Consider the following 121,896-nt stretch of genomic DNA (forward strand, 5'->3'; position numbering starts at 1 on the left):
TCACCAACGTCTGGTATAGTTGCAGCATAACCCCCTGGCTCTTAAACTCAAACCCCTGTTAATAAACGTTAAATGTTACAACCAGATACAACCAGAAAGAATGCTTTCTGTGGTGCATCTGTAAAAGGTGCTGAGAGTCATACAGACGTGCTAAATTTCCTTAGTCTTCTGAGAAAGTAGAGGCATTGGTGGGCTTTCTTTACTACAGCATCGGCATGAGTGGGCCAAAGCAGATTGTTGGTGATCTGGACACCTAAAAACTTGAAGCTCTCGACCATTTCTACTTTGGTCCTCATTGATGTAGACAGGGGCATGTTCTCCTTTACACTTCCTGAGATCGATGACAATCTCCTTCGTTTTGTTGACATTAAGGGAGAGATTATTGTTGCCGCACCAGTTCACCAGATTCTCTATCTCATTCCTGTACTCTGTCTCGTCATTGTTTGAGAAATGACCCACTACGGTGGTGTCATCAGCAAACCTGAAAATCGAATTGGAGGGGAATTTGGCCACACAGTCGTAGGTGTATAAGGAGTATAGTAGGGGGTTGACAACACCGCCTTGTGGGGCACCGGTGTTGGGGATGATCGTGGACGAGGTGTTGTTGCCTATCCTTACTGATTGTAGTGAGTTAGGAAGTTTAGGATCCAGTTGCAGAGAGAGAGGTGCTGAGGCCCAGGCCACAGAGTTTGGAGATGAGTTTCCTGGGAATAATGGTGTTGAAGATTGGGCTATAGTCAACAAGTAGGAGTATGACATAGGTGTCCTTGTTATCTAGGTGTTCCAGTGTTGAGTGCAGGGCCAGGGAGATGGTGTCTGCTGTCGACCAGTTGCAGTGATAGGCAAACTGTGGTGGATCCAGGTAGTCTGGGAGGCTGGAATTGATTCATGCCATGACAAGCCTTTCGAAGCACTTCATAATGATGGACGTCAGAGCGTCCAGTCAATAGTCATTAAAGCACGCTGCTTGGTTTTTCTTAGTTATCAGGATAATAGTCGTCTTCTTGAAGCAAATAGGGACCTCAGATTGTTGTAAAGAGAGGTTGAAGGTGTCTGTGAATCCCCCCGCCAGCTGATCCGCAAAGGATCTGAGTTCACGTTCGGGTACCCTATCTGGACTTTCCGTGGGCTGGCCTTCGAGAAAGCTGCTTTGACATCCACAATGGTGACCCTAGACACAGGTTCAACCAGGGCTTCCAGGGTGGAGGGCACGCTCTCACTGACCTCTTGCTCAAAACAGGCGTGGAATGAGTTGAGCTCATCAGGAAGGGGTGCGTTGGAGCCGGCGATTTTACATGCCTTCACTTTGTAGCCTGTTTATATCTTACGGATCTTGCCATAGTCGGTGGGAGTCGGTGTGGCTAGCCTGGGTCACTAGCTTGGTCCGGTACTGTCTTTTGACTGTGTTCTTTGGCACACAGACTTACTAATGAAGTCAGTTACTGTAGTGGCGAACTCGTTCAGGCTGGTCGCAGAGTTCCGAGCAGCCCTGTAGGAGATCATCCATTTCCCCAGACCAACGTTACTTGTCTTTCTTTGATGGACTCTCCCGCTTCAGTTTTTGCTTGGAAGCCGGGAACAGCGGCACAACCTTGTGGCCCGATGTGCCAAAGGGTTTGTGAATCCACCACCCTCCCGGGCAGTGCGTTCCAGACCATCACCACCCTCTGGGGAATTTCCTCAAATCCCCCCCACCTTAAACCTTCCACTTCTCACTTTTAACTTGACTCTCGTGACTGAACCTTCAACTAAGGGGAACAACAGCTCGATTTGCACCCTGCCCCTCATAATCTTGAACACCTCGATCAGGTCGCCCCTCAGTCTTCTCAGCTCCAGAGAAAACAACCCAACGCCCAGCCGATCTTTCTTCGTAACTTAAATGTTCCATCCCGGGCAACATCCTGGTGAATCTTCTCTGTACCCCCTCCACAGTGTGTTCACGTCCTTCTGGTGACTAGAAATGCACAGAAAATAACTCCAGATGTGGCCTCTCCAAGGTTCGATAGATCACGACCCTGATATTAAAAGCCCTGATTGATAAAGGCGAGTGTGCCATACGCCTTTCTCACCCCTCTGTTTACCTGCCCTTCCGCCTTCATAGAACATAGGACATAACACGCCAAGTTCCCTTTGTTCTGAAACTTCCCAGCGTCAGACCTTTCAGAGTGTACTTCCTTGTCAAATTACTCCTTCCAAAGTGCATCACCTCACACTTTTCAGGGTTAAATTAGTTAGTGTACGCTTAAACTGGACCGGATGCTGGGCAACACGACAGCTCAGTGACTATCACTGATTGCTGTGCAGACACATGGATTTGGGCCGGTGTCTGTGGGAGTTTGCGCATTCTCCCCGTGCTTGTGTGGGTTTTCTCCGGGTGCTCCGGTTTCCTCCCACACCCCAAAGATGTGCTCTTAGGCTGATTGGCAGTAATAAATTGTCCCTAAATTAGTTTCCCTCAATGTGGATGGCCATAAAACAATAGATAGGGGTCGTGGGTGGAGGGGGGACTGGTAATGTTAAAATGGCAGCGCGGGCTCGTTGGGCCGAAGGGCCTGTTTCCCGGGCTGTTTTTTGTTCTTTCTTCTAAATTCCATGTGCCAGTTATTCGCCCATTTCAGCATCTCGTCTACATCTTCCTGTCGCCCAAGAAAAATAGCGATACCTTTTAGCAATTGCAAACAAGAGAAAAAACACTCAAGATATTGTAAAATCTTCAATGAATAGAGAAAATGTTCCAATCGAACAATGTTCCAATCCGCACAAATGTGAGATAATGCATTTTGGAAGGGCTGCAATGTATGTAGGAATTATACAGTGAATGGTAGAACTCTTAGGAGTATTTGCAGGCAGAGAGATCTGAGCGTACATGTCCACCGATCACTGAAATTGGCAACGTAGGTGGATAAAGTAGACAAGAAGGCATACGGCACGCTCCCCTTCATTGGTCAGGTCATTGAGTAAAAAAATTCACCGGTCATGCTACAGCTACACAGAACCTCAGTTAGGTCTCATTTAGAATATAATGTTCAATTCTGGTCGCCACACTACCAGAAGGATGTGGAGGCTTTGGAGAGGGTGCAGAAGAGGTTTACCAGGATGTTGCTATGGAGGACATTAGCTACGAGGAGAGGTTGGATAAACTCAGTTTGTTCTGACTGGAGCGACGGAGGTTGAGGAGTGACCTGATAGAGGTTTACAAGATGATGAGTGGCATGGACAGAGTGGATAGTCTGTTTCCTAGGGCAGAAAGATCAAGTACTAGGGGACGTAGGTTTGCAGGTGCGTGGGGAAAAGTCTAAAGAAGATATGCGAGGCAATTTTTTTTACACCGAGGATGGTGAATGTTTGGAACGGTCTGCCTGGGGAGACAGTGGGAGCAGGTATGATAGCGGTATTTAAGGATCAAATAGATGAATACATGAATAGGATGGGAATAGAAGAAAACGGACTCCAAAGGTGCATTTGAACAAAGAACAAAGAGCAATACAGCCCAGGAAACAGGCCCTTCAGCCCTCCAAGCCTGCGCCACTCATTGGTCCAACTAGACCATTCGTTTGTGTCCCTCCATTCCCAGTCTGTTCATGTGGCTATCCAGATAAGTCTTAAATGATCCCAGTGTGTCCACCTCCACCACCCTGCTTGGCAGTGCATTCCAGGCCCCCACCGCCCTCTGTGTAAAATACGTCCCTCTGATATCTGAGTTAAACCTCGTCCCCCCTCACCTTGAACCTGTGACCCCTCATGTTTCCGACCTGGGAAAAAGCTTCCCGCTGTTCACCCTATCTATCCCCTTCACAATTTTATACACCTCTATTAGGTCTCCCCTCATTCTCCGTCTTTCCAGGGAGAACAACCCCAGTTTAACCAATCTCTCCTCATAACTAAGACCCTCCATACTGGGCAACATCCTGGTAAACCTTTTCTGTACTCTCTCCAAAGCCTCCACATCCTTCTGGTAGTGTGGTGACCAGAACTGGACGCAGTACTCCAAATGTGGCCTAACCAACGTTCTATACCACTGTAACATCAGACACCAATTTCTGTGCTCTATACCCCATCCTATAAAGGCAAGCATGCCATATACCTTCTTCACCACCTTCTCCACCTGTGCTGCCGCCTTCAAGGATCTGTGGACTTGCACACCCAGGTCCCTCTGTGCGTCTATACTTTTGATGGTTCTGCCATTTATTGTCTAGCTCCCCACTACATTAGTCCAACCAAAATGCATCACTTCGCACTTATCTGGATTAAATTCCATCTGCCATTTCTCCACTCAAGTTTCCAGCCTATCTATTTGGTTTTAGTTCAGGGAGGCATCATGATCGGCGCAGGCTTGGAGGGCCGAAGGGCCTGTTCATGTGCTGTACTTTTCTTTGTTCAAATAAACTCCAGAAAGAAAACCCTTGCCTAAGGTTTAGCACAGCAGAACATGCTCATGTGACACTGCAGGCCGGTTCCCTGGGTGGAGTATTGAAACGTTGACTTCCCAGTCTTCTAACTTCTAGCAGCCCTCTTGATGCATCCAGGACAGCTTGAAGTCACGGTGGCACGGTGGTTAGCACTGCTGCCTCACAGCGCCAGGGACCTGGGTTCAATTCCTGGCTCAGGTCACTGTGAGTGTGGACTTTGTATGTTCTCCCCGTGTCTGTGTGCGTTTCCTCCAGGTGCTCCGGTTTCCTCCATAGTCTGAAAGACGTGCTGGTTAGGTGCACTAGCTAAATTCTCCCTCAGCGTACCTGAACAGGCGTCGGAATTTTCACAGTAACTCCATTGCAGTGTTAATGTACACCTAATTGTGACTAATAAATAAACTTTATAACTTTAAGTCAGAACAGCTTCCCAAAATACCGGGGGGACAGAGAGAGAGAAAAATGTTGTTTTCAGGTTAGTGTCCACCCCCTTCTGAACAAAAACTGCTGGCAACCAAATTAAAAGTGAAACTGTGAATTGGCAAGGAAGAGAAAAAAAGCTGTCTAAAATACATGAGCTGCCAGCCAGCTCGTCCCCTAACAATGTAGGGTCATAAAACTAATCCCAGAATGTACCTTTTTGACTTGATTTGATTTATTATTGTCACATGTATTAGCAGACAGTGAAAAGTATTGTTTCTTGCACACTACACAAAGCATACCATTCATAGAGAAGGAGAGAGTGTAGAATGTAGTGTTACAGTCACAGCTAAGGTGTAGAGAAAGATCAACTTAATGTGAGATAGGTCCATTCAAAAGTCTGACAGCAACAGGGAAGAAGCTGTTCTTGAGTCGGTTGGTACGTGACCCCAGACTTCTGTATCTTTTTCCCAAAAGAAGAAGGTGGAAGAGAGAATGTCCGAGCTGTGTGGGGTCCTTAATTATGTTGGCTGCTTTTCCCAGGCAGCGGGAAGTGTAGACAGAGTCAACGGATGGGAGGCTGGTTTGAGTGATGGATTGGGCTACATTCACGATCTTTTGTAGTTCCTTTGGCAGGGCAGGAGCCCATACCAAGCTGTGATACAACCAGAGAGAATGCTTTCTATGCTGCATCTGTAAAAGTTGGTGAGAATCGTTGCTGCCAAATTTATAAGAACATAAGAACATAAGAAATAGGAGCAGGAGTAGGCCATCTAGCCCTTCGAGCCTGCCCCGCCATTCAATAAGATCATGGCTGATCTGTCGTGGCTCAGTTCCACATTCCCGCCCTCTCCCCATAACCCTTAATCCCCTCTCTTACCAAAAACCCATCAACCCGCTTCTTAAAAATATTTAGCGAGGCAGCCTCCACCACTTCAACGGGCAGAGAATTCCAGAGATTCACCACCCTTTGAGTGAAGAAGTTCCTCCTCAACTCCATTCTAAACCGCCTCCCCTTTATCTTGAGGCTGTGCCCCCTAGTCCTACTGTCTTTTTTGAGCGGGAAGAGTCTCTCCACCTCTATCCTATCCATCCCATTCATCATCTTATACGTCTCAATGAGATCTCCCCTCATTCTTCTAAACTCTAATGAGTACAAGCATAGTTTATTCAGCCTCTCCTCATAGCTCAATCCCCTCAACTCCGGTATCAGCCTAGTAAACCTCCTCTGCACTCCCTCCAGGGCCAAAATATCCTTGCGCAGGTGCGGCGCCCAAAACTGCACACAGTACTCCAGCTGCGGCCTCACCAATGCCCTATACAGCCGCAGCAAGACCTCCCTACTTTTATATTCAATCCCCCTCGCTATGAAGGCCAGCATCCCATTCACCTTCCTGACCACCTGCTGCACCTGCAAGCTGGGTTTTTGCGACTCATGCACAAGGACCCCGAGGTCCCTCTGCACCGTCGCCTGCTGCAGTTTTTCGCCACGTAAGTAATAGTAAGTAAATTTCCTTAGTCTTCTGAGAAATTAGAGTTATTGGTGGGCTTTCTTAACTATAACATCTTAACTATAAAAAGCTTCTTACTATCCACTCTGTCCATGCCCCTCATAATCTTGTAAACCTCTATCAGGTCTCCCCTCAACCTCTATTGTTCCAGTGAGAACAAACCAAGTTTCTCCGACCTCTCCTCATGGCTAATGCCCTCCATACCAGGGCAACATCCTGGTAAATCTTTTTTGTACCCTCTCCAAAGCCTCCACATCCTTCTGGTAGTGCGGCGACCAGAATTGGACACAGTATTCCAAGTGCGGCCTAATTAAGGTTCTGTAGATATAGAATATGATATATAAAACCGCTGTCTTGCGGCACCAGGGATCTGGGTTCGATTCCTGGCTTGGGTCACCGTCTGTGTGGAGTCTGCATGTTCTCCCCGTGTCTGTGTGGGTTTCCTCCGGGTGCTCCGGTTTCCTCCCACACTCCAAAGATGTGCGGGTTAGGTGGATTGGCTGTGCTAAAATGATCCTTAGCGTCCAAAGATGTGCAGATTAGGTGGATTGGCCCTGTTAAATTTCCCCTTAGTGTCAGGGAGATTAGCAGGGTAAATATGTGGGGTTATGGAGATAGGGCCTGGGTGGGATTGTGGTCAGTGCGACCTCCTGTTTGCACGGGGAGACATTTTCTCTGCACATAACACCCTGAAATACATGTGCCATCTGCTGGTCACTCTGCACCTGTACGAGTTGCACACACATTTCCATCTCAAATATCCAAATCAGGATGGCTTCTCTGGTGTTTAATTTCATTTTTCCCTCTTTATACCTCCAACCAGCCAACCGTTTAATTCCCCCGCATTTACCAGACAGCAGGACTAGGGGGCACAGCCTCAAGATAAAGGGGGGGCGGTTTAGAACGGAGTTGAGGAGGAACTTCTTCACTCAAAGGGTGGTGAATCTCTGGAATTCTCTGCCCGTTGAAGTGGTGGAGGCTGCCTCGCTAAATATATTTAAGACGCGGGTTGATGGGTTTTTGATAAGAGAGGGGATTAAGGGTTATGGGGAGAGGGCGGGAATGTGGAACTGAGCCACGACAGATCAGCCATGATCTTATTGAATGGCGGGGCAGGCTCGAAGGGCTGGATGGCCTACTCCTGCTCCTATTTCTTATGTTCTTGTTTTGATTTTGTGTGTGCTGGTTTATTGATTTGATTTATTATTGTCACGTGGGTGGCACGGTGGCACAGTGGTTAGCACTGCTGCCTCACAGCGCTATATAACAGGCCTTTCAATCCAACTTGTCCACGCTGCCCCCCTTTTTATTTAAAGCGCTAAGCTAGTCCCGATTGCCTGCATTTAGCAGGGTAAACACTTGGAGTTACGGGGCTGGAGTCTGGGTGGGACTGTGGTCGAATGACTTCCTTCTGCACTGTCGGATTTTTATTTCTCTTTCTACAATATATAATTGCTGCCTCACGGCTCCAGGGACCCGGGTTCGATTCCCGGTTTGGGTCAGTGTCTGCGTGGAGTTTGCACGTTCTCCCCGTGTCAGCGTGGGTTTCCTCCGGGTGCTCCGGTTTCCTCCCACAGTCCAAAGATGTGCGGGTTAGTTGGCCATGCTAAAATTGCCCCTTAGCATCAGGGGGACTTGCTAAGGTAAGTACACGGGGTTACAGGGATAGGACCTGGGTGGGATTGTTGGTGCACACTTGATGGGACGAATTGCTTCTTTCTGCACTGTACGGATTCTGTGTATTAGTATACAGTGAAAAATACTGTTTTTGGTGCACTGTGTAGACAGAGTAGATAGACCATAGAATAGTACAGCACAGGAATTGGCCCACAATGTTGTATTGGACGTGGCGCCAAATTAAACTTATCTCTTCCGTCTGCCTTTGGTCTCTCTATTTCTTGCACATTCATGTGTCTAAAAGCCTCGTAAAAGCCTCTATCACATCCTCCTCCACCACCACCCCTGGCAGCGCGTTCCAGACACCTACCACTCTCAATGTAATAAACTCGGGTGGATGTAGCTAGGGGACATAACTATAAGGTTAATGGTGGGAGTTATAGGAGGGATGCCCGAGGTAGGTTCTTTACTCAGAGAGTGGTTAGAACATAGAACATTACAGTGCAGTACAGGCCCTTCGGCCCTCGATGTTGCGCTGACCAGTGGAACCAATCTAATGACCCTCTAACCTAAACTATTCCCATGTTATCCATATGCTCATCCACTGACCATTTGAACGCCCTTAAAGTTGGCGAGTCCACAACTGCTGCAGGCAGGGCATTCCACGCCCTTACTACCCTCTGAGTAAAGAACCTACCTCTGACATCCGTCCTATAATTACCACCCCACAATTTAAAGTTATGTCCCCTCGTGTTAGCCATCACCATCTGAGGTAAAAGGCTCTCACTGTCCACCCTATCTAATCCTCTGATCATCTTGTACGCCTCAATCAGGTCACCTCGTAACCTTCTTCTCTCTAACGAAAATAACCTCAAGTCCCTCAGCCTCTCCGCATGGTTGGAGTGTGGAATAGACTGCCTGCTGTGATAGTGGAGTCGGACACTTTAGGAACTTTCAAGCGGTTATTGGATAGACACATGGAGCACACCAGAAGGATAGGGAGTGGGATAGCTTGATCTTGGGATTGGACACAGCTCGGCACAACATTGAGGGCCGAAGGGCCTGTACTGTGCTGTAATGTTCTATGTAAACTTGCCCCTCACATCTCCTTTGAACTTTCTCCCCTCTCAGTTGAAGTGCATGCCCCTTAGTATTCAACATTTCAACTCGGGGAAAAAAGATTCTGACTGTCAACCCTATCTATCACAGAATCATAGAAACCATACAGTGAAGAAAGAGGCCCTTCGGCCCATCGAGTCTGCACCGACCACAATCCCACCCAGGCCCTACCCCATATCCTGACACATTTACCCACTAATCCCCTCTAACTTACACATCCCTGGACACTAAGGGACAATTTCTTAGCCTGGCCAATCAACCTAACCCCGCACATCTTTGGACTGCGGGAGGAAACCCACGCAGACACGAGGAGAATGTGCAAACCCCACACAGACAGTGACCCAAGCCGGGAATCGAACCCAGGACCCTGGAACTACGGAGCAGCAGTGCTAACCCACTGTGCTACCGTGCCGTCCCATCTACGCCTCTCATAATTTTGTAGACTTCTATCAGGTCTCCCTTCAGCCTCCATCACCGCAGAGAAAACAATCCTAGTTTATCCAGCCTCTCCTTATAGTTCACACCCTCTAATCCCGGCAACATCCTGGTAAACCTCTTCTGCAGCCTCTCCAAAGTCTCCACATCCTTCCTGTAATGTGGCGACCAGAATTGAAAGCATTATTCTAAGTGTGGCATAACCAAAGTTTTATAAAGCTTCAACATGACATTCTGACTCTACCATTTAATGTCCCGACCAAGAAAGGAAAGCACACCTTCTTTACCACCCTATCTATTCCATAGAATCATAGAAACCCTACAGTGCAGAAAGAGGCCCTTCGGCCCATCGAGTCTGCACCGAGCACAATCCCACCCAAGCCCTACCCCCATATCCCTACACATTTACCCACTAATCCCTCTAACTTTCACATCCTAGTACACCAAGGGGCAATTTCTTAGCACAGCCAATCAACCTAACCCGCACATCTTTGGACTGTGGGAGGAAACCGGAGCACCCGGAGGAAACTCACGCAGGCACGAGGAGAATGATCTCGTGGAGAGATGATTATATAGATGATCTGGAGGAGGGGGCTGAGCGTAGGGTGTTGAAATTTGCTGATGACACAAAGATAAGTGGAAAAGCAAATAGTGCGGAGGGTGTGGAAAGTCTACAGAGGGATCTGGATAGGCTGAGCGAGTGGGCGAGGACCTGGCAGATGGGGTACAATGTTAGCAAGTGTGAGGTTATCCACTTTGGCAGGAATAGTAGTAGGAGGGATTACTATTTAAAGGGCAAAAAGCTGCAGCATGCTACGGTGCAGAGGGACCTGGGGTCCTTGTGCATGAGTCGCAAAAACCCAGCCTACAGGTGCAGCAGGTGGTCAGGAAGGCAAATGGGATGCTGGCCTTCATAGCGAGGGGGATAGAATATAAAAGTAGGGAGGTCTTGCTGCAACTGTACAGGGCACTGGTGAGGCCGCAGCTGGAGTACTGTGTGCAGTTTTGGTCGCCGCACTTGCGCAAGGATATTTTGGCCTTGGAGGGAGTGCAGAGGAGGTTCACTAGGCTGATACTGGAGATGAGGGGGTTGGACTATGAAGAGAGGCTGAATAGACTGGGTTTGTACTTGTTGGAGTTTAGAAGGATGAGGGGGGATCTTATAGAGATGGATAAGATAATGAAGGGGATGGATAGGGTAGAGGTGGAGAGATTCTTCCCGCTCAGAAAGGACAGTAGGACTAGAGGGCACAGCCTCAAGATAAAGGGGGGGCGGTTTAGATCAGAGTTGAGGAGGAATTTCTTCACTCAAAGGGTGGTGAATCTCTGGAATTCTCTGCCCGTTGAAGTGGTGGAGGCTGCCTCGCTAAATATATTTAAGTCACGGGTAGATAGGTTTTTGATAGACAAGGGGATTAAGGGTTATGGGGAGAGGGCGGGAATGTGGAACTGAGCCACGACAGATCAGCCATGATCTTATTGAATGGCGGGGCAGGCTCGAAGGGCTAGATGGCCTACTCCTGCTCCTATTTCTTACGAATATGCAAACTCCACACAGACAGTGACCCGAGCCGGGAATCGAACCCAGGTCCCTGGAGCTGTGAAGCAGCGGTGCTAACCACTGTGCTACCGTGCTGCCCTTAACATATAAGAAATAATATTTTTCACTGTGATGCTGGCGTTGGACTGGGACGGGCACGTTAAGAAGTCTTACAGCATCAGGTTAAAGTACAAGAGGAATCACAAGCTTTTGTAGCACTGCTCCTTCATCAGGTGGGTGCAGGCAGATTCACAAACACGGCATATACAGGCCAAGACAATACAATACAAGGATGTGGAGGCTTTGGAGAGGGTGCAGAGGAGGTTTACCAGGATGTTACCTGGTATGGAGGGGAGGTCCTATGAGGAGAGACTGAGGGATTTGGGGTTGTTTTCGTTAGAAAGAAGGTGGCTAAGAGGGGATCTTATTGAAACATATAAGATGATTAGAGGTTTAGATAGGGTGGATAGTGATAGCCTTTTTCCTCGGATGGAGAAAGCTAGCACGAGGGGGCATTGCTTTAAATTAAGGGGGGGTAGTTATAGGACGGGTGTCAGGGGTAGGTTCTTTACCCAGAGGGTGGTGAGGGATTGGAATGCGCTGCCTGCTGCGGTTGTAAATGCGCCTAGTTTGGGGGCGTTTAAGAGATCCGTGGATAGGTTTATGGACGAAAAGGGTTTGGTTTAGGTTAGAGGATCATTGTTTTTTAACTGGTCGGCGCAACATCGTGGGCCGAAGGGCCTGTTCTGCGCTGTAATGTTCTATGTTCTAAGACACAATTGCAAGATAATTCCAGATTGGAATATGAAAAATAGTTGAAATGCGAGTCTTTACAGGTGCAGATTGTATGAGTGGAGAGGGATAATTGCAGGTTAAAGAGGTGTGAGTTGTCTCACACCAGGACAGGATTTAATAGGATTAGTAGGCGGCACAGTGGTGAGCACTGCTCCCTCACAACGCCAGGGAACCCGAGTTCAATTCCGGCCTCAGGTCACTGTCTGTACGAGGTTTACACATTCTGCCTGTGTCGGGTACACTGAGGGTCAATTTAGCGCAGTCAATGCACCCAACCAGCTCGTCTTTCGGACTGTGGGAGGAAACCGGACTGTGGGTTTCCTCCGGGTGCTCCGGTTTCCTCCCACAGTCCAAAGATGTGCGGGGTTAGGTTGATTGGCTGTGCTAAGAAATTGCCCCTTGGTGTCCAGGGATGTGTAGGTTAGAGGGATTAGTGGGTATAATATGTAGGGATAGGGGGGTAGGGCCTGGGTGGGATTGTGTTGGGTGCAGACTCGATGGGCCGAAGGGCCTCTTTCTGCACTGTAGGCTTCTATGATTCTATGAACATGAAGGGGTTCAATAATCCAACAGGGATTTCAGTGAGAAACCTCTTTACCCAGCGAGTGGTGAGAATGTGGAACTCACTATCACAGCAAGTGGTTTGAAATGAACAGCAGGAATACATTGAAGGAGCAGCGAGATACGTAAAGTTTTAACGTTTATTTATTAGTGTCACAAGTCAGCTTACATTAACACAGCAATGAAGTGGGGAATAGGTACAGAGGAGATGTCAGGGGTAAGTTTTTCACTCAGAGGGTGATGGGTGAGTGGAATCGGCTGCCGTCAGTGGTGGTGGAGGCAAATTCGATAGGGTCTTTTAAGAGACTTCTGGATGAGTACATGGGACTTAATAGGATTGAGGGTTATAGGTAAACCTAGCAGGTAGGGATATCATCGACACAACTTATGGGCCGAAGGGCCTGTTTGTGCTGTAGTTTTTCTATGTTCCCCCACTGCAACTATGATGGCCTGGCTGGGCTCATTCCCTAGTATAAAGTCTAGTATAGCCTCCTCTCTAGTTGGAACTCACTGGGTTCTTTTAAGAGACTTCTGGATGAGTGCATGGGATTTAATGGGATTGGGAGTTACAGATAGCCTGGTAGGTACGGATATGATCGGTGCAACTTGTGGGCCGAAGGGCCTGTTTGTGCTGTAGTTTTTCTATGTTCGAAGTTATTGTGAAAATCCCCTAGTCGCCACATTCCGGCACCCGTTTAGGTTACACTGAGGGTCGATTTAGTACAGTCGACGCAACTAACCAGCACGTCTTTCGGACTGTGGGAGGAAACCAGAGCACCCGAGCCTGCAGGTGCAGCAGGTGGTCAGGAAGGCTAATGGGATGCTGGCCTTCATAGCGAGGGGGATTGAATAAAAAAGTAGGGAGGTCTTGCTGCAGCTGTATAGGGCATTGGTGAGGCCACAGCTGGAGTACTGTGTGCAGTTTTGGGCGCCGCACTTACACAAGGATATTTTGGCCTTGGAGGGAGTGCAGAGGAGGTTTACTAGGCTGATACCGGAGTTGAGGGGGTTGAGCTATGAGGAGAGGCTGAATAAACTAGGCTTGTACTCGTTAGAGTTTAGAAGAATGAGGGGAGATCTCATTGAGACGTATAAGATGATGAATGGGATGGATAGGATAGAGGTGGAGAGACTCTTCCCGCTCAGAAAGGACAGTAGGACTAGGGGGCACAGCCTCAAGATAAAGGGGGGGCGGTTTAGAACGGAGTTGAGGAGGAACTTCTTCACTCAAAGGGTGGTGAATCTGTGGAATTCTCTGCCCGTTGAAGTGGTGGAGGCTGCCTCGCTAAATATTTTTAAGACGCGGGTTGATGGGTTTTTGATAAGAGAGGGGATTAAGGGTTATGGGGAGAGGGCGGGAATGTGGAACTGAGCCACGACAGATCAGCCATGATCTTATTGAATGGTGGGGCAGGCTCGAAGGGCTAGATGGCCGACTCCTGCTCCTATTTCTTATGTTCTTATGAAGGAAACCCGTGCGCTCACGGAGAGAATGTGCAAACTCCGCACAGACAGTGAGGCAAGCTGGGTCCTTGGCGCTGAGAGGCAGCAGTGCTAACCACGGTGCCACTGTACACACACGAGGGAGAAAGGAATAGAGGGAGATGCTGATGGGAGGGGGAGATGAAGAGGGGTGGGTGGAGGCTCACGTGGAGCAGAAATACTGACACAGACCAATGGCCTGGCCCTGTGCTGGAGACTCAATGGAACGGAGACAAATGTATTTATTTTAGATCTACCTGTAATAGTAGGAAAAACACTATTTATTATCCAGGATAAAACAAATGTCCTTCATCAGCTTTTGTGGGTTGTTTCAGTGGGAAATGTGCTCTCCCAGGGCTCAAAGAACATCAGCCCACTGGAGGCAAAGTCGTGATTCTGGCCAGTCCAGCAGAACGAAACCCTCCCACTTCACCCACTGTCAGACTGAACCTGGTTCAGCCCTGGGTGTGATCAGCAGCAGCAATAACAGCAGAATCCAACCCCTGGAATCACTCGTGAACTCGCTGGTGTGGCTGCCGCTGGGATGACGGAGTGAGTCCCTTCCCACACGCACAGAGCTGTTGGACGGTCTGCCCCCTCCCCGGGTGTGAAGCCGCTGGTGTCTTAGCAGGTCGGACAACCGAGCAAATTCCTTCCCACAGTCAGAGCAGCTGAATGGCCTCTCCCCCCCCCGGGTGTGAACTCGCTAGTGGTTCAGAGTGGATAAATCTCTGAATCCCATCCTGCAATCAGAGCCGGTGAACGCCCTCTCCCCGGTGTGAAGTCGCTGGTGTCTCAGTAGGTTGGGTAACCCTTCCCACGCTCGTTGCATCTGAATAGAACATAACATAAGAACATAAGAAATAGGAGCAGGAGTAGGCCATCTAGCCCCTCGAGCCTGCCCCGCCATTCAATAAAATCATGGCTGATCTGAAGTGGTTCAGTTCCACTTTCCCGCCCTCTCCCCATAACCCTTAATTCCCCTGTCTATCAGAAACCTATCTACCCGCTTCTTAAAAATATTTAGCGAGGCAGCCTCCACCACTTCAACGGGCAGAGAATTCCAGAGATTCACCACCCTTTGAGTGAAGAAGTTCCTCCTCAACTCCGTTCTAAACCGCCTCCCCTTTATCTTGAGGCTGTGCCCCCTAGTCCTACTGTCCTTTCTGAGCAGGAAGAGCCTCTCCACCTCTATCCTATCCATCCCCTTCATTATCTTATACGTCTCTATAAGATCCCCCCTCATCCTTCTAAACTCCAACGAGTACAGACCCAGTCTATTTAGTTTCTCTTCATAGTCCAACCCCCCTCAACTCCGGTATCAGCCTAGTAAACCTCCTCTGCACTCCCTTCAAGGCCAAAATATCCTTGCGCAAGTGCGGTGACCAAAACTGCACACAGTACTCCAGCTGCGGCCTCACCAGTGCCCTATACAGTTGCAGCAAGACCTCCCTACTTTTATATTCAATCCCCCTCGCTATGAAGGCCAGCATCCCATTTGCCTTCCTGACCACCTGCTGCACCTGCAGGCTGGGTTTTTGCGACTCATGCACAAGGACCCCCAGGTCCCTCTGCACCGTAGCATGCTGCAGCTTTTCGCCCTTTTAATAGTAATCCCTCCTACTATTATTCCTGCCAAAGTGGATAACCTCACACTTGCTAACATTGTACTCCATCTGCCAGGTCCTCGCCCACTCGCTCAGCCTATCCAGATCCCTCTGCAGATTTCCCACACCCCAATGGCTTCTCCCCAGTGTGAATGTGCAGGTGATCCTGCAGGGTGGACCCACGTTTGAATCTCTTCACATACTCAGTGCAAGTGAATGGCCTCTCCTCAGCGTGAAATTGTTGGTGACTCTGCAGCATGGATAACTGAGTGAAACCTTTCCCACACATAGAGCAGGTAAATGGTTTCTCCCCGGTGTGAACTCGCTGGCGTGTCTGCTGTAGGGATAATGTACTTTGTGCAGCGAGAGCTGTTGAACGGTCTATCCTCAGCGTGAACGAACTGGTGAATCATCAGTTCCTGAAAGCTTTTGAAGCCTCTCCCACAGTCAGAGCACTTAAAGGGTCTCTCATTGGCATGAGTGAGATTGCACCTCAGCAAGTGCAATAACTGAGTGTGAATCCCTTCCCACAGTCAGAACAGGTGAATGGTTTTGCCCCAGTGTGAACTCGTTGATGTGTCTGCAGGCTCGATAACCGAGTGAATCCCTTCCCACACGCAGAGCAGGTGAACGGCCTCTCCCTAGTGTGACTGTGCTGATGAATTTCCAGCTGAGGTGGGAACCTGTATCCCTTCCCACAGTCCCAACATTTCCATGGTTTCTCCATGGTGCAGGTGTCATTGTGACTCTCCAGGTTAAACCATCAGTTAAATTCCACACAGAATATGGGTCAAGTATCTCCCCACTGTGAATGCTGCCGTGTAATTTTGGTTGTGTAACAGGTTAAAGCTCTTTCCACACTCGGTGCAGTGGAACGCTCTCACTCAGGTGTGCGTGTGTCTTGGTGCTCTCCCAGTCACAAATCTCCTGAAGCCGACGGAACAGAGAAACATTTCCTTTGAAGGCTGATTATATTTGGATCCCAAACTATTGAGTGACTGTGACATCTTAGTAACATGTTTGGTCTTAGTTTCCTGCCTGCAAAACTCCATAGTGATTTCCTGAAAAAGGAAATTTACATAAGTGATCACTGTCAATAGAGACAGAAACTTAGAACAGACAATTCTAGTTTCCATGGAATATTTTTTCCTCTCTCATTCCCCAAAAGCTGTGAATCTCCATCCCACACACTCTCCCTCCATTCTCACTCTGCTGTGTCCAATATTCACCCTCCTAATTCTCCTGAAGGTGCTGATTGACAGATTCATGTCCTGGACACAGAGAGCTGAAAATCTCCATGCAGGCTGCCAGACAGATCTATGTCTGTCTAACTGGACTAATAATGTGTGGAATAAACAGACTAGATTCACTTCCTTTCCTTTCAGTTGCTGCAAGTTCCCAATTTCCCCCAGAATGAGAAAAGAAATGGAAAGGGGGAGAAAATAAATAATAATTCACAGATGTTGGCCTCTTTTAGGTCAAACAACATCACAGACAGGAGGAAGTTTGATTCTGTCTGAAACTCACTCTTCATTCATACAAAGCCCACGCTCTGATTGGTTGGAGGACCAGACCCCTTCCGGTCCTCCAACCCTTTCCATTGGTCAAAGCCGTTGACTGGTGTGTCCAAAGTGCGCTTGTGCAATGTTTGGGGTGAATGCGCATGTGCGGGTGCGGGGCGGGGCCGGCGCACTGACCATTGTCCGTCCGGCTCTCCCAGGCCTTTCCCATTGGACAGCAGCTCAGCGCGGCTGGAGGGCCAAGTCCCGCCCACCCCCCGCGTTACGTGGGGCTCCGCCCCTCATTGTCAGTCTGCAGGGGGGATTGACCAATGGGAACTCTGGAGGACCGGAAGGACTCTGCGCCTCCAGCCAGTCAGAGCTCCCCCATTGTCTGTCTGCGGGGAGATTGACCAATGGGAACTCTGGAAGACCGGAAGGACTCTGCACCTCCAGCCAATCAAAGCCTCCCATTGCTGAATGCGGTAGCTGGACAATGAGCTTGTTCATTTCTACCCAGCGAAGGTGCTGCTGCTCTCTCTGAATGAAGATTGGGCTTCAGACTGACTCAAACTTCCTACTACCTCCAACATCTGTGAGTAAAACACTTTCTGTTATCCCCTTTTCCATTTCTTTTCTCATCCTGGGCTTCGATTTTTAACTTCCAGGTCACCACTCGCTGCCTATACCAAGATCCCCCTCACATTCTTCATGTGTCTACGACCAGGTAATGCAGTGTATTACACGCATCATCAGCCTGCTCAAACATGTCCACATGTAAAACTTTAACGTGGCTGTCAGCTTGAAGATTTTCAGCTCTCAGTGTCCAGGACAGGAAGCAGTGAGCATGGATCTGTCAATCAGCACCTTCAGGAAAATTGGGAGGGTGAATATTAGATACAGCAGAGTGAGAATGGAGGGAGATTGTGTGGGATGGAGATTTGGGGAATAAGAGAGGACAGAATATTCCATAGAAACTAGAATTGTCTGTTCTGAATTTCTATCCTGTACTGACGGTGGTGACTTTTGTAAATTCCTTTCACAGGATATTAGAAGAGGAGGATTTATAGATGGAAATCTCAAATGTCACAACCAGATCTGACGGAGTCACTCAATTAATCAGGAACTGAATATCATCGGCCTGTGAATCCAGAAGGAGAAATGTTTGCCTGATCTGTCACCTTCAGAAGATTTTAAACATCAGTGTGACTGGAAAAGCACTGAGACACAAACACACACACCTCCCAAGTGAGAGTGTTCCAGTGCACCAGCTGTGGAAAGAGCTTTAACCAATTACACAGCCTGAAAATATATCGCAGCATTCACAGTGGTTAGAGACCGTACACATGCTCTGAGTGTGTGTGGATGAGGTTTCACCTGATTGTCCGATCTTGAGAGATAAGGAAACGAAACATGGAAAAACCGTGGAAATGTGATGACTGTGGGAAGGGATACAGATCCCCATCGGAGCTGGAAATCCATCGGCGCAATCACACTGGGGAGAGGCCGTTCACCTGCTCTGTGTGTGGGAAGGGATTCGGTCGTTCATTCACCCTGAAGACACACCAGCGAGTTCACACTGGCGAGAGACCGTTCAGCTGCTCTCAGTGTGGGAAGGGATTCACTATGTCATCTCACCTGCGTACCCACGAGCGAGTTCATACCGGAGAGACACCGTTCATCTGCTCGCAGTGTGGGAAACAATTTAGTCATTCATCAACCCTGCAGACGCACCAGCGAGTTCACACCGGGGAGAGGCCGTTCACCTGTTCTCAGTGCGGGAAGGGATTCACTCGGTTAGACAACCTCCGGACGCACCAGCGAGTCCACACCCACGAGAGGCCATTCATCTGCTCTGAGTGTGGGAAGGGATTCACTCAGGTACCCCACCTCTTAAAACACAAGAGGATTCACACTGGGGAGAAGCCATTCACTTGCTCTCAGTGTGAAAAGGGATTCAGTGATTTATCCACCCTGCAGATACACCAGCGTGTACACACTGGGGAGAAGCCATTCACCTGCTCTGCTTGTGGAAAGGGATTCAGACATTCCAGCACCCTCCAGAGACACCAGCGAGTTCACACCGGGGAGAGACCATTTACTTGCTCTCAGTGTGGTCGAGGATTCAGTGATTCATCTGGCCTGCGGACGCACCAGCGGGTTCACACCGGGGAGAGACCGTTTACCTGCTCTGCGTGTGGGAAGGGATTCACTCAGCTATCCCACCTGCGGACGCACCAGCGAGTTCACACTGGGAGGAGGCCGTTCACCTGCTCTCAGTGCGGGAGGGGATTCAATCAGACTTCTCACCTGCGGACGCACCAGCGAGTTCACACCGGGGAGAGGCCGTTCACCTGCTCTCAGTGCGGGAAGGGGTTCACTCTGTCATCCAGCCTGCTCGTACACCAGCAGGTTCACACCGGGGAGAAATCGTTCACCTGCTCTGAATGTGGGAAGGGATTCACTGATCCGTCCACCCTGCGGAGACACCAGAAAGTCCACACTGTGGAGAGGCCATTTATCTGCTCTCAGTGCGGGAAGGGATTTAGGGAGTCATCGAACCTGAAGAGGCACCAGCGAGTTCACACCGGGGAGAGACCGTTCATCTGCTCTCAGTGTGGGAAGAGATTCAGTGTCTCATCCCATCTGCTGAGACACCAACAAATTCATAAGTGATTACGGGCTTGGATTTGCTGTTCTTGGGGTTTCCTGGGTGATCGATAACATTTAACGGTGGCACCATGGTTAGCATTGCTACCTCAGCACCAGGGACGAGGGTTTATAGAATCATAGAAACCCTACAGTGCAGAAAGAGGCCCTTCAGCCCATCGAGTCTGTACCGACCACAATCCCACCCAGGCCCTACCCCCATATCCCTACATATTATATCCACTAATTCCTCTAACCTACGCATCCCCGGACACTAAGGGGCAATTTCTTAGCATGGCCAATCAACCTAACCTGCATGTCTTTAGACATTAATCCTTACCTGCTGCTGATTGATGCGAATGACTATGAGGTTGGACTGTTGGGAGGAGCGATCCAACTTAGCTTCAGACCAGTTCTTCGAAGATTGAGAAAATTCGTAACATTTTCCCTCAAAGTATTTCCTGATTCTGGCTTGTGTGTGTGTGTGTCTGTGTCTGTGTCTGTGTGTCTGTGTCTGTGTGTCTGTGTCTGTGTGTCTGTGTCTGTGTGTCTGTGTCTGTGTGTCTGTGTCTGTGTGTCTGTGTCTGTGTCTGTGTGTGTGTCTGTGGAGCTTATATGTTCACTCTGTGTCTGTGCAGGTTTCCCCTGGGTGCTCTGGTTTGCTCCCACACTCGAAAGATGTGCAGCTTAGATGGATTGGCCCTGCCAAATTGTCGCTTTGCATCCAAAGATGTGTAGATTGGAGGGATTAGTTTCAAAATTCACAAGGATCCAAGATTGAAAGGGTCTTTGGGAGTTAGAAGATATTTTGTTTGCAGTTCTGTTTGGAAGCCTCAGAAAGCATGCCACGTTGCCATGAAGATAGCCTGTGCTGCTTACGTCACTCTTTAGTTTAGTTTATTTGGGTGTTTCTTACAGAAGAAACTTGGGCTTCCTGGGATAGGGCAGAGGGTTGGGCCTGAGTCAGATGCGCTGTGGGAGAGTCAGTGCAGTCTCGATGAGCCAAATAACCTCCTTCTGCACTGGAGGGATTCAATGGATTATGTGATTGTTTCCTTTCTCAGTTAAATCCTCCTTCTCACAGTTGGCCAACGGGGAGGGTCGGAGAGTTTTTTTTTTTGCTGGACTGGTCAGTTTCACAACTTTGCCTCCAACTTTGAGTCTTGTTGTGAAAACCTGGTTTCATAAGAACATAAGAAATAGGAGCAGGAGTAGGCCATCTAGCCCTTCGAGCCTGCCCCGCCATTCAATAAGATCATGGCTGATCTGTCGCTGCTCAGTTCCACTTTCCCGCCCTCTCCCCATAACCCTTAATCCCCTCTCTTATCAAGAACCCATCAACCCGCTTCTTAAAAATATTTAGCGAGGCAGCCTCCACCACTTCAACAGGCAGAGAATTCCAGAGATTCACCACCCTTTGAGTGAAGAAGTTCCTCCTCAACTCCGTTCTAAACCGCCCCCCCTTTATCTTGAGGCTGTGCCCCCTAGTCCTACTGTCCTTTCTGAGCGGGAAGAGTCTCTCCACCTCTATCCTATCCATCCCATTCATCATCTTATACGTCTCAATGAGATCTCCCCTCATTCTTCTAAACTCTAACGAGTACAAGCCTAGTTTATTCAGCCTCTCCTCATAGCTCAACCCCCTCAACTCCGGTATCAGCCTAGTAAACCTCCTCTGCACTCCCTCCAGGGCCAAAATATCCTTGCGCAGGTGCGGCGCCCAAAACTTCACACAGTACTCCAGCTGCGGCCTCACCAATGCCCTATACAGCTGCAGCAAGACCTCCCTACTTTTATATTCAATCCCCCTCGCTATGAAGGCCAGCATCCCATTCGCCTTCCTGACCACCTGCTGCACCTGCTAAGGATCACAGAGAGCCAGGGTATTAGGGAGTTGAGATCTTTTGATCGTAATTTTGTTTGGAAGCCTCTCAAAGCATGCCATGTTGCCATGAAGATGGCCTGCGGTGGTTAATTTGTTTAATTTATTATTTTTTCGGGGGGATCTTATAGAGGTCTATAAAATAATGAATGGCATAGTTCAGCTGGATAGTCAATATCTTTTCCCAAAGGTGGGGGAGTCTAAAACTAGAGGGCATAGGTTTAAGGGGAGCGATACATAAGAACATAAGAAATAGGAGCAGGAGTAGGCCATCTAGCCCTTCGAGCCTGCCCCGCCATTCAATAAGATCATGGCTGATCTGAAGTGGATCAGTTCCACTTTCCCGCTTTCTTCCCATAACCCTTAATTCCCCTGTCTATCAGAAACCTATCTACCCGTGACTTAAATATATTCAGCGAGGTAGCCTCCACCACTTCAACGGGCAGAGAATTCCAGAGATTCACCACCCTTTGAGTGAAGAAGTTCCTCCTCAGTTCTAAACTGCGCCCCCCCCCCCCGCCCGTCTTATCTTGAGGCTGTGCCCTCTAGTCCTGCTGTCCTTTCTGAGCGGGAAGAATCTCTCTACCTCTATCCTATCCATCCCCTTCATTATCCTATACGTCTCTATAAGATCCCCCCTCAACCTTCTAAACTCCAACGAGTACAGACCCAGTCAATTTAGTCTCTCTTCATAGGCTAACCCCTCATCTCCGGTATCTGCACTCCCTCCAAGGCCAATATATCCTTCCGCAAGTGCGGCGACCAAAACTGCACACAGTACTCCAGCTGCGGCCTCACCAGTGCCCTGTACAGTTGCAGCAAGACCTCCCTGCTTTTATATTCAATCCCCCTCGCTATGAAGGCCAGCATCCCATTCGCCTTCCTGACCACCCGCTGCACCTGCAAGCTGGGTTTTTGCGACTCATGCACAAGGACCCCGAGGTCCCTCTGCACCGTAGCATGCTGCAGCTTTTCACCCTTTAAATAGTAATCCCTCCTCCTATTATTCCTGCCAAAGTGGATAACCTCACACTTGCTAACATTGTACTCCAAATGCAAAAGGGTCCAGAGAGGGGCAATTTTTTCACACAGAGTGGTGAATATCTGCAGTGAGCTGCCGGAGGTACTAGTAGAGGCAGGTACAATTTTGTCTTTTAAAAAGCATTTAGACCGTTACACGGGGCGGCACGGTAGCACAGTGGGTTAGCACTGCTGCTTCACAGCTCCAGGGTCCTGGGTTCGATTCCCGGCTCGGGTCACTGTCTGTGTGGAGTTTGCACATTCTCCTCGTGTCTGCGTGGGTTTCCTCCGGGTACTCCGGTTTCCTCCCACAGTCCAAAGATGTGCGGGGTTAGGTTGATTGGCCGTGCTAAGAAATTGCCCCTTAGTGTCCTGAGATGTGTAGGTTAGAGGGATTAGTGGGTAAATATGTAGGGATATGGGGGTAGGGCATCGGTGGGATTGTGGTCAGTGCAGACTCGATGGGCTGAATGGCCTCTTTCTGCACTGTGGGGTTTCTGTGATGGGTCGGATGGGTAAAGAGGGATATGGCCAAACAGGGGCAATTGAGACCAGCTTAGGGGTTAAAAAAGGACAAGTTGGGCCGAAGGGCCTGTTTCCATGCTATAAACCTCTATGACTCTGACTCTATAACAGAAACAATCGCAGAATCTGTGGAATCCTTACAGTGCAGGAGGAGGCTGTTGATCCATTGAGTGAATCGAGAAGCCATAGCTGCGAGAGAGAACGTGAAGGATTAATTCTTTGAAGTTTCCGAGCTGTGAGAACCTGTGTGTTTCGTTTGTTTTATGTGGATGTGTTTTATCATTTGTTTTGGGTTACATTTGTTAAGGATCATCTTTCCGGGGATTTAACCTTGCATCATAATTCCGTGAAGTTGGAAGTTTAAAAAAATACAAGAGCGCTTACAGAACTCATTCTGGTTATTGTTGTTTGTTTTAAAAGTTTTTCGGCTTGTATGGATGATATTTGTGGGTTCAATTCTTCAAAGCTTTCAATGTTTTGTGCCTGATATTGTGATGGTGTGGTCATAGTTTGAGTGGTTTAAGTCACACAGATGACAAAAAGGGGGAAGTGTAATTAATAGAGCTTTCTTTTCATGGGTTAAGGACCTGTTTCAATGGCCCCAAGTGTGATTCCAGGATGTTTCGATAAACCTGTAGGAATTTTAATACGGAGGCAAACCAGTGAGTCTAACGTCAGTGGTAGGGAAACTATTAGGGAAGCTTCTGAAGGAGAGCATCCCTCTCCACTTGGAGAGGCAAAGCTTGGTCAGGGATCATCAGAGAGAGGTCAATTTGATTGAATTTTTTGAGGAGGTGACCAGGTTTGTAGACAAGGGTGGTGCAGTCCACGTAGTTGATATGGATTTCAGCAAAGCCTTTGACACGGTCCCACGTGAGACTTGTAAAGGAGGTAAATTCACATGGGATGCAGGGTAACTTGATAAAGTGCGTTCAAAATTGGTTCAGTTGTAGGAGACAGAGGGCGATGACTGAAGGCTGTTTAGTAACCGGAAGCCAGTGTCCAGTGGTGTACGACAAGGATCTGTGTTGGGCCCCCTGTTATTCATCATTTATATAAATGACATTGATGACTACATTGGTGGGGGTAGGAGTAAGTTTAATTTTATTTAATAATGTCACAAATAGGCTTACATTAACACTGCAATGAAGTTACTGTAAAAAAAAAATCCCCTAATGTCCACACTCCTGTGCCTGTTTGGGTAGGGAGAATTTAGCATAACCAATGCACCTAACAGCTCATATTTCGGATTGTGGGAGGAAACCGGAGCACCCGGAGGAAACCCGCACAGACACGGGGAGAATGTGCAGGCGGTGACCCAAGCTGGGAATCGAACCCAGGTCCCTTGCGCTGTGAGGCAGCAGTGCTAACCACTGTGCCAAACTGCCCACCTTTTCCATGGAGTACTAAGTTTGCAGACGACACAAAGATTGGATGGGTGGTTAGCAGTGAGGCTGAGTGCCTTCAGCCACCAGAAGATGTAGACGCAATGGTCAAATAGGCAGGTAAGTGGCGGATGGAATTTAATCCTGACAAGTGTGAGGTGATACAATTTGGAAGGAGTAACTTGACAAGGAAGTATATTCAATGAGCAGTAGGACACTAGGAGGTTCTGTGGAACAAAGGGACCTTGGCATGTTTGATTTATTATTGTCACATGCATTAGTATACAGTGAAAAGTATTGTTTCTTGCACGCTATAAAGACAAAGCATACCATGCATAGAGAAGGAAATAAGAGAGTGCAGAATGTAGTGTTACTGTCACAGCTAGGGTGTAAAGAAAGATCAATTTAATGCGAGCTAGGTCCAGCAGGGAAGAAGTGTTTTTGAGTCGGTTGGTACGTATCCTGAGACTTTTATACCTTTTTCTCCATGGAAGCTAGTGGACGAGAGAATGTCCGGGGTGTGTAGGGTCCTTGATTACGCTGGCTGTTTTTCTGAGGCAGTGTAGACAGAGGGTGGGAGGCTGGTTTGAGCGATGGACTGGGCTTCGTTCATGACCCTTTGTGTTTTATTGTGGTCTTGGGCAGAGCAGGTTTGTCCACAGATCTCTGAAAGTGGCAGGGCATGTCAGTAGGCTGATGGAAAAGGCCTTTGTCAGGCGAGACATGGATTTCAGAAGCAGGCAAGTCAGGTTGTAGTTGTATAAAACTTTGGAGCACTGTGTGCGGTTCCGATAATGTAGTGAGCAGAAGGACGTACGGGAGGGGATGCAGAGGAGATTCAGCAGGACACTGCCTGGGATGGAACATTTAAGTTACGAAGAGAGATTTTCTCTGGAGCAGGGAACATGGAGGGGGCGATCTGATTGAGGTGTACAAGATTACGGGGAGGGGGCATGGATAGGGAGCAGCTGTTCCCCTTAGTTGAAGGGTCAGCCACGAGGAGACACAGGTTCAAGGTGAGGGGCAGGAGGTTTGGGGGGGATGTGAGGAAAATCTTTTTTCACCCAGAGGGTGGTGAGGGTCTGGAATGCGCTGCCTGGGAGGGGAGTGGAGGTGGGTTGTCTGACTCGAGAGGTGTCAAAACCTGACCTCCTCTTGGGACGTGAGGAAGGACAGGTGACAGAAGGGTTGGTCAAGGATGAAATTGGGACCATAATTCCATTAGTTTTAAGATAGCGATGGAGAACAATAGTTCTGGCTTAAAAGTTAAAATTCTAAATTGGGGCAAGGCCACATTTGATGGAATTAAATAGGAACTTCCAAAAGTTGATTGGGGGGAGTCTGTTGGCAGGCAAAGGGACGTCTTGTAAGAAACATAAGAAATAGGAGCAGGAGTAGGCCGTCTAGCCCTTCGAGCCTGCCCCGCCATTCAATAAGATCATGGCTGATCTGTCGTGGCTCAGTTCCACTTTCCCGCCCTCTCCCCATAACCCTTAGTTCCCTTGTCTGTCAAAAACCTATCTACCCGTGACTTAAATATATTTAGCGAGGCAGCCTCCACCACTTCAACGGGCAGAGAATTCCCGAGATTCACCACCCTTTGAGTGAAGAAGTTCCTCCTCAACTCCGTTCTAAACCGCCCCCCCTTTATCTTGAGGCTGTGCCCCCTAGTCCTACTGTCCTTTCTGAGCGGGAGGAGCCTCTCCACCTCTATCCTATCCATCCCATTCATCATCTTATACGTCTCAATGAGATCTCCCCTCATTCTTCTAAACTCTAAAGAGTACAAGCCTAGTTTATTCAGCCTCTCCTCATAGTTCAACCCCCTCAACTCCGGTATCAGGTATGCCGGTAACTCCGGTATAAAAGTTAGAGGCATTAGTGGGTAAAATATATGGGGGTCGGGCCTGGGTGGGATTGTGGTCAGTGCAGACTCGATGGGCCTCTATCTTCATTGTAAGGTTCTATGATTCGAAGGAGGCACATGACATGCATAGGCAGCTGGGATCAGGTGGATCCCTTGAAAAATATAGGTGTAGGAATAGAGTTAAGGGAGAAATCAAGAGAGCAAAATGGGGAAATGAGATTTCTTTGGCAGATGAGGCAAAGGAGAATCCAAAGAGCTTCTACAGATACATAAAAGGCAAAAGGGTAACTAGGAAGTGAGTAGGACCTCTTAAAGATCAACAAGGTCATCTATGTGCAGATCCACGAGAGATGGGTGAGATCCTAAATGAATATTTCTCATCTGTATGTTGAGAAAGGCATGAATGTTAGGGAACTCGGGGAAATAAATAATGATGCCTTGAGGAATATAATTATTACAGAGAAGGAGGTGCTGGAAGTTTTATAGTGCATCAAGGTAGATAAATCCCTGATGGAGTGTATCCCAGGACATTGTGGGAGGCTAGGGAGGAGATTGTGAGTCCCCGAGCTGAGATACTTGAATCAATGATAGTCACGGGTGAGGTGCCTGAAGATTGGAGGGTGGCAAATGTTGTGCCTTTGTTTAAAAAGGTCTGCAGGAACAACCTGGGAACTCCTGGCCGGTGAGCCTCACATCTGTGGTGGCTAAGCTGTGAGAAGGTATTCTGAGAGATGGGATCTATAGGCATTTAGAGATGCAAGGACTGATTAAAGACGGTCAGCATGGCTTTGTGAGTGGAAAATCACGTCTCACAAATTTGATTTATTTTTTTGATGGGGGTAACCAAGAAGGTAGATGAGGGCAGCGCAGTTGATGTTGTCTACATGGACTTTAGCAAGGCCTTTGACAAGGTACTGCATGATTAGTTGTTGCATCAGGTTAAATCTCACAGGATCCAAAGTGAGATAGCCAAATAGACACAAAATTGGCTTGATGACTGAAGGCAGAGGGTGGTTGTAGAGGGTTGTTTTTCAAACTGGAGGGCTATGACTAGCGGTGTGCCTCAGGGATCAGTGCTGGGTCCACTGTTATTTGTCATTTATATTAACGATTTGGATGAGAATTTAGGAGGCGTGGTTAGTAAGTTTGTGGATGGCTCCAAGATTGGTGGCATAGTGGACAGTAAAGAATGTTATCTCGGATTGCAATGGGAGCTTGATCAATTGGGCCAGTGGGGCTGACGAATGGCAGATGGAGTTTAATTTAGATAAATACGAGGTGATGCATTTTGGTAGATTGAACCAGGGCAGGACTTACTCAGTTAATGGTAGGGTGTGGGAGAGAGTTACTGAACAAAGAGATCTAGGGGTACAGGTTCATAGCTCCTTGACTTCTTCACTCAAAGGGTGGTGAATCTCTGGAATTCTCTGCCCGTTGAAGTGGTGGAGGCTGCCTCGCTAAATATTTTTAAGAAGCGGGTTGATGGGTTTTTGATAAGAGAGGGGATTAAGGGTTATGGGGAGAGGGCGGGAAAGTGGAACTGAGCCACGACAGATCAGCCATGATCTTATTGAATGGCGGGGCAGGCTCGAAGGGCCAGATGGCCTACTCCTGCTCCTATTTCTTATGTTCTTATGTTCTTATGAAGGTGGACAGGGTGGTGAAGAAGGCATTCGCCATGCTTGGTTTCATTGGTCAGTACATTGAATACAGGAGTTGCGACGTCTTGTTGAAGTTGTACAAGACATTGGTAAGGCCACACTTGGAATACTGTGTACAGTTCTGGTCACCCTATTATAGAAAGGATATTATTAAACTAGAAAGAGTGCAGAAAAGATTTACTAGGATGGTACAGGTTTGAGTTATAAGGAAAGGCTGGGACTTTTTTTCCTGGGGATATGAGACTTAGGGTGATCTTATAGAGGTCTATAAAATAATGGGGGGGGGGGGGCATAGATCAGCTAGATAGTCAACATCTTTTCCCAAAGGGGTCTAAAACTAGAGGGTTTAAGGTGAGAGGGGAGAGATACAAAAGGGTCCAGAGGAGCAATTTTTTCATTCAGAAGGTATTGATTGTCAAGGTAGTAGTAGAGACGGGTACAATTTTGTCTTAAAAAATGTTTAGACAGTGACATGGGTAAGATGAGGGATATGGGCCAAACACGGGCAACTGAGACTCGCTTAACGGTATAAAAAAAGGACAGCATGGATAAGTTGGGCTGAAGGGCCTGCTTCCAGGCTGTAAACCTCTCTGACTTCCTTCACAAAATACCTGGATCCAGCACTTGGCACATCATAACATTCAGGGCTATCGGCAAAGTGCTGGCAGATGGGATTCGGTGGGGGTTCAGGTGATTTTAATGTGTCGGTGTGGACTTGATGGGCCAAACGGCCTTTTCTGTACGGTATGATTCTATGAGATTCACACATATGAGAATGAGGTGGATTTAATTTGTAATGGACGGCAAATAGGCAGGACCAATGGGACGAAGGAGGACAATATCAAAGGTAGGAGTCTTAGCTGTGTTGAAGAGCAGAGGAATCTCGGGGTCTGGGTCCATAGGACGCTTAAATCGGCCTCGCAGGTGGAGGATGTGGTCAAGAAGGCGTATGGTGTGCTGGCCTTCATTAATCGAGGGATTGAGTCTAGAAGTCGGGAGGTAATGCTGCAACTTTATAAGACCCTTGTCAGACCCCACTTGGAGTACTGTGTGCAGTTCTGGTTGTCTCAGTACAGGAGGGATGTGGAAGCCATTGAGAGGGTGCAGAGGAGATTTACAAGGATGTTGCCTGGATTGGGTGACATGCCTTATGAAGATAGGTTGAGGGAGCTCGGTCTCTTCTCCCTGGAGAGACGAAGGTTGAGAGGGGACCTGATAGAGGTTTATAAAATGTTGAGAGGAATAGATAGGGTGGATTCTCAGAGGCTATTTCCCAGGGCTCGCTACGAGAGGACACAGGTTTAAGGTGCTGGGAAGCAGGTACAGAGGAGATGTTAGGGGTAAGTTTTTCACTCAGGGGGTGGTGAGTGAGTGGAATCGGCTGCCGTCGGTGGTGGTAGAGGCGAACTCGCTGGGGTCTTTTAAAAGACTTCTGGATGAGTATATGGGATCTAATGGGATTGGGGGTTATAGAACATATAGAACATAGAACATTACAGCGCAGAACAGGCCCTTCGGCCCACGATGTTGCGCCGACCAGTTACAAAAACAATGATATATATATATATATATAGATATGTCTATGGCTTAGTAGGTATAGAAGTGATCGGCGCAACTAGTGGGCCGAAGGGCCTGTTTGTGCTGTAGTGTTCTATGTTCTATGTTAATATTTGGGATATTGGAAATGATTCTGCCCAACCCTGTGTCAGATTGATAATGGGGTAAACTCCTTGTCAGGTCCAAAGATTTATTCCCTGACACAACTGGCACCAGGAAAACGAAAATTCTTTAATTGGATTCCAGGGAAGAAAAGTTGAAGATGAGAGATTTTGCGGGCAGCACGGTGGCACGGTGGGTTAGCACTGCTGCCTCACAGCGCCAGGGACCCGGGTTCAATTCCCAGCTTGGGTCACTGCCTGTGAAGTGTCTGCATGTTCTCTCCATGTCTGCGTGGGTTTTCTCTGGGTGCTCCGGTTTCATAGACTCATAGAATCCCTACAGCACAGAGAGAGATGCCATTCGGCCCATCGAGTCTGCACCGACCACAATCCCACCCAGGCCCTACCCCCCATACCCCTACATATTTTACCCACTAATCCCTCGAACCTACGCATCTCAGGACACTAAGGGGCAATTTTTTAGCATGGCCAATCAACCTAACCCCCACACCTTTCCTCCCACAGTCTGAAAGATGTGCTGGTTAGGGTGCATTGGCCACGCTAAATTCTCCCTCAGTGTACCCGAACTGGCCCCGGAATGTGGGATTTTCACAGTCATTTCATTGCAGTGTTAATGTAAGCCGACTTGTGACAAATAAATACACTTTTTAACTTTGATTCCTGGACCTAGGGTGATAATGTAATGGCATCCGTTTGAGAACTTTATTCCATCCTTTTCCAGGGTAGCAGAGGATTAATTCTTGTGTGTTACCAACTTAAGTTTGTCACGGCTAAAGGTTTTTTTTTTACAGGGACTGAGAATTACAACATTTTAATCGTTTAGATTGTCAGATAAATTCAGATTAATTCACTCATTCTGCGCCACCCCCCCCAAGAAGGATTGATCTTTTGTGTTTTGTTCTACAGGGAACTGCAAATGGAGCAGTTTCAAGATTTTGAGAGTGTGTTTGTAGACTCTCAATATTGTTGCAATAGTCAGCTCCATTCAAAACCTGGTAAAGGGCATCTAGTGAGTAGCTACAAAACATTTTTTAGCTACAGCACCAGCTTCAGGTCTGTCAGATTATAATGGGAATTATTACTGTGATGTGAGTGTACCTTTAAGAAAGTTTTTTTAAAAATCATGCAGCTTACAGCTTCAGCAGTGTCACCATTGGGGTACTGGAACTAAGTCGCAGTAGTCAGGGCTTTCAATTTCGGTTGTGGTAGTTTTTTTTAGAAGCAGTTTAGCCGCAAGCTAAGGAGCAGCCTCTCTCTCTCTCTCTCTCCCTGTCTTTCTATTTGTTTGGTTCTGCCTCAAAGAAGCTGTGTTTTGGGAAATAGATTCGACTACAATCTCTTCTGAGTTTCTCCACAAGGGATTTTTCAGCACTCAACCTTTTGAGGCTGGTTCCCCGTAGCAAGTGAGCATTAACCTATGCTGTATTGTGTTTATTTGGAGGGTTTTGTGTGTTGGATGTTGGCTTTGGTTGGAACATATTAGAGATATTTCCTTAAGAGTTATACATTATCGTGGTTGTTGTGTTTCTTGTTTGTAATTGTCAAAAGTTCTTGCTAAATGTCATGCTATCCATGTTAACGATATTCTTAATTAAACTTTGTTTTTGATAACATCTCCTCGAGGGTCAGTTGAATCACAACTGGAGTGAAACCTCGCATGCTCATCCTAGCCCAATTCAATGTAAAAGATTGGGGCAAGCTTCATAGAACACCTTGAAGTATCCGACCCGACATGTAACATTACACTGCTGTACTGATCTTAACAGCACTCTGGTTGGATTGTGCGGTGTGGGTGGTCTAAGTTAGTGAACCGATCGCAATGCTGGGAGAATTGATTACACACAGCACAGCTAGAACAAGTTTGAACACGAGAAGGCTGTAGACATTATCTGATGCCAGAAGGGCTCAGTGGGAGAGCTTTCTGCTCCCCACAAATAGAACATAGAACATTACAGCGCAGAACAGGCCCTTCGGCCCACGATGTTGTGCCGACCAGTTACAAAAACAATGACCCACTAGCCTATACCAATCCCTTTTCGTCCATAAACCTATCCACGGATCTCTTAAACGCCCCCAAACTAGGCGCATTTACAACTGCAGCAGGCAGGGCATTCCAATCCCTCACCACCCGCTGGGTAAAGAACCTACCCCTGACATCTGTCCTGTAGCTACCCCCCCTTAATTTAAAGCCATGCCCCCTCGTGCTAGCTTTCTCCATCCGAGGGAAAAGGCTATCACTATCCACCCTATCTAAACCTCTAATCATCTTATATGTTTCAATAAGATCCCCTCTTAGCCTCCTTCTTTCCAACGAAAACAACCCTAAATCCCTCAGTCTCTCCTCATAGGACCTCCCCACCATACCAGGCAACATCCTGGTAAACCTCCTCTGCACCCTCTCCAAAGCCTCCACATCCTTCTTGTAATGTGGGGACCAGAACTGCACACAGTACTCCAAGTGTGGCCGCACCAGAGTTGTGTACAGTTGCAATATGACGCTGCGACTCCTAAATTCAATCCCCCTACCAATAAACACCAAGACACCGTACGCCTTCTTAACAACCTTATCTACTTGATTCCCAACTTTCAGGGATCTATGTACACACACACCTAGATCCCTCTGCTCCTCCACTCTATTCAAAGTCCTCCCGTTAGCCCTATACTCAACACATCTGTTATTCCTACCGAAATGGATTACCTCACACTTCTCCGCATTAAACTCCATCCGCCACCTCTCGGCCCAGCTCTGCAACCTGTCTAAGTCACCCTGCAAACTATGACACCCTTCCTCACAATCTACCACACCTCCGACTTTGGTGTCATCAGCAAACTTACTAATCCACCCAACTATACCCTCATCCAGATCATTAATAAAGATTACGAACAGCAGTGGCCCCAAAACAGATCCCTGAGGCACACCACTCGTAACCGAACTCCATGATGAATAGGCAGCGTGAAATTAATCTACTTGATGGATAAAACCCCCTTACTCTTCTGGGGACCATATCCCTCTATCCCCATGCCAGCTACAACTCTCACCAACTTTTACAGATGCATCATAGGCAACATTCTTTCTGGTTGTATCACAGTTTGGTTTGGGCTCCTGCTCTGCCCAAGACCACAAGGAACTACAAAAGGGTCATGAATGTAGCCCAATCCATCACGCAAACCAGCCTCCCATCCATTGACTCTGTCTACACTTCCCGCTGCCTCGGCAAAGCAGCCAGCGTAATTAAGGACCCCGCACACCCCAGACATTCTCCCTTCCACCTTCTGTCAGGAAAAAGATACAAAGGTCTGAGGTCACATACCAACCGACCGACGCAAGAACAGCTTCTTCCCTGCTGCTGTCAGACTTTTGAATGCATTAAGTTGATCTTTCTCTATACCCTAGCAATGACTGTAACACTACATTCTGTGCTCTCTCCCTTCCTTCTCTATGAATGGTATAGAACATAGAACATAGAACATTACAGCGCAGAACAGGCCCTTCGGCCCACGATGTTGCGCCGACCAGTTACAAAAACAATGACCCACTAGCCTATACCAATCCCTTTTCGTCCATAAACCTATCCAGAGATCTCTTAAACGCCCCCAAACTAGACGCATTTACAACCGCAGCAGGCAGGGCATAGTGCGCAAGAAACAATACTTTTCACTGTGTCCCAATAGATGTAGAATAATAAATCAAATCGAATCAAAGATAGGGAGAATCGATTGGAAAAGACAACTCGGGGAGATAAGAGAATCCCCCAGTGGTAGGAAGTCGGAACTGCCTGTACTAAAATAAAGACATCTGGTAAAGTAAGGGAAGTGACTGCTATATTTGCGGTGATTGAGAAACAGATGTTCATGGATAAATTAGGCCCACTGAAATGCAACCACAAAGTTCAAAGTTTATTTATTAGTCACAAATGGTGGCACAGTTAGATCCCAACACAAATTGAGACCCCCTCCTCCCCGCACCCCTCCCCTCCCTCCCCCACTCTCCCTATCCCCCCACCCCCTCAGTCCATCAAACTGTCTCAACCATTCATTGAGAATTAGTTGGTCTACCTCAGCACCATTTCCCACACTATCCCCCACATCCCGTGATATCTTCAATATCTAGAAAGCTTGAAAATTCTTGGTGACTGAGGCTCCATAACGTCTGGGGTAATGAATTTCAAAACTTAGCTACATCCTTGAGTGAAGAAGTTCCTCTTCATCTTAGCCTTCTCTACATTTTCCAGTCAGTTCCCAATAATTATTGACCCACCCCTCCCCTCCCCCTCCCCCATTCTCCTCCCTTTCCCCACTCACCCTCCCCCTCCCTCCTGCCACTCCCTATCCACCCCCCTTGGTCATTCAAAATCTCTCTAACTCATCCTTGAATATACTCAATCCCTCCACTGGTCCCTATGGAAGAAAAGTCTAGACACTAACAATTCTCTGAGGGAAGGATTGCTGGAAATATAGAACGTAGTTACAGTCCAATATTACACAGCCAGGTGTAATCAGTGCATTTTATTACAGAGCTGTAAATAATATATCTAATCTGCACCATATAAGAACATCAGACATGATTCTGTCCTAGAGTGGCAATGGGACCAACTGGATTGCCTTACATTGAGTCAGCATGGACTTGAGTTACTGACTGCTCTCATTCTGTGCTGTAATGACTCTGAGTGGAAATATATAACATAGCTTCACTGCTACATTACAAGACTAGAAATAATATTAAATGTACTTTATTACAGAACCATCAATAATATATCTAATCTGTACCATATAACAACACCAGACATAGCTCCCAGTCAGCAAGTAATTGAAGAGCAAATATGTGCACAATTTGCAGAAGGGTGTAAAAATAATAAAAGGGTAACTATATTAGGTGATTTCAACTTTCCCAACATTAATTGGGGTAGCCATCATGGTAAGGGTTTAGATGGAATAGAGGTCTTAAAATGTATACAGGAAAACTTGTTGAATCAATATGTGGAGGATCCAACAAGAGAAGGAGCTGTGCTGGACCTAATTCTGGGGAATGAAGCCATACAGGTGGTTGATGGGTTGGTGGGGGAGCGTTTTGGTGATAGTGACCACAATATAGTTCAATTCAAATTTGTTATGGACAAAGAAATTGACAAGCTGCAGAAAAAGTTTTGGGATTGGGGGAGAGTAGATTTTAACAAAATTAGGCGACTAGGGTTTTTCACAGTAACTTCATTGCGGTGTTAATGTAAGCCTACTTGTGACAGTAATAAATAAACTTTTTTAAAAAATCTGTTCGTTGAATGTATGTGTTACGCTAAACAGACCAAGCACTGAGGTGTGTTTTAAGGTTATAAAGAAAGTAAAGTAACTCATTCCAAATAATAAGAGAGGAATAACTGTAACCTTCAAATAACCTGTCCAAAACACAGACACCAGATTCCCCCATCCTTAACAAATAGCAAGGGAGATAGCAAAGTGTTGTTTAATCTTAGCAAAAAGTAACAGATAAAATCTTTAATAAAAGGGGGGGTCCCACAAGTTATTGACACCTCCAAAGGCCAGTCAAAGAGAAACTATAGGACTCTGAGTTTTTTGATTTAATTTACATGGTTTTGCCCAAAATCAGGTACAATAGGAGATGATATAGTGTTGATATGATATGAATAGTGTTGATGAACAGAGGGATCTAGGTGTATGTGTACATAGATCCCTGAAAGTTGGGAATCAAGTAGATAAGGTAGTTAGGAAGGCGTACGGTGTCTTGGCGTTTATTGGTAGGGGGATTGAATTTAGGAGCCGCAGCATCATGTTGCAACTGTACAAAACTCTGGTGCATCCATACTTGGAGTATTGTGTGCAGTTCTGGTCCCCACATTACAGGAAGGATGTGGAGGCATTGGAGAGGGTGCAGAGGAGGTTTACCAGGATGTTGCCTGGTATGGAGGGAAGGTCCTATGAGGAGAGACTGAGGGATTTGGGGTTGTTTTTGTTAGAAAGAAGGCGGCTAAGAGGGGACCTTATTGAAACATATAAGATGATTAGAGGTTTAGATAGGGTGGACAGTGATAGCCTTTTTCCTCGGATGGAGAAAACTAGCACGAGGGGGCATAGCTTTAAATTAAGGGGGGGTAGTTATAGGACGGGTGTCAGGGGTAGGTTCTTTACCCAGAGGGTGGTGAGGGATTGGAATGCCCTGCCTGCTGCAGTTGTAGATGCGCCTAGTTTGGGGGCATTTAAGAGATCCGTGGATAGGTTTATGGATGGAAAGGGATTGGTTTAGGTTAGAGGGTCATTGCTTTTTTAATTGGTCGGCGCAACATCGTGGGCCGAAGGGCCTGTTGTGCGCTGTAATGTTCTATGTTCTATGTACTATGATATCAATTGAAGATTAGCACCCTCGAGGAACAAATTAGAAATCGATCATGTCCATAGGCTGGGTAGCTGAACTAAAGGTGGGGGGGTGGGGGGTGTTGGGGTGGTGGGGGGGGGGGCTACTGGTAAACTAATGGTAAACTAACACACTCTTAGCAGTGTAGAAGATCAGAAGGACCTTGGGGTCCACAGGACTCTTAAATCAGCCTCGCAGGTAGAGGATGTGGTCAAGAAGGCGTATGGTGTACTGGCCTTCATCAATCGAGGAATTGAGTTTAGGAGTCAGGAGATGAATATTGCAGCTGTATAAGACCCTAGTCAGACCCCACTCGGAGTACTGTGCGCAGTTCTGGTCCCCTCATTACAGGAAGGATGTGGAAGCTATTGAAAGGGTGCAGAGGAGATTTACAAGGATGTTGCCTGGATTGGGTGACATGCCTTTTGAGGATAGGTTGAGAGAGCTCGGTCTTTTCTCCTTGGAGAGACGAAGGATGAGAGGGGACCTGATAGAGGTGTCTAAGATGTTGAGAGGAATAGATAGGGTGGATTCTCAGAGGCTATTTCCCAGGGCTGAAATGGTCGCTACGAGAGGACACAGGTTTAAGGTGCTGGGGAGCAGGTTCAGAGGAGATGTCAGGGGTAAGTTTTTCACTCAGAGGGTGGTGAGTGAGTGGAATCGGCTGCCATCGGTGGTGGTGGAGGCGAACTCGATAGGGTCTTTTAAGAGACTTCTGAATGAGTACATGGGACTTAATAGGATTGAGGGTTATAGGTAAGCCTGGTAGGTATGGATATCATTGGTGCAACTTGTGGGCCGAAGGGCCTGTTTGTGCTGTAGTTTTTCTATGTTCTGTGTTCTAATGGTGTCGTTAATGGGACTAGGACTAGTCTATTACCCAAACGGTGGGGGGGAGATTGTTGAGGAGGGACCAAGGCACCAGCAATGCATATGATTAGATATATAAAAATTTCATTTCATACTAGCAACATACAATACTAATCACAATGGAGTATCACAGTCCGAGAAGCATCATGACACTCGCTGACTTGACCACAGAGCAGGGGCTACTCAGTAATACAGACACAGGAAACAGCTCGCTCAGCAGGGCCTCCCACTTTAGCCCCCCCCCACCCAGGCAGCTGCCTCTGGTTACCAGGCAGAGACAAAGTTGAGATGTTTATTGCGGAGAAGGCCCAGTTAATGACCGGGGCTCTGGGAAACACGAGAGAGGAAACCTATCTGTTCCTGATGTGGAGATACCGGCGTTGGACTGGGGTAAACACAGTCTCACTCACAACACCAGGTTAAAGTCCAACAGGTTTATTTGGTAGTTTTTTTTTCCATCCACAGGAGATTCGGTCCGCCTTGTTGACCAACAAGGGACATACACGCGGTGGGTCGTGCGAGGGCTGCTCTTGGATGTTGTTTCGAGAGTTGCCTAGTGCTTCACGTCGTTGGTGTGCGCTTAAACTGACGGGCAACATGACAGCTCAATGACTATCGCTGTTTGCTGTGCAGATACATGGATTTGGGCCGGTGTCTGTGGGAGTTTGCACATTCTCCCCGTGCTTGCGTGGGTTTTCTCCGGGTGCTCCGGTTTCCTCCCACACCCCAAAAACGTGCTCGTAGGCTGATTGGTGGTAACAAATTGTCCCTAAATTAGGCGTCCCCCAATCTGGTTATAATTCCTTTATTGTGGAGTCCAATAGAACATAGAACATTACAGCGCAGAACAGGCCCTTCGGCCCACAATGTTGCGCCAACCAATTAAGAAAAAAACAATGACCCTCTAACCTAAACCAATCCCTTTTCGTCCATAAACCTATCCACGGATCTCTTAAACGCCCCCAAACTAGGCGCATCTACAACTGCAGCAGGCAGGGCATTCCAATCCCTCACCACCCTCTGGGTAAAGAACCTACCCCTGACATCCGTCCTATAACTACCCCCCCTTAATTTAAAGCTATGTCCCCTTGTGCTAGCTTTCTCCATCTGAGGAAAAAGGCTATCACTGTCCACCCTATAGGTATAGACAAAAGTCATAGGTAGAAGAGGGCACTCACAACATTAAAATGGCGGCACGGGCTTGTTGGGCCGAAGGGCCTGTTTCCTGTGCTGTGTTGTTCTTTGTAAACACCACTCGCTTTCGGAGCGCTGCTCCTTTTGGGATCAGAACTCTCCACCCACCGGACGAAGGAGCGGCGCTCCGAAAGCTAGTGGTGTTTTGCTACCAAATTAACCTGTTGGACTTTAAGCTGGGGTTGTGAGACTTCTTACATGAGCTGATCGCACATGATGCCCAGTTATTAATTTCATTGTGTAATGTGTGTAATCTGATTGGGGGATCGTGTCCAGCCGGAATGGGCTGAGTAACTGTACAAGAACCGATGATTTTCTTTGTTGGGTGGTTTTGCAGGTGGTTCTCCCAGCTGGCGTAGCTCAGTAAACTGTTTGTCGATTGAATCCGGCTCGAGTGTGGAATGATTCTTCTGAGTTCACTCTCCCTAACAACCATGTGATCAGCTCTTAAAGCAACCTGCACTCCTTTTAAATATATAACAGATCCCCCAATTACTGACACTACCTTTTCTCATTATCATACAATCCCCACAGTGCAGAATGAGGCTATTGGGCCCATCGGGTCTGCACAGACAACAGTCCTACCCAGTCCCTATCCTTGTAGCCCTGCATAATCCCCCCCGACAATCCCACACAGACCTGTTCCCCCATATGTACTTACCCTGCTAATTCTCCCTAACCCGCACATCTTGGGACATTAAGGGGCAATTTAGCGTGGCCAATCTACCTAACCTGAACATCTTCGGACTGTGGGAGGAAACTAGAGCACCCAGAGGAAACCTGCGCAGACACGGGGAGAATGTGCAAACTCCACACAGACAGTGTGGAGGTCCCTGGCGCTGTGAGTGCTAACCAATGTGCCACTGTGTTGCCCATTTTTTTTAGACAGGAGTACAATAGAACTGGTTCATACAATCCCTTTATCTGATTCAATACAATCCCTTATTCACACAGTTTCAAATGTTGAGGCTAATCAGAGCTTGAAGGTCTCTCTTGCCAGTACAACTGTCTTCATTGTACATTCTTTACATACACAGCAATTGAAAATTTTTACATTTTCACAGCACATAGAACTGATCTTTTACAGTAGCTCATTAACTAACATAATTAAGGCTCTCTACCTGTGACTGACGATCTAATTTACACAATATTTAGTTTATACATTTGGGTAATGCATGATACACTGATTCAAAAAGACAGATTGAATAACATTTTAATAAGGCTCTCCTTCTTACTCATCTTGATTGGACAGAAGAAGCAACCTTATTCTTGAGGCAGATCTGACAGAATGTCCTCCAACTGATCAAAATGATTGAAGAAATTATTCATTTATACAATTTCTGCTAGTTCTGCAGCTTCCACAAGCATTTAGGTGAATATTTTTAAAATAAAGCTCTAGTCACGTGTTAAAATTTAACACAGAACCTTACAGTACAGAAAGAGGCCCTTTGGCCCATTTAGTCTGTACCAAATACAATCCTACCCAGGCCCTACCCCCATACCCCTACATATTATACCCACTAATCCCTCTAACCTACACAACCCTGGAATTAAGGGGCAATTTCTCAGCACAGCCAATCAACCTAACCCACACATCTTTGGACTGTGGCAGGAAACCAGAGGAAACCCACACAAACACAAGGAGGATGTGCAAACTCCACACAGACAGTGACCTGAGCCGGGAATCGAACCCAGGTCCCTGGAGCTGTGAAGCAGCAGTGCTAACCACTGTGCTACCATGCCACCCTTGCCTTCCTTGACCTTGTTACAGATATGTTCAAAGAGCCAGCAGAGGAACAACGGGTGGAATGGCCTCCGATGCTCACTGAGCCTGATTTGCATTTGATGAACGTGGTAAATATCTGGAACCCACTTCCCACGAGGGGGAAGAAGCAGAGATGATGACATGTTTCCGAAAGGAAATTAGATGGTCACTTCAGGGAAATAAATCTACAGGGATATGGAGAGAGAACAGGATAGTGGTTTGATCTAAAGAGAGCCGGCATGGATTCAATGGCCCACCCAGACCTGTTCCCCATAAGTATTTACCGCTAATTCTCCCTAACTGACACTAAGGGGCAATTTACCATGGCCCATCTACCTAAACTGAACATCTTTGGAGTGTGGGAGGAAATTAGAGCACCCAGAGGAAACCCACGCAGACACAAGGAGAATGCGCAAACTCCACACAGACAGCGACCTGAGCCAGGAATCAAACCCAGGTCACTGGCGCTATGAAGCAGCAGTGCTAACCACTGTGCTACCGTGCCAGTCCTTCAATTATAACAGAATATGTGGCTGTATGGAGCTGCCTCGGCCATGGTCAACCCCAACACTGCCTTCTTGAACTGCTACAATGCCTGTAAATACATCCACAGTGCTGTCAGGGAGGGATTTCCAGCTCCACGTTCCAGACTTTCACTAGACTGTTGGTGGATTCCAGATTGATATGTTGCATTCAACCACACCCAACGCAAATTATTCCCATTTCTTTATTGTCCAAGACAATAAATTCACAATACCTTCAAAACAGAAATTAAACATTCCCGTTTGATTTCAGACAGTAACATATTCTACTAGTTTGTTCTTTATTGTCAATGTCAGGCTGGGGTTGTTCCCCTTGGAGCAAAGGAGGTTGAGGGGAGATTTGAACGAGGTGGACAAGATTCTGACAGGTTTAGATAAGGTGGGCAAAGAAAAGCTGTTCCCATTCACTGATGGGGCAAAGATGAGGGGGACACAGATTTAAGGTTTCAGGTCAGAGATGCAGTGGAGGGGAGGACGGGAGATGCGAGGAAGGATACTTTGATGCAGCGAATGGTAATAAGAACATAAGAAATAGGAGCAGGAGTAGGCCATCTAGCCCTTCGAGCCTGCCCCACCATTCAATAAGATCATGGCTGATCTGTCGTGGCTCAGTTCCACTTTCCCGCCCTCTCCCCATAACCCTTAATCCCCTCGCTTATCAAAAACCCATCAACCCGCGTCTTAAAAATATTTAGCGAGGCAGCCTCCACCACTTCAACGGGCAGAGAATTCCACAGATTCACCACACTTTGAGTGAAGAAGTTCCTCCTCAACTCCGTTCTAAACCGCCCCCCCCCATTTATCTTGAGGCTGTGCCCCCTAGTCCTACTGTCCTTTCTGAGTGGGAAGAGTCTCTCCACCTCTATCCTATCCATCCCATTCATCATCTTATACGTCTCAATGAGATCTCCCCTCATTCTTCTAAACTCTAACGAGTACAAGCCTAGTTTATTCAGCCTCTCCTCATAGCTCAACCCCCTCAACTCCGGCATCAGCCTTACCTGGAACTCGCTGTCTTTGAGGGTGGAGGAAGTGGAGACAATAAACAATTACAAAGGATTACTCCACAGGTGGGTTGGTCCACCTTGTTGTCCAATGAGGGGCGTACTCACGGTGGGTCGTGCGTGGGCTGCCCTTGGATGTTTTGAGAGTGGCCTAGTACTTCGCGTCGTTTGTGCATGCTTCAAACTGGACCAGCAGATGGGCACCACAATAGCTCACTGTTTGCTGTGTAGATACATGGATTTGGGCCGGTGTCTGTGGGAGTTTGTGCATTCTCCCCGTGGTTGCGTGGGTTTCCTCCGGGTGCTCCGGTTTCCTCCCACACCCCAAAGATGTGCTCTTAGGCTGATTGGTGTAACAAATTGTCCCTAAATTATTCTCCCCTTAATCTGGTTTCCAAGGGGGGTACCATAAGCGTAGACATGGGTCAAGGGTGGAGGAGGAAAAGCACATTGTTAAGATGGCGACGTGGGCTCGTTGGGCCGAAGGGCCTGCTTCCCGTGCTGTGTTGTTCTTTGAAATTGGATGGACATCTGGGGGTTTCTGTAATAACTCCACGGAGGCAAAAGTCCCATCACCAAGTGTCTTTATTTACAAATAATATCTGTACAGAGCTAGCACTCTGGGTGGCTCCCTGCCAAATGCAGGTCGAGAGACTGACAAACCTGCTTTAAATTAGGTACCATCAGGACTCCCTGTTCGGGAGATCAATTAGGACTCATCACACACCTTTTCTGGCGAGCCAACCAAATGAACAAAATCAAATTAACTCAGGGACAACTCAAAAAGGGCAGCTCCCTAAAAGGAGGAGAACTGCCTGAAACGAAAAAACAAAGTGGAAAAGAAACTTTGAAACATCAAATCAAAATGTGATTATCGGGGTCAATAATACACTCCAGTCCCTGCGGTGCCCAGTGGGCACAGAAGGAGAACTCAACAGGTAGATCATTCTCTAGCAAGCCAACCTCATTAGCCTGGCTGAAGTCATAGAACCCATAGAACCCTACAGTACAGAAAGAGACCCTTCGGCCCATCGAGTCTGCACTGAACACAATCCCACTCATATCCCCACACATCATACCCACTAATTCCTCTAACCTATGCATCCCTGGACATTAAGGGGCAATTTCTTAGCATGGCCAATCAACCTAACCCGCACATCTTTGGACTGTGGGAGGAAACCGGAGTACTCGGAGGTAACCCACGTAGACACAAGGAGAATGTGCAAACTCCACACAGACAGTGACCCGAGCTGTCATCACAGTTACAAACACAAATGCTGGCTAAATATCTCTGAACTTCCTAGCGCCAGCCCATTGGAGGCAAAGTCATGTGGCCAGCCAGTCCAGCAAAAAGGAACCCTCTGACCCTCCCCACTGACCAACTGTGAGAGTGAACAAAATGCAGTCCTGGATATGGTCCATTGTGGCAGGTCCAATGGGATGAAGGAGTATAATATTAAGGGTAAGACTCTTAGCAGTGTAGAGGATCAGAAGGACCTTGGGGTCTGGGTCCATAGGACTCTTAAACCGGCCTCGCAGGTACAGGATGTGGCTAAGAAGGCGTATGGTGTGCTGGCCTTCATCAATCGAGGGATTGAGTTTAGGAGTCGGGAGGTAATGCTGCAGCTTTATAAGACCCTGGTCAGACCCCACTTGGAGTACTGTGCTCAGTTCTGGTCGCCTCATTACAGGAAGGATGTGGAAGCCATTGAAAGGGTGCAGAGGAGATTGTCAAGGATGTTGCCTGGATTGGGAGGCATGCCTTATGAAGATAGGTTGAGGGAGCTCGGTCTTTTCTCCTTAGAGAGACGAAGGATGAGAGGTGATCTGATAGAGGTGTCTAAGATGTTGAGAGGTATAGATAGGGTGGATTCTCAGAGGCTATTTCCCAGGGCTGAAATGGTCGCTACGAGAGGACACAGGTTTAAGGTGCTGGGGAACAGGTACAGAGGAGATGTCAGGGGTAAGTTTTTCACTCAGAGCGTGGTGAGTGAGTGGAATCGGCTGCCGTCGGTGGTGGCGGAGGAAAATTTGCTAGGGTCTTTTAAGAGACTTCTGGATGAGTACATGGGACTTAATAGAATTGAGAGTTGTAGGTAAGCCTTGTAGGTAGGGATATGATCGGTGCAACTTGTGGGCCGAAGGGCCTGTTTGTGCTGTAGTTTTTCTATGTTCTATGTAATTCAGAGCAGAAACAATAACAGCAGAATCCAAACCCTGGAATCACTTGTGAACTTGTTGGTGTCTCAGCAGCTGGAATGAAACTCTGAATCCCTTCCCACACTGAGAGCAGGCGAACGGCCTCTCCCCAGTGTGAATATGTTGGTGTCTCTGCAGGGCCGATGACTGAGTGAATCCCTTCCCACACTGAGGGCAGGCGAACGGCCTCTCCCCGGTGTGAACTCGCTGGTGTTTCTGCAGGTTCGATGACTGAGTGAATCCCTTCCCGCACACAGAGCAGGTGAACAACCTCTCCCCGGTGTGAACTCGCTGGTGTGTCTGCAGGTTCGATGAATGAGTGAATCCCTTCCCACACTGAGGGCAGGTGAACGGCTTCTCCCCGGTGTGAACTCGCTGGTGTCTCCGTAGGTGGCATAACCGACTGAATCCCTTCCCGCACTGAGGGCAGGTGAACGGCCTCTCCCCGGTGTGAGCGCGCCGGTGGGTCTGCAGGTTGGATAACTGCATGAATCCCTTCCCACACTGAGAGCAGGTGAACGGCCTCTCCCCAGTGTGGCTGCGCCGATGAGCTTCCAGCTCTGATGGGTATCTGTATCTGTTCCCACAGTCCGCACATTTCCATGGTTTCTCCACGGTGCTGAGGTGCCTTGCCTCTCTCATGGGTGGACAATCAGTTGACGCCTTGTCCATAAACAGAACAAGTGTACAGTCTCTCCCCGCTGGGAATAGTGTGATATTTATTCAGGCTGTGTAACTGGTTAAAGCTCTTCAGTCAGTACACTGGAACACTCTCACTCGAGTGTGGCAGTGTGTTGGTACTCTTCCAGTCACAATGATGTTTAAAATCTTTTCAAATCGACAGACCAAACAATTATTTCCCCTTCTGAATTCAATGGCCGATGATATTCAGCTCCCATGGAGTGTGACTCTGTAGATGTAGATATGACATTTGAGATATCTGCCTGTGATTCCTCTTTCAATATCCTGTGAAACAAGTTTGCAAACATCATCACAGTCAGTACAAGATAGAAATTCAGAACAGGCAATTCGAGTTTCTGTGGAACATTCTTTCCTCTCTTATTCCCCAGAAGCTGCAAATCTCCATCCCACACACTCTCCCTCCATTCTCACTCTGCTGTATCTAATTCTCCCAATTCTCCTGAAGGTGCTGATTGACAGATCACTGCTTCCTGTCCTGGACACAGAGACCATAACACATTGGAACTGCGGTCGGCCACTTGGCCTTTTAAACCATTCAGTGAGATCATTGGTTCATCTACCTCAGCATGATTCCCCCCACATTATAGAACATAACAGCGCAGAACAGGCCATTCGGCCCACGATGTTGTGCCGACCAGTTAAAAAACAATGACCCTCTAACCTAATCCAATCTAATCTAACCTCTAACGGATCTCTTAAACGCCCCCAAACTAGGCATTATTCCCCGTATCCCATGATATCTTTAATATTCAGAAACCAATCTCTCTCTTGGATGGCTGAGACTCCACAGTCCTCCAGGGTAGAGAATTCAGAGACTTTGCTACATTCTTGCGTGAGGAAATCCCTCCTCGTCTTAGCTTTCTCTCCATTTTTCTGCCTGCTCCCCATAACTCTTGACACCCTTGTCAGTCAAAAATCAGTCCAACTCATCCTGGAGTATGATCTTCAGCCTGCACTGGTCTCTGTGGAAAAGAAATTCAAGAATAACAATTGCCCGAGGAAAGAGCTGATTGGAAATGTATAATCCAGCTACAACATTATGTTACAGAGGGATATGGGCAAAATGCGGGCAATTGGGATTAGCTTAGGGGTTTTAAAACAAAGGGCAGCATGGATAAGTTGGGCCGAAGGGCCTGTTTCCATGCTGTAAACCTCTATGACTCTACAAGACTATAAATAATAATAAATGTACTTTATTAAGAACCATAAATAATACATATAATCTGTAGCATACAACAGCACTAGACATATCTCTGTCCTATATTAATTTACTTTTCGCATAAATGTCAGCATTGTTCTGGGGAAATCAGCCCTTTAATTGTGAACATTAGGAAAGAGACCTTTTAGCCAGACAAATAAATGTGTCAAGCTGAGGGAGCAAAGGATATCAGTGTCTTTAAGAGAGAGAGAGAGACCTGGGCCAACATTTCCAGAGTCTGCATCCTCCCTGGATTCACTTCCTTTCCCTTCAGTTGCTGCAAGGCCCCAGTTTCCCCCAGAATGAGAAAAGAAATGGAAAGGGGGAGAAAAGGAAGTGTTTTACTCATGGACGTTGGCCTCTTTCAGGTCAAACCAAATAAACTCAGATTAAATCAGGGCAAAGTATAAGGGCAGCTCCCCAAAAGGAGGGGGAACTGCCCGAACAAAATCAAAGTGCAAAAGGAAACTTGAAAACGTCAAATTACAAAGTGATTATTAGGGTAAGGACAGGAGGAAGTTTGAGTCTATCTGAAGCTCAGTCTTCATTCACATAAAGCTCGCGCTCTGATTGACTGGAGGACCAGAGTCCTTCCAGTCCTCCAACTCTTCCCATTGGTCAACCCCATGGTATGAAGGTCAGGGGGTGGGATCTCTGCCGTGCAGACACAGAAGCCCCGCCCCTACCCATTGTTCCCCTCCTGGGAGCCCCACCCCCACCCATTGTTCCCCTCCCCCTCCCAGGAGACCCGCCCCCACCCATTGTTCCCCTCCTGAGAGCCCCGCCCTGACCGATTGTTCCCCTCTCGAGAGCCCCACTCCACCCATTGTTCCCCTGCCCCTCCTCGGAGCCCCGCCCTGACCCATTGTTCCCCTCCTGGGAACCCTGCCCCCACCCATTGTTCCCCTCCCTCTCCCAGGAGCCCCGCCCCCACCCATTGTTCCCCTCCCAGGAGCCCCGCCCCCACCCATTGTTCCCCTCCTGGGAGAATTGCTCCCACCCATTGTTCCCCTCCTGGGAGCCCCGCCCCCACCCATTGTTCCCCTCCCTCTCTCAGGAGCCCCGCCCCCCCCACCCATTGTTCCCCTCCCTCTCTCAGGAGCCCCGCCCCCCACCCATTGTTCCCCTCCTGGGAGAATTGCCCTCACCCATTGTTCCCCTCCTGGGAGCCCCGCCCCCACCCATTGTTCCCCTCCCCCTCCCAGGAGCCCCGCCCCCGCCCATTGTTCCCCTCCTGGGAGCCCCGTCCCGCCCATTGTTCCCCTCCTGGGAGCCCCGCCCCCGCCCATTGTTCCCCTCCTGGGAGCCCCGTCCCGCCCATTGTTCCCCTCCTGGGAGCCCCGCCCCCACCCATTGTTCCCCTCCCCCTCCTCTGGCAGCTCCGGCCAGAGCGAGAAGCCGCTCGGTGATCTCCCCCTCCCCCTGGCCCGGGACTGTCCATGTCCAAGAGAGAAGGGGAGGTGCGTATGAACGGGGAGGAGAAACTAGAATTGTCTGTTCTGAGTTCCTATGCTGTACTGACAATGACGACTTTTGTAAAATTCCTTTTCAGGATATCAGGAGGTGAGGACTTACGGACAAATCTCAAAGCAAACGTCAAATCATAGAAAATAGAAGAGTACAGCACAGTACAGGCCCTTCAGCCCTCGATGCTGTGCCGAGCTATGTCCAAACCCAAGATCAAGCTATCCCACTCCCTATCATTCTGGTGCGCTCCATGTGTCTATCCAATAACCGCTTGAAAGTTCCTAAAGAGTCCAACTCCACTATCACAGCAGGCAGTGTATTCCACACCCCAACCGCTCTCTGAGTAAAGAATCTACCCCGGACATCTCTCCTGTATCTCCCACCATGAACCTTATAATTATACCCCCCTAGTATCAGCTACATCCACCCGAGGAAATAGTCTCTGAACATCCACTGTATCTATCCCCCTCATCATCTTATAAACCTCTATTAAGTCGCCTCTCATCCTCCTCCGCTCCAAAGAGAAAAGCCCCAGCTCCCTCAACCTTTCCTCATAAGACCTACCCTCCAAGCCAGGCAGCATCCTGGTAAATCTCCTCTGCACTCTCTCCAAAACTTCCACATCCTTCTTATAGTGAGGTGAACAAAGAACAAAGAACAAAATCAGCCTGGGAAACAGGCCCTTTGGCCCAACGAGCCCACGCTGCCATCTCAACACCACCTCTCTACCCATGACCCCTATCTAATGTTTTATGGCCATCCAGATTGAGGGAAACTGATTTAGGGACAATTTATTCCTGCCAATCAGCCTAACAGCACATCTTTGGGGTGTGGGAGGAAACCGGAGCACCCAGAGAAAACCCACGCAAGCACGGGGAGAATGTGCAAACTCCCACAGACACCGGCCCAAATCCATGTGTCTGCACAGCAATCAGCGATAGCCACTGAGCTGTCGTCTTGCCCAGTATCTTGTCCAGTTTAGGCACACACTAACGACATGAAGCACTAGGCCAATCTCGAACAACCAAGAGCAGCCCCAGTACGACCCATCGCGTGTATGCCCCTCGTTGGACACGAGGTGGACCGACTTAAAACCTGTGAATGAAAAGAGAAAAACATTACTATCATACTATACCCATTTACATTTCTAGGGACACCCCAATGCTAATGACCCAGAACTGAACACAATATTCCAAATGTGGTCTCACCGATATCTGGTATAGTTGCAGCATAACCCCATGGTTCTTAAGCTCAAACCCTCTGTTAATAAACGCTAACACACTATAACCCTTCTTCACGGCTCTATCCACTTGAGTGGCAACCTTCAGAGATCTGTGGATATGAACCCCAAGGTCTCGCTATTTCTCCACAAATCTCAGAACCCTGCTGTTGACCTTGTAATCCGCATTCAAGTTTGTCCTACCAAAATGAATCACCTTAGCATCTGACCGTCACTCAATTCACTTGGACCTGAACACCATTGGCCTTTGAATGTAGAAGGAGAAATGTTTCTCTGTTCTGTCTTCTTCAGGAGACTGGAACATGACTGACACGCACACACACGCATCCACCCACACACACACACACAGGAACTGGTGTCCCACTAGTGCATTCACACTGAGGAGAGACCGTTCAGCTGCTCTCACTACACAAGGAGGTTTAAAACGCCATGTACACTGCAGAGACACCAGTGAGTTCACATCAGGGAGAGGCCATTCATCTGCTCTGTGTGTGGGAAGGGATTCAGACGGTCAGGAAGGGACCCCTGCTGACACACCACAGTGTTCACACCGAGGAAAGACCTGCACTGTGTGCGGGAAGGGATTCACTCAGTCATCCGCCCTGCTAACACACCGGCGAGTTCACAGCAGGGAGAGAGCATTCGCCTGCTCCGAGCGTGGGAATGGATTCACTCGGTTATCCAGACACACAAAGTCACTCACTCCCAGGAATGACCCTTTAAATGCCTTGACTGTGGGAGTGGCTTCAAAGTTGCTGAGCATCTGAAGTCCCACCAGCGCATTCACACTGGGGAGAGACCGTTCAGCTGCTCTCTCTGCACAAAGCGGTTTGGAAGGGCGTGCACCTTGATGAGACACCAGCGAATTCACACTGGGAGAGACCATTCACCTGCTGTGTGTGTGCGAAAGGATTCAGCCAGTACCCAGCCTGCTGACGCACAGTGTTACTCACTCGACAGTCACCAGGCAAGACTGTTCCCTTCCTGTTGGCGAACACTTCAGTGGTCACGGGCATTCAGCCTCTGACCTTCGGGTAAGCATTCTCCAAGGCGGCCTTCACGACACACGACAGCGCAGAGTCGCTGAACAGAGACTGATAGCCAAGTTCCGCACACATGAGGACGGTCTCAACAGGGATCTTGGGTTCATGTCGCACTATCTGTAACCCCCGTGACTTGCCTGGGTTTGCAAAACCTTACTGTCCTGTCTGGAGACAATACACATCTCTTTAAACTGTGATCAGTGCTCCTTCCACTCACATTATCAGCCACTTCAGGTCTTGAACAGCAGGTTAGGTGTAAGGATTCGCATTCTAATCAGTAATCTCTAAACTGTCTGTGCTTTATATGCTCTGTCTGAGGCCAGAACTCTCCATTCACCTGACGAAGGGACTAACCCGAAAGCTTGTGAGTATATTAGCAAATAAATAGGTTGGACTAAAACCTGGTGTTGTCAGACTTTTCACTGTGTTTACGCCAGTCCAACGCCGGCATACCCACATCATACTCACACCCAGCAGAGACCCTTTAAATGCTCTTGACTGTGGGAGCGGTTTCAACAGCTTTCAGGAACTGGCGGTTCACCAGTGTGTTCACACTGAGGACAGGCCGTTCAGCTGCTCTCAGTGTGGGAAAGATCCCTCCTGCAGAGACACCGGCGAGTTCGCAAGTGATCACAGAAGTTGGATTCTGCTGTTATTGCTGCTGTTGATCACATCCAAGACTGAACCATGTTCGTTCTGACAGTGGGTGAAGTGGAAGGATCGGAAGGTGTTTTGCTGCTGGACTGGCTGGTCTCACACTTTGCTTCCACTGGGCTGATGCTCTTTGAGGCTGGGAGAGCACATTTCCACTGAACTGTTCCAGAAAAGCTGATGAAGGACGTTTATTTTATCCTGGATAGTAAATAGTGTCTTTCCTACCACTACAGATAGATCTAAAATAAAGACACTTGTCCATACAACTGGGCCAGGCCAGTCGGCTCAATTGGTCTGTGTCAGTATATATGCTCCACATGAGCCTCCACCCACTGCTCTTCATTTCCCCCATCAGTATATCCTTCTTTAGAATAGAATAGAAACCCTACAGTGCAGAAAGAGGCCATTCAGCCCATCGAGTCTGCACTGACCACAATCCCACCCAGGCCCTATCCCTGTATCCCTACATATTTATCCGCTAATCCCTCTAACCTACGCATCCCGGGACACTAACGGGACAATTTTAGCATGGCCAATCCATCTAACACCTTTGGACTGTGGGAGGAAACCGGAGCACCCGGAGGAAACCCGCACAGACACGATGATATTGTGCAAACTCCACACAGACAGTGACCTGAACTGGGAATTGAACCCAGGACCCTGGAACTGTGAAGCAGCAGTGCTAACCACTGTGCTACCGTGCCACCCGAGTCCTTTCTCCCTCATGTATGTATCCAGCTTCCTCTTCAACGTATTCTTGCTGTTCACCTCAACCACTCACTGTTGGGAGAGTTCTACATTCTCTCCACTCGCTGGGTAGAGGTTTTTAATGTTAAAATGTACTTATTAGTCACAAGTAGGCTTACATTACGACTGCAATGAAGTTATTGTGGAAAACCCTAGTTGCCACACTCTGGCGCCCGTTCGGGTACACTGAGAGAAAATTTTTAGCACGGCCAATACACCTAACCAGCACGTCTTTCGGACTGAGGGAGGAAACTGGAATACTCTGAGGAAACCCACACAGGCACAGGGAGGACATGCAGACCCCACACAGACACTGACCTAAGCCGGGAATCAAACACAGAGGGCCCTGGTGCTTTGAGGCAGCAGTGTTAACCACTGATAATAGTAGGAGGGATTACTATTTAAAGGGCGAAAAGCTGCAGCATGCTACGGTGCAGAGGGACCTGGGGGTCCTTGTGCATGAGTCGCTAAAACCCAGTCTGCAGATGCAGCAGGTGGTCAAGAAGGCGAATGGAATGCTGGCCTTTATAGCGAGGGGGATTGAATATAAAAGCAGGGAGGTCTTGCTGCAACTGTACAGGGCACTGGTGAGGCTGCAGCTGGAGTACTGTGTGCAGTTTTGGTCGCCGCACTTGCGCAAGGATATTTTGGTCTTGGAGGGAGTGCAGAGGAGGTTCACTAGACTGATACCGGAGATGAGGGGGTTGGACTATGAAGAGATACTAAATAGACTGGGTCTGTACTCGTTGGAGCTTAGAAGGATGAGGGGGGATCTTATAGAGACGTATAAGATAATGAAAGGGATGGGTAGGATAGAGGTAGAGAGATTCTTCCCGCTTAGGAAGGATAGCAGGACTAGAGGGCACAGCCTCAAGATAAAGGGGGGGCAGTTTAGAACGGAGTTGAGGAGGAACTTCTTCACTCAAAGAGTGGTGAATCTCTGGAATTCTCTGCCCGTTGAAGTGGTGGAGGACACCTCACTAAATATATTTAAGTCACGGGTAGATAGGTTTTTGACAGACAAGGGAATTAAGGGTTATAGGGAGAAAGCGGGAAAGTGGAATGAGCCACGACAGATCAGCCATGATCTTATTGAATGGCGGGGCAGGCTCGAAGGGCTAGATGGCCTACTCCTGCTCCTATTTCTTATGTTCACCGTGCCGCCACTTTGGAACTACTTCATAATCTTAAAGACTTCCGTCAGGTCACCTTTCGGTCTTCTGTTTTCTAGAGAAAAGCAGCCCCAGTCTTTCCTGAGGGTTAAATGCTCTCAGTTCTGGGATTACTCTTGTGTATCTTTGTTGCTCCTTCTCCAGTGTCTCTATTTCCTTTTCCTAAACAGAGATCACTAATGCTGATGGAGATCCCAGTGTTGTCTAACCCTGGTTCTAAACAAGTTGAACAGAATCTCACTGATTTACAATTCTATCCCTCTGGAACTGAACCCTGCATAAGGGCCCCACACTTTGGGAAATTCTTAGTGAGGGTGCAGAGGAAATTTACCAGAATGACTTTAGGGATGAGTGGCTTCAGTGAGTTGGAGGGACTGCAGCAGCTGAAGTTGCTTTCTTTAGATCAGACAGGCATTAATTGCCTTAATGACTATCAACCGTTGGCTCTGACATCCATCATTATGAAGTGCTTCGAAAGGTTAGCCATGGCACGAATGAATTCCAGCCTCCCGGACTACCTGGATCCACTACAGTTTGCCTACCACCACAACAGATCCACAGCAGACACCATTTCCCTGGTCCTGCACTCAACTCTGGAACACCTAGATGACAAGGACACTTTTGTCAGACTCCCATTTATTGACTACAGCTCAGCCTTCAACACTATCATTCCCATGAAACTCATCTCCAAAGTCCGTGGCCTGAGCCTTGGCACTTCCCTCTGTGACTGGATCCTGAACTTCCTAACTCACAGACCACAGTCAGTAAGGATAGGCAACAACACTTCCTCCACGATAATCCTCAACACCGGTGCCCCACAAGACTGTGTTCTCAGCCCCCTACTATACTCCTTATACACCTACGACTGTGCGGCCAAATTCCCCTCCAATTCGATTTTCAAGTTTGCTGATGACACCACCGTACTGGGTCGGATCTCAAACAGTGATGAGACAGAGTACAGGAATACATAAGAACATAAGAAATAGCAGCAGGAGTAGGCCATCTAGCCCCTTCGAGCCTGCCCCGCCATTCAATAAGATCATGGCTGATCTGTCGTGGCTCAGTTCCACTTTCCCGCCCTCTCCCCATAACCCTTAATCCCCTCTCTTATCAAGAACCCATCAACCCGCTTCTTAAAAATATTTAGCGAGGCAGCCTCCACCACTTCAACGGGCAGAGAATTCCAGAGATTCACCACCCTTTGAGTGAAGAAGTTCCTCCTCAACTCCGTTCTAAACCGCCTCCCCCTTATCTTGAGGCTGTGCCCCCTAGTCCTACTGTCTTTTTTGAGCGGGAAGAGTCTCTCCACCTCTATCCTATCCATCCCATTCATCATCTTATACGTCTCAATGAGATCTCCCCTCATTCTTCTAAACTCTAACGAGTTTAGAATTTAGAGTTCTAAACTCTAACGAATGAGATAGAGAATCTGGTGAACTGGTGCGACAACAATAATCTCTCCCTCAATGTCAACAAAACGAAGGAGATTGTCATCGACCTCAGGAAGTGTAAAGGAGAACATGCCCCTCTCTACATCAACGGGGACGAACTAGAAAGGGTCGAGACCTTCAAGTTTTTAGGTGTTCAGATCACCAATAACCTGTCCTTGTCCCCCATGCCGACACTATAGTTAAGAAAGCCCACCAACACCTCTACTTTCTCAGAAGTCTAAGGAAATTTGGCATATCAGCTATGACTCTCACCAACTTTTACAGATGCACTATAGAAAGCATTCTTTCTGGTTGTATCACAGCTTGGTATGACTCCTGCTCCGTCCAAGACCACAAGGAACTACAAAAGATCATGAATGTAGCCCAATCCATCAGGCAATCCAGCCTCTCATCCATTGACTCTGTCTACACTTCCTACTGCCTCGGCAAAGCAGAAGCATAATTAAGGACACCACGCACCCCGCACTTTCTCTCTTCCACCTTATTCCTTCAGGAAAAAGATACAAAAGCCTGAGGTCATGTATCAACCGACTCAAGAACAGCTCTTTCCCTGCTGGTCAGACTTTTGAATGGACTTACCTCGCATTAACTCGATCTTTCTCTACACCCTAGTTATGACTGTAACACTACATTCTGCACTCGCTCATTTCCTTCTCTATGAACGGTATGTTTTGTCTGTACAACGCGCAAGAAACAATACTTTTCACTGTATCTTAATACACGTGACAATAATAAATCAAATCAAATCAAAAGATTGGGAATGGGGCCATACAGCCCACTGAGTCCATACCGCCTCTCTGTCCCTATTCTATCTCCGTATCCCTGTAGATTTATTCCCCTCAAGTACGCATCCAATTTTCTCTTGGAAACATTCCATTTTCTCTGCTTCTTATTACCTGTCTTGGCAAGTGCGGTCCTGGTATTTACCACTGACTTTAAACATAAACAAAGATCAGACAGCGTAGAAGGAGGCCATTCTACCCATTGCGCCCATGTTGACTTTTTAAATATTGTAAGTAACAAGGTCAAGGAAGACATGTTAACTAAAGGGAAACTGGAGCTTTATTTTAAAAAAATACTAAATGCTATTGGAAGCTTCAAATAATCAATAATTAATCATAGTTATAATAAAAGACTTTTATTTGATGTAAAAATGTGAGATTTAAATTGCTATGTAAAGAATGTGCAATGAAGATAAATGTATTGGCAAGAGAGACCTTCAAGTTCTGATTAGCCTCAACATTTGAAACTGTGTGAATAAGGGATTGTATTGAATCAGGTAAAGGGGTCGTATAAAACAATTCTACTGTATTCCTGTCTAAGATAATGAGAGAAGGTGGTGCAAGTAATTGGGGATCCAATTAATCTGGAGACCAAACTGACCAATTATCAGGTTACAACAGGCCCAACTCTGACGTGGGGTATTGGTCACTTTGGAGATAAAAGGTTCTGGAGGTCTTCCTTGTGAGCCAAATACTGAAAACTCCCCAGGCCGAGTTCCAAGGAAATTCTTATCAAAGAAGGAACCAGACTCCCGAGGCTGAATTCCACCAGAATTCCTGTCGAAGAAAGAGCCAGAGAGGGTTACACTTCTACAGATGGATCACCCACATGAAGCTGTAAAAGTCAACGTCTTAAAGTTGTTCAGTAAACCTTTTTTCATTGAATAAACTTCTTTTTAAATCTACTATCCAGGTAATTCTGCCTTTGCCTTAATTGGTTAAAGCGTTGTCTGAACCAAAGTGAATTTATTCAATGGTAAGTTGGCTGAAATCAACTCAGTTCCAGACAGCAAGATCAAAGAACAGAAATCTTCAATTGAAAAACTCGCGTTTCTACAGCACCTTTCACCACCACAGGACACCCCAAAGTGCTTAACAGCCAATGAAGTACTCTTGAAGTGTCGTCATTGTTGTTATGTAGGAAACACAGCAGCCAATTTACACACAGCAAGATCCCACAAACATGCAGCTGACTGACGTCTTTCAGAAGTACGCACGTGATGGTGTTTCGGTCAATTAAACCAAGGTTAAGGCAACTGAGCAGCCCTTTGCTTAGTGTGAACTTGCTGGTGTCTCAGCAGGTTGGATGACTGAGTGAAGCCCTTTCCACAGACAGCGCAAGAGAACGGCCTCTCTCCAGTGTGACTGCGCTGGTGTACCAGGAGGTCATTTGATCGCCTGAAACATGCCTCACAGTGAGGGCATCCAAATGGCCTCTCGTCGGTGTGAATGCGTTGATGGGACTTCAGGTCCTGGGAACTTCCGTAGGACTTCCCGCAGTCGGTACATATAAACAAGGTCTTGGCTGTGTGGACGTGTTGGTGCCTCAGTAGGTAGGACGACCGGGCGAATCTCTTCCCACACTCGGTGCAGATGAACGGCTTCTCACCGGTGTGGACTTGCTGGTGTGTCATCAGGTCAAATGACTGAGTGAACTCTTTCCCACACTTGGCGCAGATAAATGACTTCTCCTGAACGTGGAGTCTCTTGTGTGCCTTCAGGTTTGTCAAATTAATGAACCCCATCCCGCATTCAGAGCAGATGAACGGTCTCTCCCCGGTGTGAACTCTCTTGTGTGTCTGCAGATGGGACGACTGAGTGAATCCCTTCCCACAGTCGGAGCAGGTGAACGGTCTCTCCCCGGAGTGAATCCGCAGGTGCTTCTGCAGAGCGGATGACTGAGTGAATCCCTTCCCACACTTGGGGCAGATGATCGGCCTCTCCCCGGTGTGGCTACGTCGATGAATTTCCAGTTTGGACGGGTAATTGAATCTCTTCCCACAGTCCACACATTTCCACGGTTCCGCCACAACCTGAATAGTGCTGTTTCCTTCCATGTTCAAGACCCAACGATGTTCAGATCCTGACGGATCGAGAGACTGTTGTCAGATATTGATGTGATGCTTGGATTGAGTTTCCAGTCTTCATTAAATATCCTGTTGAAAAACAAATCAGTCAGTATCAGTCCAGGATATCAATTGAGAAGATACAAAGATTCCACTTGGTTTGAGTTCTGTGTGTGTAAATGCTCCCCTTCTAATCCCCTGTAAAAGGAGAGTCCAAAAGCCATCACTGTGAGTCCAGTCGAGAAATTCATAACATTCTGTCCTCCATAGTGCATTGGATCTCAAACAATGATGAGACAAAGTACAGGAAAGAGGTGGAGAACCTGGTGAATTGGTGCGGTGGCAATAATTTCTCCCTCAGTGTCAGCAAGATGAAGGAGATAGTCATTGGCTTCAGAGGAGAACATGCCCCTGTCTATATCAATGGGGATGATGTAGAAATGGTCGACAGCTTCACATTTTTAGGTGTCCAGAACACAAACAGCCTTTCTTAGTCCCCCCCATGCTGACACGGTTGTTAAGAAAGCCCATCAAAGAACATAAGTACATAAGAAATAGGAGCAGGAGTAGGCCATCTAGCCCCTTGCCCTGCCATTCAATAAGATCATGGCTGATCTGATAGTGGTTCAGTTCCACTTACCCGCCTGCTCCCCATAACCCTTAATTCCCTTATTGGTCAGAAATCTATCTACCTGTGACTTAAACACATTTAACGAGATAGCCTCCACTGCTTCAATGGGCAGAGAATTCCAAAGATTCACTACCCTCTGAGAGAAGAAGTTCCTCCTCAACTCTGTTCTAAATTGACTCCCCCATATTTTGAGGCTGTGCCCTGTAGTTCTTGTTTCCTTTCTAAGTGGAAATAATCTCTCTGCTTCTACCCTGTCTAGCCCCTTCATTATCTTATATGTCTCGATAAGGTCTCCCCTCAGCCTTCTAAACTCCAATGAGTACAGGCCCAGTCTACTCAATCTCTCCTCATAAGCTAACCCCCTCTATTTTCTCAGAAGACCAAGGAAATTTGGCATGTCAGCTATGACTCTCACCAACTTTTACAGATGCACCACAGAAAGCATTCTTTCTAATTGTACCACAGCTTAGTATGGCTCTTGCTATGTCCAAGGCCACAATTAACTACAACGGTTTGTGAACAAAGTCCGGTCCATCACTCAAACCAGCCTCCTGTTCATTGACACTGTCTACATTTCCCACTGTTTTGGAAAAGCAGCCAGCATAATTAAGGACCCCACACACCCCAGGCATTCTCTCTTCCACCTCCTTCAATCAGAAAAATGACACAAAAGTCTAAGGACACGTACCAACTCAAGAACAGCTTCTTCCCTGCTGCCATCATGCTTTTGAATGAGCCACCTCACATTAAGTTGATCTTTCTCTATACCCTAGTACATTCTGCACCAAGGGTTGTCTGGACTCGAAACGTCACTTCCTTTCTCTCCTTACAGATACTGCCAGGCCTGCTGAGCTTTTCCGGCATTTTCCCTTTTGGTTTCAGATTCCAGCGTCTGCAGTAATTTGTTTTTATTTAGTACGTTCTGCATCCTGTCTTTTCCTTCCCTATGCATGGCATGTTTTGTAGATTTGACGCACAAGAAACAATACTTTTCGCTGTATATTCACACATGTCACAATAATAAATCAAAACAAATTAAATTACTGCTGCCTGGACAGGATGAGTGCTGCCTATTGCCTTTAAAGATGGCAGGTTTGGGTGTTTGTTTGCAGCCTCCACTTGGTGTTTATGAGCCTCCGTGTCTGCACAGGTTTGCTTCGGGTGCCCCAGTTTCCTCACACAATCCAAAGATGTGCAGGTTTGGGGGATTAGCAGGGTAAAAGGTTATAGGGATAGGGTCTGGGTCAGTGCAGACTCGAAGGGCTGAATGGCCTGCTGCTGCACTCTGGAGATTCTGTGACACCTGGCTGCTGACACAGTGCTCAGTCGTACTTCATACAAAACACAACCTGAGCTACGAGAGAATCTCCAAAATCCTCGAGCTCCACCCCCTGGAAGGACCAGCAGTGCAGGCGTACGTGAAAACCATCAGCTCGAAATCAGACTTGAAGAGGAACTGATAGATAGAACTTGAGGGCGACACGGTAGCACAGTGGTTAGCACTGCTGCTTCACAGCTCCGGGGTGCTGGGTTCGATTCCCAGGCTCGGGTCACTGCCTGTGTGGAGTTTGCACATTCTCCTCGTGTCTGCGTGGGTTTCCTCCCACAGTCCAAAGATGTGCGGGTCAGGTTGATTGGCCGTGCTAAGAAATTGCCCCTTAGTGTCCAGAGATGCGTAGGTTAGAGGGATTATTGGGTATAATATGTAGGGGTATGGGGGTAGGGCCTGGGTGGGACTGTGGTCAGTACAGACTCGATGGGCCAAAGGGCCTCTTCCTGCACTGTAGGGGTTTCTATGATATGTCTGACACCCAGAACTGGCTGAGCAGAAATTCATTGCATTTAAATTTGGGAAGACTGAAGTCTTCAGTGCCCACTGCAAACTCCACTTCCTGGACACGTTGGCTTGATGGACACGTTGTTCCCATTGAAAAATGAGGGACATTGCCCCTCACCAACATGGCGGCCACCCACCCTCCCGTTGCCCCTCACAAAGGTGGCGGCTAGGTCAGCTGCACATGCGCTCTGTCGCACGTTTGCCCACTGGCAAAATGGCGGACGTGAACTCGCGATTCGGGGTTAAAAAAAATTGAGGCCCCGCTCCGGGCAATCGGGGACCGGGAAGAGGATTTTCGGGACTTTGCAACTTATACGACATGTTTACGCAGCCTATCCGTCAACCCGCAGGATCCAGAGCTCCTGCTCAGAGCGATTTATTTCACTCACCGAGATCGCAATCACACAAATCATCTGCCCCTTGCCATCACTCACTGCGCGTGCTCCACGCCCAGCCCCGCCCCCCTCATTCACTCCGATTGGTTGGAGGACCAGCCGTTCCCCGCTCAGTCCTCCAACCCCGCCCCCTCTCTTCCTATTGGTCCGGTGTTGCCGTCAATCAGCCCCCGGGCATTGTGAGGTGTCAGTGTGGCTCAGAGGATGCACAGTAAAAAGTCTGACAGCACCAGGTTTTAGTCCAACCTATTTATTTGATAATATACTCACAAGCTTTCGGGGTTAGCCCCTTCGTCAGGTGAATGGAGAGTTCTGGCCTCAGACAGAGCATATAAAGCACAGACAGTTTAGAGATTACTGATTAGAATGCAAAACCTTACACCTAACCTGCTGTTCAAGACCTGAAGTGGCTGACGATGTGAGTGGAAGGAGCACTGATCACAGGTTACAGAGATGTGTATTGTCTCCAGACAGTATAGTAAATGAGGTTTTGCAAACCCAGGCAAGAAACGGGGGTTACAGATAGTGCGACATGAACCCAAGATCCCTGTTGAGACCGTCCTCACGTGTGCGGAACTTGGCTATCAGTCTCTGCTCAGCGACTCTGCGCTGTCGTGTGTGGTGAAGGCCGCCTTGGAGAATGCTTACCCGAAGGTCAGAGGCTGAATGCCCGTGACCACTGAAGTGTTCGCCAACAGGAAGGGAACAGTCTTGCCTGGTGATTGTCGAGCGATGTTCATTCATCCGTTGTCGTAGCGTCTACATGGTCTCCCCAATGTACCATGCTTCGGGACATCCTTTCTTGCAACGTATCAGGTAGACAATGTTGGCCGAGTTGCAAGAGTATTTACCATGTACCTGGTGGATGGTATTCTCACGTGTGATGATGGTATCCATGCTGATGATCCGGCATGTCTTGCAGAGGTTGCTGTGGCAGGGTTGTGTGGTATTGTGGTCACTTGTCAGAGGGTGCAGACAGAGTGAGATGGACAATGAGGGAGAGTTTACCTGAGTCACATTCACATTGTATTTATGACTATAAGAAGAGCTGCTTCAATTAGGATATAGAACACTGCTGCACAGAAACAGTCCTTTTGGCCCTTTTTGGCTGTGCTGAACCATTTTTCTGCCTAATCCCACTGACCTGCACTGGTACCATATCCCTCCACACCCCCCTCATCCATGTACTGTCCAAGATTTTCTTAAATGATAAAAGTGAGCCTGCATTCACCACCTCATCTGGCAGCTCCACCACTCTGTGTGTGAAGAAGCCCCCCCTGTCATATTCCCTTTCAACTTTTCATAAGAACATAAGAAATAGGAGCAAGAGTAGTCCATCTAGCCCTTCCAGCCTGCCCCGCCATTCAATAAGATCGTGGCTGATTTGAAGTGGATCAGTTCCACTTTCCCTCTTTCTCCCCATAACCCTTAATTCCCTTGTCTGTCAAAAACCTATCTACCCGTGACTTAAATATATTTAGCGAAGTAGCCTCCACCACTTCAACGGGCAGAGAATTCCAGAGATTCACCACCCTTTGAGTGAAGAAGTTCCTCCTCAACTCCGATCTAAACTGCGCCCCCCTTATCTTGAGGCTGTGCCCTCGAGTCCTGCTTTTCCCTCTTCACCCTTAACCCATGTCCTCTAGTTTTTTTCTCCCCGAGCCTCAGTGGAAAAAGCGTACTTGCATTCACTCTATCTATATCCATCATAATTTCATATTCCTCTATCAAATCTCCCCTCATTCTTCTACGCTCCAGGGAATAAAGTCCTAACCTATTCAATCTTTCTCTGTAACTCAGTTTCTCCTTGTAAACCTTCTCTGCACTCTTTCAACCTTTTTAATATCCTTCCTGTAATTAGGTGACCAAATCTGCACACAATACTCTAAATTCAGCCTCACCAATGTCTTATACAGCCTCACCATAACATTCCAACTCTTATACTCAATACTTCAATTTATAAAGGCCAATGTACCAAAAACACTCTTTATGACCTTATCTACCTGTGACGCCACTTTTAGGGAATTATCTCTCTGTATTCCCAGATCCCTGTGTTCTACTGCACTCTTCAGTGTCCTACCATTTACCTTGAGTGTTCTGCCTTGGTTTGTCCTTCCAAGGTGCAATACTTGTCTGCATTAAACTCCAATTCTGTGATAGGGACAGAAACCTGCTGCAGGATTCGAACATGGAGTTCCAGAAATGATGGACGTAGATTTGGGAGACAACCAGGACGTGGAAGAGGAAAAGAAGCTTGGAGACTGGGCGGGGGATAAAAGGGACATTGAGTCCAAGTTGTTTTTTTCGAGGAGTTGATGAAGCTCCAACAGCTCCTCACACTTGTTGCTGGGCCTGAGGATGGAGGAGGCAGGAGAAAGGGAGGGCCCTTCAAAATGAACAAACATGGTTCAGAGATATACAAAAGACGGTAGTTTACACAAAGTTGATTCATTTGATTTTTATTCAAAATATTAACACGTATAATTGGGCTGGAGTTGATGAACATCAGCAGAAACTAACCCCAAGGAACATGGATCCAAACCTAAATGTGAATAACAGCAAAACTAAATCTCTGTGGTCAGTTGTGAACTTGTTGGTGTCTCACCAGGGCGGATGACTGAGCGAATCTCTTCCCGCAGTCTGAGCTGACGAGCGGTCTCTCCTCAGTGTGAATTTGATGGTGTACAGTGAGGTTAGATGGTGTCTTGGACTCAGACCCACAGGAGAGAGCACCTGAATGGTTTCTCATCAGTGTGAACAGGACAGAAATACAGGCAGACAATTTTAATCCCCATGACAATTTTCTTTCCACTCCTGTTCTGGCAGAGCCGTAAATTCCTGTGCCACGCTCCCTCTTCCCTGCACCGAACTTCAAACCAATTGCACCTTCTAGTATGATTCCTTTTCTCCACTCTCAGTTTTCTCCCTTTCTCCACCTAGTTCTCGAGCTGCTGTGTGGAGAGTGAGAGTAAGATCAGCGAGCCGAACATTTTCTCCCTGGGTCACTGGGACCCTGAAGCTCCGCCCATTCTCTGGGCCAGCCTCCCTCGGTTTGGGCCTCCCTCTGGGCATCGGAATATCAGCCTGGATTTAACGTTGATGTTTCTGGATGTGGATTTGAATCCACAATCTCTTGACTCAGAAATGAGAATGTAATCACTCAGCCAAATTTAACACCTCATCATTGCTCTAGATTATGGCAGTTCTCACATCTTCAGTTACTGTCATGGACAAGTGTAAGATTTTACTCTGGGACACTAAAGTTATCCAAAAAAGGGGTCAAATTCATTAGTGATTGTCAAACATTTTATTAAGAAGCAACAGTTTAAAAATGGTACATAAAACTAAATCGGTAGATAAAATACACATAAAGGGTGAGAATGAGTTATTGGTCCTGGATCAGGTGGATGCTGATCTCCGGGGCTGGAGGGGACAATCTCCTCGGATGGTTTCCTGGTCCCAGATCAGGGAGATGCTGATCTCTGGGGCTGGAGGCAGTTTTGTTGAGGTGGACAAAGTGTGAGGCTGGCGTCAGCATGGATCAATTTAAGAAGCTTTCTCTTGTCTGAAATTTTTTTCTGGTTCAAAAGCCTGTTTATAAACATTATTTTTGGGGGGGGTTTATTTCAATCACTTACTCATTTCTCCACTCGCAAAGGACAGATTTTCAGGTAATCTCTCCTATCTGTCAGGTGTCCATGAAGTCATTGTGTGTCTCATCACTTGCTGGGAGATCCCGTTTAAAATTCACTCAGACACTTGGTTTGCATCTGGGACAGGGGATCTCCTCATCCTATCAAGTTTATCTTGTTTCAGGGTCTGTGCTCGAGACACATCCTTAACAGAGATAACAGGCCTGTCCTGTGTTTGTTAACCAGCAAGCTGCTTTGGAAGCTTTCTTCATAACACAGAGAATGAAATATTTCTGAAACGGGCTATAAATTTCTGTAGATTTTATAAGGTTATTAGTCAGTGATTTCTTCCAGACTGTTACTTGGATTGAACTTGTCTCCATTCCTGTGCTGAGTGGATTTTTTTACAATGCGGGAGGGGTAACATTTGTGAATTGTAAATTCTCCACCAATTCCCATTCCCTTTCTTTCTGGTGGGTAATGGAGGTGTCACTGTGTGGAATGTACAAATCAGTAAGAATTATCAGTAAGGATTAATCAGCATTTTCTAGTTGGAGATGTTAAACAGTGGAACTCTTCAGACACTGAACTGTGGTGTTCATATCACAGCCATGGGCAATTAGCTCAAATGGTAGAGGGCTCGCTTTGCATGCGAGAGATAGTGGGATCGATGCCCACATTCTCCATTCTGTTTTTTTTTGAGGCAGCATGGTGGCACAGTGGTTAGCACTGCTGCGTCACAGTGCCAGGGATCCAGGTTTGATTCCCAGCTTGGGTCACTGACTGTGTCGAGTTTACATGTTCTCCGGGTGCTCCGTAGAACCATAGAAAACTTATAGCTCAGAAACAGGCCTTTTGGCCCTTCTTGTCTGTGCCGAACCATTTTTTGCCTAGTCACACTGACGTGCACTTGGACCATACCCCTCTCACCCATGTGCCTGTCCAAGATTTTCTTAAATGTTAAAAGCGACCCCGCATTTACCACCTTCTCCGGCAGCTCATTCCACACTCCCACCACTCTCTGCGTGAAGGAGCCTCCCCTAATATTCCCCTTAAACTTCTCTCCTTTCACCCTTAACCCATGTCCTCTGGTTTTTTTTCTCCCCGAGCCTCAGTGGGAAAAGCCTGCTTGCGTTCACTCTATCTATCTATATCCAGTTTCCTCCCACAGTCCAAAGATGTGCGGGTTAAGTGGACATGCTAAATTGCCCTTCAGTCTCAGGGGTACTAGCTATGGTAAATTCAAGGGGTTGTAGGAATAGGGTCTGGGTGGGATTGTGGTCGGTGCAGACTCAATGGGCTGAATGGCTCCTTCTGCACTGTACAATTCTATGATTCAATGAAAAATCAATTTCAGATTGAAGTTAAAATTCAGAATGTTGTTACAAACTAATTTCTGATGAGTTCCTGAATTATGGGGAAAGGTCACACATAGCGGTACTTAGAGACACTGCGGCCCCGAGAACACAATCGGCTATAGATCCAGAATATTAAACAACAGCCCAATTACAGAGATTATTAACATCACCAGAAACAAACTAGAAATGTTAGAATGACCATGGTTCATTGCTGGTTGTCATCAACAGCAGTAATAATTGTAGAATCCAATCCTTACAATCATTTGTGAACTCGCTGGTGTCTCAGCAGGTGCGATGACTGAGTGAATCCCTTCGCACACACAGAGCAGGTGAACGGTCTCTCCCCAGTGTGAACTCGCAGGTGCGTCAACAGGTTAGCTGACCAACTGAATCCCTTCCCACACTGAGGGCAGATGAACGGCCTCTCCCCTGTGTGAATTCGCTGGTGTTTCAGAAGGTCAGACGACTGAGTGAATCCCTTCCCACACTCGGAGCAGATGAACGGCCTGTCTCCTGTGTGAACTCGCTGGTGTCTCAGCAGGTCGGATGACTGAGTGAACGCCTTCCCACATTCAGAGCAGATGAATGACCTCTCCCCAGTGTGAACCCGCTGGTGTGTCAGCAGGTTGGATAACTTAGTGAAATCCATCCCACATTCAGAGCAGGGAAATGGCCTGTCTCCTGTGTGGACTCGCTGATGTATCGCCAGGCTGGAAGACTGAGCGAATCCCTTCCCACACTTGGAGCAGGTGAACGGTTTCTCCCCAGTGTGAAGTCGCTGGTGTGTCAGCAGGTTGGATGACTTAGTGAATCCCTTCCCACACACAGAGCAGATGAATGGCCGCTCTCCAGTGTGAACTCGCTGGTGTGTCAACAAGTTGGATCTCTGAGTGAACTTCTTGCCACAATCGGGGCAAGTGAAAGGCCTCCCCCCAGCATGAAGTTGCTGGTGCCTGAGCAGGTGGGATAAGATTATGAATCCCTTCCCACACTGGGAGCAAGTGAATGGCCTCTCCCCAGTGTGAGTGCGCTGATGAATTTCCAGCACCGAAGGACAATTGAAACTTTTCCCACATTCCTTACATTTCCACGGTTTCTCCATGGTGCCGTTGTCTTTATATCCCTCCTGTGTGGATCCTCGGTTGAACCCTCATCCGTACACAGAACACGTATACAGTTTCTCCCCGCTGCGAACGGTGAATGATATTTTTTCAGGCTGTGTAACTGGTTAACGCTCTTTCCACAGTAAGTTCTCTGGAACGCTGTTGGGCGTTTGTGTGTGTTTTGTCTCTCGATGCTTTTCCCGTCACACTGACGTTTGAAATATTTTCTCACACATAGCAGACAAACATTTCTCCTTCCACATTCAAAGGTTGATGATATTCAGGTTCTGATTAATTGAGTAATTGTCAAATCTCGATATGATGCTTGGTTTGTGTCTCCTCCCCTTCTAATTCTCTGTAAAATAAATTTACAGAAGTCATCACTGCCGGTGCAGGATAGAAATTCAGAACAATTAGAACAATAGAAAAGTTGCTGCACAGAAGGCAGTCAGTTGACCCATCCTGTCCAAGCCAGTCTAAGGACAACCACGGCCCTTTCCAATCACACTTCTTTGGCCCATAGCCCTGCAGTTTACAGCACCTAAGGTGCAGATCCAGAACTTTTCCAAGGAGTTTAGGGTCTCCCAAACTGGGAACAAATTTCAGACATTACCTTTTGAATACAGTTCTTCTCTACACCTTCTGCCAGTTATCTTGAATCCATGTCCTCTGGTTCTAGAATTCTCCACCAAGAGAAACAATTATCCCATCCACTCTATCTCTTCTCCTAATTTTATACACCTCAATCAAGTCTGAGTGGGTATAGCTCAGTGGTAGAGCATTTGACTGCAGATTAAAAGGTCTTCAAATCCAAGTGCTCTCTCAGTATTTGATTGGCAGTTCTTTATAGAACATAGAGCATCTCGTCTGCACTAACGAGATTATAGGGCAGCATAGTGGTAAGCATTGCTGCCTCACAGCTTCAGGGACCTAGCTTCAATTCCTGGCTTGAGGCACTGTCAGTGTGGAGTTTGCACAACCTCCCCGTGTCTGCATGGGTTTTCTCCAGGGGCTCTGATTTTCTCCCACAATCCAAAGATGAGTGGGTTAGGTTGATTGGCCATGCTAAATTGCTCCTTAGTGTCAGAGGGACTAGCAGGGTAAATGGGGTTGTGGGGATAGGACCTGGGTGGGATTGTGGTCAGTGCAGACTCGATGGGCCAAATGGCCTCCTTCTGCACTGTAGGGATTCTATGATGAAGTCAACCCTCAACCTTATTTATTCCAACAAAAAAACTATCCAATCTCTCCTTGTAACACCTTTCTAAGCGCTGGCAACATATTTGTAAGCCTCCTCTGCATTCTCTCCAGAGAAATTATGCTCTTCCTGTCATGTGCTGCACTGAACTGCACACAATGCTCCAGGGGTTGCACAATGGTTAACACTGCTGCCTCATAGCACCAAGAACGGGGGTTTGATTCCAGGCTTGGGTCACTGTCTGTGCGGAGTCTGCACATTCTCTCCATGTGAGTTTCCTCCAGGGTTTCCTCCCACAGTCTGAAAGACCTGCTGTTTAGGTGCATTCACCATGCTAAATTCTTCCTAAGTGTACCCGAACAGGCACTGGAATGTGGCGTCCACGGGATTTTCACATTAACTTCATTGCAGTGTTAATGTAAGTCTACTTGTAACACTAACAAATAAACTTTAAACTTATATAAACCCACACTGCCCCCTACAAAGATGACGACCATGCATGCACACTGTCCCCAACAGGATCTGGGTGGAATGCTCTGACAGAGTTAGTGTAGATTTGATGGCAGAATGGTCTCCATCTGCGCTGTAGGCATTTTTATATAATATTAAACTTTTGGTCACCTGCCCTAATATGTCCTTCAGTGACTCAGTGTCAAATATTACTTCATCATAGAATCCTACATTGCAGAAAGAGGCCATCCGGCCCATTAAGTCTGCACTGGACACAATCCCACCCAGCCCCTACCCCCATATCCCTACATATTATACCCACTAATCCCTCTAACCTACACATCCCTGGACACTAAGGGACAATTTCTTAGCATGGCCAATCAACCTAACCCGCACATCTTTGGACTGTGGGAGGACGACGGTGCAGAGGGACCTCGGGGTCCTTGTGCATGAGTCGCAAAAACCCAGCCTGCAGGTGCAGCAGGTGGTCAGGAAGGCGAATGGGATGCTGGCCTTCATAGCGAGGGGGATTGAATATAAAAGTAGGGAGGTCTTGCTGCAGCTGTATAGGGCATTGGTGAGGCCGCAGCTGGAGTACTGTGTGCAGTTTTGGTCGCCGCACTTACGCAAGGATATTTTGGCCTTGGAGGGAGTGCAGAGGAGGTTTACTAGGCTGATACCGGAGTTGAGGGGGTTGAGCTATGAGGAGAGGCTGAATAAACTAGGCTTGTACTCGTTAGAGTTTAGAAGAATGAGGGGAGATCTCATTGAGACGTATAAGATGATGAATGGGATGGATAGGATAGAGGTGGAGAGACTCTTCCCGCTCAGAAAGGACAGTAGGACTAGGGGGCACAGCCTCAAGATAAAGGGGGGGCGGTTTAGAATGGAGTTGAGGAGGAACTTCTTCACTCAAAGGGTGGTGAATCTGTGGAATTCTCTGCCCGTTGAAGTGGTGGAGGCTGCCTCGCTAAATATTTTTAAGACGCGGGTTGATGGGTTTTTGATAAGCGAGGGGATTAAGGGTTATGGGGAGAGGGCGGGAATGTGGAACTGAGCCACGACAGATCAGCCATGATCTTATTGAATGGCGGGGCAGGCTCGAAGGGCTAGATGGCCTACTCATAAGAACATAAGAACCTACCCCCAACTCCATGTCCCTCGACCTTCTGCAATAACCTCTTGTGAGGTACTTTGTCAAACGCCTTCTGAAAATCTAGAAAGACCACATCCACCGGCTCTCCTCTATCCACCGCCCTAGACACATCCTCATAGAACTCCAGTAAATTTGTCAGACACGACTTCCCTTTAATGAAACCGTGCTGCGTCTGCTCTATGAAGCAATTCCCTTCAAGATGCCTCGCAATTTCCTCCTTAATGACAGATTCTAACATTTTACCTACCACAGACGTTAAACTAACCGGCCTATAATTCCCCGCCTTTTGCCTGGCACCCTTCTTAAACAATGGCGTAACATTAGCCGTTTTCCAATCATCCGGCACTTCCCCGGAATCCAGCGACGTCTGGAAAATAACCACCAAGGCATCCACTATCATAAGAACATAAGAACATATCACCTCCGCCATTTCTTTCAGAACCCTCGGATGCATTCCATCCGGTCCTGGGGACTTGTCCACAATCAGCCCCTCCAGTCTGTCGAGCACCGCCTCTCTAGTAACAGTAATGTCATTAAGACCCTCCAGTCCTACCACCTTTCCATCGCTAACACCCGGCAAATTATTCACGTCCTCCTCCGTGAAGACAGAAACAAAAAAGTTATTCAATACCTTAGCCATATCCCCATCCCCTACCACTAGGTCCCCTTTCTCATCCTCCTGCTCCTATTTCTTATGTTCTTATGTAAACCGGTGTACCCGGAGGAACGCAGACACGAGGAGAATGTGCAAACTCCACACAGACAGTGACCCGAGCCTGGGAATCGAACCCAGGACCCTGGAGCTGTGAAGCAGCAGTGCTAACCCACTGTGCTACCGTGCCGCCCCCCTTGCTCACATTTCTACGAAATGACTGAAAAAGTTTTGACGTTAAAGTCACAGTATAAATACAGATCATAGTCACTGCCTTGGGTTCTTCTGTCTCACCAATCAGGCATTCTAACTCAAGGGTGTGAAACAGTTTGATGGACAAGTGGGTCTCACCTTGCCCCCTACAAAGATGGCGACCACGCACGCGCGTTTCAGCCACAGTGCCAGCAATAAAGATGGCGGCTCTCAGCGCAGCTCTTAAACTGGGAGAAATCTGAGGCCCGCGCTCGATGTAAACGGGACAACTGCCAACCGCGAAATCCTTTCTTGGTTTTGCTGTTCACACAACATTTTTACGAAGCCTCCCCATCCACCCAGCGGATCCACTGCTCCCTCAGTCGACTCTTTTTTTCTCCACTTACGTATGCCGCATCCGCCGACGAATCCTCCGCTCCCCGAATTTCCGTCGCCGTTGCTCCCACTGCGCGTGCTCCACTGCCAGCCCCGCCCCCTCCTTCACTCCCATTGGTTGGAGGACCGAGCCTCTCCCGCTCGGTCCTCCAGTCACGCCCCCTCTCTTCCTAGGGGCCCGGAGCTGCCGTCAATCAACCGGGCATTGTGACGGTTACAGATGATGGGCGTGGCTACAGCCTCAGGCTGATGTGGAGATGCCAGCGTTGGACTGGGGTGAAGACAGTAAGAAGTCCCACAACACCAGGTTAAAGTCCAACAGGTTTATTTGGTAGTATAAGCCACTAGCTTTTGGAGCACTGCTCCTTCGTCAGGCAAGTGGGAGTTCTGATCACAAAACAGGGCATTATAAAGATGCAAACTCAATTTACATGAATAATGATTGGAATGTGAGTCTTTACAGCTAAAAAAAAAAGTCTTAAAAGGTACAGACAATGTGATTGGAGAGAGCATTAAACACAGGTTAAAGAGATGTGCTTTGTCTCCAGACAGGGCAAGTTATGAGGGAGTTACAGATGGTGTGATATGAACCCAAGATCCCAGTTGAGGCTGCCATGGTGCGTGTGTAACTTGGCTAACAGTCTCTGCTCAGTGATTCTCCATTGTCATGTCATGAAGGCCACCTTAGAGAACACTTACCCTGAAGATTAGAGGCTAAATGCCCATAATCTGAAACCCCACATCTGTCTAAATTAGTAAGAAAGGGAGTGAAATTGAACAACAAAGCTTACATGTCTGCCTTGGATAAAATAAACAGCAAAAAAAAGTCAACCTTAATTGTTAAATCAAAATCACTGTAGTCTTAGATGGAGGTGTTAAAGTTATTCTTCGTGGCAAATCAAAAACAAAAGGACAAAAGCTAGTAGTGATGACAGTCTGAAATCTAAACTGATTTGCAGAGCTGAAAATTCAGTGTGAATGAAGTTACTGGGAAAGTTCTAGTTACTACACTCTGGCAGTTGTTTGGTACACAGGGGCAATGTGCCAAACCAGGTTGTGGGAGGAAACCCAACACAGATTGTACAGAGTCTGTGCAGACAGTGACCCAAGGCAGTAATTGAACCCCAATTCTTGATGCTGAGATGCAGTACAAACCACTTTGCCAAATTTCTACACAAGACTCATCTGATGTCAACAGCTGAGTACTATAGGAATAGTATCACTTAAACAAGGATTGGGCTTTTACTGACGAGAATGCTCCTCTTCTTGAGGAAAGAGTACTACTGTGCATTGGGACAATATGTTGTATTTGCAGCAGCAAACTATTCACTTTAGCCTGAAGTAATTCCATGGGTCAGGATGCAAAAAAAAAAGTACACAAGACAAGCAACATGGATCAAACTTTTATTACATAAAGAAAGTTTAAAAGACAACAATTATTAGATTGTACAACTCTCCAGCCACTTGCTGCCAAATCCTTGGGACTAAAATTTAGTTGTGGCTTTATGACAAGGAAGTTACCCACATGAATCAGTTAATTGTGCAGTGGATACGTCAGGTCTTTTGCTCCAAAGTCAAAGACAAAATTACACCAATAGGAACTTGTGACTCACTGACAGCACACTTCAAAAGTTCAGTGCTTCGTTTGGAGAGGAACGTGAAGCAAACAGGATAATTCAATTACTCAAAATGGTTTTGGACTATAGCAAGGACCATGGGGTGAAAAAGGGAAAAATGTTTCCCACTGGAGGACCTCCCACAATGAGAAATAAACATGACACTAGGAAAGTGGAGCTGTGGGCTGTTCACTGCTGCAAGTTTCCACAATCTTGTGTTTGTCCATCTCGGATCTATGGAGGGGAAAGAAAGAAAGGATGTCAATCCAAATAATGACCACTGATATCCCATTTATAATTTCCTGCCCCCTTTTAGGCACCAGTCCCAAACCCTGGAATATTCCTGCTTAGATGGATCAAATGCTTTCCACCAATTTTGGTAAAAATTCAGTCCAGTATTAACAATGTAGTTTTTTTTCTCCCCAATGGGGAATTAGTCATTATGTGTTGCCTGCATCTAATTTGCTATTAGTTAAGTGTCAAGTGCATTGCAGTGGGTCCAGTTTCAGATCCATTTGGCAAGAGGAAAATGGTCAATTTCCTTTCCCAAATAAGTGAAATAGGTCAATTCATCTGTAATGGGATCACCACTGCCACAACTGGCTTGTGATTACAGAATTTAAATACACTTGAATTCTAAAACCTGCTATGGTGGGATTTGAACCCACACCCAAGCATTAAGCTGGACCTCAATTGCTGGGTTCAGTGACATGCAAATTTGTTGACTGCTCATTGTCTGTAATAGGAATGGAACCACAGCTTGTTGTTCTGGATACCAACTACTAAACAGGAGATAATTGGATTATAGCAAATCTATGCATTGACCAATTCAGATCAAGTAAAATAATTTGTGTTCATCCCCATCATCCAGCCCCATTAACCTAGCTTGTGTTAAGATACCAACATTGATTAGGAGTTCTCACAGCTCCAGGGATTTGGTTGGGTGTGGAGTTTTACATTCTCCTTGTCTGGGAGATGAGCAGGTTACGTGGATTGACCATGTTAAATTGCCTCTTAGAGCCTGGGGATGAGCAGGGTAAATATATGGAGTCATGGGCATAGGGTCTAGATGGCTGATTAGCCTCCTGCTACTGTAGGAATTCTATAATTATAGAAAAATGAATGGCCAGTGGTGTGGGGTCTGGTAGTTGGAAGAGAATGAGAAGAGGAGTGAATGATGGGGTGCAGGAGGAGCAGAGTTGAGAAAAGTTCTTAGAAGGACAATGTTTTGACAATGACCCTAGTTAGACCCCACTTGGAGTACTGTGCTCAGTTCCGGTCACCTCATTACAGGAAGGATGTGGAAGCCATAGAAAGGGTGCAGAGGAGATTTACAAGGATGTTGCCTGGATTGGGTGGCATGCCTTATGAGGATAGGTTGAGGGAGCTCGGTCTTTTCTCCTTAGAGAGACAAAGGATGAGAGGTGACCTGATAGAGATGTACAAGCTGTTGAGAGGTAGAGATTGGGTGGATAGTCTGAGACTTTTCCCCAGGGCTGAAATGGCTGCCACAAGAGGACACAGGTTTAAGGTGCTGGGGAGTTAGGTACAGAAGAGATGTCAGGGGTAAGTTTTTCACTCAGAGGGTAGTGGGTGAGTGGAATCGGCTGCCGGCAACGGTGGAAGCAGATTCGATTGGGTCTTAAAAGACTTCTGGATGAGTACGTGGGATTTAGCAAGATTGAGGATTATAGGTAAGCCTAATTAGGTAGAGACATGTTCGGCTCAACTTGTGGGCCGAAGGGCCTGTTTATGCTGTCGTTTTTCCTATGTTCTGTACCTGGTGTCTGATCCACTGGCCGGCTCTCTCAGTCCAGTCCGATATTCAAATCGGTTAATAAACTCTGCCATTGAGACATATGGCTTGATCCTCACATCCTCTTGCTTCATTCTCAACAAGCCACAAGACAGGTTAAATGGTTTTGGCACTGTGCATCTGTGGAATACACGTGTCTGGAAGGACAGGAGCATTAGTGAGCAACTTCCATTCGACTTCATTGAAATTCAAAAAAAACCTCACACCAAGGGTATTTGTATGTTCCTCAAAATAAGCTTGTTCACCAGATGGTGCTTTGTGTCTCAGCCTTCAGATGACACCCAACATTCTACCCATTAACCATTTATTTGAGCCTATTTAGTCCTTGTGTTACTTACATCTTCTGGTTACCATAAACTGCATTGATCATTGTGTTCTCGATCAGAGGCATTTCAGGGCACAAAGCAATGGGAAGAACTGAAGATAAAATCCGGAGTCTCTCATAGGCTGTTAGACATGAAATAGTTCATTTGTTGGCTTTATGGTGGTAACTATATTTATATTCCAGACCAATGGAATATGGTATTTGAACCCATCCCACTATTACACCTACATCACCAAACAACAACTGGCTGCTATTCTGGCCAGGGTGATTCCATCTGGAAAAAAAGGCCACAGGTCTCCTTACTTTCTCCCATTTTAAAAGATTAATCCATGCTGCTCGTTTAATTTTTTTTTGAAAAAAACAGTATTATTCTAAGCTTCCCAAATTCTACCCTTGACATTCTCTGTTCCCACCCTCCCCCTTCCCCACACAGCTGAATATCTATAGCTTCTTTTGTTACCTAAATGCACCACTGTTTGCATTGTGCAAACACGATGGGTCGTATGAGGGCTGCTCTTGGTTGTTGAGAGTAGCCTAGTGCTTCATGTCGTTAGTGTGAGCTTAAACTGGACCAGATGCTGGGCAACACGACAGCTCAGCGACTATCACTGATTGCTGTGCAGGCACATGGATTTGGGCCGGTGTCTGTGGGAAGTTTGCACATTCTCCCCGTGCTTGCGTGGGTTTTCTCCGGGTGCTCTGGTTTCCTCCCACACCCCAAAGATGTGCTGTTAGGCTGATTGGTGTAACAAATTGTCCCTAAATTAGTCTTCCCTCAACATGGAATGCCATAAGCATAGATAAGGGTCATGGGCGGAGAGGGAATCAGTGTTAAAATGGCAGCATGGGCTTGTTGGGCCAAAGGGCCTGTTTCCCAGGCTGTGTTGTTCTTTATATGTAGTGCCCCTAATGCCATCCAGATGAGATGTTGGGCCTCTTGACAAATTGAGGACTCAATTATTGAAATGGTGTGGAGAGTTTTTATGGTCTCTGTACACAAATCATTGCAGACTTTAAAGTTGGCCACAACAGTACTGTCCGTGTTAAAGGGTAGGGAGCTTAAAGCTGCTGGGATGGAGCTGAGATTTTGGGAAGTGTGCTTGGGCAATAAATGCCTAAAAATATTGAAGGATAATCATGCCTGACAAGTGGACCAGAACGTCCCTGAAAATCCTGTTTCTTAACAGGATGTGCATATCACTGGCTAGACCAGCAATTTATTTCCCACCCCCAATTGCTCAATGTGGCAGCTACTGAACTTGGCAGGTTATGTTTCACAGGAGCTTCACTTACAGGAATGATAAACTACAGCAATATTTCCATGTCTCAGTTGTAATCATATGGATACCAATAGAGAAACCGAAAAAAAGCTGGGGAATTTCAATGGCAGCAAGGAAAACACTTCTTCCATTAAGAGGTTTAAGAATTGCCAATTTTACAGACCCCTGGTTAGACTACACAGTAGACTACACAGTGAGAACACTACATACTTTCTGGGTATGGAGATATAAACCTTCAATTCGAGTGTGTGGATAACTGTAGTTCACCTTTGCTTTTGATACAAGATGACAGGCAGGTGATTAATACTTCAACTGGCTGAGGAGACCCCATTATTGAATATTAAAGGCAGACAATTTTCATTAGGTCAGAAGTGGACAATGTCTGTATCATCCAAAGAGATGCATCAAACCCAGTTCTTCAGATCTCAGTTTTTCACTATTTTGGATATTCCTTTCCAAGTCCTGGAATGATGAGTTGGTCTGCATCATCTTAACACGCTGCAGCACCCAACCACTGGATGTTTTAATTACACTAACCCTTCCGCCACATACTTCCAATTCCCAGATCTGGCAGACCAGAGCTGGGCACCAGATTTCTTTATGGGAAGAAAGAGCATCTTAGATTCCTCACAGCACTTTGTACGTTACTCACCGAGGGTGGATACTTGCGGAGCTGCTGGACGAAGTTGAACTCTCTATACGGTGTATCTGATCTGGGTTGCCTGTGAGCTTTGGCTGACATGCTTGTGTGGAGCCGAGTGTTGACAGGAATGGTCAGATGGACAGAATTCCTTCTCATCCTCCTGTGCTGACCTGAAGAGAGAAACCAAAAAAAACACAAGAACGTTGGCTTCCTCAAAAAAAAACCCCTCAATTTCACTTGGCATTCTGAAACCAGACCTGATCCCCATAGTGTCTCAAGTCTGCTCTTTGAGTGTACCTTGTGCCGCTAACCTCACCCTGCTGCCCTATGCCTGTAACCCCCATACATTTTCCATGGCTATGCCATCTAACTTCCACATCTTTGTCCTAGGGGAGGAAACTAAGCAGACACAGGAAGAGCATGCAAATTCCACACAGACAGCCAAGGCAGGAGTTGAACCCAAGTTCCTGGAGCTGTGAGGCAGCAATGCTAGTTATGGATGTAAACTTCCAAACAAATTCCCTTTAGTTTTCAGTGAAGTTTTGACTCAAACTACAAGTAAACTCTTAATATCAATCCACCACAAATTTGCAAGCTTCCAGATTCCTTGGGTTTTCGTTCTGGCTAATACCTACATTATATAAACCAAATTCCTACCACAAATATTAATTTTCTCAGATCCATATTGACTGCAAGTCCACAGCTGAAACTTTGTCGCTAAGACTCTTCCAGCTCAGAAAGGATAGTAGGACTAGGGGGCACAGCCTCAAGATAAAGGGGGGGGCGGTTTAGAACAGAGTTGAGGAGGAACTTCACTCAAAGGGTGGTGAATCTCTGGAATTCTCTGCCCGTTGAAGTGGTGGAGGCTGCCTCGCTAAATATTTTAAGACGCGGGTTGATGGGTTTTTGATAAGCGAGGGGATTAAGGGTTATGGGGAGAGGGCAGGAATGTGGAGCTGAGCCAAGACAGATCAGCCATGATCTTATTGAATGGCGGGGCAGGCTTGAAGGGCTAGTTGGCCTACTCCTGCCCCTATTTCTTATGTTAAGAAACATTCCCAAACCTGATGCATCAGGGAGGTTAAAGTTAGAACTAAAATAGCTGCTCAAAGAGCAACGTTCAATTGTATAGGTCCGAGAAAAATTCTGTCTTTAACTTCAGTGTTGTGTTCACACCTTCCCTGCTCAGTCTCATTCAATTATTTTATTAACTGAAGTGGTTCAGATCCCAAATTGGAACTGCCCTCAAGGATAGGAGACTAGATGTACCACAATGTGATCTGAAGACCCATAAATGAGATCAGATATACTAATGCCAGGAAGCCAATACATTAGTGATGGGCTGAAGTGATGAGAAAAGAGCAAATTTATTCAATAGATGAATCTTCTGCCTTGGCACAGTTGTGTTGCCTGGCCTAATGATTTGGACTTTGAAGAGTGAATACTCAGCCATTGTACTTGGCTTGTTCAATAGGGAATACAAGCTTTGCTGTGCTCTCCTCCCCAGCTGAATTACTAGCAAAGATATCTGTGCTGAACCAGTTTACAATCTCACAGTTGCAAATATTAGTCTCTTATCAAAGATTTTAACTCCAGGAAAATGCTGGCTGCAGCATTGAGTCTTGGAATGATTGAAGGAATGTCAAACCGTCACTGGTTTATAGAGACAACCTCCATTCAAAATGGGCTTTTACAATTCAGTAAGTTTGGCTAGAATTGCTCCTGCCACCCACTAATAGTGGAGCGACTGCAAACCAACTGGACCACATCTAAAACAGCCAAATATGATCGAGAATTTAACTTGATTGGAAGAGTCAATCTGGGTAGTTCTTTTAACGGCTTAACGAGTAAAACAAATTCAAATTAACTTAGGGACAAGCCCAAACAGAAACCAAAGTCTAAAGGAAGCTTAAAACATTAAATCAAAATGTGGTTGTAAGGGTCTATGAGAGACTGAGGGATTTGGGGTTGTTTTTGCTAGAAAGAAGGCGGCTAAGAGGGGATCTTATTGAAACATATAAGATGATTAGAGGTTTAGATAGGGTGGACAGTGATAGCCTTTTTCCTCAGATGGAGAAAGCTAGCACGAGGGGGCATGGCTTTAAATTAAGGGGTGGTAGTTATAGGACGGGTGTCAGGGGTAGGTTCTTTACCCAGAGGGTGGTGAGGGATTGGAATGCCCTGCCTGCTGCAGTTGTAAATGCGCCCAGTTTGGGGGCGTTTAAGAGATCCGTGGATAGGTTTATGGATGAAAAGGGATTGGTTTAGGTTGGAGGGTCATTGTTTTTTGGCTGGTCGGCGCAACATCGTGGGCCGAAGGGCCTGTTCTGCGCTGTAATGTTCTATGTTCTATATAGAACACACACCAGCCCCTGCGGTGCAAAGTTAATCTGGGTAGAGCTCGACAGCCAACACCACTTTACCTGTTCCAGCAAGGGCCGGGTGTAGAATTCGCTGGTTGCGTTTGATAAGTTCTGCCATCTCCTTCCGCAAGCGAGAGATTGTTGCCATTTCCAATTCTTCTGAACTTACTGGCCACTGGGATTTTCGTCGTCTAGAGAGAATGGACAGGCAGAGACGTCACAGATTAGGAAAGGGAATCTACTTGGTCTTTAAAAAAAAAGCATTAGATGTTAACCAATTTGATGTTTTTGGGTTCAAAATGAAAATCTGGCCTCTATTACTGGTTGCATGACCCAAGGAGATTGAGTGAACTGAAAGGGCAGCTTGTGACCAGTTTACTAAACTGATGACACATTAATTGTAAAGTCACAAGGGCTTGAAAGCAGTGAGATTTTTTTTTGGAAGCACCAGTCTGGGGAGTCAGTCAAGTACATTAAAATCATTAGAAACCCTACAGTGCAGAAAGGAGGCCCTTCGGCCCATCGAGTCTGCACTGAACACAATCCCACCCAGGCCCTGCCCACTTATCCCTACACCTTTACCCACTAGTCCCTCTAACTTGTGCATCTCAGGACACTAAGAGGCAATTTTAGCATGGCCAAAATCAACCTAACCTGCACATCTTTGGACTGTGGGAGGAAACCAGAGCACCTGGAGGAAATGCACAGAGACATGAGGAGAAAGTGCAAACTCCGCACAGACAGTGACCCCGAGCCAGGAATTGAATCCAAGTTTCTGGCACTATGAAGCAGCAATGCTAACTACTGTGCCACCACAATCTAATCCTAAATGGTTACCTATTACATATCAGGTCCGATAAAGTTGTAACTAGACTGCATGAGCAGCTAGTGGACAGCTCTGGACAATCCCAAGATATTTACCAGGCACCTAGTCGATTGTCTGAACCTGCATAATGAATCTGTGCAGGACATGATCTCTAACTTGCCGGTATTTCAAAGCAGCTGTCTGTGTGCTGATACGAGAAGCCCAGCTAGGCAAGTTTAATGGTCAATGATTGTACGGATTCTGTGAAGACAATAGATAAGGAAGCCATTCGGCCCATTGCACTGACCACAATCCCACCCAGATCCTATTTCCATAACTTCACATTTACCCTGCTAAACCCCCTGACATTGGGGACCCAAGACTAGAATTTGTCTCTGGGGCAGGTGAAGCTGTAGTTTGCCACCATGGTATATTCAAATCAGGGAATATGGTCAAGTAAACTAACTCCATGATGCTTTACATAATGGTTTTTAAGCATTCCATTATAATGTATAGATAGATATATAAACAAGAAGTGCTCAGATTGGACCCTTCTTTGCCCATTCACTCTGAAGCATCTCCAGCACACGTTCCCTCCCAGAAAGCAGAGTCCAGAATAAAGAGCAACTATTAAAATCACACTGATCTCAGAACCTTTGAGCTGATGGGTTTGTTGAAGTGTGGATACCTGATCTAAGGTAGGAGAAACCAGAAATTTTCATTTGAGGGAACTGATGACAAAACCAGTCAGATCATTATGTTCAAAAAAAAAATCAATGTTATGAACTGAGTGAAGACATTTCAAGAAAAAAAAAGAGACTGGCAGTACCAGGATATAAAAATTTTCCACTTAATCCCTGAACAGGAACAAAATCCAGAAGAGACAAAACTGCAACCAAGGGACAGAAAGTCACCAATCTAGCTAGAAAACAAGATTGCTTTGAACTATTGTCACTAGCTAGTAAGTTTAGCATCACTCGTTCTTGAAGGTTTGAAATAGCAAAACACCAATTTCACTGGGAGCAGGGACGTGGCAACTTGTGGTTAATTGAGGCAGCGGATTGGGTGCAAATTGGCTGCTTAGTCTTGGATGGTGTTGAAATCTCAAAAAGGGATTGTAGGTTGAGTATTGAGATGGATAGAAACATTGGTTGGCCAACTGGAAAGCAAGTAGAAATAAATGGGTGATTTTCCAAGTGCCAAGCAGGTTCCCGTGGGGTCGTTGCTGGGATTCCCTGCTATTGATTTAGATGAATAAACTAAAGTAGTATCTTCAAATTTGCAGGTTGCATGAAGCTGGGGCTTTTTCCAATTTGGCAGTTCCTTTTCTGAATTGTGGCACTTGTGGGAGTTCAGTACCACATAACGGTTCATATCATGGACAATATTTCTTTGATTGTTTCTGTTTGAGGGCATGAAGGTCTGGCAGCAAGTGCATGCAGTTGATGCAACAATAAGTGAAAAAAATCCAGTACCACCACTTCACCACAAAAGGTCTTCATGCAAGAGAAGAGGTTCCTCAGTGTTCACCCACTCCAGACTGCAAGGTCCCTACAAACAGCAGAAGTCGAATGATTGCTTGATGATTGAGTTGAAAGAACAATGTTAACAAGGATCTAGGGAGAATTATCTGCAAGAACACCACACTTTTTTTGGTAGGGCGAGCTGTGAAGAGGATGCAGAATTGGACTGGCTGAGTGGACAAACAAGGGATAAATGTGAAATTATCCACTGGTAGCAAGGAAGACAGGTTATCTGAAATGATAGACAGGGATGTGCAAAGGGATCTGGGTGTCCTTGTGCATGAATCAAGGAAGGTAAGCATGCAGGTGCAGCTGTTTTTGGAGGTGGCCTTTGAGCAAGAGCACAGGAGCAGCAGTGTGTGTTGCTGCAATTATCCATGGCCTTAGTGAGCTGGAATATTGTGTGCAGTGAAAGTTTATCAGATGGATTCTTCACCTAGAGTGTGGCATGCCTGTGAAATTCACATGATGGAGGAGATGCTGGCATTGGACTGGGGTAAACACAGTAAGAAGTCTGACACCACCAGGTTCACCTGACGAAGAGGGAAACCGCAACAGCTTGAGTTTACTATCAAATAAATAGGTTGGACTTAAACCTGGTGTTGTCAGACTTCTTACTGTGAAATTCACAGCCATAGGAAGAAGTTGAAGACCAAATATTGCACATATTCAAATATATTGCTATTGCTCTTGGGCCAAATGGGATCAAAGATAAAAAGGTGGGGTGAAGAGGAGAAGGAGGCAGGATCACACTATTGAGTTGAATGATCAGCCACGGTCACAATGAACACTGGAGGAGGCCAAGACCCAAATGGTGGCCTCCATATCCTATTTTCTATGTTTATATGTAGGAACTGGATTAGTCTCAGAAAACAGATGATGCATCATTCCGCTTATAGGCCCTGGCAGATGAAAAACAGACTTAAGAGTCAGCAGCTGTTGAGTTACTAGTCACAGACCTGCAATGTGACTTCTTATAGCACTATTTACAAGGCTTGTTCAGATTTGGTCAGTAATAACCTGCAGAATGTTGGTGTGGTGATCCAAAGAGTGCTGCTGGGCAGCATGGTGCCTCACTGATTGGCACTGCTGCCTCACAGCACCAAGTCTGGCCTTGGGTTCACTATTGTGCACATTCTCCCCCATGCGCATAGATTTCCTTCCACAGTTCAAAGATGTACAGGTTGGGTTGATTGACCAATTTAGCATGGCCATGTCAGTAGGACTAGCAGGGTAAGTGAGACATTATGGGAACAGGGCCTTGGTGGGATAGTGGTCGGAGCAGACTCATTGGGCCAAATGGCCACCTTCTGCACTGTAAGAATTCTATGATTCAATGCAATTAAACAATAACAATCCATTAAATGTGAAAGGGTAAATTTTAGATGCTTGGCACACTCCATACACCAGGTCCAACCCGAACATGCAGGTCTTGCTGGATGTTGGCACTGATGAATGTCACAGGAAGACTATGCCATATTGGATGGCTGAGTCCAGTAGCTGCTCGAAATAACCTGAGTTTTATTAGTCATTAATGGGATGAAGTCATCGATGGCTGGGTCAGCCTTTGTCCATTTCCAAAAGCCCTTGAACTGAATGTGAAGTGGGATGGATAGCATTTGTGTTGCATCTCTGCTGCCAGATGTAGGCAAGACCAGATTAAGGATAGCAGATTTTCTTCCTTGAAGACATGAGTCATTTGTGGCAGCACGGTGGTTAGCACTGCTGCTTCACAGCTCCAGGGTCCTGGGTTCAATTCCTGGCTCAGGTCACTGTGTGGAGTTTACATGCACATTCTCCTCATGTCTGCGTGGGTTTCCTCCAGGCACTCCGGTTTCCTCCCACCGTCCAAAGATGTGTGGGTTAGGTTGATTGGCCGTGCTAAGAAATTGCCCCTTAGTGTCCAGGGATGCGTAGGTTAGAGGGATTAGTGGGTATAATATGTAGGGATACGGGGGGGTAGGGCCTGGGTGGGATTGTGTTCAGTGCAGACGCGATGGGCCGAAGGGCCTCTTTCTGCACTGTAGGTCTCTATGATCAGTGGATAAGATGTTTACGACGAGCATTCCCATGGCCATTAGGCTTTTATAGATTCAAATCTGGATCCCCAGAGCTTCACACTGGGTGTATGGATCACCAAATCTAGTGACAATACCACTGCACCACCTCCAAGTGCAAAGGTTTGTGCAACGTCCAATATTGTCAACATTTCGGTGTACTCCAACACCTGCCATGATTTACCACAATTCCTTGTATCTAAAATACTAGTCATGATGTGGGTATGCCGGCGTTGGACTGGCGTAAACACAGTAAAAAGTCTGACAACACCAGGTTTTAGTCCAACCTATTTATTTGATAATAGACTCGCAAGCTTTCGGGGTTAGTCCCTTCGTCAGGTGAATGGAGAGTTCTGGCCAGAACTCTCCATTCACCTGACGAAGGGACTAACCCCGAAAGCTTGCGAGTCTATTATCAAATAAATAGGTTGGACTAAAACCTGGTGTTGTCAGACTTTTTACTAAAATACTAACCATCATCCAATTCTCCAGGCAAAGAGGGATAACACCAAGCCATGGTCAATTCAATTTAACCTGATCAACCTTGGTCCTAGTGTAACTCAAACTACAGCCCTGTGGGCAATTTTCAGAACGAAATCACAACTTGGCAGATTTTAACTCGAGACGGGCATCTCCAGCCTTGCCTGACCCCAGGAGAGACTCAGTGGTAATTGTCCTTGCATAAACCGTGGAAAGGCTGAGGAGGTGGGGGGAGACGCTGACTGATTCAGGAGAACACATTTCAGACTCTATAGCTGAAGAGTTCAGTTGCAAGATGGAATGGGTGACAAATACAAGAGAGGCCAGAGAACGTTACTTACGAATTCTGCTGGGTGGGGCCAGCAGTACCTCCTGTAGACCGCCTCCAAGCCACTCGAGGAGGCGAATTCAAGGGTGGACTGGGAGTTTCAGCGTTCGTGTCTCTGCCATCTGCAAACGGGAGAAATCAGATTGATTTTTAATGGTTTTGGCCCATTCATACAACTAATTAGACTTCTGATGAAGGGTCATCCAGACTCAAAATGTTGGCTCTGTCTATAATTAGATCTGCTGAGATTTTGTACTGTTCTCTGTTGTCTGACTGGATTGACACGTTGAAAAAAACTCCCATACCACGTCCAAGTTCAGTATCAATGCTGATGTACAGGTAAATCAGAATCCTACTATGCGGGAGGCCATTCAGCCCATCGAGTCTGAGCTGACTACAGTTCTACCCAGGCCCTATCCCCATACTCATTTACCCTAGCTAGTCCCCCCTCACACAGAGGGGCAATTTAGCATGTCCAATCCAACTAATCCACACATCGCGACTGTGGGAAGAAAGCTGAACACCTGGTTGTTCAGAGGAACCCGACTCAAACGTCAGGCAGTTTCTACTGAATTCCCTTCTGAACAGTTGTATGAAAAATAAGACTTCCCAAGTAGTCACAATTATAAAACACACCTTACAGTGTTGCACCAGAGACACAGCTTGATGCATCATGTCTACAGTGCGACCAAGTACCTATCAATTCCAATTTTCTGGTTTTTGCTCCATAGCCTTGTCTGCCACAGAATTTCAAGAGCTCATCTAAATGCTTAAGTGTTATGATGGTTCCTGCCTTCACCATTCTTTCTAGGTTCCCACAAACTCAGGGTTTTTCCCTTAAATTCCATACAAATTTCCTGCCCCTTACAAGTCACAGAATCACAATTAGCCCCAATAAAATTCCCAGAACAGCTGAAAACTGCACAGGATATTCAGTATCTAATCAGCCACAATATCATCAATAAAAATGGAATTGGGTTTGAGATTGAGACACAAGGATTGTTAACATAATTCCAATGGTCATTACAGATTATAGGAGAGATAAATTGAAAGTATCAAAGAAAGTTTAATCAAAACATATTTAGGTAAAACTTTCAGAAAACCCATCACCAACCCAAGTTTAGAGAGATAGCCAATTAGGAACTAATTAATGACATTTGCACTAGTCAATTCATAGTTAAAAGCCATAATAAAGTTACTCAAGACTAGATCAATGACTTGGATCTTACATTTGGTAAGTGAATGCTTAGTTGAAAAAGCAGATACAAGACAAGGCCATTTGGCCAATTGTACACATATCTAGTTGCAACTCGAGTTATAAAATGTTCAAACACTTCAAGAAATACATAATACTCAAGGGAAAGGCAGTCAACAAGTGACCAGGAAACAGAAGCCCAATTCTTCAACCAAATATCACCTTGAGTGCAAAGGGAAACTACCCATCACCCAATAGACAAAAAAATAATAATTCTGCTTCTCAGTTTACCATGTTCATAGCAGACCATCTGCTACTGTATAGCTAGGAGATTAACATTCACAAACATGGAGGCAATAGAAATAACTCATACCTGCTGTAGTGAATTTCTCCAAATGAATCAGTGGCAAAATCACAGCCTTTGGCACTCCACATTCCCCAGGGACAGAGGGTAATTTCACTTTGACACTTCTCTCCATAACTGAGAATTCAAATCAAAAACAAAAATCTGTCAAATTCAAATGTCTGCAAGCACACAAAAGCAAGGAGTGCACCACAGGGGCGTTTATAGACCCCGACAAGCACATTTTGATCTGATGTGTCTTAAGTTTCCTTTGTACTTTTGTGTTTTTGTTTGGGCTGTTCCCCTTCCTTTGGGGGAGCTGCCCCTTTTACTTTGCCCTGATTTAATTTGAGTTTGTCTATTTGGTTTGACTTCAAAAGAGGACAAGAGCAAAGAAAATGAATGTACTTCCATCCACCTAGAAATTTTCCCAAATTTCAGCAGATGTCATATCATAGGACACTGAAAATTAACAGCCTGGAACACAGTCCATAACTAGAACATTTAAACAACAGAGTCAAAGCTCACCAAAAGAAAGTATTCAGATTCAAAAACAAAAGCAGTCACCTACTCAGAGATTGCTCTCACCTCTTTAGCAAAGCTACAAACAATAAGAATTACACAGCACAATAATCTCAGCCACCCTGCACAACAGCAGCCAATATACTGAACACTTCCTCACACAAGCTTTGATCACTACTGCCATTCCAATGCTCAATTGACCAATGAAATCTCAACTTCAATCAGATCCTCATTAGCCAGCCCTGGTTGGTGGGGTCAGGTTGCTCTCCCTCAATGACCGGGGCTGCTGTTTGAACATAGAACATAGAACACTACAGCCCAAACAGGCCCTTCGGCCCACAAGTTGCGCCGATCACATCTATACCTACCAAGCCATAGAACTATCTGTAACTTCCAATGCCATTAGATTCCATGTACTCATCCAGAAGTCTTTTAAAAGACCCCAGTGAGTTTGCCTCCACCACCACCGACAGCAGCTGATTCCACTCACTCACCACCCTCTGAGTGAAAAACTTACCCCTGACATCTCCTCTGTACCTGCTCCCCAGCACCTTAAACCTGTGTCCTCTCGTAGCGACCATTTCAGCCCTGGGAAATAGCCTCCGAGAATCCACCCTATCTATTCCTCTCAACATTTTATAAACCTCTATCAGGTCACCTCTCAACCTTCGTCTCTCCAGGGAGAAGAGACCCAGCTCCCTCAACCTATCTTCATAAGGCATGCCTCCCAATCCAGGCAACATCCTTGTAAATCTCCTCTGCACTCTCTCAATAGCTTCCACATCCTTTCTGTAGTGAGGCGACCAGAACTGAGCACAGTACTCCAAGTGAGGCCTGACAAGGGTCCTATAAAGTTGCAGCATTACCTCCCAACTCCTAAACTCAATCCCTCGATTAATGAAGGCCAGTACACCATACGCCTTCTTGAGATGAAGCATCAAGGTTGGCCCAGGTCTCTCTCTTTCTCAAAGACATTGACATCCTGGGTGGGAAGGGATTCCCTCTGCCCTGCGGAGACACCAGCGACAGATTAAATGAGAAAAGATCCATGGCTCCAGTGTGAGAATCACAGAATGACAATACCACAGAATGAGGCCATGTAGAATGTTTCCCCTTGCTTTTCTCTTTGTTCCCTCTATTTTGTCACTGTTTGTGAGTAACCAAGGTTCATTGGACTGACTCATAAGAACATAAGAAATAGGAGCAGGAGTAGGCCATCTAGCCCCTCGAGCCTGCCCCGCCATTCAATAAGATCATGGCTGATCTGAAGTGGATCAGTTCCACTTTCCTGCTTTCTCCCCATAACCCTTAATTCCCTTGTCTATCAGAAATCTATCTATCCGTGACTTAAATATATTCAACGAGGTAGCCTCCACCACTTCAATGGGCAGAGAATACCAGAGATTCACCACTCTTTGAGTGAAGAAGTTCCACCTCAACTCTGTTCTAAACTGCCTCCCCCCTTATTTTGAGGCTGTGCCCTCTAGCTCTGTTTTCCTTTCTAAGTGGAAAGACTCTCTCTACGTCTACCCTATCTAGCCCCTTCATTATCTTGTAAGGACTCCCAAGACCAGGCGTTTGTTCTAGGAGGACAGATTCAGTGGGATGAGTCCATTCTCTCTGGAGTTTGGAATAATGAGAGGGGATCCTATTGAAAAGTTTGAAATTGGGAGACAGTTTGCCAGTGTACACATAGGGTACATACAGTGTACATACGGGTAGCACTGTGATTAGTACTGCTACTTCACAGCTCTAGGGATCTGGGTTCGATTCCTGGCTTGGGTCACTGTTTGTGTGGAGTTTGCACATTCTCCCCGTGTCTGCGTGGGTTTCCTCCAGGTTCTCCGGTTTCCTTCCACAGTCCAAAGATATGTGGGTTAGGTTGATTGGCCGTGCTAAAATTGCCGCTTAATGCCCTGAGGGATTAGTGGGTATAATATGTAGGGGACATGAGGGTAGGGCCTGGGTGGGATTGTGGTTGGTGCAGACTCGATGGGCCAAATGGCCTCTTTCTGCGCTGTAGGATTTCTGTTTTCCATGAGATGTTGCTTCCTCCCTACTGGAGTGTCGAAAACTGCGCTCACGTTCTCTGGATGATATATCAGCCATTTAGGACCAAGATGGGGGACAATTCTCACTCTAAGACTTGTGAATCCTTGGGATTCTGTATGCCAGACTTCTGTGGATCTTCAGTTGATCAGAATATTTACGGCTGAGATGGAGATTTTGTTTTGGACACTGAGGCGATATGGAACAGGATGGGGAATTGGTGTTGAGGGTGTGGGTCTAATGTAGGGGTGGAGGAGGTTCAATGGGACATGTGACCCTACGCTATTCCATTGATTACCCTGTATGTACACTGTATGTACCCTATATGTACACTGGCAAACTGTCTCCCAATTTCAAACTTTTTAATAGGATCCCCTCTCATTATTCTAAACTCCAGAGAGAATGGACTCATCCCACTGAATCTGTCCTCCTAGATCAAACGCCTGGTCTTGGGAGTCCTTACAAGATAATGAAGGGGCTAGATAGGGTAGACGTAGAGAGAGTCTTTCCGCTTAGAAAGGAACACCAGATATGGCGGCAGCTGCTTCTTGCTGGCATGTTGGCGGGAGTTGTAAACCATTGCTTTGACAGCAGCAACATTTGTGAAACGGTGAGATCAAATTTCACTACTGCAGGACTGGTTTCCTTTCCTTTATGCGTGCCTTTGGTGAAAGGTGTGCACAGTGGAATGTATCATTATCCATTTTGACAGGAGGAACAAGCAGAGACAATGTAAATATAAATTGCTATGCATAACTAATGGGCTTGTGCGACCTGTTTATTTGCTCTTTCAGTAATTCAGTTCTGCTTCCCGTCTAATCATTGCTGTGTTTCTGTAGGGTGGTAGTTATCATAGAACCCTACAGTGCAGAAAGAGGCCCTTCGACCCATCGAGTCTGCACCGACCACCCAGGCCCTACCCCCATATCCCTACATATTTTACCCACTAATCCCTCTAACCCAAGCATCCTAGTACACAAAGGGGCAATTTCTTAGCATGGCCAATCAACCTAACCTGCACATCTTTGGACTGTGGGAGGTAACCGGAGTACTCAGAGGAAACCCACGCAGACACGGGGAGAATGTGCAAACTCCACACAAACAGTGACCCGAGCCAGGAATCGAGCCCAGGTCCCTGGAGCTGTGAAGCAGCAGTGCTAACCACTGTGCCACTCGGTAATCATAATCACCTCGCACGCGAAAAGCTCCTGGTTCAAAACAGCTCATTGCCCAATGCTTTTAATTTCAGAATGATTCGATTTCAGAATTATTTGTCACTGAACATTAATTGCATGCCGAGCGTTCCCAGCACTTTCTGCTTTAGGTCAGTGTCTGTGAGGGGAAATAAAACAATATTCCAGCTGGATGAACTTGTATCAGAGGTGGAAAAGTCAGAGATGTAACAGCAACAATAATCTCAAGAAAAATAACATGGCACAAACAACAACCTCTCAAGGATCTGATACATCGCCAATTCTGCCACTTTCAAGTCACATCTATCTCCCTGTTCCCCATGTCAGACATTTCCAAGTCATCAAATATCATCCACCAAAAAATTCAGCCTGGGCTCCTCCCTCCACGGATTCTGGGATACTTACTGTGACTTTTAGTAAGCAGTTTCCTTCATAGCTCACCAGTTAGCCTTGTAAACCAACAGTCGTGAGTTCAATTCTCTCTGAAACCTGAGGCGAAAATTTAGCTGATGGTAGCAGGTTAGATGGTAAACTAAACAGTGAAGAGGAGATGGGTTAGACTGGGCAAGAAGATTGCATTGTGGAAAGATTAGCATTGTGGAAAGCTTAGAAAGGATAGCAGGACTAGAGGGCACAGCCTCAAGATAAGGGGGGTGCAGTTTAGATCGGAGTTGAGGAGGAACTTCTTCACTCAAAGGGTGGTGAATCTCTGGAGTTCTCTGCCCGTTGAAGTGGTGGAGGCTGCCTCGCTAAATATATTTGAGTCACGGGTAGATAGGTTTCTGATAGACAAGGGAATTAAGGGTTATGGGGAGAAAGCAGGAAAGTGGAACTGATCCACTTCAGATCAGCCATGATCTTATTGAATGGCGGGACAGGCTCGAAGGGCTAGATGGCCGACTCCTGCTCCTATTTCTTATGTTCTTATGTCTGGTGGACTGAAGTGCATTTGTTTCAATGTGAGAAGTGTAACAGGTAAGGCAGATGAACTTAGAGCTTGATTAGTACTTGGAACTGTGCTGTTGTTGCCATTACAGAAACTTGGTAAGGGAAGGACAGAATTAACGTTCCAGGATACAGATGCTGTGGGCGGGATAGAGGTGGATGTGAAAGGAGGGGGGGGTGCGGAATTGCACGACTGGTTAAATTAACTGATTTAACTAGTAAACTAGTTAATTACTGGTTACTAATTAACCAGTATTAATTGCACTACTGGTTAAATTTTAACTGAAGTTTAGTTAATTTTAGCTAAATTAACTAAAATTTAGCAAATTTTAGTTAAATTTGCTAAAATTTAGCAATTTTACCAAATGCTAAAATTTGGTAGCATTTGCTACCAAATAAACCTGTTGGACTTTAACCTGGTGTTGTAAGACTTTTTACTGTGTTTACCCCAGTCCAATAACGGCATCTCCCCATTAAGGAGAATATCACAGTCATATATAGGTATGTCAAGAACAGAAGGTTGGTCAGGGCAAGATTAGGGCCAGTTACAGACAGCAGGGGGAAGTTGTGTGTGGAACCGGAGGAGATTGGAGAAGTATTGAACCAATATTTCTCTTCGGTGTTCACGCAGGGGGACATGAATATAGCTGAGGAGGACATTGGGTTGCAGGGGTGTAAAATAGACAGTATTACGGTTGATAAAGGGGATGTGCTGGAAATTCTTGAGGGGCTGAAAATAGATAAGTCCCCTGGTCCGGATGGGATCTACCCTAGGATTCTCTGGGAGGCTAGAGAGGTGATTGCAGAGCCTCTGGCTCAGATCTTCAGGTCGTCATTGGTCTCTGGTGTAGTCCCGGAGGATTGGAGGATAGCGAATGTTGTCCCATTGTTTAAGAAGGGGAACAGAGACTTTGCCGGGAATTATAGACCGGTGAGTCTTACTTCTGTTGTGGGCAAGGTTTTAGAAAAAATTATTAGGGATAGGATTTATAGTTATTTGGAGTGTAATGAATTGATTAGAAATAGTCAGCATGGTTTTGTAGCGGGTAGGTCGTGCCTTACTAACCTTATTGAGTTTTTTGAGAAGGTGACCAAAGAGGTGGATGGGGGCAAGGCAGTTGACGTGGTATACATGGATTTTAGTAAGGCGTTCGATAAGGTTCACCATGGTAGGCTTCTGCAGAAAATGCAGATGTATGGGATTGTGGGTAATCTAGGAAGTTGGATCAGGAATTGGCTAGCGGATAGGAGACAGAGGGTGGTGGTGGATGGTAAATATTCATCATGGAGTACAGTTACGAGTGGTGTGCCTCAGGGATCTGTTTTGGGGCCACTGTTGTTTGTAATTTTTATTAATGATCTGGATGAGGGTATAGTTGGGTGGATTAGTAAATTTGCTGATGACACCAAAATTGGAGGTGTGGTAGATTGTGAGGAAGGGTGTCATAGTCTGCAGGGAGACTTAGATAGGTTGCAGAGCTGGGCCGTGAGGTGGCGGATGGAATTTAATGCGGAGAAGTGTGAGGTAATTCACTTTGGTAGGAGCAACAGATGTGTCGAGTATAGGGCTAACGGGAGGACTTTGAATAGTGTGGATGAACAGAGGGATCTAGGTGTGTGTGTACATAGATCCCTGAAAGTTGGGAATCAAGTAGATAAGGTTGTTAAGAAGGCGGACGGTGTCTTGGCGTTTATTGGTAGGGGGATTGAATTTAGGAGTCGCAGTGTAATGTTGCAACTGTACACTACTCTAGTGCGGCCGCACTTGGAGTACTGTGTGCAGTTCTGGTCCCCACATTACAAGAAGGATGTGGAGTCGTTGGAGAGGGTGCAGAGGAGGTTTACTAGGATGTTGCCTGGTATGGTGGGGAGGTCCTACGAGGAGAGACTGAGGGATTTAGGGTTGTTTTCGTTGGAAAGAAGGCGGCTAAGAGGGGATCTTATTGAAACATATAAGATGATTAGAGGTTTAGATAGGGTGGATAGTGATAGCCTTTTTCCTCGGATGGAGAAAGCTAGCACGAGGGGGCATGGCTTTAAATTAAGGGGGGGTAGCTACAGGACGGATGTCAGGGGTAGGTTCTTTACCCAGCGGGTGGTGAGGGATTGGAATGCCCTGCCTGCTGCGGTTGTAAATGCGTCTAGTTTGGGGGCGTTTAAGAGATCTCTGGATAGGTTTATGGACGAAAAGGGATTGGTATAGGCTAGTGGGTCATTGTTTTTGTAGCTGGTCGGCGCAACATCGTGGGCCGAAGGGCCTGTTCTGCGCTGTAATGTTCTATGTTCTATGTTCTATGTTCTATACTGCAGGAGGATCCTCAGAGGGTTCGTACAGTGAGACAATATGGGTGGAGCTCAGGAACAGGAAGGAATGTAGTTACAATGTTGGGGGCTTACTAAACACTGCCCAACAGCCAGCGGGAGATAGAGGAACAGATAAGTCGGCAAATATTGGCAAGGTGTAAAAGTAACACGTTTGTTGTGGGAGATTTTAGCTCTCCCTACATTGACTGGGACTCACTTAACGCTAGGGGCATGAATGGAGCAGGGTTTGTAAGGACAACCCAGGAGGGCTTCTTGAAACATGTAGGTAGTCCAACTAGGGAAGGGGCCGTACTGGACCTGGTATTGGGGAATGAGCCTGGCTAGATGGTCGATGTTTCATTAGGGGAACAGTTCGGGAACAGTGACCACAATTCAGTAAGCTTTAAGGTCCTGATGGATAAAGGTAAGTGGAATCCTCAAGCGAAGGAGCTGCACTGGGGAAAGGCTCATTACAACAATATTAGGCAGGAACTGAAGAATGTAGATTTGGGACCAGATGTTTGAGGGCAAATCAACACCTGGCATGTGGGAAGCTTTCTAGTTAAATTGATAGAGATTCAGGGCTGCCACATTCCTATAAGGATGAAGGATAAGTGTGGCAAGTTTCTGCAACCTTGGATAACGAGAGATATTGTGAGCCTGGTCAAAGAGAAAAAGGAAGCATTTGTCAAGGCTAGGAGGCTGGGAACACATGAAGCAAGTGTAGAATACAAGGAAATAGAAACCAACTTAAGCAAGGAGTAAGGAGGGCTAAAAGGGGTCACGAAAACCTCATTGGCCAGCAGGACTAAGGAAATTCCCAAGGCTTTCTATGCATATATAAAGAGCAAGAGGGTAGCCAGGGAGAGGGTTGGCCCAGTCAAGGGCAGGGGAGGGAATCTACGCATGGAGACAGAGGAAATGGGTGAGGTATTAAATGAGTACTTTGCGTCAGTATTCACCTAAGAGAAGGACTCAGTGGAATGATGTGTCTATGGAAGATAGTTTGAGTGAAGTTGAGATCAAAAATAGAGGAGGTATTTGGGCTCTTGAGAAACACTAAGGTAGACAAATCCTCAGGCCTGATGGGATATGCAGCATAATACTGAAGAGGCAAGGGAGGAAATTGCCTTGAGAGGAATCTTTGTATCCTCACTTGCTACAGGTGAGGTCATGATGTAGACATAAGTTCATGTTGCACTATCTGTAATCCCCATGACTTGCCTGGGCTTGCAAAATCTCACATACTGTCCTGTCTGGAGACAATACACACATCTCTTTAACAATGCTAATGCTACCTCCACTCATATTGTCTGCATCTTTAAGACTTGAATAGCAGGTTAGCTGTAAAGACTTGCATTCTAATCAGTATTCTGTAAACTGTGTGTGACTTTATAGGCCCTTCTCTGATCAGACCTTCCACACACCCGACAAAGGAACAGCGTTTCCGAAAGCTTGTGGGATTATTATGAAATAAACTGGTTGGATTTTAACCTGGTGTTGTGAGATTTCTTACAGGTGAGGTCCCAGAGGATTGGAGAACAGCCAATGTTGTTCCTTTGTTTAAGAAAGGTAGCAAGGATAATCTGGATAATTACAGGCTGGTGAGCCTTACATCAGTAGTAGGGAAATTATTGGAAAGGATTCTTTGAGATAGGATTTACTCCCAGTTGGAAATAAGTGGATATATTAGTGAAAGATAGCATGGTTTTATGAAGGGGAGATTGTGTCTCACTAACTTGATCGAGTTTTTTGAGGATGTAACAAAAATGATTGATGAGGGTAGGGCAGTGGATGTTGTCTACTGAACTTCAGTAAGGCTTTTGACAAGGCCCCTCATGGTAGACTGGTGCAGAAGGTGAAGTTGCATGGGATCAGAGGTGAGCTGGCAAGATGGATAGAGAATGGAGAGCTGTGACAAGTGGCGTTCCCCAGAGATCAGTGATGGAACCTTTGCTGTTTGTAATACATATAAATGATTTGGAGGAAAATGTAACCTGGTTTGATGAGTAAATTTGTGGATGACACAGAGGTTGTTGAATTTATGGATAGCGATGAGGACCATCAGAGGATATAGATCGGAGACTCAGGCAGAGAGGTGGCAAATGGAGTTTAATCCAGACGAATGTGAGGTAATGCATTTTGGAAGGTCTAATACAGATAGGAAATATACAGTAAATGACAGAAACCTTAAGAGTATTGATAGGTAGAGGGATCTGGGTGTACAGGTACACAGGTCACTGAAAGTGGCAATGCAGATGGAGAAGGTAACCAAGAAGGCATACAGCGTGCTTGCCTTCATCGGCCAGGGTACTGAGATTAAAAATTGGCAAGTCATGTTGGAGCTTTACAGAACCTTATTTAAGCCATACTTGGAAGATAGTGTTCAATTCTGGTAGCTACACTACCAGAAGGATGTGGAGGCTTTGGAGAGGGTACAGAAAAGATTTACCAGGATGTTGCCTGGTATGGAGGGTATTAACAATGAGGAGAGGTTGGAGAAACTTGGTTTGTTCTCACTGGAATGACGGAGGTTGAGGGGCAACTTGATGGAAATCTACAAGATTATGAGGGGCATAGATAGTCAGAAGCTTTTTCCCAGGATGGAAGAGTCAATGACTAGCGGACATAAACTTAAGGTGCGAGGGGCAGGGTTTAAAGGAGATGTACAAGGCAGGTTTTTTACACAGAGGTGCCTAGAACTTGCTGCTGTGAGAAGTAGTGGAAGCAGATACGATAATGACTTTTAAGGGGTGACGACTAATACATGAATAGGATGGGAATAGAGGGATATGGTCCCTGGAAGGTAGGGGGTTTTAGTTCAGTCAGGCAGCATGGTTAGTGAGGTTGGAGGATTGAAGGGCCTGTTCCTGTGCTGTAATTTTCTTTGTTCTTTGTTTATTTAAAGATTCGATCTGCAACTAAGCTACTTGTTATAGGCTGGGTTCTGGAACGTGAAGTTAGAATGGACAGCTAGGTTTTATTTACATTTTAATTTTCAGACCTGAATGGCCTATAATGTTCCATATAATGTGCCATAATGTTTCCTCCAGGTGTGATCAACCTAGGGTTTTGTATAGCTCTTGCAAACCTTTTCCTCTTTTCTGTAACACTCTCTGTAGATTGTACAGCAAGGGAAATTAGTCATGTATATATCAACTTTACTAACTTTACTAACCTTATTGAGTTCTTTGAGAAGGTGACCAAAGAGGTGGATAGGGGTAAGGCAGTAGACGTGGTATATATGGATTTTAGTAAGGCGTTTGATAAGGTTCACCATGGTATGCTTCTGCAGAAAATGCAGATGTATGGGATTGGTGGTAATTTAGGTACTTGGATCAGGAATTGGTTAGCAGATAGGAGACAGAGGGTGGTGGTTGATGGTAATTATTCATCATGGAGTTCGGTTACGAGTGGTGTGCCTCAGGGATCTGTTTTGGGGCCACTGCTGTTTGTAATCTTTATTAATGATCTGGATGAGGGTATAGTTGGGTGGATTAGTAAGTTTGCTGATGACACCAAAGTCGGAGGTGTGGTAGATTGTGAGGAAGGGTGTCAAAGTTTGCAGGGTGACTTGGACAGGTTGCAGAGCTGGGCCGCGAGGTGGCGGATGGTGTTTAATGCGGAGAAGTGTGAGGTAATCCATTTCGGTAGGAATAACAGATGTGTTGAGTATAGGGCTAACGGGAGGACTTTGAATAGAGTGGAGGAGCAGAGGGATCTAGGTGTATGTGTACATAGATCCCTGAAAGTTGGGAATCAAGTAGATAAGGTTGTTAAGAAGGCGTACGGTGTCTTGGCGTTTATTGGTAGGGGGATTGAATTTAGGAGTCGCAGCGTCATGTTGCAACTGTACACAACTCTGGTGCGGCCGCACTTGGAGTACTGTGTGCAGTTCTGGTCCCCACATTACAGGAAGGATGTGGAGGCTTTGGAGAGGGTGCAGAGGAGGTTTACCAGGATGTTGCCTGGTATGCAGGGGAGGTCCTATGAGGAGAGACTGAGGGATTTGGGGTTGTTTTCACTGGAAAGAAGGCGGCTAAGAGGGGATCTTATAGAAACATATAAGATGATTAGAGGTTTAGATAGGGTGGATGGTGATAGCCTGTTTCCTCGGATGGAGAAAGCTAGCACGAGGGGGCATGGCTTTAAATTAAGGGGGGGTAGTTATAGGACGGATGTCAGGGGCAGGTTCTTTACCCAGAGGGTGGTGAGGGACTGGAATGCCCTGCCTGCTGCAGTTGTAAATGCGCCTAGTTTGGGGGCGTTTAAGAGATTGGTGGATAGGTTTATGGACGAAAAGGGATTGGTTTAGATTAGTGGGTCAATGTTTTTTTTTTAAAAATAAGACTGGTCGGCGCAACATTGTGGGCCGAAGGGCCTGTTCCGCACTGTTATGTTCTATGTTCTATGTTCTATGTTCTATGAAAAGGGTTAGTACCTTCTTGGTCAGAATAAAGAGAGTTATATTGGAATTAACTGGACAGCTAACATCAGGATGATTGGCTGGAAGATCTCATAAACTGCGATGTGGCAAAGTCAGTGTATCACAAAATTCTTACAGCACAGAAGATCGAGCCCGCACCAACAACAACGCCGTAGAACCCTACAGTACAGAAAGAGGCCCTTCGGCCCATCGAGTCTGCACCAACAACAATGCCATCCAGTCCTAAGCCGTAACTCCCAAATATTTACTCTGCTATTTCCCTTGACGCTAAGGATCACTTTTTTCCATGGCCTATCAGTGAAATCCACACATCTTGGAGGGTGTAAGGAAACCACAGCATCCAATAGTTCATTCACCAGCTGAATGTGGAAATTGATTCATTCAGCCATCTGATTGACCGACACATCAGCAGTCCCATCTGAAGAGACAATCCAGATACTTCATGTATGCAAAGCGATTTACAAAGCATGACCACCAGTCAATAATCTAGCACTAAATGCTTAAGGTATAAAATCCACAATAAGCACATTCTTTCTGACAAGATTGAATTTAAATATTTGATGCTGCCCAGATATTTGAGTCTTTCCAGCATTAACAATTTTTATTTAAATGTTTATTGTACAGAGGATCAACCGATTTAACACTTTTATTATTAGTGTGTAGAAGAGTCACTCGGACTTGAAACATTAATTCGGTTTCTCTCTACACTGATGCTCCCAGACTTCCTGAGACATTCCAGTATTCTGTCCTTTAATTTCAGATTTCCAGCATCTGCGAAGTTTTGCTTGTACAATAATTTCAAATCTTGACACTATTTCAAACTTCATTGGATCACAAAGCATTGAACTATAGCAACAATATTACTTTCCGTGGTGGGGCGCTGATGTGGAGATGCCGGCGTTGGACGTGGATAAACACAGTAAGAAGTCTCACAACACCAGGTTAAAGTCCAACAGGTTTATTTGGTAGCAAAAGCCACTAGCTTTCAGAACGCTGCCCCTTCCTCAGGAGAGTGGGGAGTTGTATTCGCAAACAGGACATACAAAGACACAAACTCAATTTATAAAATAATGGTTGGAATGTGAGTCTTTACAGGTAATCAAGTCTTAAAGGTACAGACAATGTGAGTGGAGTGAGGGTTAAGCACAGGTTAAAGAGATGTGTATTGTCTCCAGTCAGGACAGTTGGTGAGATTTTGCAAGCCCAGTCAAGTCGTGGGGATCACAGATAGTGTGACATGAACCCAAGATCCCTGTTGAGACCGTCCTCATGTGTGCGGAACTTGGCTACCAGTCTTTGCTTAGTGACTCTGCGCTGTCGTGTGTCGTGAAGGCCGCCTTGGAGAATGCTTACCTGAAAATCAGAGGCCGAATGTCCGTGATCACCACGACATGCCTGGACTTGCTGGGGGAGTTGCACTTTTGATTAGGGAATACATCACGGCAGTCCTGAGCGGAGATATATCCGAGTGTTTGGCCACTGAGTTTATATGGGTAGAACTGAGAAATAAGAAGGGGGAAATCACTTTGATAGGGTTGTACTCGAGGCCCCAGATTAGTTGGCGGGAAATTGAGGAGCAAATATGCAAGGAGATTACAGATAGTTCCAAGAATAGTAAGGAATTTTAACTTTCCCAACATTGACTGGGACAGCCATATTATTAGAGGGTTGGATGGATAGAAATTTGTTGTGTGTTCAGGAGGAATTTCCACATTCAGTTTGTGGGTGGCCCGACTAGAGAGGGGACAGATCTTGACCTCCTCTTGGGAGATCAGGAAGGGCCGGTGGCAGAAGTGTTAGTGAGGGATCACTTTGGGGCCAGTGACCATAATTCTATTAGTTTTAAGATAGCTATGGAGAACGATAGGTCTGGCCTAAAAGTTAAAATTCTAAATCGGGGCAAGGTCAATTTTGATGGTATCAGGCAGGATCTTTCAAAAGTTAATTGGGGGAGTCTGTGGGAAGGCAAAGGGACGTCTGGTAAGTGGGAGGCTTTCAAAAGTGTGTTAACTGGGGTTCAGGGTAAGCACATTACTCAGAGTGAAAGGCAAGGTTGGCAGAAGTAGGGAACCCTGGATGACTTGGGATATTGAGGCCCTGGTCAAGAAGAAGAAGGAGGCACATGACATGCACAGGCAGCTGGAATCAAATGAATCCCTTGAAGAATATAGCGGGTGTAGGAGTAGAATTAAAAGAGAGAAATCAAGAGGGCAAAAAGGGGACACGAGATTTCTTTGGCAGATAAGGCAAAGGAGAATCCAAAGAGCTTCTTCAAATACACAAAGGGCAAAAGAGTAACAAGGAAGAGAGTACAGCCTCTTAAGGATCAACAAGGTCATCTATGTGCGGATCCACAAGAGATGGGTGAGATCCTAAATGAATATTTCTCATCAATATTTACTGTTGAGAAAAGCGTGAATGTTAAGGAACTTGGGGAAATAAATATTGATGCCTTGAGGAGTGTACATATTACAGAGAAAGAGGTGCTGGAAGTCTTAAAGTGCATCAAGGTAGAAAAATCCCCAGGATCTGATGAAATGTATCCACTAGCAGGTAGTCCATTCCACATCCCAACCACTCTCAGGGGATAGTGCCTGGAGTGGTGAATGTTGTTCCTCTGTTCAAGAAAGGGAATAGGAATGACTCTGGTAATTGTAGGCCAGTTGGTCTTACTCTGGTGGTCGGTATGTTAATGGAAAAGAGACTATTTCCTCAGGTGGATGTAGCAGTTACTAGGGGGTATAACTATAAGGTTCATGGTGGGAGATAGGTTCTTTTCTCAGAGAGTGGTTGGGGTGTGGAATGGACTGCCTGCTGTGATAGTGGAGTCGGACACTTTAGAAACTTTCAAGCAGTTATTGGATAGACACATGGAGCACTCCAGAATGATATGGAGTGGGATAGCTTGATCTTGGTTTCAGACAAAGCTCGGCACAACATTGAGGGCCGAAGGGCCTGTACTGTGCTCTGCTGTTCTATGTTCTATGATTGCAATGGGATCTTGATCAATTGGGCCAGTGGGCTGACGAATGGCACATGGAATTTAATTTAGATAAATGTGAGGTGATGCATTTTGGTAGATTGAAGGGCAGGACTTATTCAATTAACAGTCGGGCGTTGGGGAGAGTTACAGAACAAAGAGATCTACAAAGAGGGTACATGCTCATAGCTCCTTGAAAGTGGGGTCACAGGTGGACAGAGTAGGGAAGAAGGCATTCGCCATGCTTGGTTTCATTGGTCAGAACATTGAATACAGGAGTTGGGACGTCTTGTTGAAGTTGTACAAGACATTGGTAAGGCCACACTTGGAATACTGTGTACAGTTCTGGTCACCCTATTATAGAAAGGATATTATTAAACTAAAAAGAGTGCAGAAAAGATTTACTAGGATGCTACATGGACTTGATGGTTTGAGTTATAAGGACAGGGCAGATAGACTAAGACTTTTTTCTCTGGAATGTAGGAGGCTGAGGGATGATCTTATAGAGGTCCATAAAATAATGAGAGGCATAGATCAGCTAGATAGTCAATATCTTTTCCCAAAGATAGGGGAGTCTAAAAAGAGAGGGCATAGGTTTAAGGTGAGAGGGGAGAAATACAAAAGTGTCCAGAGGGGCAATTTTTTCAAACAGAGGGTGGTGAGTGTCTGGAACAAGCTGCCAGAGGTAGTAGTCGAGGCCGGTACAATTTTGTCCTTTATAAAGCAATTAGACAGTTACATGGGTAAGATAGCTACAGAGGGATATGGGCCAAATGCAGGCAATTGGGATTAGCTTAGGGGTTTAGATAAAAGGGTGACATGGGCAAGTTGGGCCAAAGGGCCTGTTTCCATGCTGTAAACCTCTATGACTCTATGACTTAGAAAATAGTCTATGCTTCCATTCTTCCTTCCAAAGTGCATAAGCTCACACTTTTTCCACGTTGTATTTCATCTGCCACTTTGCCTGCTCTCCTAGCCTGTCCCAAGTCCTTCTGCAGCATCCCCGACCCCCTCCCCCGCTTCCTCAATACTACCTGTCTCTCTACATATCTTTGTACCATCTGCAAACTTAGCAACAGTGCCTTCAGTTCCTTCTTCCAAGTTGTTAATGTAAATTGTGAAAAGTTGTGGTCTCAGCACTGACCCCTGAGGCACACCATGAGTCACCGGCTGAAAAAGACCCCTTTATCCCCACTCTCTGCCTTCTGACAGTCAGCCAATCCTCTATCCATGCCAGGATCTTACCCTTAACACCATGGGCTCTTCACATATTTAACAGTGTCTTATGTGGCACCTTGTCAAAGGCCTTTTGGAAATCGAAATAAATGACGTCCACTGGTTCTCCTTTATCTAACTTCCTAGTTACCTCCTCAGATGTGACGTCCCCTTGACGAAGCCGTGTTAACTTAGTCCTACTTTATCATACACTTCCAAGTACTCTGCAATCTCATCTTTAATAATGGACGCTAAAATCTTTCCAATGACCAAAGTCAGGCTAACTGCGTATAATTTCCCCTCTGCTGTCTCCCTCCCTCTTTAAATAGAGGTGTTAAATTAGCTATTCAGTCCGAAAGACATGCTAGTTAGGTGCATTGGCTATGCTGAATTCTCCCTTAGGTTACCCAAACAGGCACTGGAGTGTGGCGACTAGGGGATTTTAACAATAACTTAATTGCAGTGTTCATCTAAGCATTTAACTAAACTTTTTAAAAATTATCACTCACAGTGTAAAATTCCTTCCCCAAATCTGTGTCCTGTGATCGTTTTACAATCAGCAAATGGGAACAGCTATTCTTTAATATTTTAATATTAAATCTGTCATAAATATCTACTTTTTATTATTCTTTACTTGGAGTACTGTGCGCAGTTCTGGTCGCCTCACTACAAAAAGGCTGTGGAAGCTATTGAGAGGGTGCAGAGGAGATTTACAAGGATGTTGCCTGGATTGGCAGGCATGCCTTATGAAGGTAGGTTGAGGGAGCTGGGTCTCTTCTCCCTGGAGAGACGAAGGTTGAGAGGTGACCTGATAGAGGTTTATAAAATGTTGAGAGGAATAGATAGGGTGGGTTCTCGGAGGCTGTTTCCCAGGGCTGAAATGGTCTCTACGAGAGGACACAGGTTTGAGGTGCTGGGGAGCAGGTACAGAGGAGATGTCAGGGGTAAGTTTTTCACTCAGAGGGTGGTGAGTGAGTGGAATCGGCTGCCATCGGTGATGGTAGAGGCGAACTCGCTGGGGTCTTTGAAGAGACTTCTGGATGAGTACATGGGATTTAATGGGATTGAGAGTTATAGATAGGCCTGGTAGGTATGGATATGATCCATATTGTGGGCCGAAGGGCCTGTTTGTGCTGTAGTGTCCTATGTTCTATGTTCATGGGATGTGGACATTGCTGGCTGGGCCAGAATTTGTTGCCCATTCTTAATTACCCTTGAACAAATACATGAATTGGATGGGAATAGAGGGATAGGGTCCCTGGAAAGGTAGGGAGTTTTATTTCAGTTGGGCAGAAGGCTTTTGACAAGGTGCCACCAGTGGTGGATTAACTACCACCCGGACCCCTAGGCTGAGCTTTAATAAGGCCCCCTGTCCCCTGCCCTTGCCCCACCCTTCCTTGAATAGAATAAAGTGATGTTAAGTGACGTTAGATAACTTGTATCATTGTACTATGTATAATGTACTACATGTATAATATCATAACTTTATATCAATCAATTACAGACCTTTTATTCATTTATTTTTCATTTCCTGTACATTTGTACTTTAAAAAGCTTCCGTGTTTTCTGGTTTACAAAAGTGTTGATAACAGCATGTAAATCAGCAGATCGAAGCATGTCTGGTTCAATGTGCATGAGAGCCAGATGACTAAGTTTCTCATCGCTCATTGTCGAGTGCAAATAGATTTTGATCCTCTTCAGTGCCGAAAATGAACACTCACCTGAACAGTTAGTGATCAATAAGGACAGATAAATTCTAAAGCAAGTGTATGTATTTGGATTCACCTCGTGCAGTCGATCTGCTGCCAGAGTTCGATACATCCCAGTGACATCATCATCGGATTGTCCGTGAATGGAGAAGGGAATTTAATGCATTTTATACCTGGCATATATCACAAACGTGACCCTTCCTTATGGCTGTTCTCCTCAAGTTTCTACTGCTCCTGGTATCAATATGTATTATTTATTCATGTTTTCCTTACTTGTTCAAGTCTTTCATTCTTTAACTTTCATTTCCATAAAGACAGATAGTCAAATGTGAATATTATTTTGCAGACACTGCAATTCTTTAACTTTCATTTCCATACAGACGGATAGTCAAATGTGAATATTATTTTGCAGACCTTACCTTTTTGTGTTAACTGAATATTGTTAAACAGCTGCAGCAGGTAGGTTGCGATAGTGGCTTTTTCTCAGGAGGAGTTCTGCTGGGACAGCCGCGACCATCCAAGTAACTTCAATGGAGAAGCTGCTGAAACTGCCGGAGAGGCAGTGAATCGTGATGGTACCGGTGCCCGCATCGTGATTGAAGGTGCCAGACAGGCTGTGAGTCCTGGTTGAAGCCAGGCGCTGGATCCTGGCTGGAAGCGGAAACATTGCGAGTCCTGACTGATACCAGTGTTTGCGTCGTGACTGGTGCTGAGAATCATGATGTATAAATACCCACTTGTATTTGTGTTCAATGAGAGACCTGGTAAACCACGATTAGGGGCCAGGTTTCTCCTAAAAGCTTTTGCAATAAACCCTACCGTATTTTGACTCCCTAACAGTCTCAGAGGTGTCTTTCACCTACAACTTTCCTTCTGAAAGTGGGTGAGCTCTTCCACAAAAGCCAAGTCAAAGTCATCCGGATAAACTTGTATGAGGGTCTTTTTAAGTGCATCAACATCAATATTGCAAATACGAGAAAGAAATCCAAATCCAATGGTGTACTGGCCTTCATTAATCGAGGGATTGAGTTTAGGAGTCGGGAGGTAATGCTGCAACTTTATAAGACCCTTGTCAGGCCTCATTTGGAGTACTGTGCGCAGTTCTGGTCGCCTCACTATAGGAAAGACGTAGAAGCTATTGAAAGGGTACAGAGGAGATTTACAAGGATGTTGCCTGGACTGGGAGGCATGCCTTATGAAGTTAGGTTGAGGGAGCTGGGTCTCTTTTCCCTGGAGAGACGAAGGTTGAGAGGCGACCTGATAGAAGTTTATAAAATGTTGAGAGGATAGGGTGGATTCTCAGAGGCTATTTCCCTGGGTTGAAATGGTCGCTATGAGAGGACACAGATTTAAGGTGCGGGGAGGAAAGTACAGAAGTGATGTTAGGGGTAAGTTTTTCACTCAAAGGGTGGTGAGTGAATGGAATCGGCTGCCGTCAGTGGTGGTGGAGGCGAACTCGCTGGGGTCTTTTAAAAGACTTCTGGATAAGTATATGGGGTTTTATGGGATTGGGGGTTATAGATAGGTCTATAGATTGGTAGGTGTTGATGTGATCGGTGCAACTCGCGGGCCGAAGGGCCTGTTTGTGCTGTAGTGTTCTATGTTCTATGTTTGAACACAGGTCTATCTGCTTCAGTGCGTTTTTTAAGCTCTGTTGATAATTTGTCTAAGATGGGTAAGTACACGTTAATCTTGAAACTCTGGCGAGGTGAAAAATCTGTTGCCTGTGCTTTGCAGTCATATCTTGTCGTCCCGCTTTTCACCTCCTTTGCGTTTCTTCTTTGTAAACTGATGTCCCAGACTTTGCAGTGCCTTCTTGCCCAAAGTCCTCACATGAGTCACTGGTCCTGAGGTCTGAGATACAAAGACTGCAAAAGTCTCACATCTTCGTTAAGATTTATTTCTGGGTTTTGTAAATTCAAGCTCGTTTTGTGGAATCGCTCCCAAATTGTCGCCCAAACGCGGAGAAGTATTCCATACTCCAGAGATTCCATTCTGCTCTGGCTTCTTGTCGCGTCTTTGACTTCTCATCTGGATTGTCAGCAATGCTTTCCAGCGCTGATTTCACTTTCTCGTATCCCTGATCTAGGGCGGCCGAAGCACTTGTGTGAGCAGACCACCGAGTATCACTAAGTCTCTTCACAACTGCAAGATTCTTTCCAGGCTCACCCACGAGTATTTCCCAGGTGGGTTGAAGCTCCGAAGAAATTGTACAACTGTTCAACAAAAAAAAAGCAGCAGCTTTTGGAACACAATCCACTGCTGAATGACTGACAAGGTTCAACAAGTGAGCAAAGCAAGGGATATAGTCAGCTACTGTATTTCTCAAATCATAGAAACCCTACAGTACAGAAAGAGGCCATTCTGCCCATCAAGTCTGCGCCGATCACAATCCCACCCAGGCCCTACCCCCACAAATTTATCCACGAATCCCTCTAACTTATGTATTTCAGGACACTAAGGGGCAATTTTAGCACGGCCAATCAAGCTAACCTGCACATCTTTGGACTGTGGGAGGAAACCAGAGCACCCGGAGGAAACCCGCACAGACACGAGGAGAATGTGCAAACTTCACACAGACAGTGACCCGAGCCGGGAATCGAACCCAGGTCTCTGGAGCTGTGAAGCAGCAGTGCTAACCACTGTGCTACCGTGCCGCTGTTTCAGCTCGAAGACCATTATATTTGCCACTCGTGTTGGAGGTGTTGTTGTATGATTGACCTCTGCAGTTCTCTAAGTCTCTTCTTTCTGTTTGTAACAACATCAGAATACTCTCGGCAAGTTGTTCACTGCCGTGACTTCTGCAGTTGAGAAATTTGACGAATGTTTTAATAGGATCACTCTCATGCACAAATCGAAAAATGCAAGGCAGCCGATCCATGTGTGAAATATCAAGGGTTGAATCCACAGATATTGAAAAATATTTGGCTTCTTTGAGTTCCGAAATAATTTTCTCTAACACCTTTTCTCCAAGTATTTCAATCAGCTCATTGCATACTGCAGATGAAAGGTAGGACACAGAACCTTTACCCTTATTTCCATTCATTTCAATATGAGTTGCCAAAAAATGATCAACTTGCGCTAACAATTCTAGTGTCCCTAGAAAACTGCCATTGTTCGGTGATCCGATACACTCGTTGTGTCCCCTGAAGGCTAGACCCTGCTCAGCAAGAAATTTAATTGGAGCAACAACCCTTTCCAGAAGTGCTTTCATATAATCATGTTCTGGCTGGTATTGTCAAGTAATCAAGCTGTTTACACATCCAATACCTCGAGACTTTGCAATGAGGGTAATGGTCGCATCCCAATGCCCTTGGCTGTTTTCATGACTTTCTAAACTTTGACTTGCATTTTTCCAGTCAGAGAAGCCATGCTTTGAAAATGTATGGTCTTCACTCGAAAACAGTTTGCAGTGGAAACAGAATGCCTTCCCTGTGCTTGGAGAATCGCACAGCCAACTTCTCCTGATTTTTCTTGCCATTTGTAAGGGAGCGGTAAAACATGGACTTACTAAAGTAACGTTTCTGTTTAGCGTCATGTTTTATAGATTTCACAATACTGGCATTCATGTTCCAACAGGCTTGGCTCCCTGTCTTTAACCAGCATGCATGATGTGGAAATGCCGGCGTTGGACTGGCGTAAACACAGTAAAAAGTCTGACAACACCTGAAACCTGGTGTTGTCAGACTTTTTACTGTTTTAACCAGCATATAGTCATGTCAAGCCACATACCCAAATCACTCTCCATAACTTCAACGACTTGTCTGTAATTTCTCCATCATCGGATCCGGAATGAACTTCACGTTGCGATTCTTCGCCTATCTTTTCATCGTCCACATCATCATCCACATTATCAAGCACTGCTTCTTTTGCTGGCTTAAGAAGCTTGTCAAGCTTGCGTGTATTCTTTTGTAGAGTCACTTGTACTCTCTTGTTCCCTTTCCTTTTTTGTTTTGAAGAACAAAGAACAACCCAGCATGGGAAACAGGCCATTCGGCCCAACGAGCCCGCGCCGCCGCATCACCCTACACCTATTCTACCCTGCGTGTCTACGAATGGAACCCCTGACTTAGCCAGATTCAGGGGAGAATAGTGTCAATTTGGTAAAACCAATCAGCCTAAGAGCACATCTTTGGGGTGTGGGAGGAAACCGGAGCGCCCAGAGGAAACCCACGCAACCACAGGGAGAATGCGCAAACCCCCACAGACACAGGCCCAAATCCATGTATCTGCACAGCTAGCAGTGCTAGTCACTGAGCTGTTGCGGCGCCCGTCTACCGGTCCAGGATCAAGCACACACACCGACACGAAGTACTAGGACACTCCCGGAACCTCCAAGAGCAGCCCACGCACGACCCGCCGTGTGCATACCCCTCGTTTGACAACAAGGTGGACCTCCACCTGCGGAATGAAAGACAAAAACGTTAACATACAAGTCTGCACTTCCGGTGTCTCCCGAGGCTCTGACCTTATTTAATACCCTCTACTATAACCCTCCATCCTCGTTTCGCTCATGTGTCTGTCTAAGTGAACCTTAAACGAGTCCAACGTTCCTGCCTCCACCACCCTACTCGGTAGCGCGTTCCATACCCCCACGACCCTCTGCGTGAAGAACCTTCCTCTCATATCCAAATTATATCTCTCCCCCCCTCACCCTTAGATCATGACCTCTCGTAATTGTACTCAGTCTAGGGAGCAGTCTCTCACTATTGACTCTGTCTATTCCCTTCAGTATCTTATATACCTCTATCATGTCCCCCCTCAATCTCCGTCTTTCCAAGGAGAAAAGTCCCAGTTTCTCCAACCTTTCCTTGTAACCCAGTCCCTCCATGCCAGGCAACATCCTGGTAAACCTCCTCTGCACCCTCTCCAGAGTCTCCACGTCCTTCCGGTAGTAAGGTGACCCGAACTGGATGCAGTACTCCAAATGCGGTCTAACCAACGTTCTGTACAACTGAAGCATTAGACAGCAGCTCTTATACTCTATACCCCTTCCTATAAAGGCTAGCATTCCATAAGCTTTCCTCACAACCTTCTCCACTTGTGTCGCAACCTTCATAGACTTGTGAAGGTTTTATGTTTGTATTCACTAATAGCCATTTTGCAGGGAAAAAAATGCGTGTATTCAATTGCTTGGCCATTTCTTTGTCCCCTATTATACATCCCCCCATTTCTATTTGTAGGGGGCTTAATTTGTCTTCACCAACCTCTTTCTCTTCACGTATCTATGGATAGATGTCAGTCTTTATGCTCCTTGCAAGCTTACTTTCATGCTGTATTTTCCCCTTCTTAATCAATCCCTTGGTTCTTCTTTGCTGAATTCTAAACTGCTCCCAATCCTCAAAATTATTATTTTTTGTGGCCAATCTGTATGCTTCTTCCTTAGCTCATGCTAACCTGGTTATCATTAGCTGTTTAACAGGGAAGGAGAAAGCACCATTCATAGTGGGGATAAACTGTACACATGTTTTGTATGCGGAAAAGCTTCAACCAATCATCTGGCCTGTCAAGACACAAGCATAGTCACGCTGGGGAAATGTCCTGTAAATGTAGGGACTGTGGGAAGGGATTCTATTTCCCATTTCAGCTGGAAATAATCACACTGGGGAGAAGCCATTCACCTGCTTCCTGTGTTGGAAGGGATTTGCTCAGTCATCCACCATGTTGAGACACCATCAAATCCACACCGTGAGAGGTCATTCATCTGCTCTGAATGTGGGAAGATATTCACTGAGGCATCTCGCGTGCAGAGATACCAGTGAGTTCATAAACAATTAGAGTAATTGGAATTTCCAACTGATTGCATCCAGGACTGAGCTATGTCCACCGGGGTCTGTGTTTTCTGATAATACATCTGACCATACAAATTAACAGCAGGAGTTGGCCATTTGGCCCTTCTAGTCTGCCACATCATTCGATAAGACACAGCTAATCGGATTGTAAATTCAACACCACATTCCTGCCTATGCTTGGTAACGTTTCACTCCCTTATTGATCAAGAACACAAGAACATAAGAAATAGGAGCAGGAATAGGCCACCTAGCACCTCGAGCCTGCCCCACCATTCAATAAGATCATGGCTGATCTGATAGTGGTTCAATTCCACTTACTTCCCTGCTCCCCATAACCCTTAATTCCCTTATTGGTCAGAAATCTATCTATCTGTGACTTAAACACATTTAACGAGATAGCCTCCACTGCTTCAATGGGCAGAGAATTCCAAAGATTCACTACCCTCTGGGAGAAGAAGTTCCTCCTTAACTCTGTTCTAAATTGACTCCCCCCTATTTTGAGGCTTTGCCCTCTCGTTCTTGTTTCCATTCTAAGTGGAAATAATCTCTCTGCTTCAAGGATCTATCTGCCTCTGCCTTAGAAATATACAGACTCTGCTTTCACTGCCTTTTGATGAAGAGAGATCCAGAGTGTCTCAGTCCTCTGTTAGAAACCTCATCTGACTTAAATGGAAACTCCTTATATTCAAAAAAAGTGACTCCCTGGCTCTAGATCCTGTGACAAGAGGGAACATTTCCATATCCACCTTGTTGAGACTGCTGGATCTCATAAGTTTTATCAAGTTGCCTCTTAATCTTCCAAACTCCAGTCAATCTTGTCGACTTGAACTGAAACTCTCCAAACTTTCCTCACAAGACAACCAATCCATTTCTGGTATTAGTCCAGTAAACCTTCTCTGAACTGCTTCTAACGAATTTACATTTTTCTGTAAATAAAGAAAATGAACTGTAGCCCAGTTTTAGGATTAAATATTGTGGATAAAATTTTAATAAATGAACTTGTAGTTAAATGCAATTTGTTTATTCTTTTTAACACGTCAAACACAACTGAATTCATTTTGAAGTTAGTTCTTCTCCCTGTTTCTCCTCCATCCGCAAGTGTGAGAAGCTTATGGAGTAAAATAGATGTCTGGGAAGAGGTTGGAACTCAGGAGAAATTAAATAACAAATATTGTGGACACAAGCCAAATTGATGCTAGTATTAAGGCTCAAGCAGGTTTTATTGACAGATAACAGGGTGGTCAGCCCTGTCTGAAAGCAAGATATGCTCTCTCCGCTCACATTGTCTGTACCTTTAAGACTTAATTACCTATAAAGACTCGCATTCCAACCATTATTTTGTAAATTGAGTTTGTGTCTTTATATGCCCTGTTTGTGAACAGAACCTACCTGACGAAGGAGCAGTGCTCCGAAAGCTAGTGGCATTTGCTACCAAATGAACCAGTTGGACTTCAACTTGGTGTTGTGAGACCTCTTACTGAAAGCAAGAAAATACAGAGGATTAATAGCAGAACAAGTGTCAGTACTTTCTGAAAGCGAAGCATGAGAACAAGATACAGACTGACACTTTGGTATGTTTAAAGGACAGTAATATTTGTATTTGTCTTTGAAACAAAAAGACTGGTTCTACATAAGAACATAAGAAATAGGAGCAGGAGTAGGCCATCTAGCCCTTCAAGCCTGCCCCGCCATTCAATAAGATCATGGCTGATCTGTCGTGGCTCAGTTCCACTTTCCCACCCTCTCCCCATAACCCTTAATCCCCTCTCTTATCAAGAACCCATCAACCCGCTTCTTAAAAATATTTAGCGAGGCAGCCTCCACCACTTCAACGGGCAGAGAATTCCAGAGATTCACCACCCTTTGAGTGAAGAAGTTCCTCCTCAACTCCGTTCTAAACCGCCTCCCCTTTATCTTGAGGCTGTGCCCCCTAGTCCTACTGTCTTTTTTGAGCGGGAAGAGTCTCTCCACCTCTATCCTATCCATCCCATTCATCATCTTATACGTCTCAATGAGATCTCCCCTCATTCTTCTAAACTCTAACGAGTATTGATTGTTCAGTTTGTTGTCATTTTTTTCCTTTCTTACTTCAAACTATTTCAGTTCCCAGCTCCTCAAAGCTGATCCTGAATGTTCTTTCTCACTGCACTGATTATTCTCTCCAATAGTCCCTGCTTTCTGTGCTGAATGTTGTAAATGCCAAAGATAATAAGAACATAAGAAATAGGAGCAGGAGTAGGCCATCTAGCCCTTCGAGCCTGCCCCACCATTCAATAAGATCATGGCTGATCTGAAGTGGATCAGTTCCACTTTCCCGCTTTCTCCCCATAACCCTTAATTCCCTTGTCTATCAAAAACCTATCTACCCGTGACTTAAATATATTTAGCAAGGTAGCCTCCACCACTTCAACAGGCAGAGAATTCCAGAGTTTCACCACCCTTCGAGTGAAGAAGTTCCTCCTCAACTCTGATCTAAACTGCCCCCCTCTTATCTTGAGGCTGTGTCCTCTAGTCCTGCTGTCCTTTCTAAGTGGAAAGAATCTCTCTACCTCTACCCTATCCATCCCTTTCATTATCTTATACGTCTCTATAAGATCCCCCTTCATCCTTCTAAACTCCAACGAGTACAGACCCTGTCTATTTAGTCTCTCTTCATAGTCCAACCCCCTCATCTCCGGTATCAACCTAGTGAATCTCCTCTGCACTCCCTCCAAGGCCAATATTTCCTTGTGCAAATGCGGCGACCAAAACTGCACACAGTACTCCAGCTGCGGCCTCACCAGTATCCTGTACAGTTGCAGCAAGACCTCCCTACTTTTATATTCTATCCCCCTCGCTATAAAGGCCAGCATTCCATTCGCCTTCTTCATCACCTGCAGACTGGGTTTTTGCGACTCATGCACAAGGACCCCCAGGTCCCTCTGCACCATAGCATGCTGCAGCTTTTCGCCCTTTAAATAGTAATCCCTCCTACTATTGTTTCTGCCAAAGTGGATAACCTCACAAATGCTAATATTATACTCCATCTGCCAGGTCCTCGCCCACTCGCTTAGCCTATCCAGATCCCTCTGCAGACTTTCCACACCCTCCACGCAATTTGCTTTTCCACTCATCTTCATGTCATCAGCAAATTTCGTCACCCTACACCCAGCCCCCTCCTCCAGATCATCTGTATAAATGGTAAATAGCTGAGGCCCCAGCACCGATCCCTGCGGCACTCCACCAGTCACCAACCGCCAATCAGAATAGCACCCATTGATACCAACTCTCTGCCTCCTATTAGACAACCAATCCTCTATCCACGCTAACACCTTACCCCCAACTCCATGCACCCTAACCTTCTGTAGCAACCTTTTACAGAAGGTTAGGTGAACAACATTGAACAACATTGCAGTGGCACAGTGGTTAGTACTGCTGCCTCACAGCCCCAGGGACCGGGGTTTGATTCCCAGCTTGGGTCACTGTCTATGCGGGGTCTACATGTTAAATTCTCCCTCAGTGTATTTAAACAGGCACCGTAGTGTGGCGACTAGGGAGATTTTCACAGAAACTTCATTGCAGTGTTAATGTGAGCCTACTTGCGACAACAATGAGGAGCTCTTATACCCAGCATTCCAATCGGTGGAGAATGTCCTCAAATCGTCACAGGGGACAGTGCGCGTGCGCACTTCTGCCTGGTGAGTGTGGAACATGCGCGGTCCCGCCCTAATGATTGGCACATGCGCAGTGCGGACGATATAGGAGTTGCTGGTTTGTCTCTGCAGCAGGTAAGTTTATTGCGCGTCGGAAAGGAGCGATAGAGGCAGTAGCCGGGCGGGGGAAGACTTTAGAAACACGCATTGCCGGCCCCAAAGCCGAACGTGGCGCCAGCAGCCCCGCGTTGTTCCCAAGTGGGACCCTCAGCCGCGGGTCTTCAGCCTGATCAGAGACCCAGGGTGACGGCCGCCATCTTGAGGGGAGGCAGCGTGCCGTGGGGCACATGCGCAGCCGTCCTGGCCCACTGGGCCAATTAGGGCGATGCGAGATCAGCCCCGCCTTCTCATTGACTGTGATTGGTTGGAGGACCAGCCGCTTGTCTTCAGTCCTCCAAAGGTCTACAATGATGATTGGAGTGAAATCAGAGCCTTACCCTCAAACAGGACCAACAATGACTCCTATTTATATAGTGCTTTAATATCATAAAGCAGGTCAGTGAACCTGAACACAAAGTCTGACAACCCAGACCCATTATGAGATATTAGGGCTGATGACCAATAACTGGGAAAAAAATAGCTGGGCTTTGAGGAGGAAAAAATAGCTGGGCTCAATCTTCTCCCTGGAGAGACAAAGATTGAGAGGAGACCTGATAGAGGTTCATAAAACGTTGAGAGGTATAGATAGGGTGGATTCTCGGAGGCTATTTCCCAGGGCCGAAATGGTCACTAAGAGAGGACACAGGTTTAAGGTGCTGGGGAGCAGGTACAGAGGAGATGATAAAAATCATAGAACCCTACAGTGCAGAAAGAGGCCCTTCGGCCCATCGAGTCTGCACCAAACACAATCCCACCCAAGCCCCATCCCCATATCCCGACACATTTTACCCACTAATCCCTCTAACCTACACATCCCTGGACTCTAAGGGGCAATTTCTTAGCATGGCCAATCAACCTAACCCCGCACATCTTTGGACTGTGGGAGGAAACCGGAGCACCCGGAGGAAACCCACGCAGACAAGAGGAGAATGTGCAAACTCCACACAGACAGTGACCCGAGCCGGGAATCGAACCCAGGACCCTGGAGCTGTGAAGCAGCAGTGCTAACCACTGTGCTACCTTGCCGCCCATTTTTCACTCAGAGGTTGGTGAGTGAGTGGAATCGGCTGCAATCAGTGGTGGTGAAGGCGAACTCGCTGGGGTCTCTTAAGAGACTTCTGGATGAGTACGTGGGATTTAATGGGCTTGGGAGTTATAGATAGGCCTGGTAGGTAGGGATATGATCGGTGCAACTTGTGGGCCGAAGGGCCTGTTTATGCTGTAGTGTTCTATGTTCTATGGGTCTTAAAGGTGGAAAGTGAGATGGAGGGAATGAAGTCCAGAGCTTGCAGGCTATAGGAACTGAAGACCAAAACCATACTACGTAGAAGCAGAATTATTCCATTTGTCCATGAGATCTGCTCTGCCATTCGCTCCTGGTTGATATGTTTTGTCATGGCCGCAGTGGTGGAGCAGGATTGCGACAGGACATTTGCAAAAGGCTAGATTGAGAACTGTACAGATGCCTCAGAGATTGTTGGGGCCGGAGGAGATTTGAGAGGTAGGGAAGGAAGAGGCCATAAATGGATGCGAAATTAAGAACGCAGAGTTAAAATCTAGGCTGGGAGCCACTTCACCTCAGGGAGTAGAGTGGTGATTGGGGAACAAGATTTTTTATGATCCAAGACAAGACAGCAAACCTTGGACAAATAAAACAGAAAATACGAGCACTTACTGTCCATCCCCAGCTGCCCTCGAGAATAAACCACATTGCTGTGACTCTGGAGTCACATATAGGCCAGAGCTGGTAAGGACGGCAGATTTCCTTCCCTAAAGAATATTAGTGAACCAGATGGGTTTTTCTGACAATTGACAAGGGTTTCACATTCAGCAGTAGATTCTTAATTCCAGATTTTTTTTATTGAATTCAAATTCCACCAATTGCTGTGGCAGGATTCAAAGTAAGAAGCCTGACAACACCAGGTTTAAGTCCAACCGATTAAATAAATCTATCAAATAAATCGGTTGGACTTAAACCTGGTGTTGTCAGACTTCTTACTGTGTTTACCCCAGTCCAACGCCGGCATCTCCACAGCAGGATTCAAACCCAGGCCCCCAGAACATTCGCTGAGTTTCTGGATCAACAGTCTAACAATAATACCACTAAGCTATCGCCTCTCCATTCTTAATTTTTATCCCATATTGACAGAGATAACTTCTGCAAAATTCTGTTACAGATATTGGAAGGTGAGAATTTGCAGATAGAAAACTGAAACCTCCAGTCATCAGGACCTGAATATCATCGCATTTGATCATGCAAGGAGAAATATTTGTCTGTTCCACCTGTGGGAGAAGATTTCAGACATCAGTGTCACTGGAAAAGCACCGAGACAGACACGCACTGAGTGTGTGTGTTCCAGTGAACTGACTGTGGAAAGAGCTTTAATCAGTTACATAGTCTGAAAAAGCATCACATCATTCACAGCAGGGAAAAAGTGGACATATGTTCCATTTGCAGAAGAGGCTTTGACTGATCACCCAACCTGGAGCAAAATAAAGTCACTGGTACAATGGAGAAGCCCTGGAAATGTGTGGAGTGTGAGAAGGGATTCAAATTCCCTTCCCAGTTGGAAACTCATCGATGGACTCACACTGGAGAGAAACCATGGAAATGTGGAGACTGTGGGAAGGGATTCAACTACCCTTCCAGACTGGAAACCCATCGATGCTGTCATACTGGAAAGAGGCCTTTCACCTGCTCTGTCTGTGGGAAGGGATTCAGTCAGTCTTCCAACCTGCTGATACATAAGCTTATTCACACTGAGGAGAGACCCTTCATCTGCACTGACTGCGGAAAGAGGTTCAGACAGTCATCCAACCTCACTGCACACCAACGCATTCACACTGGGGAGAAGCCATTCACCTGTTCTGTGTGCGGGAAGGGATTCATTCAGTCAGCTACACTGCTGACACACCAGCGAGTTCACACTGAGGAGAGGCCATTCAACTGCACTGACTGTGGAAAGAGGTTTAGGCACTCAGGCCACCTCATTGTGCATCAGCGAATTCACACTGGAGAGAGACCGTTCACCTGCTCCAAGTGTGGGAAGGGATTCACGAATTCATCCGGCCTTCTGACACACCAGCGAGTTCACACTGGAGACAAACCATTCATTTGCGCCAACTGTGACAAGGGATTCACTCAGTCATCCCATCTGCGGAGACACCAGCGCATTCACAAGTGACTGTAGGGATGAATTTTGCTGTTATTGCTGCTGTTAATCACATTTGGGACTGAACCATGTCCATTCTGATGGTTGTTGATAATGTCTGTAAATGGGCTATAGTTTAATATTCTGGATCCGTAACTGATTGTGTTCTGGGGGGTGCAGTATCCCTTTTAAGAACCGCTGTCTGTGATCTTTCCCCATAATTCAGGAATTCTCATCAGAAATTTGTTTACAACAAGATTCTGAACTTCAACTTCAATCCGAAATTGATCTTTGGAACAAACACTACAATTCAGTGTCTGACAGGTTCTACCGATTAACATCTCCAATTAGAAAGTGCTGATTAATTCTTGCTGACAATTCTCACTCACTTGTACATTACATGATGTGGAGATGTCAGTGTTGGACTGGGGTAAGCACAGGAAGAAGTCTCACAACACCAGGTTAAAGTCCAACAGGTTTCTTTGGTAGCACAAGTCACAAACTTTCGGAGCGCTGCTCCTTTATTAGGTGAGTGCGAGTTGTGTTCATAAACAGGGCATATAAAGACACAAACTCAATTTACAAAATAATAGTCTTTACAGATAATCAAATCTTAAAGGTACAGACAATGTGAGTGGAGAGAGGGTTAAGCACAGGTTAAAGAGATGTGTATTTCTCCAGACAGGACAGTAAGTGAGATTTTGCAAGTGCAAACAAATTGTGGGGGTTACAGATAGTGTGACATGAACCCAAGATCCCGGTTGAGGCCATCCTCATGTGTGCGGAACTTGGCTATCAGTTTCTGCTCAGCGACTCTGTGTTATCGTGTGTCATGAAGGCCGCCTTGGAGAACGCTTACCCGAAGATCAGAGGCCGAATGCCTGTGACTGCTGAAGTGTTCCCCAACAGGAAGAGAACACTCCTGCCTGGTGATTTGTTGAGTGATGTTCATTCATCCGTCGTAGCTCTGCATGGTCTTCCCAATGTACCATGTTTCGGGACATCCTTTCCTGCAGTGTATCAGGTAGGCAATGTTGGCCGAGTTGCAAGAGTACGTACCGTGTATCTGGTGGATGGGGTTCTGACGTGAGATGATGGCATCTATGTTGATGATCCAGACGTCTTGCGGAGGTTGCTGTGGCAGGGCTGTGTGGTGTCGTGGTCATTGTTCTCCTGTAGGCTGGGTAATTTGCTGCAGACAATGGTCTGTTTGAGGTAGTGCAGTTGTTTGAAGGCAAGAAGTGGGGGTGTGGGGATGGCCTTGGCGAGATGTTCATCTTCATGGATGACATGTTGAAGGTTCTGGAAAATGTGTTGTAGCTTCTCCACTCTGGGAAGGACTGGATGGTGAAGGGTCCTCTGTTTGCTGTGTCCCGTGTTTGTCTTCTGAGGAGGTCGGTGCGGTTTTTCGCTGTGGCGCATCGGAACTGTTGATCGATGAGTCGAGTGCCATATCCTGTTCTTGTGAGGGCATCTTCCAGCGTCTGGAAGTGTCAGTTGCGATCCTCCTCATCTGAGTAGATCCTGTGTTTGTGGAGGGCTTGCCCATAGGGGATGACTTCTTTTAACTTGTTTAGGGTGGAAGCTGGAGAAGTGGAGCACCGTGAGGTACAGTGAAGTGCTGAGGTGACCGTCACATCACACACAGTGACACCTCCATTATCCACCAGAAAGAAGGGGAATGGGAATTGGTGAAGAATCGAGAATTCCCAAATGTTTTTCTTCCTGCCTGGTACATCCCCTTTGGCATGGGAATGGAGACAAATTCAAATCCGGGTAACGAACCGTAAGAAAACACTGTCCAATAACCTTGTAAAAATTTCAGAAATGCACACAATATTACAGAAATATGTCGAATGAAGAAAGCTTCCATAGCAGCTTGCTGCGTTACAAACACAGGACAGATCTGTTACCTCTGCCAAGGACATGTATCCAGCACAGGACATTTCAAGCCCTAATACCATTGGGTCTCATGACCCACACATAACTCAGCTGTCTGTGTCAAGATTAAAACAGGATCTCTAGAGCAAAGGGGTTTTAAAGTGATCCGTACTGGCTTCAGCCCAATGCCCACACTCTGGCTCACACCGTTCAGAGGAGACTGCCGCTACCAGCTATAGAGACCGGCGCTCACTCTGCATCATCTGTGTGTTTGTCCTCCTGGACTGGTAAAACCATTCTCACCTGTTACGGTTCATGTGTTTTTCTGTCTACTTAGCTTCCTCGTCATATTTAAACTGTTGCTTCTTAATAAACTAATTTAAACTCATTTCTGAGCTCAACCCAGAGGTAATCTGTGACTCCTGGATCTAAATCGTACTATCCATAATGAAAAGGGTAGTTCTTGTCATCATATTATAGAAAAAGATATAGAACCACTAGATAGGATCCAGAGTAGATTTATAATGATGATAGGGGAAATATACAGGTAAACATTATCAGGAAAGGATTTTGCCTGAGAAAATAAGGCTGAGGCTAAACAATGTTTTTAAAACAGTGAAAGTAAAATCCTGCAGATGTCGGAATCTGAACCAACAACAGAAAATGGTGGAGAAACTCAGCAGGTCTGACAGCATCCGTGAAGAGAACAGAGCCAATTTTTTGAGTCTGGATGACCTTCCGTCAGAGCTGTCACTCTTTGTGGTGGACTGTGTCTAGTTCTTGACACATTGACACACACAGACACAAGTCATTGTAATTCTGTTCCCCAAATGGGTAAACACATTTTGTAACATCACAAACATTATTCATATCAGTTGTGCTGCTTCATATTAAAATGTTACAGAGGAAAAATAACAAAGTGAGAAGTAGAAGCAGAATTGGTCCCTTTCTATCTCTGTGTTGCGCAACTACTTACATCTATGTAGCAATTCCACATAATGAAAAGGCCCACAAAATCATTGTGTACCAAAATATAACACTGAACATAAGAAATAGGAGCAGGAGTCGGCCATCTAGCCCTTCGAGCCTGACCCACCATTCAATAAGATCATGGCTGATCTGAAGTGGATCAGTTCCACTTTCCCGCTTTCTCCCCATAACCCTTAATTCCCTTGTCTATCAAAAACCTATCTACCCATGACTTAAATATATTTAGTGAGTTGGCCTCCACCACTTCAATGGGCAGAGAATTCCAGAGATTCACCACCCTTTGAGTGAAGAAGTTCCTCCTCAACTCCAACCTAAACTGCCCACCCCCCCTTATCTTGAGGCTGTGCCCTCGAGTCCTGCTATCCTTTCTAATGTTGTAGTTTAGCTTAGATGACAAAAAGGCTTGGTCAAAACGGTAGGTTTTACAGAGTCTTCAATAAGGAGAGTGAGGTAAATAGCAAGGAAGGGAATTCCAGAGCTTAGGGTCTCAGCAACTGGACCTTTGGTCACCAATGTTGGAGCGATTCTGATTGGGAATGTAGAAGAGGTCAGAATCAGAGGAACATAAATGTCTCAGACTTGTGGAGTTTGGAAATGGGGAGGGGTGAAACCCTGATGGCATCTGAATACAAGGCTGAAAATAATATGAAGACCTTTGTTGACAGGAAGCCAATAAGGTCAGTCAGCAGGGGGGGATGAGAGGGGATTTAGACTTGCTGTAATTTAATACCCAAGTAGCAGAGTTTTGGATGAACAAGTCTGCAGAGGGTAGAATGTCTACTTACATTCAGAATTAACATGCTGCTGGATCAGCACTGCCCTGTTTCCAAGACCAATATCAATTCTTTACAAGATGCTGTTCACAGAACTACACACAGTCCTCCAGTTGAGATCGACCTCGGGCTATGTCTAGCTGTAGCAAACCTTTCTATAACAGCCTCTGTAACAGGTCGTACAGCGAGGGGGAACTAGATTGTGTATATCAACTGGGAAAAATGATAGTCCTGGTCAAAATAGGTTTTCCTTTTAAATATTCAAAATGAAATGTAAACAATAAATGTTGTTAATACTAAAAGCTGAGTAAGAATCCAGACTCCAGCTCTGCGTGTCTTTGGTTTGGAGAAATATTGTTAATTTTCACACAATGTATATGGACATCAATTTCAAACTCAGTTTTCACAAGGGAATTGGACAATGATTTGAAATGTAACACTCATAGTGGTGAGTAAAGAGAATAATATTGGGATAAACTTGACAGTACTTTGAAAAGGCTGGCATCAGGAGGATGGGCTGAAGGGCCTCTTAACGATCTGTGGAATTGCGTTAGATCAATTCCCCATGACATTCAGCACTGTGATACAGTGGTTAGGACTGATGTCTGACAGTGCCAGGAAACAAGATTAGATTCTGGCCTTGAGTCATTATCTGTGCGGAGTACGAGGGTCTTTTGGTGAGTGGGTGCAGATTCGATCGGCCAAATTTGCCTCTTTTAGCAATTCAGGAATTCTATCCTTTGGTTCAAATTCCTAAATATCTCACTGCAATTTTATTGCTGCAAAACACGATTCTGAAGTGCGCAATGATGAATTGTAACAAATCCCTTTTGGCTACTTGCAGCAAGAGTGTTTCCGTGTATGGTGGTTATCATGTTTGTCGACATGTGAAAGATCCCTGTTTCAAGATCAAGCAGAAACAGTGTCAAACTCTTTTTATTTCAGACTAAGGCAAAAAAATTAATAATTTGCATTTATTGTTTAATATTTGTTACTGCCCATCCCTCAGACACAAGATACTCTAAACTGGGTCAAACTCCAGTGTTTATCTGTACCGTCTCTCCGTCTTTTACACAACTGCCTTGGCTACATTCAAGCGATGCAGTGTTCCAGCTGTTGGGTTTATGTTGTGCAGCAGGTAGGCTTTGCTTTTTCAAAAGGAGACCCAATGAACTTAGTTCACCCCAAGTTACAATTGAAAAATCTCATCACTGTAGTTACAAATTTACTGGAGTTCTATGAGGATGTGTCTAGGGCGGTCGATAGAGGAGAGCCGGTGGATGTGGTCTTTCTGGCTTTTCAGAAGGCGTTTGACAAAGTGCCTCATAAGAGGTTATTGCAGAAGGTCAGGGGACTTGGAGTTGGGGGTAGGGTGTTAGCGTGGATAGAGGATTGGTTGTCAAATAGGAGGCAGAGAATGGGGGTCAACGGGTGCTATTCGGATTGGCGGATGGTGACTAGTGGGGTGCCCCTGGGGTCAGTGCTGGGGCCTCAGCTTTTTACCATTTATATAGATGATCTGGAGGAGGGAACCGAGTGTAGGGTGTCGAAATTTGCGGATGACACCAAGATTGGGGGAACGGCAAATTGTGCGGAGGGTGTGGAGAGTCTGCAGAAGGATCTAGATAGGCTGGGTGAATGGGCCAGGAAATGGCAAATGGAATTTAATGTTGGCAAGTGTGAGGTGGTCCACTTTGGTAGGAAGAATGATAGGAAGGACTATTACTTACGTGGCGAAAAACTGCAGCAGGCGACGGTGCAGAGGGACCTCGGGGTCCTTGTGCATGAGTCGCAAAAACCCAGCTTGCAGGTGGTCAGGAAGGCAAATGGGATGCTGGCCTTCATAGCGAAGGGGATTGAATATAAAAGTAGGGAGGTCTTGCTGCAGCTGTATAGGGCATTGGTGAGGCCGCAGCTGGAGTACTGTGTGCAGTTTTGGGCGCCGCACCTGCGCAAAGATATTTTGGCCTTGGAGGGAGTGCAGAGGAGGTTTACTAGGCTGATACCGGAGTTGAGGGGGTTGAGCTATGAGGAGAGGCTGAATAAACTAGGCTTGTACTCGTTAGAGTTTAGAAGAATGAGGGGAGATCTCATTGAGACGTATAAGATGATGAATGGGATGGATAGGATAGAGGTGGAGAGACTCTTCCCGCTCAAAAAAGACAGTAGGACTAGGGGGCACAGCCTCAAGATAAAAGGGGGGCGGTTTAGAACGGAGTTGAGGAGGAACTTCTTCACTCAAAGGGTGGTGAATCTCTGGAATTCTCTACCCGTTGAAGTGGTGGAGGCTGCCTCGCTAAATATTTTCAAGAAGCGGGTTGATGGGTTTTTGATAAGAGAGGGGATTAAGGGTTATGGGGAGAGGGCCGGAAAGTGGAACTGAGCCACGACAGATCAGCCATGATCTTATTGAATGGCGGGGCAGGCTCGAAGGGCCAGATGGCCTACTCCTGCTCCTATTTCTTATGTTCTTACTTGTGAACTCGTTGGTGTAACAGCAGGTTGGCTGACTGCATGAATCCTTTCCCACACACAGAGCAGGTGAATGGTCTTTCCCCGGTGTGAATGCGTCGGTGTGTCCGCAGGTGGGATGACTGAGTGAATCCCTTACCACACTCGGAGCAGGTGAATGGCCTCTCTCCCGTGTGGGTGCGCTGGTGTGTTAATAGGTGGGATGACCGAGTGAATCCCTTCCCACACTCGGAGCACGTGAATGGCCTCTCTCCTGTGTGGATGCGCTGGTGTTCCAGCAGGGTGGACAATCGAGTGAATCCCTTCCCACACTCAGAACAACTGAAGGGTTTCTCCCCAGTGTGAACTCGCTGATGTACAATCAGATCAGATGATCGCCTGAACCCAGTCCCACAGTGAGAGCACCTGAATGGCCTCTCCCCTGTGTGAACACGTCGATGAAACATCAGTTCCCAGGAACATTTATAGCACTTCTCACAGTCTGGACATTTAAAAGGTCTCTCTCCAGTGTGAATTCTCTGATGTGTCCGCAGGTGGGATGAGTGCGCAAATCCCTTCCCACAATCGGAGCAGACAAATGGCCTCTCCCCAGTGTGAATTCTTTGGTGTACAGTGAGGACAGGTAATGTCTTGAACCCAGTCCCACAGTGACAGCACCTGAAAGGTCTCTTGTCACTGTGAGCACGTTGATGGCCAGTCAGCTCCCGGGAACTTTTGTAGCACTTGCCGCAGTCTGGACATTTAAAGGGTCTCTCGTCACTGTGAACCTGTCGGTGTTGCAACAGGGAGGATGAACAAGTGAAGCCCTTCCCACACTCAGAGCAGGTGAACGGCCTCTCCCCAGTGTGACTTCGATGGTGAATGTCCAGCTCAGATGGGTAATTAAATCCCTTCCCACAGTCCCCACATTTCCACAGCTTCTCGCTGTGGTGACTGCATTTATGTTTTGACAGGTCAGAGGACTGACTAAAGCCTTGTGCATACACAGAACGTGTAGATGGTTTCCTCTCTCCATTGAGAATGGTGCTTTTTCCTTCCATTTTCACATATGATGGTAAATAGGTTACAATAACTTAGGCGACTGTAAAATTTTGGTGTGATGTTTCATTTGAGTTTCCTGACTACAAATCCTCCTCTTCTAAAATCCTGTGAAATTGATTTAAAACAGACAGAAGGGAGTGAGACAGAATCCACAAAAACACAAAGTGAAATTAAACTGAATGAATCTGGTAATTTGTGGGGCCGGCGCTAGGGAAAAAAACTGCTGGATTGTCATAAAACCCCAACTGATTCATTAATGTCCTTCAGGGAAGGAAACCTGCCATTTTGTCTGGATCCACATAAGACTGGCCTCGAAGGGAGACGAGAGCAAGGGAGCAAAGGGTCAGAGTGAGAGAGGCAAACGGTGCAGAATAACTATTTTACATATCTACAACTCAACAAGACCCTTTATTCGTGGGTGACGTTTCCTCTGGGTCGTGAGTTTCTGCCATAGATCCACACGTGGACACAGTGTCGCAGATGTTTGGAGACATGGGGCAGGAGGTCCCATGAGCTAATGAGATCGGTGGGCAGAATATGCTTTCTTTTCTTACCATCTATGCTGCCACTTTGACTCATCAATTAGATGAGCTCTGTGCAAACCAGTGTAATACAGGGTCAGATTGCCCAGGTCAGAGGGTTGATGCAGTTTGATGGACAGGTTGTCTCCATTCTGAACAATGGGGAACAAGCTCCGCCCACTCATTGACAACATTGCCCCTCACAAAGATGGCGGCCACACA

At 46.3% G+C, this 121,896-nt stretch overlaps 4 protein-coding genes across 4 annotated transcripts; 2 read left to right on the top strand and 2 right to left on the bottom strand.

Annotated features, from left to right (window-relative positions):
* Window positions 1-17,488: 17,488 nt before the first annotated feature.
* On the top strand, window positions 17,489-19,846 carry LOC145335609 (uncharacterized). Its single transcript, XM_080181409.1, has 2 exons — window positions 17,489-17,590; window positions 18,041-19,846. The coding sequence occupies exon 2, from the start codon at window positions 18,409-18,411 to the stop codon at window positions 19,669-19,671; it is 1,263 nt and encodes a 420-aa protein (XP_080037535.1). The 5' UTR covers window positions 17,489-17,590; window positions 18,041-18,408; the 3' UTR covers window positions 19,672-19,846.
* A 23,779-nt stretch (window positions 19,847-43,625) lies between these two features.
* On the bottom strand, window positions 43,626-44,388 carry LOC145363518 (uncharacterized). Its single transcript, XM_080218710.1, has one exon. It carries the CDS (start codon window positions 44,271-44,273, stop codon window positions 43,626-43,628), a length of 648 nt encoding a protein of 215 aa, XP_080074836.1. The 5' UTR covers window positions 44,274-44,388.
* Window positions 44,389-54,416: 10,028 nt separating this feature from the next.
* Window positions 54,417-121,346, bottom strand: LOC145363519 (uncharacterized). Its single transcript, XM_080218711.1, has 4 exons — window positions 120,116-121,346; window positions 65,139-65,163; window positions 64,239-65,054; window positions 54,417-56,162 (listed from the first exon to the last, which is right to left on the bottom strand). Exons 1-4 carry the CDS (start codon window positions 121,150-121,152, stop codon window positions 55,305-55,307), a joined length of 2,736 nt encoding a protein of 911 aa, XP_080074837.1. The 5' UTR covers window positions 121,153-121,346; the 3' UTR covers window positions 54,417-55,304.
* Window positions 110,782-116,904, top strand: LOC145335617 (uncharacterized). Its single transcript, XM_080181420.1, has 2 exons — window positions 110,782-110,820; window positions 113,022-116,904. Exon 2 carries the CDS (start codon window positions 113,355-113,357, stop codon window positions 114,027-114,029), a length of 675 nt encoding a protein of 224 aa, XP_080037546.1. The 5' UTR covers window positions 110,782-110,820; window positions 113,022-113,354; the 3' UTR covers window positions 114,030-116,904.
* Window positions 121,347-121,896: the final 550 nt, after the last annotated feature.

This window comes from Carcharhinus amblyrhynchos, unplaced genomic scaffold (assembly GCF_965287045.1).
Source record: "Carcharhinus amblyrhynchos unplaced genomic scaffold, sCarAmb.v2.hapA scaffold_39, whole genome shotgun sequence".
Lineage (NCBI taxonomy): Eukaryota > Metazoa > Chordata > Chondrichthyes > Carcharhiniformes > Carcharhinidae > Carcharhinus > Carcharhinus amblyrhynchos.

What these genes read in the sequence shown, in the direction of transcription:
- LOC145335609 (XM_080181409.1), top strand. Translation starts at nt 18,409, where the DNA reads ATGGAAAAACCGTGGAAATGTGATGACTGTGGGAAGGGATACAGATCC.
- LOC145363518 (XM_080218710.1), bottom strand. Translation starts at nt 44,273, where the DNA reads ATGGACAAGGCGTCAACTGATTGTCCACCCATGAGAGAGGCAAGGCAC.
- LOC145335617 (XM_080181420.1), top strand. Translation starts at nt 113,355, where the DNA reads ATGGAGAAGCCCTGGAAATGTGTGGAGTGTGAGAAGGGATTCAAATTC.
- LOC145363519 (XM_080218711.1), bottom strand. Translation starts at nt 121,152, where the DNA reads ATGGAAGGAAAAAGCACCATTCTCAATGGAGAGAGGAAACCATCTACA. An exon ending in TTACACCAACGAGTTCACAA is followed by an intron (nt 65,164 to 120,115) that starts GTAAGAACATAA and finishes CACCGTTCGCAG; the next exon opens with CGGGGAGAAACTGTATACGT. An exon ending in AGAAACTGTATACGTGTTCT is followed by an intron (nt 65,055 to 65,138) that starts GTGTACGGATGA and finishes TGGAAATGTAAG; the next exon opens with GAATGTGGGAAAAGTTTCAA.